This window comes from Cupressus sempervirens, chromosome 3 (assembly GCF_028749045.1).
Source record: "Cupressus sempervirens isolate cs-2001-9-10 chromosome 3, ASM2874904v1, whole genome shotgun sequence".
Lineage (NCBI taxonomy): Eukaryota > Viridiplantae > Streptophyta > Pinopsida > Cupressales > Cupressaceae > Cupressus > Cupressus sempervirens.
This window is the reverse complement of record NC_143120.1, coordinates 518,415,984-518,560,162: the sequence shown is the minus strand read 5'-3', so window position 1 is coordinate 518,560,162 and position 144,179 is coordinate 518,415,984. Positions and strand designations below refer to the sequence as shown.

The 144,179-nt window shown below is 35.1% G+C and overlaps 3 protein-coding genes across 3 annotated transcripts; 1 reads left to right on the top strand and 2 right to left on the bottom strand.

Moving 5' to 3' along the window:
- The first annotated feature begins 59,635 nt into the window (after positions 1-59,635).
- LOC149567456 (glucose-1-phosphate adenylyltransferase small subunit 1, chloroplastic/amyloplastic-like) lies at positions 59,636-120,375 on the top strand. The gene is made up of 9 exons (XM_089820640.1): positions 59,636-60,528; positions 62,859-63,155; positions 91,356-91,625; positions 91,841-92,020; positions 118,758-118,861; positions 119,047-119,158; positions 119,446-119,544; positions 119,717-119,836; positions 119,930-120,375. Exons 1-9 carry the CDS (start codon positions 60,256-60,258, stop codon positions 120,044-120,046), a joined length of 1,572 nt encoding a protein of 523 aa, XP_089676766.1. The 5' UTR covers positions 59,636-60,255; the 3' UTR covers positions 120,047-120,375.
- Positions 76,935-78,614, bottom strand: LOC149567458 (uncharacterized). Its single transcript, XM_089820642.1, has 3 exons — positions 78,384-78,614; positions 77,841-78,246; positions 76,935-77,706 (listed from the first exon to the last, which is right to left on the bottom strand). The coding sequence occupies exons 1-3, from the start codon at positions 78,612-78,614 to the stop codon at positions 77,126-77,128; spliced, it is 1,218 nt and encodes a 405-aa protein (XP_089676768.1). The 3' UTR covers positions 76,935-77,125.
- On the bottom strand, positions 78,657-80,578 carry LOC149567457 (uncharacterized). Its single transcript, XM_089820643.1, has 5 exons — positions 80,418-80,578; positions 79,573-80,227; positions 79,201-79,433; positions 78,933-79,085; positions 78,657-78,784 (listed from the first exon to the last, which is right to left on the bottom strand). Exons 2-5 carry the CDS (start codon positions 80,193-80,195, stop codon positions 78,687-78,689), a joined length of 1,107 nt encoding a protein of 368 aa, XP_089676769.1. The 5' UTR covers positions 80,196-80,227; positions 80,418-80,578; the 3' UTR covers positions 78,657-78,686.
- Positions 120,376-144,179: the final 23,804 nt, after the last annotated feature.

Here is a 144,179-nt window from a genome sequence, read left to right as displayed (position 1 = left end):
GGTATGTATCCTCAAATTTGAATAAGTCAAAGATTTTTTGAGATGGGTAAACCTTTTAATGTCAAGATAAATCACACACGCACAACTTGTTGTTGTAGGATACATATTGAATTTTCTAACCATTTTGATGTTTTTAGGCATATATGTGTGTTTTTGCATTCTAAGTTTGTTTTGAAAGATTGTGACATGAATGAGCCACCAAGATCTTCAAAGAAATTCATATCCAACATTTTATGTGAAATAGGGGACGACCAACAATTTTAGAAGACATCATGCTTCGATGGAACATGCTTATTTTGTGGTTCTTTGCAACTTTTATCAACTTGTCAACATATGGATAGTACACATGCAATTAGAAATGAAATAGTAGATTATGAAAAATTTAAGACAGTGACATATGCTCTAAAAGATGGGAAACAGGGAAAAAGATGTGATTTAGTCATTGAAAAGATTCTAGTGTATGAGTTCATGAAGATTTTTTGTGAAAAGATTATTTATGAGTATGCAAGGCATACACATAGAGCTCAATGGCTAGATTTGCAATTCAAGTTGTACAAGGATATGTTTCCACTAAATACCATTGTTTCGATTGTAGACTTCCCAGAGAACTACACATTAAAACCACAAAATGAGGTGTAAGCAAAGTATTATACTTCTCAATAGGTTTTCATATTTGTTTACATAACATTCATGCATTCACCTACAAGTACAGAGGATGACAGGAAGATTTTGAGGGAGTACCATTTTTACATCAATAATCACATTCTATGGAGTTTGTGCAAGGTTGTTTTCAACTATTTTATGGAGATTTGGCTAATAGGGGCATCACATATTGTTAGCACATTATTTGGTCAGACAATTGGGCATCTCAATTCAAGAATGCATGGATGTTTTTCCTACTGGTTAAGTAGGATGCACAAGTTGTGTAGAATTCAATATATGTGGAATTTCATAGAGGCTAGTCATGGAAAGGGAGAGCACGATGGTGCAGGTGCATGCATCAAAAGAGCCTTAGCTCGTGAAGAACTAAAGTACAAAGATGGAGCAATATTGATAGATGCAAAATCCATCGTCTAGTGGTGTAATGCTACAATGGGTCCAGGTAAGGAAGGTGAGTCTACGGTTCGTAGATTTTTTTGGTTGATAGATAATACTAATATTGCACCATATCAAGATTGTTGCACACTAATAGGATCCAGTGAGTTGCATTCTTTTAGAAGTTGTGATGCAGGTTCATGGAATATCCACACACGAAAAAATGTCATACTATTGTCCATCATGTGCAGAAAAAAATTGGGATGACTGTGAGTCAACTGAATGGGTGGACAAATGGGATGTATAGGTTTTGGACCCAATTGACATCTATCATCCCTCACAAGCACTGAAAATGGTATAGATGGATTTGTCTATTGACTTTGATTGCTTGTCTGATCTAGTGCAACCTAGTAATATATATATTTATATATCTTTTTAATTTCAATATATAACTTTATAACTTTTACCTAAGTATTTTCTGAATGAATGATTGCATTTTGTACATTTGTCCCTGTAGGCCATGCTTTTTTTGTTATTGCACCGGAAGACAATGAAGAAGGGACAGATTATTATTTGTGTCGTTGTGTCCAAGCCAAACAAAAATTGGATCACTCGGTTATAGATGGTGAAGGTTTAGAGTACCATGTTGGTGTGGTGGTTATAATCAGCACATGGCTTAGATGATATTCTATGAAGAACCCTAACTTGTGGTTATTCTCTTCATTATTCAAACCTTGTTGTTGCATCAAATGTCCACTTGATAAAATATGTGGAAAATCACATAATAAGATTCTTTGGAAAGTTTGCAAGTTAGACCACGAGGCAATACTTGAGACATTAAAATTTAGAGCAAATCCAATTGGCTCATTAGATTGAACAGAGAGAGAGGGAAAGAGAGAAAGGGTGATCAATTAGATCCAACTACAATGTTGCAACCTCTCCCCCAAGACTGTCCACATGACAAGGTGGACCATATTGTTATGATGTGTAAGTGATGAGATAAGTTTAAATCATAGATTTTTTGTTTTGATTTGTTTAGAATCTAGATACATTATTTGAATTTATATTAGATTCTTTAATAGGACCCATTTTCAAATTAGTCATTTGAATAAGTGAAAGTTTAGAATTTGTTGTTTAGATCAAAATGTAATGAAAGAACATGAAAACTATTAGAATGTGAATGCTTTGTGATGTAAAGTCACGATTGTGTGCATGTAACGAGAAACTTCAAACCGGCGAAAGCAAGGATACAATGGGAGAAGTTTCCAAGACTCATCAAGCCATGTTCAGTAAGCTACTTGTTCATTGCCAGAAGCTCAAACAAATAATTCTTTGCATTTGGAACATTGTTACCAATAATGATATCATGACTAACATGCTTTTATCTTTTAATAAAAATTAGGAGGAATCTAGTGGTTCAAATGCTGAAAGTGAGTCTGCTAATAGAGGAACATTTAGGGGCAGAAGATCCAATGGCCGAGGAAGGTCTAGTGGAAGAGGGCCTAGTGTGTTCACTGGTAAGTACTTTACTTGTAACCAAGTAGGACATCAGTCCTTTAGATGTCCTAAAAAGAACAAACAAGGATATTACATTTATTTGGTTTTGTTCCATCTTACAATTTTTATTGCCTTATGTGTTTTGGGTTCAAATTTGAAAACAAGACACTCTCATGTGTCCTTTCTTAAATTATTGATGCAGTGTAGCAAAAAATAATTCTTTTCAAATTAGTTTCTTTCTAGAGTTGGTTAATATGAAATATAGTTAGTATATTCTAAAACAAGAGAACCTAGAAATGACACCTCTTTTTCCCTAAGTTATCTTCATTCCTTTAGCAGCAATCTCAATCTCAGCACTAAAGATAATTCATAGTACAAATCTACTCATGCCAACTATTATTATTATTTCTAAGAAAGAGATGGAAAAATAAAAGTAATCCAACAAGAAGTAAAATAAAAATAGTTGAAACAATCAAGGGAAGTTAGTCACATGAGACCTTTATATACTTTTCCACAACCTTATAAATATATATATTGCCACCTCGTGAGTACCCTCTTTTAAGCACCTCTTCACCTTCCATGTGACTGCAGTCTATTCCTTTACTTCTATCATACTCCAAATGTGTGCTCTTTTAATGTCCTTGCATTAATTAAATAATTCATTATCATTATTATTATTATGTACTTAATGTTGCTTTTAATTGCCCATGATCGCTTGCAAAAAGATTAAACACACCTACAAATGGAAGTGGAAGAAAATCTAGGGGAGCTAAGGAAGTAAAAACTATAACAGATCAGGACCAAACAGGGATATCATCAGATACATGTGCAAGGAGTTCAAATGATGAACCTTTGGTATGTAAACTCCAAAATACTGTTTTTGGTTTTAAACTAAACTTGACTATGCATTTGACTTATTTATCCTGAAAATGTAGAATGCATGGAGATCACGTGCACACACTAATTAGAAGACTTTGGGAGTCGGGCTTCACTTCAAAAATATATGAACATGCATAGATATAGGAAACTTATTAGATTGCTTAACATACCCATCACCTTTAAAAATAGTTTCCACAAAGACAATACAAGGCATTTCACAAGACATCGCAGTGATCCTTCATAGCACTACCTTCCTAAGTGGCTCATGATGGAGGTTATAATGTTTTAGAATGTTAGGACTAGTTTCAAGTTGATATCAGCCTAGTTGTAAAGGCTTGAGACTCATTGTTGTTTCTATAAACCTTGAGTCCTTAAGAATGATGCAAAGGTTAAGTAATCCTAAGCACAATGCTGATATCAACCCAATAGGATAGGTCTTACACCTAAACCTCTACACCTTGACACAACAACAACACAAATGGATCAGCATTAATCCATAAACTTGACACCTAGCAACTTGATTCAACACCCAAGAAATGGTGGATCTTCACAAATTAAGACTCTTAGCATGTAAAGGGGTTTCCATATATCAGCAAAACCAAAAAAACAAGGCCATACAACAACTTGAACATGGGTTCAATAGTTATGTCCAAATAATGCAACACTTTGCATTAATCCATGCAACTTCAAACTTGACTCAATGCTCCAAAAATGGTGGATCCTTACAAAAAAATTTGAATAGTATAATAAGGGATTCAATATGTTAGCAAGACCCAAGAATCAAGACCAAACAACATGTTCAACATGGGTTTCATGGCACTGTTTCATAATGCAGTAATTAAGGCAACTAGCCCGTCCAAGACAAAATGTGCAATAAATATAAAAACTTCCAAAGGACCTCCCTAACTAGTTGGAATTCTAGATAACATTTAGGAATGGTTAGAATTGAATTAGAAAGAAGGTTTTTCAAACTAGCAAAAATTGCAAAAAAATAGTAAAAGTTGCATTAGCAACTTTTGCAATAATTTGACAACTTTTTCAAAAAAACCACTCCCAATGGCTAAAACTACCATGGGGTGGTTCTACCCATTTTTAATGGCCTATAAAGGCTCTAGACAACCGAGGGGAGAGATAACATGAACAAATATATGTACTTTCTCTTTAGAATCAATAAAATCTTTTGTTTCTGGACTATTTTGACTGGTTTTTCTGTACAATACGACCTGTAGTGATTGGGAAGTCAAAATTTTGTACTGATTTGATAGCCCTGCTTATTTATGAAGTTTTGGTTTTGATTTTAAGTGTTCATCAATCAAGATAATCAAGTTATTGGTTTTTCTTAGTCATTGCCCTGTGAAACCCTCAAAACAAGGGTTTGGCCAAAGAAATGGGCCTAACTTGAAACTCCACTATTGGAAATTGTCCCAAATTTGTATGGAGCAAGTTAGGGCAATGCATTATCATATTTTAAAGGTCTTGAGACAGGAGGCTACAACAAAGATTTATGGGAGCAAGCCCTAAGTCTAATATTACCCATGTATTAGACCTTGTTTGTGCAATTTGGTTGAGTAATGTGAAGAAAAGGAATTGAGGACTTGGTGAATTAGCAAAACACTTTTATCTAGGTTAGGAGAACACTATGGAGTTGAAATATTAATTACATGAACCCATTTCTTGGCCATTGCCTTGTAGACCACGCCTAAATAGTTGCTAATTAGGCCTGAGTGCATGGTTGGGGTTAAGGCATGCTCGAGTGGAGTGAATTTTTCAAAATTTGGAGTCCTTTAATCCTTGGAAAAGGGTATCTAAAACTATACTTTTTTGGATAGGTCCTTTGGAAGCGTTTTGAGTTATTGCTGAAAAACTGAAGTAGGAGGCCTAATTGCCTAGTAGGTCAAATGTTGCATTATGTTTTGTGGGTTGTTTGTAGTAGGTCTAATCAATGATTTGCCTTATTTTGGTCGTATTACGGTTGCCTCAAGCCATCATTGGTGTTAGAAAGCTTGGGAACACCATAAACCCACTTTTGCCAAGTTGGGGGGTTGTAGGCCATTGTTGATCGAAGTAGTAAGAAGTTGGATTCTTGTCTTCTTTGGAGAGTTGGGTTTGTAAACCTGTTGGAAAGTTGTAATATCATAGTAGTATCCTTTTGGAAGTGATTCATAGCATTTTCTTTACCCTTGTGGAGTTTGGAGGTTTGGGGGGTGGAAGGTTGATTGTTTGGTGCTTCCTTGTGCTTACTCTACATCAAACAACAACTAGACCTTCTTCCAAGGTTAATGACCGATCCACTAGACCTCTAACATAGGTAGACTCTATCTCTAAGTGGACTACACTTTAGAAACCCAACCCTCAAACCCAGGGTGCTCAAATAACATGGACCAACCACAACACTTAGGGACTCCCTATCACCAATAGGCTTAAAATGACAAATACTTCTTAAATGGTTCCAACACTCAAATTTTTTGATGGAAATGTTTTTTTATAGACACAAACCAATAATAAAACCCCAATTTTGAATTTTCTCACACTCAACAATCAAATTGCAAAAACTGTTACCAACACTTCTTATTAGGACAATTCCTAGTTTCAATGGTCAAACTCCCAAACCATACAAAGGACCATCCAATGTTTTTATATCACTAAACACCCTTAAACCACTACTAAGGGATTCCAAAAGATAAATCACAAACTTTGTTCTAGCATCAAGTTATGCACACTTTGTGTCATAGTCCTAAATTGCCAGTTTAGAATGGCCAGTTTAGGTTGGGTTACAAGGAAAACGTAAACAAATGGGTTCATAGACTTGGTTCAACCCATTGGATCTATTATAAACCTTGAATTTTTCCTTCTACACCCTTCACCTAGGTCAAATAAATCAACTTGGGAGTCTGATCCTTTTTTTTCCTTCAAAACTAGACTAGACATAAGACTATGTTCAGACTAGGGCTTGTTGGTAAAAATAGGTGCCCTACTCCTACAACCCTAAAACTATGCCATCTTAAAGACCCCTCTCCTAACTTGCATTCCACAAAGTTGCTTTGAAATCCCATTGTGGGTTTGCAAGTTAGGAGGCCATCTTGTTGAAACCCTCAAATTTAGGGTAAATCTGGGTAACCTTCACAAAATCTACTATAACTTTTGTTCTAGATAAGATAAACACTTCAAACCAAATGAAATGGAATCCTCAATAAATCCTCTATAAAACCATACCAAAATTTCACCAATACCAATCCATACAGGTTGTACAATATTGAAACAACAGAGAAAAGGCAAAAATTATGAGTTTTATTCAATGTTTGTTGTTCACTCATCCATACAATGGGTTTCTCCTCTTGTGAAAACCTTAAATATATGTCCTCAAATTTTTACAACCACTTATCAACACTAACACTAATCATTTCCAATACTAATCAACAAGAACGCTAAAATATTGAACTCAATCATAACAAAAGATAGATTATTATACTCGAACTCATGAAAAACACTAGGTCATTGGTCAAGTTGATCACATATGGGTATAGATATCTAGAATTTTTGGATACCTTTGTGAATCTTCTTTCTCTTACACTTGGAATTAGGTTCTAATTCAATATACAACTCAAGATATTCCCATTTTACTAACTGTTGTCCCCATTTTGTGCCATTACCTAGGGTTTCATCTATTTGCCCTCATATCTTGAGATTCCACCATGAGAAATTAATGAACCTTGGTGGAATCCAAGTTAGGACAAATTTTTTTATGTTCCTTTTGGTTTTAGGTCAAAAGAATGAGGCCGGAGAGACAAACTTGATGCCCTGGGCATGCAAGATCCATGTGCATGCTAGAAATTCGTAGCAACATCTTCCATAACTTGCTACAGAGAAGGTTTCAAGGCTTGAAAATTGGTATGTGATTATCTAACATGATCCCCCTCATGTTAAAATTTTTGGATTGAAGTTTTTCTCAAGGGGTAGGGTACTTCCTTTGTTAATGGATGCCTAATTGCCTACATTCCTAAGTGAGCCTTAAAAAACTCAGTTGTTGCATGCTTCTTTTGAGATCCCAAGACTTTAGTACATTGTATAAAACCAAAAAAGGTATCCAAATCAGTGATTCTTTTCTTTGGGTTGTGAGGAGATGTTTGTGATTCTTCATGTTCAAGGCTACAAGCCTAGTCTTGAGTTTGTGAAGCAACTAGCCAATGAAAGTTGCATAGTTTGAATCTAATGTTGGATTCATGTTAGTTTGGACCTAAATAGACCATTTCCATGCTTGGAAGTCACCTCTATTTGTTATTTTTATTTGTGGGGTTTTGTGTCAAATAAGCCTTGTGATGCCCTTAAGAGCAACTAGTGATTAGTTGTCTTTGTGATAGGTTTTCCTTGTGATTGGGGATTCCTAGGAGTGGATGGGTTTCTTAGAAGTTTATAAAGGTCCTTAGGGTCATTAGGTTAAATTTTAGGTGTCTAGGAGTTAAGATGTCAAAAATTACAAAAAAATGCAAAAGTTGTCAAAGCAAAATTGCAAAAATGCTGACAACTTTGCAAGAGTTTGAGAATTGGTGAAGGGCTGAGCATTTGGAAATAAGTTATTTTACTATTGCAAAACCTTTTTCCAAGTCATAGAATTGGAATCGAGTAAAAATTGTAAAAATTGCACTTTTTGTGCATAGTTGCATTGTTGAAAGTTGTAAAAGTTGTTCAAATTTGCAACTTATTGGAAAAAGGGTCATGGGATCAAATTGTCTTCTTTGTTAGCTCTGGGTGGCTAGGTAAACCCTATCCCCAACCTTGTCTCATCTCATTCAGTGCTCAAACATTCCCGGGCATGCCGAACCTGAATGTTCCTAAGGGTTACTAAATGCCAAAGAGTTGCGATCTTTGACGGGGCATATCTCAGAGTTCGTGCGAGTTATGGATGTGATTCTAGTTCCTATAGGATCATGTTGTAGAAACCTACACTAACCTCTATCACTTTTTGGAGATCATACTCTATTTTGATTTTGTGACGCCATCTCTGGTGATGCTGAAACTTATAGTGTTGGCCAGTACAAAATTGCCAACTGCCAAATCTCTCTCACCTTTCATCGTAGGATCAAACTGTCTACTCCATTAGCTCTAAGTGGCTGAGTAAAACCTATCCCCAACATTTTCCAATCCCATTTACCACTCAAACATTCTTGGGCACGGCAAACCAAAACATCTCTAAGGGTCACTAAATGTCATAGGGTTGCGATCTTTGACAAGGTATATCTCGAAGCTCATGTGAGGTATGGATGCAATTCTAGTTCCTATAGTACCATGTTGTGGAGACTCACAATAACATCTCTCTCTTTGTAGAGATCATACTCCATTTTGATTTTGCGACGCCATCTCGGGTGATGCTGAAACTTGTAGTATTGGCTAGTACAAAGTTGCCAATTGCCAAATCTCTCTCACCTTTCATCGTGGGATCAACCTATTTACTCTAGTAGCCCCAAGTGGCTGGGTAAACCCTCTCCCCAACTTTGTCTCATCCCGTTGAGTGCTTGAACATTCTTGGGCATGCCTCATTAGAACATCCCTAAGGGTCACTAAATGCCATAGTGCTGCAATCTTTGATAGGGCATATCTCAGAGCTCGTGCAAGGTATGGATATGATTCTAGTTCCTATAGGACCATCTTGTCAAGACCTAAAATAACCTCTCTTTCTTTTTAGAGATCATACTTTTTTTTGATTTTGTGATGCCATCTCATGTGATGCTGAAACTTGTAGTGTTGGCCAGTACAAAGTTGCCAACTACCAAATCTCTCTCACCTTTCGTCATGGGATCGAACTGTCTACTCCATTAGCTCTAGGTGGGTGGGTAAACCTTATCCCCAACCTTGTCTCATCTTGTTAAGCCCTCAAACATTCTTGAGCACGCCAAACTGGAACATCCCTAGGGGTCACTAAATGCCATAGAGCTGCGATCTTTGACGGGGCATATCTCAGAGCTTGTGCAAGGTATGGATGTGATTCTAGTTCCTATAAGACTATGTTACAAAGACCTACACTAACCTCTCTTTCTTTTTTTAGATCATACTCCATTTTGATTTTGTGACGCCATCTTGGGTGATGTTGAAACTTGTAGTGTTGGCCAGTACAAAGTTGCCAATTGCCAAATCTCTCACCTTTCGTCGTGGGATCAAACTGTTTGCTTCATTAGCTCCAGGTGGTTAGCTAAACCCTATCCCCAACCTCGTCTTGTCCCATTGAGCACTCAAACATTCTTGGGCATGCCAAACCAGAATGTCCCTAAGGGTCACTAAATGACATAGGGTTGCAATCTTTGACGGGGTATATGTAGGATCTCATGTGAGGTATGGATATGATTCTAGTTACTATAGGACCATGTTGTGGAGACCTACAATTACCTCTCTCACTTTTTCTAGATCATACTCCATTTTGATTTTGTAACGCCATCTTGGGTGATGTTGAAACTTGTAGTGTTGGCTAGTACAAAGTTGACAACTACCAAATCTCTCTCACCTTTCGTCGTGGGATCAAACTATATACTTTGTTAGCTCTGGGTGGCTAGGTGAACATTATCCCCAACCTCATCTCATCCCATTCAGTGCTCGAACATTCTCAAGCACATCAAACTGGAACGTCCCTGAGGGTCACTAAATGTCATAGACTTGTGATCTTTGATGAGGCATATCTCGGAGCTCGTACAAGGTATGGATACGATTCTAGTTCCTATAGGACCGTGTTGTAGAGACCTATACTAACCTCTCTCACTTTTTGGAGATCATACTCTATTTTGATTTTGCGACACCATCTTGGTGATGCTGAAACTTGTAGTGTTGGCCAGTACAAAGTTGCCAACTATCAAATCTCTCTCACCTTTTGTCGTGGGATCAAACTGTCTACTCCGTTACCTCCGGGTGGCCAGGTAAACCCTATCAAAATGAATAGTTTTAAGGTCAATGATTAGAACAATACAAATAGTGTACAATGTTCATGGATATGTGAACTTGGATATGTCTTGCAAGATGAGTATAGACCTTATGTCTACAATTGCAATACTTAATGTAATGATTTGAGTAAGTTACAAATGTTTTAGTAAAGACTAGTTGCAGGCTAGTGATAGAGAAATATGTCAGGTATTGTTACTATATTTTGGTTATAACTTGTTGGTGACCTAGAATTAAGGTTTGGGAGCATAAAGCATGGTAGAAGACTTGGAATAGTGCATGATTTGGGATTTGCAATTCATTTGGTTTGTGTTGTGACAATCGCTAGTGTGTGGCATACAAATTACTACTTCTAGGAGCTGAGGGGATGGTGTAGTGTATTGTTTGGATTGGTGAGTGTTAATTTATAAGTAGGAATTTAATGAGTTCTAAGTGTTCTATTCATTCTCATGAGAGATGGGTTCATGCAAACTACTACTCATGCAACATGGGTCAATGAATTTGACTCAGAAACAACATAGCTAAATCTTGATAGAAATATCACAATTTGACATGTTGTGGAATATATATGTTACTTATCAATTAACAAGCTTAAGGGGATTACTAATGAATGGTTCATAAGGCACAACACTTGATGAAGCTTTTACAAATGGAGTTGCAAGAAGAGTGGTTTTAACCATGGGGGAAACTTTTTAATTAAGCAGACTTGAGTTGGAGTAGTAATAGGATGGGTGACCTCCTAAGAAGTATTTGTACTTCACCTCTCTAAGAATCAATTAGATTCAATGAGTGCTAAGTGTTCTATTCATTATCATGAGAGATCAGTTCATGTAAATCACTACTCATGAAACATGGGTCAATGAATTTATCTCAAATACTACAAAGTTGAATTTTGATAGCAATATCACAATTTGACTTCTTGTAGAAATGTGTCCTACTTATCAAGCAATGAGCTTAAGGGGAATTCTAATGAATGGTTCATAAGACACAACACTTAGTGAAGGTTTTGCAAATTGTGTTGTAGGAAGAGTGGGTTTAACCATAGAGGAAACTTTATAGTTAAGTGTGCTCAAGTGAGATTAGTACTGGGGTGGGTGACATCTTAGGAAGTCCATGTACCTCAACTCTATGAGAATCGCCTAGATTCAATGAGTGCTAAGTATTCTATTTACTCTCACGAGAGACAAGTTCTTGTGTCCCACTACTCATGAACATGGGATAATGAGATTGACTAAAAAATTACATGCTTGAATTCCATTAGTACTATCACAATTTGACTTGTGAAAAAAGATCTAAGCCTGCTTATCAATAACACAATTTTCTAGACCATTTGACCTATCCTAGCATATACATAGATATCCAGTCTCCATGGTGATAGATTGATTGATTTATGAGGTGCACATATACATGTGAGTGCTCATTATAGTTGGTATTCTATGATGGAAGATCTAATATATGGAATTAATGAAACCTTGAGAATCCTATTAGGCTCTACATCATAACTAAACCTTGAGAATCATATTCTGGCTCTACATCACTATCTATCTCTGTCACATGACAATCCTTTACTATTTTGAGACTAGATTAATGGATTTACCCCTCCCACTATCTATGATGTAGATGTAACTTGTGGGAGAGGGTCTTACAATTGTAATGAATGCATATATGATGATTTTGTGTGCAAGGTAAGAGTTTTGATAGAGAGAAAGAACCAAAGACTGGTTGGGCAGTGAAGAGCATGGGCATGGGTGACTGCCCCAAGTAGAGAAGTAAGAGTTTTCTCCAAATAAGGATACGTTTTATGTTTTATATCATCTATTGGGATGATTTTAAGTATGTTTGATCCATTTACAAGATCTAGAAAGATTGGGAGATGAGTTTTTGGGAAAGCCCTAGGGTAAAGGGCCTAGAAGTGAGGGTTTGGTGAAAGGGGATGTATAAATGCTAGAGTGACCAAAAAAACTTTGAAATCCTTTCATTTGAGTCATATTACAAGACTTTTTGAGGTTTTTAAGGTTCCAAAAAATAAGGGGATATGAGTTGCTTTGTAAATGGCCACTAATTAGACCTAGTTGTGTAATAGAGATAGCAAGATTTGAGAGATACTTTCCAAAAAAACTATAGTTGAAATTTTGGTATGTTTTAGAAGGGGATAAAGGTTATCTATAACACTAAAGGGTCTAGGAATTTCAATGGAAAAGTTTGGAGAAAACTGAGAATAATTGCCTGGCAAGGGCTAGTTGAGTCAAGCCTAAAATTAGCATAATTGGCAAAGTGTAAGAGATGAGTTGCTGAGAGGTTACAAGGAGTTGGAACATGTTAGATGAAATGTGTTGAGATGACCCAAGGTTTTGGGGTCATGGTGTGAAGACTAGGATGGGGTTTGGTATGTTGGAGGCACCAGGGTACACTAGGTGCATAGGTAGCAATGTGGGTGTTTTGAAGACAAACTAAAGAACTGAGTTATAAACTCCTAGATATGGTTGTGGAAAGGTATTACCAAGTCAGAGACCTCCTCTTGAACCCTACTAGAGTTAGATTCCTTGGGTAGATTCCAAGAGTACAAAGGAATCCTGGAGTTGAGTTGTGATACCTACGAGAATAGTGGGAGGCTTTGCATCAAGTGCAGGGCTTAGGATCTCTTCTAGGGACTATTTAAACACCAAAACCACCTTTACAAAAAGGTGGTATGATGTAGAGTCCTTGAAAATGCTTCATGAATACCTTGAGTGCCTTGAGTACCCTGCAACATATATATATATATATATATACAAGTTATTTGAAAAGTAAAATAGACTAGTAGTAAATTTAACTTGCTTGTAAATTGTGTGGCCTATCTACACCTAAAGAATCAAAGGCATCACAAGTCTCAATTTCAATAACGACAATATTACAAGAAATCCATCCAGTAATCTAAGAAATCTAGAGAGTAATTCTTCCTTGTATCCCCCTGACAGGAAACCTAAGAGATCACATAACTAAATAAGGGTAAAAGTGGAATAAATTTTATTCTATTTTAACACAAAATTGAAGCACATACATTTCATTTTCAATTCTTCTAACATTAAATATTTTGATATATCTCATTGATTAAATATATGAATATTCTATATTAACTCAACAACCAAGTTCTTATAGGTTCCCAAACATCACAACTAGAAACGCATACATAAGTTCCCATAAGTAAAAACCATCATAAATATATGAACGAGATTTCATTATAAATAATTCAATCCATTATTACAATTAGATAGCGTAAAAATCACATAAGCATACCAAGGACAATCATCTTGATATACCCATTCTTCTTTATTGCAACTAAGCATGTGTACATATACATATTAGAAGGAGCAAGTAATCATTATATATCATGTTTTCATATACTTCTAACATTTTTCTCCTCCAACATGATCTCTATACAAAATAGATACATAAGTATTATATCATAGTCATGATACAAAAATATGATGTTGCAACATCTAGTCACACACAAAAAAAGATGCAAAATTGGAATGTGTGAAGAAAGATCATCTAAGGCTCTTGAAAAACTATGGAAAAATACTCAACGGATAAAAGACTTTCCACCCAACCATGGAACCTTACTGCCCCTCTCCCCTAAGCTAGGAGATAACACAAGGCCCCACACCAAGTTCAAACATAAGAAAGGGGATAAAATAGCTATTTTAACACTGATAAAGTTTATTACTGATCAATATTGTATCAAAAATTCAAACTAATTAGGTATTGAATTAAACTTGATAAACAAATGACAGAGAAGGAAAACTTTAAACATGAACAAGATCATAAATCATAGGATGATGACATATTGGAAATGATAAACTTATGCTTAAATAGTGATAAAGTTTATTGTTAATGAATATTCTATCGAAGTTTTGAACTGATTAGGTATTGAATTTAATGTCATACATGAACAAACATATAATATAAAATGATAACCAATAATTTCATGTACATTAACAAACACATAATATATTATGATAATCAATAATGTCGTACATGAACAAACATATCGTATATTAACCAATAATGTCATAAGTCTAATAATGTCATTCATCAAATAAATGTCATTCATCAAATATAAAATGTCATTTATACATCAAATGTATATTGAATATGTCCACTAACATAAAATCCAACATATATGTCTGTTGATGTCTATACATGTACATGTCTATCAACAATATCTTCTCCTTCCCATGAGGGCAAGGAAACAAATCTCTAGAGGCCTTCAATCATCATGTGGAGGGAGATGGTGGTGATGATGGGGTCCTCTTCACACGCTTGCTTGTCCTCTTGTTGAGGCTCTTCTCTAACTCAAGCTGATACAAACAAAGTATAAATGAATGAATAATTATTTTACATTGAAATAAAATATATGTACACACAAAATTAATTATTTTCTTACCGCCATCATATAGTTGTCTACAAGTCCACCTTGAATGCTCGTGGATGATCAGGTGTGACAAGACTCTACAACAATTGAATCAATATAATCACTTATAAATAACATTAGAAATTTTGATACTAACTATTATAAACAACAATAAAAACTAAGAAAAATTCTTTCATACCTCAGTCAATGCCTGTGAACTAGCCATAGCTACAGCCACTCCATGATCAACAGAATGTTAGAGATGAGGGGGAGTGTTCAATGTCATGAGTTGCATGTCATACAATACACATTACATGTAACATGAAACATGAAACAAATGTACCTCTATGAAGCTCATATGATGTCTACGCTCTGAGTCCATAGTAAATGTTGACGGTCCTGTAGAGAACTAATGCACATGCATTATTTTTTTGGTCAATCATGTTGGTCTAATTTTTCACAATGTAAAAATTTTGAAAAAATTTAGTGAAAAATCATGTGAGTCTTTGTGTCTTGCAAATTAGGGTTTTGTTCCTTGTATTTCTCAAACCCTTAGGTTGCCCTAGTTCATAGCCTAGTCTCTATGTCATTGAAAGCCTATTAAATTCTCAAGGTTTGTCTTCAGAGAATTTCTCAAAAACCCTAGTGCCCTATCTTATTTTACGCTAGTTTTGAAAAACCCTCAAAATATGTTCAGAAAAATGTTTTTAATGGTATATCATTTTACCTAAGGTTGGGCTTGTGCAAGCATAATTTCATTAAATATTGTTTAAACCTTTATTAGTCGTGTTTTGTTTGCATCAAGCTCAATTTTTTTATTGAGAAAAAGGTCCTATGTAACATAGATTTTGTGTGACCGTTGATCTTGATTAGATCAATGGGCATCACATTCCCGCAATAACAAGATGCAAGACTTGTGCAAGCATAATTTCATTAAATATTGTTTAAACCTTTATTAGCCGTGTTTTGTTTGCATCGAGCTTGATTTTTTTATTGAGAAAAGGTCCTATGTAACACAGATTTGGTGTGACCATTGATCTTGATCAGATCAATGGGCATCGCATTCTCGCAATAACAAGATGCAAGGCTTTTAAACAATGCGGGCATGTGCTATGATGACACATAGCCCTTCTTGACATTCCAGCCTTAGTGTGTCGCAAAATAATTTCTGATCATTGATCTTACAAGAATCAAGGGCTATCACATTCCTGCAATAGCAAAGTGCACGAATGTTATACATTGCGGGGAAGCGCCAATGCGATGCGTGGCATAGTGTGACATCACGGGCCCGCCTTTCTCAGAAGATAATAACAACTTGTCTTATGTGGTACTTGTTAGATGAGCTGGAGTATAGAGAAAGCGTCTCATTGGTCTGATTAAACTAACTAGATATTACAGTCATGCAAGATTTTTAATCATCAAATCAAGCATGGATCAACAGTACTCGCTAACTCGCTATGAAAAGATGTGTGAAGATTATGTATAGTGAATTAGCGAACAGGGGCCCCACCATTGTTCTCTTAAGACTTATTCCAAGTGTCTGCCACACGATCAAAGAAAATTAGTGGCTATCGCTAGCTCGCTATGAAAAGGTGCTCGAAAGTTACACATAGCGAGGTAGCGACTTGATGACATGTGTCCCCAGTCATTAGTGGGCCCAGGTTGAAATGCCAGAATTAAAGGAAAGGTATAGATAGAAGCAGTTTATTAGTTTGACTGCCAGCATGCTAGGAAGAAAATTGAGTCAGCCCAATTTTCATTCTGTAACCGTTGATCTTGTTTTCATCAACGGAGGGCGCTTGCCCGCATTGAGAACTTGAAAGAAATTTAAGGAATGTGGGTATGCGCCATGCAGACATGTGTCCATGGTGACATCACTATTCCTAACTTAGAAGGATTAAAGGTATAAGTAGTGTCACTATTGATTTGTCTAGATCAATAGCTGGCGCAATCTCGCAATATGGAGATGATCATTCAATAAGAAAAGCAGGAATGCGCCAACTTGACATGTGGAAAAAATGATGTCAAGTATTCATTTGCTCAGGAGGTTATCAAGAGGCATAGACTCACATGCAGATTTCCCATTGGTCAGTGCAGCTGACTGGGCATTATTCATTTCAAATTTGGTATGATCGTTAATTTTGTTTTGATCAACGAATATCGCTTACCCGCAATTTCAAAGTGCAAGAAATTTAAGCAATGCAGGTAAGCGGTAATGTGACATGTGGCCCCTCTCCTAAGGACATAAAGCTTATTTATTTTTTAAATTAGAACCGCCCGATGTGGTGAAAATTGACAAATAAAATTTAAAGCTGACTGCAATTTGGAGATAACAGTTACTAAGAGTTAAATATGGCACAGAGCTCATTCATGTAATTTCAATACTCGAATATAATTCACGATCTTGCCATTATTTGAACTATAGAATTGCAAGAAATTAACAGAGCATAAAGAAGTTTTAGAGCTAGGGCACAAATATTTTATCCAGGGATTAGGAGAGTTGTAGCAGGAATTATACAGAGAGGAGGTGCAAATTTAATGTTGTAGATGAAATTGCAATTAGATTTAGATATTCATCTAATTTGACTTCTCTAGGAATTTTAAGGGTGATTTGATTGTCTTTGATGTGGTTGGGAGCAATAAAATGTTTTTGGCAATAGCACATATCGATTTTCATGGCAAAGCAAAAGTGACATGTTGAGATCAGATTTTTGGAGCCTCAGTACAGTTTGATGATTTCTTGATATTTCTCCATGGGATATTTTGCTAATTGTTAAAGGGGATATATCAAATATTTTGGGCTTCATTTATGGTTTTCAATTGCAGGTAGATGAGGAAGTTTAGTTTCAAAAACTCTAGATTGAAGACTCTTTCAGTGGGACGGATGTCAAGTTTAGATTGCCATTCCAGAAAGATCTTCTCTCTTATATATCTTCCTTTTCTACTTATTGTAAGGGTTCCAATTTTTTGGAGATTTTAGGAGGATTGTGAGACCAATCGGGTTCCAATTTCCTGAGATATTCTCACAGTTGTGATAACAATTTTCTCAGTGTTATTCTGTTATGAACAACATATTGTATTTCTTTTGAAGCATTTGTTACATTACACAGTCATTCTTTGTGTATTTTCTAAGTTTTGATATGCAGATGATGTATTGGTTTCAAGGAAATTAATGCAAAGAGTTTAACCTTCTTTGTTTCATTCTGATTCTCATCTCCTTCTCATGTTACTTGCAATTTTTTGTGTCTAAGAACAAAGAGCTTGGACTTAGTTGCAACCCCTTAAGGTTGTATATCAAGATGAATTTGTTGTTGGAACAAAGAGCCAAGTAAATGCTTGTTTATACTGATGGGGTTATAGGTTACACCAGAAGGATTTTTCATAAGTATGAGAGTTGTTATGAAGATTGATGTCTGTTTGCAAGTCAAATAGATAGATCATATACTTGAATATATGAGTATATTTTAGGTATCCATCTGCATGTTAAGGTTTAGTTGATGCCCAATGGATAAGGGTTGGTTAGCTTGAAGGATACATGTTCTTTGTTGTTGCATACCTAGATGATGTTAAGATACAAATCTTAATCGAATATATTTCCTTTTGTGTTTAAGAGTTAAAAGAGTTTTTCCTCACTTGGTTTATCAGGTTCATGTGCTCTGTTATTGGCTATTTCATCCATGAATGCTTGCATAAACATAGAATATTAAGGGATTTTATCTGTTTTCCAGATTCAGTTGTATGCCTTTATACTAGTACCATATAAAGAATCTAAGGTCCACCTGGCTAGGTCTAATAGAGCCTGAAGAAGAAGAAGGATTTATCCTTATAGTTGGTCCAAGACTACAGTCAAGTGCATCCATCATAGGAATTTGCTAACCTTAGATGTATTGGTCTGGTTTCTTGGTTATTTTCAAAACTGTTAAATTAGGAGCCAACAAATCCTTAATATGATTACTTAATAAATATATGTATTAATTTAAATTATTAAATCGATACATACCTCTGGACTCATGGATGGGGCAAAAAATGGGGTCGAGGGATAGCTACTAGGCCCATCAACACTGACCCTAAATTTTGAACAATGTCAATAGATGCTAATTAATTAATCATTCACTATACATATAAAATGTGATCAAATTAATAAATTATAATTGTAATTTACTTGTGTGTCAATGCCAAATGTTTCATTTAGGAACTGATCAATGATGAACCCATCATCCACACCATCTCCAGCATGAGTGCCAAATGTGCATAAGGATCCGCATGATGTGCACATGTGACCACGGCGCACTGAAGGCTCCCTCTCAACTAATGGACTCATGCAATAGATGAGGGTTTGCGTCAAAGCATCAATGGTCCCTAGAGCACTGGCCTCTACATGTTCCTTCATAACTAAAGGAATAGTCACATGCTCACCCTGTGGCTTGACCACAAGTGCCCTAACTACATTAGGGTCACAATGTGCCCCCGACCTCTCAAATGATGACCCCCCACCTCTACCTTGGGAGTCTAATATATCAAAATAATTGGGGATCTCCCCAAGGACAAACTCACAATACATTTTCTATAAAAAATACATGGGGACCTCGTGATTGTTGCAAGGAGGGGCATCCAAAACCATTCACCATCTATCCCAATATTTATTTCTAATAGCATTGTGTATGCACCAATGGATGGGGAACCGTTTAGTACCCTCTCTAACAATATTTTGTTCACCGGGTTTTCTAAATAATGCACATATTCTACCTTTTGGTATTTCTTTTTTTTTTAAACATCTTGATATGACAATTTATTTGCATAAAATCTTTTTTGGTCATCCCTCTTAACCCGCCAAACATCTAACTAACCACTAATTGAAGCTATCTAGGTCTTAATGGATTCAAGGGTCGATGCCAATTGAGCCCTCATTGGATTGGTTTGTCCAAATTCTTTCAACTGACCAATGAGTCCTTCTAATTCTGTTTTGCCTCTTTCCATTTTAGTTATTATATTTTCTTGTGTGCCAAGCAAAGGTCTTGCAATTGGTTCAAGTTGCAGAATTTGTTGTTCTTCTTTGGAAGGGTTTTGGTTTTGATTTTCTTGAGGGTTTTGAGCTTCTTGGGGATTTGTTGGTTGATTATTAACATTTCCTAATAAAAATCAATTGAAATCTAAATAAATAAACAAATCTAAAGAAAATTGTAAAAACCCTACAAAACAATATAAAAAATACACAAAACAATATAATAAACATATCAAACAATGCAAAATGAAATTTAGATCACATACGGCATGCTTGTGATCTCGTATTTCACCGATGAGGAGGCATATTGGCAAGCTGAGTGGTGAAAACTTTGATTTTCTCCAATTCGTGTACACACTACTGTGAGGAGAGGGCAAAAAAAAGAGTTCAAATGAATGGGTTGCAGGTATGTAGCCCATTTATAAGATTTTTCTTTTTTAAAAGCATGTACGCGCTACCGAAAAAAGAAAAAAAAACAACTTGGTGCACATACCCGAACCACTGTTTGAGCCTTGAATATTATCGTTGTGAGTCATGAATTATGATTTCATTGTTGAATAAAAAGCTTATTGACATATGGAATGGTAGGATGTAACCATCATTATTCATTTTCTAATCACAATCTTTCAAATATGTGTAGCCCAATTATGAATTTATGATATTTATGTTCAAAAAAATAAAATACATTCATAACTTGATTCTAGAGTGTAGACCATTGTATTGCTAATGATTTTAATTCCTAATGAGAGGTTGGACAAGGGAAATTCTCTTCAGGGTTGTGAAGGGATTGGGATGTTAGAGGAGGGTGAGTTCAAGACTAATACTACTTAGTTTCAAGGCAGTGAAGGGATTGTGAGAGGAAGGCTACATGTTGACAAGGGTAAAACTTCCTAGGTCAGTGAAGGGATTTGGAGTCCATCAAAAGGTCCAAAACTTAGAGATACTACCATAATGGTTTTCTTTGGAATTGACAATGTTTTTGGTCCGTCAACTTGTGCAACTGCATGTACATAAGCTAATCACAGTAGCTCATCACCACCACAATCTCAAGTTGTCATTGAGTTAGATCAAAATGCATCAAATGAGGATAAAAATGCTAGAACAATAGAATATGTTGTAGGGGAAAAAAAATAAAAATTAGTTGGATGACTAAGATGGAAGACAATAATGAGGTTGGTACAAAGAAAATAAAAAGGAATATTAAAACAAAGCAAAAGTGGGAAATGAAAAGGAATTTGAAGTTTTACAGGGTAACAAAGTATTGGTTCATTGAACTGGTCCCAATCAATAATTCACAAAAAATAGTCTATGTAGGTGTACAATTTGTACCTGAAAAACTAAAAGAAAGAAGAAGTAGCAGCTTAAGCTTGACACTATAGAAAAGCATATTGGTAAGGTTTATGAAGAAAACCATAGACAGAAAGGAAATATCAATAGTGAGATGGAAATCAAAGGAAGAATGTCTTCATATAAGTATGTTATAGAATCTGAAGAGTATAACAAGAGAATGGAAATAATTGGTACTAGTAGTGGTGGAAATCTGTTGCCCCACATTTCATCCTATACCCATTATGCAAAGTGGAAAATGGTCTTCTGTCTCAATTAGGTTTAGGTATGTTTGAGTCTGTTTCTTTTCCCCAAGTGAAAAGTCTCTCCATCAAATTTTCATCTTCCTCCTTCTCCTGCATTACATAACTGGGTGGGTTTCCCCTTGTTGTTATGAGTTTTATGGGTAATCTAAGATCCTTTTCGATGGAGATTCTTAGTTTGTATGATGATCTTCACAAAGTTATTTCCAAGAAAGAACTTGCTCATGACTCATTATAGTTTACACATAAAGAAAATGAAGTCTACGGAAAACCTAGCATCAGCTTCTCCTTGGTAGATTTTCGCACAGTGTAGGTGATTTTCTGGAATGCCCAACTAATGAGGTTTATAGGCTAAAACAAAGAAGAAATGAGTTGTTTTATGGATATATTATTCCTACATTATAGTATTCTACATCAGGAGTTACTCATAAATCACTATAATGATAAGAATAGCATTTGGCGAAAAATGCTAAAGTAGCTTCTCTATGGCGAGTTTTCAACCAAGGAAGTCAATTTTTTGACAAAAACATTTGTAAGGGAGAAAAGAAAGTAAGTGGGTTTATTTTTCATTTTCATAACCCTTTTAAAATATTCTAAAGGTTAGAGACACATTAACTTAAAGGGGCTAAGTGAAAATGAGACAAAGGCAGAAAAATAGAAGTTGCCTTCTCCTCAGCGGGTTTTCAAACCTTTGAAGCGAATTTCCACATCCATTGAAAAATTAGTTCTATGAATATGTTGGGCTTATAGATCAATCACAAGATTCTTAAAAAGGATAATCGAAGCCAATTGATCACATTTGGAAAGGTTTCTTGAGCAAAATATGGCTGGATAGATTTATCCCCACGAAGTACCCCATTTTTAATTCTCCGCAACTTGGTGAAAAATGGGAAAGTAAGTCTGTAATAAAGAAAAGTAACTGCTGGGCCAATAGGATCAATCAAATGACATGCAAAAATTTGTTAGAAACCCCTGCATTTAGTAATCTAACAAATTTATCCTTTAATTCAGTCGTGTGGCGTGGATCTTCAAGATTAACAGGTGGATTGAGACTTCTATATAGAGATGAACATAATGGATTTTCAAACCACTGCTTTCTTATTTGAATTGTTCTGTTGTTGGATTGAATAGTGATTTCAGAACACTCATAGCTACAAAGCTCTACTCTCTGTACTATTTTCAATTTTAAGATTTATAGCTCATCTCTATCTCAGTTAAGATGGCAACAAGATTTGTTGGTTTCAATGGACTAAATAAGATTAAGTCGACATTGCAGAATGTGATAGATACTTCGCTTCGCTTCTTTGACATGCAAGATTTTTAAAGAAGATTGAAAATAGAGCCAATCCACCCTTTAAAACAGAAGCTCTGAGGAAGCAAACTAGTGGAAGCAACCAGGTTTCTAGTAGCAATTCAAGCCCCTGAGTTGATCGTTGAATGCATTAACCATTAGAATCTGGATACTAAACAAATTATGTTGTCAGATCATATAGTTTTGATCTCGATTGACTAGCAAATTGTAGTCAATTGCCTCTGAATTCTAGAGTAGGAAGAATTTTTCGATTTGACTATGGGAGGAGCCATGTTTGAGTTCTCCTTGAGGAAGATGGTGTAGCAGAAGGAAATTATGAAGCCTTGGTTCCAAAAGCCACAATGACCTAAGAGTAAGGTTCCTAAGACCTTTTTTGGCACTAATCTCAAGCTCGAAATCGTGGACATCCTGGTTCTTTTGCACCGATTGAAAGGTGAGGTAGAAGCACTCAATTTTGTAGAATAATATTTCTTTTTAATGCAAATCATCTATTCAGACACACATTATGTTGATTGGGTGTATGAGGTGAGTGAACATCTATCCAGAGCTCTCAGTGTTGGAAAGTTCTACAATACCTTCTACATGTCTTCTTTCTTGATTTACATGTTGGCTTCTTTAAAATTGTGGCTAAGCCTTCCAAGAATAGAGGATTTTCGTGACGATGTAAAAAGTTATGAATTCTATCCATTCTTGCAGTTATAGAATAGTTATGTAGAGTATGTCAGGGTCAATGACTCTTTTACAATGAGGATTTGCAGGGAGCTACAAGGATTCCCGGAGAGGAGGATTAGTCCATAACTGATGATGGCCATCAGTTATTTTGGTAGCTACTTCACTCAATTCTCATCCTTCTCATATTTCTGTCTTGTAGCTTTTGACGGATTTCCTCTGAAGCTGCCTAGATATCCAAGCGACATGATCGTGCTCACAGAGATCATAAGACAAGCTATCCAAGTGAATGTACTGAGTACCAGTCTAAGGAAGAAGGGATATGTTCCCCATGAAGGTTGGGGCTTACAGTTGTGATTCTTGGTCTGATGCTAAAAACATGCTCAAGGCATTCGAGAGTAAGTACAAATTGGAGGAATATGAAGTTATGAGACCCCTATTCAACCCAAATGGATATGCAAGGGAGGTGCTTCAAATTGGGAGTCTGATCAAGCATGTCACAACTTTGGAGGATTATTGGACAAATTGCAGAGATGAGTTGGAGAGTCATGATCGTGCATTTGCTAGACTCATGGTGGAACAAATAAAGACATATGGTGTTGATCTCAACGTAGAGGGATTAGAGGATGATGGTCAAAATATGTATAGCAATACATATATTACTAAATTAAGAGGAATTCCTATTAGTTTTGAACCATATGTGGATGTGGAGGAGAGTCTCAATATTATGATGGCAAGGATAATCAAAAGAACTAGGAAGTGGGTTGAGTGGACAGCTAGAAAGAGCCAGAGTAAGGGCGCAGCCACTCAAGCCTCTCAAGCAGCTGCAACACCTACTTCATCTCAGAGTGTTACAGCGGGTGTGACCATAGCTTCCACCCAAGGACCAACTCAACTTGTGGGCGGAGGTGATCAACCCCCAGACAAGAATGTTCCAATAGCCCCAACATGTCATGATGGATCCTTGCCAATTATAGGAACCCAGACTAGCACTGAAGAGAAGAAAGAAGAAGATCCAAAGGACAGTGCTCCTTCTCTAGTACCTTCCCCACACCCTACTCTTGTTCCATATCCTCACACTACCAATGTTCCTTCTCCACATACCACTTAAATCCCATCCCCTCATCATAGCCCCGCGCCATCAGCAAGTGCTTCCTTGTTGAGACTAGGTGGCTCTCCCATATAGATAGTATACTTAGGGGATGGAAAAAGTAGCACCAGTGAGTCAACTGAATCAAATGAAGGGATGAAGAAGACTTCAAAAATAGAAAAGGGCTAGGCTTCTTCCAGAATCATCTCCAAGGATTCAAGGAATCTTTTCTCTTCAACTGTTGTGGCCATGACTCTAGTGAAGAAGAAGATGTTCAACATTGAATCACTCGGAATAGCTTCCAAGGTGATAGGAATTAATTCTTGTCTAGAAGATACTTTGGAAAGGAAAAGAAAGAGAAACTATGAGGGTGTTTCTACAAAAGACATTGTATCCCTCGCAATTCATTCCAGGACTACATTGACAAAAGTCAAGAAACAAAAGACTCTGTCCATACTTGGACAAGATCCGAAAATAGGGCACTTGACAATGGAGATAGAAAAGCCGAACAAAGGAGGGAGAATTGAGGATATGGCTCCTGATGATTTTACTCTGCATTCAATTGACCTTGGGGAAGCCAGAAATGATACAAAGGTTGGCTTGTGGAGATTGAGTAACAAAGTGATAGAAGGAAAATTAGAGAGTCTCAAGTTGTCAAAGATCAAGATGAAGGCATAAATATAAGAATTGAATAAGTTTATTAGGTAGCTAGTCACTCCACTAGCAACTATTTTTGGTATGTCTATAACTCAAACCCCTAGTGCAGCTGAAGTGTAAGATCTCATTTCCCAGCTCTAGGAAGATAAGAACTATGGCCAGATCGGTAGAGAGTGGATTGAGAGACTCAAATCAGAAGGAATTTCTCTCATAGATCAAATTGGAAATGTTATCCTCAGATTGGAAATAGAAAAGGATAACATATTATCTAATAGTAATACTCTGGCAAGAGAAAGAGTCAGATGTGATGAATGCATTTCCCTTTTGAAGATGATCATCCAGATGAAAGCCAAGGAAGCAGTCAAAGCCAAGATTCTAAAGAAATGGAATGAACCTTTGTTTAAATGGTTTCGAAGTATGGAGTTCAAACTAGAAATAATCCAAGAAGTTGAGAAAGGGCTCAAGGAGATAGAGGGAAAAATAAAGAAGACTCAAGATAGAGGATTTGAGCTAATGAGAGGGTTACACACTAACTCTCAAACTAGTGGCCAAGGAAAGGACTTCATTAGAATAGAAGTGATGAAAAGTAATTTCTCTACTTTTTTAGATAATTTGTCCGCAGTAGCTTCTAGTAGCTAGAACAGAGCTATAGAACTCTAAGCGCTCAGTGGATGGGTACATGTGGCTGCAAAAGAGTTGCGAGATCAATTGAATGTCGTAAAAGAGTTGACAAGGGAACATGCAAAATGGCTTTTGAGATTCACCAATATACACGTGCCGAATCATGAAAAGCTAATCCCAATAATGGTTGCTACCAAGTCACATAGAGTGAAAATAGAAAAGGGGAAGAAATCTAAATGATTCATATTATACCCTGCTTTTGTTTTCTTTTGTAATTTTGTAATATGATAAACTAGTACCTTGCCATTTGTCACCCTCAGAAGATGAAGCAATTAAACTTCCTTTGTAACGATCATCTCAAAACTCTATATGTATGAATTGAAAAGATTAATGAAAGGTCAGAAAATAAAAGGAATGTTGAACATTACAGGAACGCTAGCTAGGTATTGGAGGAAGAAGATAGGAGAGCTAAAGCATTGGAGAGAGTTGTTCAAAGGAGAAATATCTGGAGAGCAAAAATACAATTGAGACAAGAAGCTCATAGATAAACTAGACCCAACATCCTAGAACATTTTAGGTTCCTCAGAAGTACCAAGGAACAGGGTGGGTAAGACCCTATCTTTGATAAGCTTGCAGAGCTCAGCTTTCCTATTTTAGTGTCCCAAAGTAGAAAAGCAAAGGTAAAAGCTAGAGCAAACCCCCTTCCCCTATTAGAAATCAAGATGCCAACACTTCACATTCGCTTCTTAGGTATTAGCACTACACGGATTTACTACTCCTCCAGTTGTTAATTTCTTGCCATATACTGCCAGGACAATCATGGTTGCTCCATGGGCTATAACAACAGAACCCTTAGCATTAAACACTTATCATCCACTTCCAACAAGTTCAAGGAAGAATTTCCCTAAATTCTCAGGTGATGGGAAAGCCACTACAGATAAACACATTAAAGCTTTCTTCGCAACCACTCATATCTTAGGGGTGGGACACGAAGATGTGGTTGTAAGGTTGTTCGTAGAGACCCTCATAGATAATGCAACAGACTAGTTTTACCATCTAGTTGATGGCTCAATAACTGATAAGGATACATTGAGGACAACCTTTGAGACAAGATTTAAGACCATAGAAGATGAACATGCCCTAGTAACACAGTTGACTTCAATTAAGAAGCAACCAACTATGAGCATGAGGGATTTCGTTGCCAAATTCAATAAGATTATCAACAGAATTCTAGTTGCTGATAGACCCACACTAGGTAATTCTAAAACCTTCTTTATTAGTGCAATGCCTCTAGATGTCAATTATGATTTAAGGAGGGCACATCCCATGGATCTAGTTGATGCACAAAAGAAGGCGTTTGAATTTGAGGATGATTTGATTTCAACGAGAAAATGAAAATGAGAACTTTAAACTAAAGGAAGTTCCAGTAATACCACGTCATCGGAGGAGATGATTCAAAAATTGTCTAATGAGCTGGTAGCAATGAAGAAATAGTTACCTGAATTCAATAGGGACTATCAATAGAATCATCAAAATTCACTGGGAAGAAGCAAAAAAAGTAAGTTTCTATAGCTTACAAGTTCACAACCCAGGTTGCAAATTAAGGCAGCACTGAAAAAAGGAAATATGTGTGTCTTTCATTTGACCACAAATCATGATAGTGAAAGTTATCCTGAGACTGCCTACATGATGCAGTTGTTGTCTACTAATGAATTAAACACTGTGACTCCTTGTTCAAAGCCTGATTCCTATCCAAATGGCGACTCTGAAAATTTATTTTTGGAATATGAATCAGATTCTAAATCAAAGGGTGAGTGCTACGCAATAATCGATAGAACTTCATACATAGTGCTTACCCATGGGCAATGGTCAAAGAATCAATCCTCTAGTCACACTCACAGAAATGACTTCAGTTCTTCAACAAATAATACACATACCAATCAAGGAACAATTACTTCATAGACAGGTAAGGATAAGACATCCTTTGATTTCATCCAATTTTGTGAAGAGTCAAAGATTCAAATTTCCACTGTTGATTATTTAAAGTCACATCCTTCCAAGTTAAAGAGACTAGTAGATTGGTGTAAAGGAAGTACATTAGATACGAATTGTAATGTGACAATTGAGAAGGAAGATGAAACTTTGACATTTGGTTTGTTTAACCAGGAAGACTCTACAGTCTTGGCAACATCACCAAGACAAAAAAACCTTAGCCTTTTTATATTTCATTGTATATTAATGGATGTAAACTCAGTAATTATATAATAGACTTAGGTGCATTAGATAATGTTATGCCTTATTCTGTAGCCAAAGCCTTGGGTCTTAGTCTCACAAAAGTACATGGAAGGTGGTACTCAATGGATGCTAAACAAGTTCCCTTACTTGTGCAGATTAAACACACTCAGGTAGCCTTAGCTTCTCACCCAGAAAAGAAGCTCCTATTGACTATTTTGGTAGTTGATATTCTAGCTAGTTATGGACTTCTTTTAAGTAGAAGTTTTTTGTCAAGACTTAGGAGGAGAAATAAAGTTGGACTGGTCACAAGTGGTGATGGGAATAAGAAGGTCAAATTAGAACCTCAGGAGAAGGCAAAGTTCACAGTTATGAAATCAGATGACCCTAAAGCTCAGATTCTCTATCAAGAGCTAGAATTTGGGAATTGTATGTTGTTTACTGAGGAAGGCTTGGATGAACAAATAGATGAGAGTCAAAGCAAGGAAGTTTTTAAAAGAAATGAAAATGCATCGGGTATATGGACACTTGAATTTGATGGAAGTTGTGCCACGTTAGGATCTGGAGTAAGTGTAGTATTGATATCCTCGGGAGGAGAACCTGAACCTATGGCTTTCAAATTAGAATTTGGGAATACAAATAATACTGTGGAATATGAGGCCTTATTACTGGGGATAATAACAGCGAAAGAAAGAGGGATAAAGATTTTAAAAGCTCAAGGTGATGCAGAGCTTATTATTAAGCAGGTAAAAGGACAATATTCTGTTAAAAATCATAAGTTGAAGAATTACAGAAACAGAGTCTGGGATGAAATTGAAGGCCTAGATGTCTTCTCTATTGAAGCAGTTTTGAGAGAGATGAATACCAAAGCTAATTCCTTAGCAGTCTCTGCATCCTTTTTATTTCCTCACCCAGATTTCAAAAACAAAAAGTATCATATCAAAATTGTGTATCGATCTGTTGTTCCAGATAACATAGAATCATGGCAAAATTTTCAATGATGATAAAAGTTTGCAAATGTTCCTTGAAAATGACAAGTCTAGTTTTGAGCATGAATCTAGTGGAAGTAATCATGAAATTTCTCATGTGAGTGGGGAATAGAATCAAAATGGAGAAATTCAGCTGAAAGGTAATATTATTCCTCCATATTTTGTGGCATTAGAAAAATTATTTAATAGACATGATGCTTACATAAAGAAGAAGAGAGTGAAAAAGGGGCCAACAATGGTTGAATATGAAGGAGTTAATATTAGAGATATTCATAACCCTAGAATGATTAACATTGGGAAGTGTCATTTGCCTAAAGAGAAAGAAACTGTGAGAAATCTATTTATGGAATTTGGAGATGTTTTTGCATGGAGCTATGAAGACTAGAAAAGTTATAGAGATGGGAAGGTAAAACACCAAATCCCACCGAAGCTTGATGCAGTTCCTTTTCAGCAGAAACAAAGGAACTACAATCTTAAAGTTGTTGATGCCATCTTCTGAGAAGTAGATAAGATGTTAAAAGTGAGAATCATTTATCCCATTCATCATTCCACCTAGATATCCAATATAGTACCCGTTCAAAAGAAGAACAGAGAAATAAGAATTTGTGTTGATTTATGCAATCTAAATCAAGCATCCCTGAAAGATAACTTTGCTCTTCCTAATATGGATTATTTATTGCAAATAGTGGCAAGATTTAAAATGATTTATATGATCAATGACTTCTTAGGTTATAATTAGGTCAAAGTGGAGGAAAAAGACCAACATAAGACGATGTTCACTACTCCTTGGGGTATATTTGCATATCGCAAAATGCCTTTTGGACTTATCAACACTGGTGCTACATTCCAAAGGTTCATGAGTAAGAGATTCGCCAATTTGAAAGATGAATCATAGTCATATACCTGGATGACCTCGTCGTGTTCTCAAGAAAAAGGAAAGATCATATGGAAGATTTGAGAAAAGTTTTGCAAAGATATAGAGAGCATGGAATTTCTCTCAATCCCAAAAAGTTAGTTTTCTTTATAACAAAGGGGAAACTCCTAGGTCATATAGTGTCCTAGGAAGCATTAGGATCAACCCTAAATGGGTAGAGGCTATTCAAAGATTGAGCTTGCCTTTGAATAAGACAGGAGTTAAATCTTTCTTTGGGCAGGTGAATTTCCTCAAAAGGTTTGTGCCTGATTTTGTGGAAACAACTAAACACATAGCAGATATGATGAAAGGAAATTCAAGTTTCAAATGGAATGAGGCAGGAAAGCGAGCCTTTCAGGATATAAAGACTGATATTTCTAATGCCCTAGTGTTATTTCATCTGAATTATAACAAGATTTCATCATCTATTGTTATGCTTTCGAAAACACCCTATCGGCCATACTTATGCAAGAAAATGATGAGGGTGTACAAGCCCCAATAGCTTTCATGAGCACACCTTTGAAAAATCATGAATTGAAATGTTTTTAGATTAAAAAGCATGCCTTTGTAGTATTCAAAGCCCTTAAAGATTTTTTATTTTATATCTTGCATTCACATTCTATGGTCTTTGTCCCGAATCTAGTAGTGAAGAGTGTATTGACACAACAGGATGTGGGCTGTAATGTCAGAGGAGCATGGGTGGAAAAGATACATGAGTATGATATAGAGATAAAACCTACTAGGCTTATAAGGGGAAATGCTTTGTGCAAAGTGATTACATAAAACAAGATAACTGAAGAATCATAAGAATCAAGAGGGAAGCAGTTGGTGTTGGCTGTAGGCCTCTATGATTCATGGTTTGAGAATATTTCTTATCTGTTGACATATGGTGAATGCCCAGAAGGCTTAAATGCAAAAAAAAGGAGAGATCTCAAATTGAAAGTAACCAAGTATGTTATTTGGGATGGTAAGCTATTCAAAAAAGCAATCGATGGCACTTTCCTTAGGTGCGTAGACAAACAAAAGCAAGAAAAGTTGTTGAAAACATTTCATGATGAGGCTTGTGGAGGTCATTTCTCATCTTCAGTCACAACTTTTAAGATACTAAGGAAATGTTATTACTAGCCTGGGATGTTTAAAGATGCATATTCCTGGGTATAAAAATGTGAGAAGTGCAAGATATTCTCTAGACATCCTCAATTAGTCGCCCTACCATTGAGACCTGTTATCATCGAATGCCCTTTTCAACAATGGGGTCTCGACTTTATTGGTCTGATTAGTCCTATATCTGGTGCTGGTCACCAATATGTGATAACTACAACTGACTACTTCACCAAGTGGGTAGAAGCTAAAGCTACTAAGAAAACTACTTTCGAGGTGGTGTGTGAATTCATAAAGGAAAGCATATTGGTTAGGTTTGGTGTTCCTATTAAACTAGTGATGGATAATGCATCTTATTTTTCTTCGGTTGAAATTACTAATTTTTGCTTTGAGTATGGGATCACCATGGGTCATTCATCTGACTATTTTCCCCAAGGAAATGGCCAAGCTGAGTTAAGTAATAAGAATATGATGAATATTGTTAAGAAATTGGTTTTAGATAATCAAAAGAATTGGCACAAAAAGATTCATGAGGCATTGTGGATAGATAGAGTGACAACTAAAAGGGAAATCGACATATCTCCCTTCAAATTGGTTTACGGAACTAAAGCTAATCTTCCCTTACCTCTGGAATTAGCCAAAAATAAACTAAGAACGATGATTGAAGATGATGTTTTCAAGGATGGTTTAGAAAAGAGGATCCTGTACTTTAGTAAACTTGAAGAAGAAAGGGTGGAAATTGTAGACCACATCACACAACACCAGATGCAAGTGAAGGATCTCTTTGATAGGAGAACAAGACCACAGAAATTCATGGGGGGAGATAGTGTGCTACTCTAGGATAAGTGAAGTGCTCTAAAAGGAATGCATAAGAAGTTTGATACTTTATGGAAAGGCCCATTCAAGATTCATCAAGAATTTGAAAACAATTCTTTCAAATTGGCATATGAAGATGGTGAAGTACTACCCCTAACCTATAATGGTCAGGATCTGAAGCTTTATCAAATTGTTAACTAAAAACAAGTAACCCCTAGATTTGTATTATAGTTAGGCTTAGTATCTCCTTATGTTTCCTAGATAGTCCTTTCCCTTTGCTTTTGTTTTCTTGTTCTTTGTTTCATTGAGTTTTGTTTTGTTGCCACCTTTTTCTTTACCTTCTTTGCAAAACTAGAGATTTTGAGTTCCTTGCTTGGGTATGCTCAACCCAAGTCCCCAGTCAGAGCCAGTTGTTGCCCCACTTTTCATCCTATACCCATTATGCAAAGTGGAAAATGGTCTTCTGTCTCAATTAGGTTTAGGTATGTTTGAGTCTATTTCTTTTCCCCAAGTGAAAAGTCTCTCCATCAAATTTTCATCTTCCTCCTTCTCCCACATTACATAATCGGGCGGGTTTCCCCTTGTTGTCATGAGTTTTATGGGTAATCTAATATCCTTTTCGATGGAGATTCTTAGTTTGTATGATGATCTTCACAAATTCATTTCCAAGAAAGAACTTGCTCATGACTCATTATAGTTTACACATAAAGAAAATAAAGTATGTGGAAAACCTAGCATCAACTTCTCCTTGGCGGATTTTTGCACTATATAGGTGATTTTCCGCAAATGCCAACTAATGAGGTTTATAGGCTAAAAAAAAGAAGAAACGAGTTGTTTTATGGATAGATTGTTCCTAAACTGTAGTATTCTACCTCGAGAGTTACTTAGAAATCATTATAATGATCAGAATAGCATTTGGTAGAAAATTCTAAAGTAACTTCTCCATGACAGGTTTTCGACCATGGAAGTCAGTTTTCCAACAAAAACATTTGTAAGGGAGAAAAGCAAGTAAGTGGGTTTATTTTTCATTTTCATAACCCTTTTAAAAAAATTCAAAGCTTAGAGACACATTGAATTAAAGGGGCTAAGTGAAAATGAGACAAAGGTAGGTGAAAAAATAGAAGTTGCCTTTTCCTTAGCGGGTTTTCAACCCTTTGAAGCAAATTTTCGCATCCATTAAAAAATTACTTCTGCAAACATGTTGGGCTTATAGATCAATTAAAGGATGCTTAAAAAGGATAATGGAAGCCAATTGATCACATTTGGCAAGTTATCTTGAGAAAAATCTGGTTGGGCGGATTTATCCCCATGGAGTACTCTGTTTCTCTGCAACTTGGTGAAAAATAGGAAAGTAAGTCTGTAATAAAGGAAAGTAACTATTGGGCCAACATGAATAGTGAAATGACATGAAAAAATCTATTAGAAACCCCCGCATTTACTAATCTAATGGATTTATCCTTTAATTCACTCATGTGGTGTGGATCTTGAAGATTAACAAACAGATTGAGACTTCTATATAGAGATGAACATAAGGGATTTTCAAACCACCACTTTCTTATTTGAATTGTTATGCTATTGAATTGAATAATGATTTCAAAATCCTCATAGCTACAAAGCTCTACTCTCTATATTATTTTCAATTTTAAGATTTATAGCTCATCTCTATCTCAGTTAACATGGCAACAAGATTTTTTGGTTTCAATGGAGTGAATGGGATTAAGTCAACATTGCAGAATGTCACAGATACTTCACTCCACTTCTTCGACATGCAGGATTTTCAAAGAAGATTGAAGATGGAGCCAATCCACCCTATAATAAAGAAGCTCCAAGGAAGCATACTAGTGGAAGCAGTCAGGTTTCTAGTAGCAATTCAAGCCCCTGAGTTGATCGTTGAATGCATTAACCATTACAATCTGGATACTAAACAAATTATGTTGCCAGATCATACAGTTTTGATCTCCATTAACTAGCAAACTGAAGTCAATTGCCTCCAAATTCCAAAGCGGGAAGAATTTTCCAATTTGACTATGGGAGGAGCCATGCCCGGGTTCTCCTTGAAGAAGATGGTGTGGCAGAAGGAAATTATGAAGTCTTGGTTCCAAAAGCCACAATGACCTAAGAGTAAGGTTCCTAAGACCCTTTTTGGCATTGATCTCAAGCCTAAAATCATGGACATCCTAGTTCTTTTGCACCAATTGAAAGGTGAGGTAGAAGCACTTAATTTCATAGAACAAAATTTCTTTTTAGTGCAAATCATCTGTTTAGACACACATTATGTTGATTGGGCATATGAGGTGAGTGAATATTTGTCTAGGGCTCTTAGTGTTGCAAAGTTCTACAATACCTTCTACATGTCTTCTTTCTTGATTTACATGTTGGCTTCTTTACAATTGTGGCCGGGCCTTCCTAGAATAAAGGATTTTCTTGACGATGTAAAAAGTTATGAATTTTATCCATGCTTGTAGTTACAAAATAGTTATGCAAAGTATGTCAGGGTTAATGACTCTTTTACAATGAGGATTTGTAGGGAGATACAAGGATGCCTAAAGAGGAGGTTTAGTCCAGAAGTGATGGTAGCCATCAGTCAATTTGGTAGCTACTTCATTCAATTCTCATCCTTCTCACATTTGTGTCTTGTAGCTTTCGATGAATCTCTTCTAGAGCTGCCTAGATACCCAAGCCACATGATCGTGCTCATAGAGATCATAAGACAAACTATCCAAGTGAACGTGCTGAGCACCAGTCTAAGGAAGAAGGGGTATGAGTTCCCCATGAAGGTTGGGGCTTACAGTTGTGATTCTCAGTCTAATGCTAAAAAAATGCTCAAGGCATTCGAGAGTAAGTACAAATTGGAGGAATATGAAGTTATGAGGCCCATGTTTGACCCAAATGGATATACAAGGGAAGTGCTTCAGATTGGGAGTGTGATCAAACATGTCACCACTCTGGAGGATTATTGAGCAGATTGTAGAGATAAGTTGGAGAGTCATGATCATGCATTTGCTAGACTCATGGTGGAACAAATAAAGACATATGGCATTGATCTCAAAGTAGAGGGATTAGAGGTTGATGGTCAAAATATGTATAGCAATACATATCTTACTAAATTAAGAGGAATTCCTATTAGTTTTGAGCCATATGTGGACATGGAGGAGAGTCTCACTATTATGATGGCAAGGATAATCAAAAGAACTGGGAAGTGGGTTGAGTGGACAGCTAGAAAGAGCTAGAGTAAGGGTGCAGCCACTCAAGCCTCTCCAGTAGCTGCAACACCTACTTCATCTTAGAGTGTTATAGCGGGTGTGACCATAGCTTCCACCCAAGGACTAGCTCAACTTGTGGGCGGAGGTGATCAACCCCCAGACAAGAATGTTCCAATAGCCCCAACATGTCATGATGGATCCTTACCAGTTATAGGAACCCAAACTGGCACTAAAGAGAAGAAAGTAGAAGAACCAAAGGACAGTGCTCCTTCTCGAGTACCTTCCCCACATACTACTCCTATTCCATCTCCTCACACTACCCCTATTCCTTCTCCACATACCACTCCAATCCCATCCCCTAATCGTAGCCTCATGCCATCAGCAAGTGCTTCACTGTTGAGACTAGGTGGCTCTCCCATACAAGTAGTAGACTTAGGGGATGGAAAAAATAGCACCAGTGAGTCAACTAAATCAGATGAAGGGATGAAGAAGACTTCAGAAATAGAAAAGGGCTAGGATTCTTCCAGACTCATATCCAAGGATTCAAGGAATCCTTTCTCTTCAACTGTTGTGGCCATGACTCTAGTGAAGAAGAAGATGTTCAATATGAATCACTTGGAACAACTTCCAAGGTGATAGGAACTTATTATTGGCTAGAAGATACTTTGGAAAGGAAAAGAAAGAGAAAGGATGAGGGTTTTTCCGCAAAAGACATTGTATCCCTCGTGGTTCATTCCAGGACTGCATTAGCAAAGGTCAAGAAATAGAAGACTCTGTCCATACTTGGACAAGATCCAAAAATAGCACACTTGACAATAGAGATAGAAAAGTCAAAAAAAGGATGGAGAATTGAGGCTATGACTCCTAATGATTTTACTTTGCATTCAATTGACCTTGGGGAAGCCCAACATGATACAAAGGTTGGCTTGTGGAGATCAAGTAATGAAGTGATAGAAGGAAAATTAAAGAGTTTCAAGTTGTCAAAGATCAAGATGAAGGCCAAAATAGAAGAATTGAATAAGTTTATTAGGAAGCTAGTCACTCCACTAGCAACTATTTCTGGTATGTCTATGACTCAGACCCCTAGTGCAGCTGAAGTGCAAGCTCTCATTTCCCAGCTCTAGGAAGATAGGCACTATGGCCAGATCGGTAGAGAGTGGATCCAGAGACTCAAATTAGAAGGAATTTCTCTCATAGATCAAATTGGAAATGTTATCCTCAAATTGGAAATAGAAAAGGATAACATATTATCTAACAGTAATACTCTGGCTAGAGAAAGAGCTAGATGTGATGAACGCATCTCCCTTTTGAAGATGATCATCCAGATGAAAGCCAAGGAAGTAGTTGAAGCCAAGATTCTAAAGAAAGGGAATGAACCTTTGTTTGAATGGTTTCAAAGTATGCAGTTCAAATTAGAAATGATCCAAGAAGCTGAGAAAAGGGCTCAAGGAGATAGAGGGAAAAATAAAGAAGACTCAAGATAGAGGATTTGAGTTGATGAGAGGATTACACACTGACTCTCAAACTAGTGGCAAAGGAAAGGACTTCATTAGAATAGAAGTGATGAAAAGTAATTTCTCTACTTTTTTAGATAATTTGTCTTGTATTAGCTTCCAGTAGCTAGAACAGAACTACAAAACTCCAAGCGCTCAGTGGATGGGTACATGTAGCCGTAGAAGAGTTGTGAGATCAGTTGAATGTCATAAAAGAGTTGGCAAGGGAACATGCAAAATGGCTTTTGAGATTCACCAATATACATGTGTCCAATCATTAAGATCTGATCCCAATAATGGTTGCTGCCAAGTCACATAGAGCGAAAATAGAAAAGGGGAAGAAATTGAAATGATTCATATTATACTCTCTTTTTGTTTTCTTTTGTAATTTTGTAATATGATAAACTGGCACCTTGTCATTTGTCACCCTCAGAAGATGAACCGATTAAACTTCCTTTGTAACGGTCATCTCAAAACTCTATATGTATGAATTGAAAAGATTAATGAAAGGTCAAAAAAAAATTTGGTGTGAAGTATTGTATGTTGCAGAGACAATTAAATGGTATTTTATGTCAATCATTTTCTATTCTAGTTATTATTATATTTATTTTACGCTTTCTCTTTCATTTTGAATTGGAATAAGGGAAGAACAGAGTTTCACCTCCCCTGTTTCAAGGCAACGGATGAATGTGATAAGCATTGTTATGATTCATTCGATGAAGGGATTCTGCTAGTATTTCTAATTTATTAATCATAGTTTAGATTCGAATTAGCTTAGTGAAGCATCGGTTAATTATGTCGATGGAATTTATGGATTCATAAAATGTGTGGATGCATAAATCTTTTTCAGAATTGAGAATTTTTACCTACCTGAGTTGGATTTTATTTGGGTCTAGCTCGGTTATTCCTCTAGTGTTCTCGGGTTAAGAACATACCCTAAAGTAATTTAGGAGGAAAATAGAACTCATTGTAAATCTATTTCAGGGAGTTGTACCTACCAATTCATTGTAAATCTAAAAGAACAAATTTGTTTACCAACAAAATCTAATCAAGGTTGGGCTTCAACATCCAATCAATGATGCAAACCTGGAAAAGACCATTCAAATGAGTGTTGTTTTCATATTCTGTCTAGAGGTTGTCCTATGAGAGACTTTCAAGAATATACTAATTTATTATCTTTTTTTGAGAGCTCCTCACTATCCTACGTCACATTAGTCAACAAGTGGTCAACGGGAAATGGCAAACTATCTTGTTAAGGTGGTAAAGAAAAATTTATAGGAGAGAGTAAAACAATCCAAATTCATTTCATTATCCATAAATGAAGTTAGTACTGCAATAGATAACATTTCTTGGGTCTGTATGCACGTCTATACTATAAAAGAACATGTCCATCAAGCTCATCTATTATGTGTTCATAAAATGAGGGCTAATTCAATTGCATAAATTTATATTTAGAAGTTAAGAAAGATTTGAATTAAATTTATGATATGGATGACTTCACAATTACCAAGAACTTAGTGTGTGTTCGAGTTGTAGTAATGTAAGGGAAAAGGATCGATCTTTGTGCAAGATTAAAGAATGCTATTTCACCTTACCTCTTTTGCATACACTGCATGGCCCACCGAATTAATTTAGCATATAAGATTGTAAGATTTCTTCCTATAGTGTCAAAAGTTGAAGATTTAACCCGTGAGCTCCACTCCTAGTTCTCTAGAAGTCCTAAACATTTTGCAAAATTTTATAATTTTTTCGGAGGGAGTAAAAATAGGAAACAAGCTTCTCAAGGATATTGAGACCAGATGGATCTCTTTCTATGGACTAGAAGAATGAGTTCTAATAGAATACCAATCCTTGATTGGAGTAATATATGAGCAATGTCTCATAGTACACAAAGATCTTGGTCTATTAAAAAAGTTAAGTGATATAGAGAGCTTGTTAACTTTAGCTAGTCTTCTCCCCATGTTGGATTTAATGTATAGAATTATTAAGGAAGACCAAGACAAAACTATGTATATTCATGAGTATAGTGATTTATGTAAAATGACATGCCTGACCCCGAATGCTCTATATTCAAATCTAACATTTCATAGCCCATTTTTTTCCAAGTGGGAAAACTAATTACAAATTTGAATCATGTTGAGAATTTTTTAGGATTTAATGCGCCAATGTAAGTCAAGAAAACAAGGTAGAGTATTGCTAATGAGAAAGGAAGATTTTGACAAGATTGTTAAATTTGTTAGTGAAAATGTGAAGTCTATTTCCTACCAACTTTCAAGTGAGATTCATGAAAGATTACCTCGGGAAGAAATTTTTGAAGCCATGGGTTATGTGTTTCCTCAATTTTGGAAACACTTCAGAGATACTCCAAATGATGCAAAGTTGTCTCATAAAAAGCTTGAGGAATACAAGGAATTTTAGATTCAAATAACCTTAGTAAAAAATTTAAACAAGTTGCATTGTGTATGAAATAGAAGATGGAAAACTTCAAGAATCCATTTGATCTTAATTCAATAATAAGGCTCTAGAAAAGGATGATTCAAAGTGAAGTATTGTGTAATTCAATACTAGAATATTTCAAACTTTTTGATCTATGTCAAATAATGATATTGGGGTTGGTAGACAATGAGAGAATTTTCAGTGCATTGGGGTTTTTGAAATCAAAGATCATAAACAAACTAGAAAAAAAATTGGAAACTTTCTTGAGGTTGTTTGTAACTCAGTACAATGTTAGAGATTTTCCTTATGATAGAACACTAGCAATTTGGAATTCCATGCCCAAAAGATGAGGGCTTTGCAACACTTAAAAAATTGGTTGTCCTATTGCTAATTTTGAGAAAAAATGATGGATCTTGGTCTCAGAGTCAGAACGAAGATGAGGATTTTTTTGTTTTTCAATACCTAAATCAGAATGAAGAGGAACTTGTTAGTAGCAGCTAGTTTCAAGATCTGGAGTCAATTTGGGATATGGAGCATCACATCTCAAACCAAGTCGATGAACTATAAAGTGATTTAGCATTCATTTTAAACCATTATTTATAGTTCTTCTCTACTTCTTACACATTCATTCATATTACAATTACAAATTAAAAAACTATAGTTCATGATTTTTATTATTGTATTACCAAATGCAACCTTCGTTTGAATTGATGTGAATAATTGTTGATAACTTGATAAATCTAGATTCTATATATAACTTTTTTTGGCTTAAGTTTTTGAAAAAATTAATTAGCCTCACATGTTCAAGAAAATGTTCTTTTAGTGTTTGTGGTAGTATGTTTCTGTCACATAAATCTTAAGCAACAAAACATATGCATATGCAGATTTAAGATAAAGAAACTCATATAAACTATCACATAAATATAAATCAACAATACACACACACACACACACACACACACACATTTATGATCAAGAAATCCCTATAGAATATTTTATCACAATAAACTTAGCCAAAATGAAAATAAGGTCATTAGGAATTGAAGAAACTGAAAGCATGATATTTGTATTGCTCCAAAAAATGTAATAAATTGATTTACACTTTTTGCGTATTTGTTGTTTATATAAAAGAGAGTCTTTTTTCTAGTTTCCTACATTCCTCTATTTATAAGAGCAGAATTAGTTACAAAATGAAAAGGATGCAACCCTTCAAAAAACATAAGTTATAACTAATGGAACTTAACATAAGCATATGAAATTATTTGGCAAGTTTGTTATAAAAAAATAGAGATATGGAGAAATTAAGCCTCTAGAAATATTGCACACTCAGCCACATGCTCGAGGTACTCAAGTGATGCACACATATCTGCATCTTCCATGATGTTTTGGATCAAAACCTTCAGCGCAACAAACTGCTCCATATGCTCCATTGCTCTCTTTTGTTCAAAATTGTTGGTTTGGGTAGCAGCAAAGACATTATTAAGAAACTTTTGGCCCTTAGTGATCCATAGGTATTTATCATGTATCTCTCTATTCTTACTCATCATTGTGGCAGGCCGTGCTTGATAAGCTTTCTAAATCCTTCAAATTCAGCCTTCAAATCTTTTATGAAATCCTCGTTAGCATCAATCATCCTTTTTATTGCTTCAATTCAGCCATCACCAACATTCACACTGTCATCACCAATATTCATAGAGATGAATGACTAAATCTTTGTAAAAGAGAATTTTTATTCTTTTTGTACTTTTTAAATTTATGTTATTTTCATAGTCTATTTTTCTTATTTTGATTTAGTAGTTATTTATATTTTTCTTCATTCTTTCTCTTTTTTAATAATTTAATTAAGATATGACAATATCTCATTTTCTAGTTGTTTCTATTATATCTCTCTTATTATTTCTTTTTCTCACTCTTTCTTAATATCTATTTATATTCATAGATTGTCTAATAACATCTTGGTTGGTTGGTTTTAATATCTTTTAAGTAGTGTTCTTAAATTGTGCATAATTATTAAAAGAGATACGAAGCAAAACATGTGATGATGAGATTGTAAAATTAACAAGCATAATGCCAAGTGTAGTATAAACCAAATTAAAATAATATGATATAAAGTTAATGATTATAATACATGGGACTATGTTCAACATGCAGGTTGACATTATCTATGATGGTCCTTGGTGTTTACTTATCATATATTTTCATGTGATGACTTTTCCACTCGATAGTTTGGTCAAATTCTTTATGTACTTTGATAATTCTTTCTTGTGATGAACTCTTTCATGTTTCAACAATGGGTTGACATTATATCTGACTTATAAGCTTGTGATGACATATTTTGTAAATACTTTTGTTAATTGATAATTAGTCAAATTGTATACTCTTATTGGATACAACACAATGGTTAATCGGGCGCCTCTTATGTGGGAGGTCTTGGGTTCGAGTCTAATTGAGTTGAACAAATAAAAATAATTAATCACAACACATAATAACAATAATAATAATTAATCTTGGCTTTAGCCTCTTATCGATCCAAAAAAAACTTTGACTTTTCAATTCGAACTTTTTGACATTATATGGAATTTTTCTAATGTGGTAGTTGTTAAGGAAATGTAGTCTCTATAAATTTATTTAAGATAAATCTAAGCTAATTAAGTTAATTGAAAGACAATAAGGGTACCAATAAGCTATATTCAAATATGAGCTAGGCAGAGTTAAGAAATTGAAATGTCATTTGTAGGTAATCAATAAAGATACACAACTTTTAGGAAAAAAGATGGAAAATAAATGTTAGTGTTGTGTAGGATTCAATAACCAAGGTACATGTATAAATACTTTGGTTCATATTTAATGTCTTAAGTCCTAAATACCCCCAAAAATATCAATCTACATTCATTTCATGATGAAACTTGAATATCGTAGGAATAATAAGTTATGTGAGGCCACCATATAACATATAGGTCTCCCTTGGTAGAAAGTACTTATTTGTAGAATTCAATTCATTAAAACATTTGGTAGTTTAATTCTCTCAAGGATTAAGATATGATTTTAAATATCTTAGAAGAATTTGGTCTACTAAGGTCAAGTTATCCTAAGTCAACCCCATTGTTTCCATTGGAAATGTTTGAGAAAAATGATTGCAAACAAGTGATAGACTTTGTTGGTGTTTTCTTAAAACGAATGACAAATTGTATAAACCATGTACCAAGATGTAGAAGATAACTAAAAGCCTAAGGACTAGCTAGATCCCATATTCAACAAAATTTTTCTCAAATCTAGACCAACATTAACAAAGCACATAAAAGGCTTTCTACTCTTTATGCTCTATAGGGCCAAGCCGGGTGCACTTAGGGATTAAGATGGCTTCTTCTTCAATATTTATTCAATAGTATTCTTCTCATTAGACCTATCCCTTATAGAAGATAAATGGTAAAAAGTCTTCTTGATATTGTAATGAACTCATGTGTTATAGTAGTTAACTATAAATGTGAATGAAACTATTACAACAAGGGAATGACCAACAATTTAGTTCTTCATTATAAAAGTGGAAAATTGATTTAGATTTAAAATTATATTATGAAATCATATGACTATGTCAGCTTGCATCTGAATTAATAACCAATGCTTTATCCATTGATATATAGAGTCAAACCATTAACCCTATACCTATTTAATTGACTTTCAATTCAACTTATCAGTTGTTAACCATGAATTTCATTCTTATGATATACCTCCCATATACCTAGAAACCCTATCAATTCATGAAAGCATTTACTTAACTCCTTGAATTAAAAGAAATCAATGAAAAGATATACAACTCATCCAATCTGTATTAAATTGAAAGAACCTTGTTCATTTCAATCTCAGAATAACATATACATGAAAATGGAGACAAAACTTAGAGACACAAATGTGCAGAACTTTCCTTTGTATTAATTTTCCTTGAAAACAATATATTACTGGTATAAAACTCAAAATATAACTGAAGACATGAAAAACCCTGTTATTCAAGATTCATTGTATTCTTAGATTTGCAAAATTGAATACATCATACATTTGACACAAAACTTACAAACTGTAATAGAAAAAACACTAAAATTCTATAGATTTTGGACCCTCACTCCACATCTTGGAAATCCTTTTATAGAAGGATTGCAACAAGCTTTGGATGGGAGGACAGATGTCAAAAATTGATTTGAAAAACAAATACAAAGATATTTTCATAGTATTACATTACAAATATTCTCTGTATTCAGACAAAACTAGGGAAGTAGTTGCAAAACTAGCAGGTGGCACTTTCTATAGGAGTCTTTAGTATAATTCTATTTGTATTCTAACTGCATGTCACTCTCCTTGCCTTTCTTGTCTATTTTGTCTTTTCTACCTTTAGTTGTGTCTTTAACCACTCAATCACTATCCCCTAATGTTAAAGCCTTTATTTCTACTATGACCTCGCATGGCTATGTCTATGTCCACATCAAGCCAAGTGGCATCCCTTATTCCATTTAATTATCAAAAAAATTGTTCCACTTTGCATCTATTATAGCCTTAACCTCTTTCATTACCTTTCCCATCTCAGACTCTAGTTCGTACAATACATTTATTAAATCATATACTACTACAATATCAACTTCTCCATTGTAGTATGCCAAAAATCTAGGGCGATTCAAGATTTTATCAAAGGAAGATGACCATTCTAGTCATTCCTTGATTCCTCCATCATGATCTAAAATGGTGGGTATAAAATTTTCTATTCCTATGGCAATTGCTTTCATCTTGTTCTAAATCAACTACATCTTGCCCACGAAGAGTCCATTCAATTCTCTTACCTTATTAATCATTTTTCTTGCAATGATAATCATTGCCTTTGGTAAGTCCTTCTTCTATGTCAACATTGGTACAAGATTGTCAAAGAATTGGGTATAAGGGCCCCATGTAGTGAACAAAGGAGATAACAAGGTGATTGCCTCAAAATACTTATATTTTGCCCCTTGTAGAATAATGTAGTTTCTATGCACATTTTGTGAAATAACCTTCAAAGAATTTATCTTGTGGATCAACAAATTCTTGATGGTTCTGATTTCAATCTCTTCGCTAGACTCCATCTTCTCTTCATCCACTGTCATAGCTTGACTTGATGTATCTTCCATCTTAGATGCATAGCCCTAAAGGTCTGTAGTAGATCTGATAGTATTTTTTAATGCTACTACCTCAGTTTCTAACTGGAGATTGTTTTGCTCCAAGACATAAGTCTTCTTCATTTCTTCTTCATAGCACCTCTTGGTTTGGATTTACCTCTCATAGGCTTTTTCTAGTTACTCCTCTAGGAAATTAGTCCTATTCTTTCCCAACAACACTACTGAAGTTTGCATTCCATAAATTTGGCTACTAGAAGTAGAATGCACATTCCAAAATATGACATTCCCCCTAGGGGATTCTTTGATCTCCATGAGAGTGGGCTTTTGATGCTTTGGAGCTAAACTCCATATTGTCATGGTCTGGGTAGCGATGTTATACCCAGACCCTCTCAACTCTCCCAGCCGATTCTCGTCTTCAAATGAGATTGTCTTGTCCTACCTCCTCATCTGATCTAGAAAAAATGAAGATCTAATATCCCATCTAGGGAATACAATCATTCTACTCCTTTTTGTTTTCTCCCTGGCTTCTTCTAGAGTGAGGGTTTCAGTAGTAGGATTATACTCTTGTAGCCTTTGTATCAATTCAAAAACTACCTCATCAGAGTCACCTAGTTTTATCTATAGAGACAATTAATTTTGTTTTAACTTAAACAATAAGCTATTGAATTCTTTAGTTTTGATAAAATTCTCAGCACTTATAAACTCATTGGCTTCAATGATCCTATCATCAATCATTTAAGCCTATAGCTGAAATTTCTCAACCCTTTTCTCATCTTTAGTGGCTTGAGCTATCAGATAGTTTCTCCATACATCATTAAAATATTGGTTACCCCTTGGTAAGATTAAGGCTTTCTATTGAGCCTTTTGTGGAATTTCCATGATTTTCTACTTCTTGCTCCATTGCTAAGCCCACTCTAAACTTTCAGGCTGATCCCCCTCTTCATCACTTACCTCTACAACAATGTCTTCATCAGACAACTTAGGATCAACCTTCCTTCTTATCTCTTTAGGAACTTCTACTAATATCTCATCAAAATTTTGCACACACTTGTCTGGCCTTGACCAACAATCTTCTTCGGGATAGAATCCCTTAAAGGATGGATCTACCTTTCTCATCTCATGCTCAAAACTTAGAACATCTTTTTACTTGATTATTCTTACTTTGCATATATTTTCATCTAACTTGTCAGCAATGGCATCCTCCTCCCACAGACATTTTGTTGGAGGAAAATTATATCCCCTCATGTTCTTTAAGGCATTCCTAACTACATTGTAGGGGTCATATGTTCTTACTGGCCCAGTTGGCATCTTAAAACTTCTTAAGAAAGCACCAGTTTCCTCTATAGCATTCTTTCCTATATCAAAATCTCCTACCTTGGTACATCTACACAAAAATGTTCCATTTTTGATAGGGCTAGCATTGTCTCATCAGTGGTTGTGCCTCCCACTAGCATGAGAGATCCAGCTAAGGCTTCAATACATTTTTTTAATTCTATTTATAAATCCCTAACACATATGTCTATAAATCTAACATTTTATCACTTACCATATAGGTTGTACCCCATAATAGCACCATTTCATCACTGATTATGCCTCCCATGATCATTGATTCATCAGTCGTTGTGTCTCGTATTATCACTCTACCTTGTCATTTTGTTAGGATTCTTACCCATCCATGGTAGAGCTCATTACCATTATCATTCAGTCTAATTATGGGACAAACTGATGGGGTAATCAAGAATTTAACTATCGATAATTTAGAACCCAATTTTTAGTTATTTTCATATGATTTATAGATAAAAATTTTGATATAGCATTTTAATTTTTCTTGTGCAGACACCTAGCAAGCCACAGACTACATAAAAGAGGCTAAGTTTTGACGATCCAACATAGTCATAGATATTGATAGAGATATACATATGTAGTTGTTGTCCTTACATGACATTGAAATATTATTTACTTTTGTATTGTATATATTCGAGATTTGTATTGTGCACATTTGACATTTCTATTGTACACATTTCATATTTGTATACATTCAACTTTTGTATTGTACTTATGAGACATGGCATCTTTTTGTAACTATATGATTGATATGGCACAATATTCTTCATTTTGATATACAGTAATCTTGAATTTCCATCCAACTTGTTTAGTGTGTGCATAAAAACTTGTATTTTATCTTACTTTCTTGCAATTAATCAAACACATGAATGTTCATTATTTTATACAAAAAATGTAACATATTTATCAAATTCATTGTAACATGTAATCAAACTCATATAAGACTTATTTTGATATAATAAGACATGGACAGTAAAAATATGTCATGAATTTTGTATTTGTGTGAAATTATTAAAATTACTCACTTATTTTGATATTCTTTTGGAAGCCCTTATCACTACCTAATAGTGCTTAGAGACCTTTAGGGATGCATCTATTCAATGTGATCAATAGTGTTTGAGGGACTTTGTGGCTGAAACAAGGTTGTAACTAGCCTAAACTTGGCCAACTAGAGCTAATGAAGCAAATGATTCGATCTCAGGATGAACGGTTTGAAATATACACAACCTTGCTCATTTGAACTAAGTAACATTGCAACTTTTGGCATTAGGCGAGAAAGGGATGCCAAATCCAAACAAAGTTGAATCTCTTAAAATTGAGATAGCTTATTATAGGCCTCAACAACACAATCCTATAGCACTTGAGAATGATTTAATACCTCGAATAAGCTTAGGGATATGCCTTCTCAAAGATCTCTACCCAATAGTGCTTAGAGAATCTTAGGGATGCATCTGTTTAGTGTGGTTGATAGCATCTGAGGGAATGCATGGATGAGAAAAACTTAGTCCTAGCCTAAACTTGGGTAACTAGAGCTAATAGATTAGATGATTCAATCTTAGGACAAATAGTTTGAAATATACACAACCTTTCTCATTTGAATTGAGCAACACTACAACTTTTGGCATTAGGCAAGAAAGGGATGCCAAATCCAAACAAAGTCGAATATCTTAAAATTGAGATAGGTTATTGTAGGCATAAAAAATAAGATCGTGTAGCACCCGATAGTTCATCAATACCTTGCATGAGCTCAGAGATATGTCTGCTCAAAGATTGTTGCTCGATAGTGCTTAGAGATCCTTAGGGACACTTTCGTTCAATGTGGTTGATAGTATCCAAGGGACTCAATGGGTAAGAAAAGGTTGGCCCTAGCCTAAACCCAACCAATAGAGCTAAAAAAGTAGATGGTTTGATCCTAGGATGAACAATTTGAAATATACACAACCTTGCTCATTTGAACTGAGCAACACTGCAACTTTTGGCATTAGGTGAGAAATGGATGTCAAATACAAAAAAAGTCAAATATCCTAAAACTGAGATAGGTTATTGTAGGCCTCGACAAAAAAATATTGTAGGACGTAACAGTAAGTCAATACCTCACATGAGCTCAAAGATATGTCCTCTCAAAGATCGCTTCCCAATAGTGTGCACATACCCTTATAGACACATCTATTCAGTGTGGTTGATAGCATCTAAGGGACTTCCACGTGGTGTAGTATGGATAATTAAAGGTCCAATATAACATGTATTATGCATAACTAATCAAATAAGGTACAAGAAAGAAGGATTGAGGGGTGTACACTATGAGGAAGCAATATTGGAGGGTATAAAGTTGATGCAAGGGTATACTAGCAAGTCATCTACCTTAACAAGGGGTAAGTTTTTTAGTTGATGTTGATTATATATGTTGAATTGAAGGTGTACATTGAAAGAATCAATTTTAAAAGTGATTAGAGAGTGGATTTCTAGAAGGCCCTAGTTTTTGAGAGCAAATGGTGAGGATTTGATGTTTGGCAATGTAAACAAGGCCAAGGAGACTTTTAACTTATTGAATCTATAGTTTTGACACCTAAGTAGGTATTTTAAAAAGTTGTAGAATCAAGGATTAAGAATAAAGAGTAATTGCTTTGTAAAAGTGGCATATTTTAAGCCTAAAAAGGGCTGTCATAGTGTGACAAAAAGGACATGGTACAAAACATCCTTATCCAAGAATTGCATATATTGTAAAGAAGCCAAATGGGTATCCAAATCTATAATTTATTTGCCTAGTATTTTGGGAAATTTGGGAGAAAAGCACAAGAGGATAACCATCTAGATGTCATTAGGCCTATTAGATGAACTTTGTATTTCCCTTGTAAATCCATATAAGTTGAAGATAATTGAATATTCTTTGAAGGAGGCATTATCATCAAACCCATGAAATAGAGTTCAAGAACCAAATTTATAACCATAAAAATAAATTCTATAACCAAATTTATAACTATAATAATATATAACAATATACAAAATTTATATCTCTTATCGGTTTTATATACAAAATTTGGCATCTAAATATGCACATGTTACATCTCTTATCAATTTTTTTAAAAATTATGGAATATAAATATGCACATGTTACATGTCTTCTCTTTTTATATATACAAAATTTGGCATCTACATATGGACATCACTGCAGAGATGCAACATTTTGCACAACATATATACAAAATTAACAAAATTAATCTACCATATGTGGAATGATTCAGCTATATAGCATAATATCAATCAAGGGAACCTTTTGGATTAGATCTAATCCTTATTGTATCAAGTATTGCCTCGTGATCAAATTCATGTACTTTCCATAATTTCTTGTTAAGAGGCCTACCACGATACGGTATCAATTGAATTTTTGTTACAACAATAAGGTTAGAGTAATGAAGAATATGTCTGTGGTTCTCAAAATCCTCAAACAACCATGTGCTAGAATTCTTGATGGGTACTTGCACTTAATTGTAAAGATAATTTAAAGTCAAAATTGATACATTATACATGACAATTTGACTTAAAGAGATCTTCATGCCACTGGACATAAATATACTAGGTCTTCTAAGCCATGTTCCTATCACAACGGCGAATCCTATTTGGTAGTCAATACCATTGCCATCAATGACTATAGCTATTAGTTTTTTTTTCTCCTCAATACACCGATATAGAAAGTAATTGGTTCCTTCATCATTATTTTTGTATGCAATAATTGCATATGCATGACCTGCATTATATAGAATGATAAGTTAATGCCAAAATTGAAAGTAGTCTATTTTAACCAAGTATTAAATTGATAACTTAGTGCTTGGTTCAACTAGGTTAGATACATGGTTAACATCTATTGATGCTTCAACCTAGTTGAGTTATAGTATTTTAGGTAGTTGATATGAATTAATTGGATGCAAAGGTCTACAACACCTTTCCTCAACCCACTCTTTTGATTCACATTTGTCCCATAAATGATGCACACAAAAAGAGCATAATCATGCAAGCTATCTAGTATGAATAGTTAGTGACGATGTATTTGAACTTTGAAATGAATGCATCTCACTTGATCGTGTAAGTGTACAACAATCTTGCAAATTTTCAATGTTAGATTCATGTATCAACCAAAATTATCTATAAACTATAGACTTGCTTGTATTACCTAGTCTCATCATAGAATTACACCATTGCAAAATTGTTCCAACATTTTCTAATATTGAGCCACCTTCATACTCTAATCCCTCTCTACTAAGGGCTATTTTCATATATGCTCCAACACCATCATGCTCTCCCTTTCCATGTCCCACCTTAGTGAAACTTCAAAAATGTTGCACTCGACTTGTCACATGCATCCTACTCAACCAATAAAACAATCTTGCACTCTTGAATTGTGTGGTGCAATTGTCTAACCATATAATGTGTTGACTATATCTTACATCTCTTTCCCTCAAATTGTCTTAGAAAATTCTAAAACATCCATGGGCATGAATAAATGATGTGTAAAAAAATTGACACTTGTATAGAGTTGTAATACATGTTGAATTTGATGAAGGGTCAACCCTACAACTTCCAAGAATCACCTGAGAGAAGCAAAAACTATGGAGGCAAGAATTATCAAATCTGTAGATGAGACATTCTTGATGAGCAAAAAGAGAGATTTCTATTATCAAAAGTGAATGAATAAATTACAAAGAGAGATTTCCCTTATAAAGGAGATCAAAACCCTAACAGGTAAAACCTAGGTCGTGTGATAATAATTAATAAAATAATTAATTATTATATGCTTAAAGTTTAGCTTAAGTAAACTAAAGATAATAAGTGACTTAATAATTAAATCAAAATGATTTAATTAATAAGGTAATATCTTATTATTCTAACACCTCCCCTAAGATAAACTTAGGGAGTAGTTAAAAACCTAGAAACTACTGTTGAAAGAAAATTGGGTCCTGACAACAAGGCCTGATGAGCTACCCAAGTACAACCAAATCTCTATAAAGAGGATAAATATAGAAAATCACATGGGAAAAGCCCTACTCCAAAAAGAGATGGAAATAATATTCTAGAAGATAGGAACAAAAGATGATCATGAAGAACACCACTAAAGCATGAAGCTTCAAACATTGCCAAACTACTGATATAAAGAATCCCCATTGTATAGAACATGACCAGGTAGAGAAGACTAAATCTAAAGAGCTGATCAATTAAAGATGGAAGGTATCTTCATGGCCTCCAAAAATAGGAATGAAAGAATGTCTATATGGTAAATGATCCATCTCACCGAAATGCATAGGTATCTAGACACTACAATTGCCTAGTACATGGGATCAAATACTGAATGCGTAGCTCACTCCATTGAACCAAGAAAGATATAGAACCAATATAACCCCCTATAATCTTGAGAGTTAAGACATGAACATTGAAACTGAATGCAATATCTCTTGCAAATAGAAGAAATAAGAAAATCGAGAGTGCAAAAGAAGTACAAACACCTATATGGCATGTGTCATCGACATATCATGAGGCTAATGTCGAGGAAGTAACACTTACTTGATAAAAGAAGATGGCACATATGACCAACATGAAACCCCCCAAGGCACTTTATAATGTAGTGTGAGTACAAAAAAACACAAAGATGTGCAAGATCCCAAAATGTAATAGAGCGGCACTTCATGTAGGTGCTTTTGCAAATATACTACAAAAGGATGTCAACAAAGATCAAAGGAGACATAAGGTTGATACAATAGATAGTATAACCCATGAAAAATCATTTGAAATAACAAAATCGATCCCCGGCCCTGAAACAACTAAGATATCCATCATAATGCAAAAAAAAAAAAACTAAATGGGATGTGCTTGGAGCAAAATCTGGAAAATAAAATGTCTCAAAATATCTCAAGTGAAAAATAGAAACTCTACATTTGATTGCATAAATTAGAAACCAAATAGCATAAAAAATCCAAATAAATTATAGCATCACGACAGGCTCAAAATCACCTTTCTTACGCTTCTTTTAGATCAAAAAATTGATTCCAAATGAGCAAGTTATGGCCAAAAAACCACATGTAGGTCACAAAAATGCTAGAAAAGCAAAAGAAATTACCACCTTTGGATCCATGCCAAATGTCTCGAACAGTGTGCCCACTAGTTCAAGAAATTGCCTCGAGAAGCATGTTAGTTTCATGCCAAAATAGTCTCAATTTGCATGCCCAAAAATCTCAATTTGCATGCAAAAAACATCTCATTTTTTGTGCAAAAAATACAAAATTGTCACCTTGGGAAATGTGCAAGAGGCTCAAATTTTGAACCAAAAAATCTTGATTTGCATGCAAAAATTAGAAAATCACCATCTTAGGAAATATGCCAAAAAATAACAATAAAAAAATCATCACCTTGGGAAATGTACCAAATCTGGGGGCAATATTTTTTAGCTTCAAATTCTAACTATGTCGACCAATTTTATATGAAAATAGAGGATTTTGGGCAATCTGAGCTCAATGGTGATGTCTATTTGGGCTCAAAGTACACCAAAAAATGGTGACCCTCAGATTCATACAAAAAACTTTGAAAAATGAAACTCTCTAGAAGAAAAAACATAGATTTGAAAGCCAAGCCAAACTTCTCAGAAACAAAATAGGGACATGAAGATCTAGAGCTCTAATACCATGTTGAAGTTGATGAAAGGTCAACCCCATAGCTCTCAAGAATCACCTGCATGCAAACACCTGTCACAAAAAGACAAAAGCAGAAGCTATGGAGGCAAGAATTGTTAGATCGATAGATGAGACATTCTTGATGACCAAAAAGAGATATTGTTATTATCAAAAGTGAATGAATAAATTACAAAGAGGGATCATTCTTATAAAGGAGATGAAAACCCTAACAGGTAAAACTTAGGTTGCATGATAATAATTAATAATATAATTAATTATTATATGCCTAAAGTTTAGCTTAAGTAAACTAGAGATAATAAATGACTTAATAATTAAATCAAAATGATTTAATTAATAAGGCAATATCTTATACTCTAACAATACATTGGTTGCACTTCATTTTGAGGTTTTAGTGTATAGTTTTTAGTGAAATCAACAACTGAAACAATCGTACCCAAGGGAAAAATGTCCTTAAACAACTCGAATTGCTCATCTAACCACCTAGCTCTATGTGTATGACATATGTACTCATAAACTACTTTCTCTTAAATCAATTTCATAAAATCAGCTATCCATACATCATTTTTTACTAATTCACACCTCTTTAATTCTTTTTCATATTTAACACCATATGTAACCAACTTGTACTTTCCAAGAGAAACTAGTATCTTACCAATTTCGTGTGTGTTATCTAGATGTAGGCATCTATGCAACTTTTGAAAACCACCACATTGAGGGCAAAAACCTTTCAAACACATGGTCTTATAATAAATGCACCCATCATCTCATTTACATAGTACACTTGCAATAAATTCTCTTGGTGACTTAGGAGGTACTTGTAGACCACATTCCTATAATATATCGTTAGTATGCAAAGTATAACATGCATAACAATAAACATCACAATGCATAGGAAACTCAACATGAACCCTACAATGACATGTAGTGCATGTATGATTTATCTTAATAGAGAATGGTTTGGTCATCTCAAAAAACCTTTGGTTGATTTTAATGGTTTGGTCATATTCAATACAAAAAACTTTGAAAAATGAAACTCTCTGAAAGAAAAAACATAGATCTAAAAGCCAAGCCAAACTTCTCAGAAACAAAATAGTGACATGAAGATTTGGAGCTTTGATACCATGTTGAAGTTGATGAAAGGTCAATCCTGCAGCTCCCAAGAATCACCTGCATGCAAACACCTATCACAAAAAGACAAAACCAGAAGATATGGAGGCAAGAATTGCTAGATCCATAGATGAGACATTCTCGATGAGCAAAAAGAGATATTGTTATTATCAAAAGTGAATGAATAAATTACAAAGAGAGATCGTACCCAAGGGAAAAATGTCCTTAAACAACTTGAATTGCTCATCTAACCACCTAGCTCTATGTGTATGACATATGTACTCATAAACTACTTTCTCTTGAATCAATTTCATAAAATCAGCTACACATACATAATTTTTTACTAATTCACACCTCTTTAATTATTTTTCATGTTTAACACCATATGTAACTGACTTTTACTTTCCAAAAGAAACTAGTATCTTACCAATTTCATGTGTTTTATCTAGATGTAGGCATCTATGCAACTTTTGAAAACCACCACATTGAGGGTGAAAACCTTTCAAACACATGGTCTTATAATAAATGCACCCATCATCTCATTTACATAGTACACTTACAATAAGTTCTCTCGCTGACTTAGGAGGTACTTGTATAACACATTCCTATAATATATCGTTAGTATGCAAAGTATAACATCTATAACAATAAACATCACAATGCATAGGAAGCTCAACATGAACCCTACAATGACATGTAGTGCATGTATGATTTATCTTAATAGAGAATGGTTTGGTCATCTCAAAAAACCTTTGGTTGATTTTAGTTTAAGGAAATCTTTGAAGAAACATTTCATAAAATTGTGTTTGAGTCATATCCAAAAAATGTTTTGCATGTAGCTAATAGTTTGTCTTTTGACAACATCATTTTTCTTTAGTGAAGCCCTTGTATTGTCATGCCAAAAATTTTCAATTAATGTCCTTAGTGCATCAACAATAACTTTATCCTTATGTGGGAGTCTACCTTGGAATGACAAAAAAAAAGTATCATTAGAATTCATAATTTTATTTTGCCTCACTAAGGCTTTAACTAACATTGTTCTACTTATCCATAATGATTTACTTGTTTTGCTTAACATATGAGATTTTTCCATTTCTTTTCTCATTATGGTTGATGTGAGGACACATTGACTTGTATTAGCATCTTTACTATGTGCTTTTAAATCGATGGATTGGTATGCATCAAAGAGTTTTCTAACAATGCTTCTTTCACTACTATTTCAGATGTTCTTAACCCCAAAATTCTCACTGTCTCTCTAAATTTCAGATTTTTAAGCATTTCAACAACAAGTTGGAATCTTCCACTTTGATTTAATTTTTCAAAACCGTTATTCCAAATATTTTTAACAATTCTTCTACAATATTTTTTTTGACATTTTATCATGCATTATCTTCAAAAAAAAATCATCAATGTCAATTAGAAACTTTGATTTCCTATGAATTATTCTAGGAGATGTTGATGTAGGTGCATGCTCTATATTTTTATTACTTGCATTATGTGCATTAATCATTTCAACTTGAGATGTTGCATTAGGAGCATTAGTACTTTGTCATAATCATTTGAATTAGGGTATGTTGAACGTTTTCATTTGTCAAATTAGGTGCATTTATGGCATCAATATCAATAGGAAGATTTTCTTCACTTACATTGGAGGCATTTGATGATGAACCTTCATGTAATCTCCTCATATGCTCCCTTGTTTGTGCCTTTGTTGCCTCTCATTTTTCAATTGTTCCTCTCTTGTTCTTTCCCATTATTATAGATGCAAATTGCCCTACAAACAATAACATGAACACAATACACAATAAAATATAAAAGTAAACAAATTTGCATCATTATTTTATGCTCAATTATAAGATACAAACATAAAATAACATGTGGAAACAAGAAAATAGAACAAATTCATCATTTCCAAGCAATTTGCCTTATAAACAATAACATAAACAAAATACATGATCAAATACAAAATTAAACAAATTTTCATCATTATTTTATGCTAAAAAACAAGATACAAACATAAAATAAGATGTTGGCACAATAAAATAAATCAAATTCAACATTCCCAAGCAAAAAAAGCTTAATACTTGCATACCCGGTGCAAAAATACATGTGAAACAATAATAAAATTTACACTTTTTAGTAACTTGATTGGGTTATTGAGTCTTGACTACAATATCCATAGGATCTAATAACTCGATTGGGTTATGTAGAACTATTAAACACACACACACACACACACACAGAGAGAGAGAGAGAGAGAGAGAGAGAGAGAGAGAGAGAGAGAGAGAGAGAGAGAGAGAGAGAGAGAGAGAGAGAGAGAGAGGTTAGGGGTTTGAAAGGAAGGGGGAGAGAGTTGTTAGGAATCAATGAGAGAAGGAAGTTTGGGGTTAGAAATGTGGGGTTAGGAGTTAGATAGAAAGAGATGTAGGTTAGGGGTTTGAGAGGGAGGGAGAGTGGTAGGTTAGGGGTTTACAGAGAGAAAGGGTTAGGGGTTAGCCTAGATAGAGAAGGGTTATAGGTTAGAGGGAGTGGGTGTTAGGGGTTATTGAGAGCATGAGAGAGAGAGGTTATGAATATATGTGATTGCATTTACAATAATATATTAGAAATATTTAATTATATATGAATTTAGTTTTATACTTATAAATATATAGTTATAAATCTATATATATAATATTTAATTATATAATTATAAATAAATATGTAATATTTAATTATAAAGATAATTTATTTATATATTTATAAATTTTTAGTTTATTTATGATAGACAAAACCCAATGGAGTTATTGCTATCATAGTAACCCAAAAGGGTTATGTGAATGGAATGTATCTTGCATTTACTCGTTAATAACCTAATTAGGTTATTCAAAAACATAAAACCTGATCAGGTTATGGCTTGGAATTTGCCTTGGGAGTCAACCCAAAGGCTTGGGAGCTCATTTTCTCTCCAATTTCAATCCTTTGGATGTTTTTTTCATCTTCTAAGATGAATTCTCGTCTTAACCTTCATCAGGTTTCCAAATGATAAAGTGGGTATCTTTGAAATCACCACCATAAGCTGACCCATCTTCTTACCTTTCTGAACATGTAGATTTTTTCTTTTTCCAACAATATTAACATTGTAAACATTAATTAGTTTTACCACTATTATCACAGTCCTCACAGACATATGCTTAGATTTTTTTAATAACTTATATACTTAAAAAAATGTAAAATAAATTACATACTATTGTTCTACACTCTATTCTATACACTTTAAAAGATATTTTATTATTATTTTGATGCAAGTTATGCTTTGCACATGAACAAGTACCAAAAATTCAGTATGCAATCACTTCAATAATTCATTAAAAAAATACTCATCATAATATTACATAAAAACACACAACTTCCAGATATCACTCTTAATCATCATCATACCAAAGGGATTTGCAAAATACTAAATATAAATATGTGGTTTGTGTTGCACATGAAAACAACTATATTATATTTTCTATAAAAACCAAGAACTATTTTTTGTGTGCGCAAGGATTGACCCACCTAATCTTATTTATTTTGTAGAAACTCTAGGGTTTAGAAAGTAGATTTAGAGTACTCCAATTTATATTTTAAACACATCTTGTCAGTTTGAGAGGATGACCCTCAAACATCTCATCCAAGTTCAGGGTTACCCGATTTTAGGAAAAAGGTGTCCGCTTATACCCCCTTTTTGTACTTCAACTTGGTGCACTTACCCTATTATGAAAATTCTAGAAGAAGGGTTTACTTGGCCAAAACGTGTGTGACTGTTCTTCATGAATTTGAGTGTGAAGTTAATTAGAGGATGGCATTGTATAGGAGATTTATTGTGTGCATCAAGATGTGTGTTTGTGCATGTGGTATTCAATTGGTGCATTTATAACTCAAAATGTATTAGGAAAAATTCAAGGGAGTGAAATATTTAGTGTTTTGAAGAACACTAAATATTTCTTGGAGGTAACATAATTGTGTGTTGATCATGTTGTGGTTGTAAGTATGAAGGTGCCATCAAGCCATAAGATAGTTGGGAATGAAGTGAAGTGTTTGTGTATGCTAAATGAGATTCAATCAAGTAAAGGAGGTTTTGTTCAACAAATCATTCTACCTATTGTTCCTTACTAGTGACAATAGTAAAATCCCTTAAATAGGTGCATCCTAATAGGTTATTTATTGTAAATCATTTAATAGGGTGGAACATTAATTAGTGTTCTAAGTCGTCTAACAAGGCTACTATTGACATGACAAAGCTCCTAACAGGACTATAGATAAATCATTTGACCAAGTGGTACTTAACAATGTCTTTCTAACTCCTAACATAGCATACTTCAAAAAAGTGTATAATTTGTGGGTACTAATTCCCACCATGGTTTTTACCCAAGTCAGATTTCTATGAGACCAAAATATGTGTGTCAAGAGTTGCATTATTTTTTGGATGTGCTTATATGTTTAATGCTTTCATTTGTTGTTTTTAAGTTTATATAGTACTATACCTATATATCTTTTAAATATATCTTTTAAGGGTTTGAGTGGTTGATAATTTGTTTAATTGGTCAATAATATGATCCCTTAGGACTGAAATATCTTACATGTTTCATGGTTCCATTTGGTTTGTAGAAAAATGTTATGATATTATGATTCATGGCATGACAAAGATAGTGTACCAATTTCAAGAACACCATGCATTCCTCTACATGCATGTGTTCTACTATTATGGCTCTTTGATATTGATGTGTTGGTGTCAAGTGATGTCATTTTCACAATACATAATCATTCCGGGGGTCCAAACTACATCTTGTAGTTTCTTGGTCAACACACAATATAATGCTATCTTTTAGAGCTGCCTCAAGATATTTTGGTTATGCAATAAGGTGCAATGATAAGGATTGAGAGGAAGGTGTGCTAACATGGTGTGATGTCTCACATGTCTTGTTTCCTTTCATGTGGTTTGTAGAATGAAATTAGGAAAATGGTCTAAACTTTACAAAATACATCTAATTAGGTTGCCTAATTGATGATATTTTGAGATGAAGTTGGTATATAAAGTTGGACATCCTTTGGAAATTTAAAGTATGAGGTTTGTATGATTGTGTATATTGTATTGTGAAGTGTGAATGTGCAATTTTTCAAACAAGCATAATGAAGTCAACTATAGATATATGAATAGTTAACTCCAATCAACATTTCCAAGATTACACTTCTCTTTAATTCAATCAAAATTATTCATTATAATCATTTATATTGTACATTACCCTAAAAAGTAATCTTTGCTGATTAACAAGTCCTTGTATATTTTCTTAAGGTTTTGCTTTAGTCTACGAGTTCATATTAGGACTAGTAAGCTCCTTTATCTTTGGCCTAAAATATTGTAATCAATTTTCATATAATGTGATTCTCACCATGGTTTTGCCTACATTGGGTTTTCCACACAAAAATTGCAATGTCCTTGTGTGCTATTTTAGTTGTGTACTTCTTTACACAAGTTGATTAGAATGAATGGTTGATAATTGGTTAACTTTTAAAACACGATAATTCACCTTGCCCGAGTGTTCAACAAACCCTTACAAATGCGTACACAAGTTTGAAAATAATAGGCAAGGGTCCTAAAATAATGTAAGAATTTTTTAATATTTTTTAGTACAATAAATCCAAAAGATTTTCTATTGACTACTCTTTTAATACTCTAGGACGAGAGAGAATCCTTAAGATATGATATATGTGAAATGAATGTAGTTAATGCCTTTAAATATTATCACATAACATCAAATGTGTGAAGTGTGTGTTTATTTGACTTAAGATGAGAAAATAAAGGGAATTGTATTCAATTTTGAATTTTAGACCTAAAATAAGTTACATGGACAAATAATTAGGATTTAGGTGTGCAAAACTATGTGTAATGAGGTGTATAGATAGGTGTCATAAATATGTGGTCCAAGTGAATGCATTAATGTACCGTGCCTATAAAAATAAAATGAGCTAAACATGTGAAAACAAAAATATGAGAATAAGAAAAACATATAGAATAAACTAATCTTCACACAAGAATATACCATTTATCACCATATCATATATCAAAACTTTCCTTATGAAAATAATACTTATATTATAATTTTTATTGTGGTCTTTAAGACACATAACATCAAAATATGTATCTATTTAATCTAAAAAAAAAAGAAAAGAAAGAACGATCTACTAAAATTTCAATTTTAAATAACAATAGATTAAATTCATAATTATAAGATCAATCTTACAAGTACAATAAATAATTTAAGTGATTAAATAGTTAAAATAGATATATAATAATTATATGAATGAGGTGTATAAATAAATACTCAGATAGATATAGATACTATATATAGATAGTGGTGCGAGTGCCTTAAAGTACTATGCTATAAACATATTGTGGTGCGAGTGCCTTAAAGTACCATGCTATAAACATTAAAGCGAAAGTTAAACATGTGAGAATAGAAAGATAAGCATAAAATACGTTATTTATTGCACATCCTTCTATACGTTTCTTACGTATGGGAAAAAATATACTCTTGTAATTGTTTCGCTCTGTCGGACGTTATTGGAATCTTCTATCCTGTTATATGCGTAAAGCCAGCGTTGAAGAATTAGTTTTTTCGCATGTTTTTGTCGCGGAGAGGTTGCCTGGGTTGGAGCTGGGCAAGCAAAAGCCTGCGAATTTTAAAAATGGTAAAGGAAGAGAAACAGAATGGAAAAGAGGAAGAGGCAAAACTGTACCGAATGACAAGAATATGATGATCTCGATATTTTTCAGCCAAAGGGAGAAGAATGTTTTTTTTTGGTATTCCAAAAAGTTATAACAAGAAAACAAGAAGGAAAGAAAATGATATGGCATTTATACCCTCGTAAGGGAAGTTGATACTGTCAGGAGGTTGCAGATGACTTGCGAAGTTGGCAAACAAGGGGTTTCGCTGATGCTCCACAGCTGCAAAGGGCAGGAGAAGCACGTTGAGCTTTCTTCCAGAATAATGTGGGATCATCTTATAAAGACCGATGGAGCTCTGTGGAGCCTTACCTTCAGAGCTCACCCGCTTTTCAATACACCATTCTTTTTTTTCATTTTTTATTTGGGAAGTAATCCCCTTGAATTGGGCTTACCATGTTTGCTATCCAAGCAGTAGCAGGACAAGCCAAAACAGCTCCTAGGATCGCTGTTCATAGACCCAGTGGATATTCGTGCAAACCCAATTCCAAAGCTGATACATTTAGATTTCTCTGTTTCAGCGAATCATATAAGAATTTGGGTTATGGTGCTCCTCCCACGAGCATTGGAATTAGAGGGAAAGCATTGCATAATGGCAGAGTTGTTTCTCCTAGGGCAGTGTCTGATTCCAGAAACTCTAAGCCTTGTCTTGACCCGGATGTCAGCCAGGTGCATTCTATCTTTCCTTTGATTAAATCAGCAATAAGACTTAATCCCCACATGCCTTTCAAGAATCAATTACATATTAGCGTTGAGGTCATTGCAATTCTTTTTATTATTGGTGAGATTTAGTCTGTATGATGACAAAGAAACTATTCGATTGTATGTGTTTCTTGATCAGCATCATATAGGCTAGAGAGCAACAGCTCATCCTGGCAACAAAATGACCGAGGAAATGAAAGAATTAAGAAAACAAAAATGGAAGATATTTTAGAAGCAGGATCATAATAAAAAATTATCAAGCTGAAACTACTAGTAAGCCCCAGAAGATCACCTAGCGTTTAGTGGAGTTAAGAAAAGAGTCCAGGGTTGATAAAATTGAACTAGTATTGCTTAGCTCATGCTTTGAACTCTATTTCTTTTCTATTCAACAAAATAGGAAGAGTTTGTATGGTAAGAAAAAACATTTTTTTTGTAAGTTTGGTCTTTCTTCGTTCAATCACAATGGAGTAATAACTGCAGTATTTACATGATATATCATAATAAAGTTGAATATTTAGAGTTAACTCACAGTATGATAACAAACAATCTCTAGGTGTGGAATGCCACGTTCTAATGATGCAATGTACCTTTCCATATGATTTTTTAGTCATGCATATGCAAATGCAGTGTCGTTCAATAATCATAAAGGGTTGGTTGTCTCTTTGATATGAATTGATTGGAAAAGCTTGGTTTATTTTAAGTATGTCATAAGGTAGAAACCCAAGGGGTGCAAAACTTAAAGAAAATTAATCTATAAATAACCTGAAAATTTCCTTATCTGCCCACAAGGAAGGCACCATATGACTACAATTCACAAACTTCTTATAAAAAAAAAAGTGTTGACTATCATTCAATTCTGAAAACCAGTAAAATAGATCATTTTTCTTTGAATCAGTGATATTTGGACAGTATGTGCCCCGGTTTATCAGTTTTAGTTGTTTTGTAAAACAATAATCCACAGTTGCAGCAAACTTTATGACTATGATTGATAAATATCTCCAGGACTGCATGGAAAGAATTCTGAATTTTGTTTGTGAAATATTAGGATCCCAATGTATTGAAATTTTGAAGCATGATTTCATATCCTAATCTTTAGCTTTTCTGTTCCTTACATAAAAAATACGAATTATGGGACAAGTTCTTTTGTTTTTGAACTTAGAATTTGAGGTATTCTGCGTGTAACTGTTCTTTTCGTTAAATAATATGATTAATATGCTCTGACAAGGGAACTTGTTTTGCTCTATTGGGTATTGGCACATGGCACAATATATATAGAAGTAGAACCTTCTGAGAACCATTAAATATAGTTGTTTCTAGTATCTTTTCCTTTAGGGTAAAATCTTTTTGTGTACCGAGTCCTGGATATAGTGCTACTTTTACCAGGCAGTGTTTTCCTAGTTTTTTTCAAATAAGGGGAGCTTATCAAAGTAGTTTATAATTTTGATTTCATTTTTAGATCATTTAGAGAAGTCAAGATTCTACAGAAATACATAGCTTTCCAAAGAATGCTGCAGAAACCATTTCTTTTGCAATGAGCATTATGAATTTTCAGCATTCAGAATTGCAATTGTTAAAACTGGGCATGCTGCCAAGAATTCACTGGTTCATATAATTCTCTTCACTAGGGAGTCCTTTGCTAGAGGAATAATAGTTGGAAGAGCACCATCAATGACATGCCATATTAAACATAGTGCATAATTGGCGAACAATTAGAGAATTTTGAGCTTTTGCTTCTTGTTCATGAGAAATTATCCATATTTCAAATGTAGAAAGCTTATTAATGCTCCTATAAAAGAATCGAACCTTGAGCTTTGTCTTCTTGTTCACGAGATATCCATATTTCAGATGTAGAAAGTTTGATGATGTTCCTATAAAAGAAATGAATGCTAAATCCTAATTATTAATTTTCAAACAGAAAGCTAGAGAGCGTTGTTAACTTTTAAGTGCAATATGAATACATAAATGCCACATGGTAAAATGATCTCACTTTAACCCTTTTATCAAGTATCTTGAATTTATTTTCAATTTCCTCAAAGATAAAAACATGGATGCTTTAAAATGATTATAAAGGTAAGGGGAGTGTTTCCTTTGCTTCCATATATTTGTTTCCAAACAAACTGTGTTGTAGTTATGTAATTCTCACCTGGATTTGGCAATGTTCTGAAATTAAAGATGCACTATGAGAGGTTTGAAAGAGGCGCATTTTGCTACTGATATTTTCTTCTTCATGTAAACAAGATACTATAGTAAAAGCTTGGAGATATAAAATTTGTACTCACATCGTGGTTGATTACTAGAGTGTGTTGGGCATCATTCTTGGAGGAGGTGCAGGAACTCGCCTGTATCCCTTAACAAAGAATAGGGCAAAGCCGGCTGTACCTTTGGGGGCCAATTACAGACTGATTGATATTCCTATCAGTAATTGTATCAACAGTAACATCACAAAGGTCTATGTCCTTACTCAATTTAATTCTGCCTCTCTCAACCGGCATATTTCACAGGCGTATGATGGAAACACTGGTAACTACAGGAATGGGGGATTTGTGGAGGTACTTGCAGCTCAGCAGAGTCCTGAAAACCCCAACTGGTTCCAGGTAATATTCCATTTTGCATCCTCATGTAAATGTTATTTTGTTTTTAATGGTCATGTAGAGACAAAAAGTTATGAGAGGCACTTGTCATGGATTTACTGACATGTATGTTGATAATTGTGAACTACTTTCTATAGAAATGTTGCATTGTATAAAATCATTTACTCAAGAAGCATACAAGGCTATATATGTAAGGAAAAATTATGTAACATTTGTGAATAGATAGAGTAATCAATAGAACACTTCTGTAGATCTTTTTCTATATGCACATCTGAGAAGTAAATATTCTAAGCACAACTTTTGTGTTTTATTGAGATTGCATTAAGTTGATCATTCATTTTTTATTCCCAGCGAGATGACAGAAAATGGAACTGTCAGGTGAAATCTCCCTTCTAATTGGCCTTCCAATTGGTCGGGCAAGCTCCTTAATAAAGGAATTAATGTTATATTGATGGTCATTTAGGTATTTTGTAATATCCTACCTGGATATCCTTTTCAATTCTTTCCTCAATTAAATTTCAGAATCATAAACAAGGGTTTATACAAATATAACCAGCAAATAACCAGTAAACGACCAACAACATTAACCAACTATTACTCTAGAATTGTTATTGCATAATAATTCAACAATACAATAACAATCCAATCGTACAAACAGTGATAACAGTCAGATTGGATAATTAGAAATGAACCTGAAAAACAATTGTGAACTCTGTCACGAATTCAGCACAAATGATGAATCGGGGCTACGTCCAATCCAACAAGAAGAACCAGAGAGTTTGCATCCTCGGATCCTAAAAATAAGCTGAAGCTTCCCTAATTTCTCCAAGAGAAATCTCCAATCAAATCTATATTCAAGCATAGCTGGAAATGAACAAGACTCTCTCTTGTAATGCTCAACAGTGACTCTTCAACTACCTTCTATCTTTTCGTCTTATTCCTCCTTTGTCACTTTTATTTGCCCATTTTATAATATTAAACTGACCCATTTTTATAAATTTGTGTTATGCTCTCATAAGCCAATTTTAATATTAGATGGATATGCCCCCAAAAATGGACATTACAAGTCCTCCCTCCTCGAGATTGCTTTTTCTCAAGCAATCAGTACCAGGATCGCATATAAATCTGCAAGTAGCCCTGTAGACCAATCTGAAAATTACCTCTACACTCATTTGTTGTGCTACTTTGATTTAAACTGCTCCAAGCCCAACTTCGTATAGCAACTCATCATAATCCTCAAGAGGTAAGGCACTCATCCTATCAACTCTCGGATCCCAAACCAGCCTCGGAAAAAATGGTCCAACATCCCACTGTGCCAATCTGATAGAAATAATGGGTCTAGAATTGTGAAGCCACTCATCCATACCCTGCTAAAGTAAAGCATCAATCATACAAATACCAAGATCCCACACTATTATACCATTCCGACCATCAGATATGAGAAGATATAAATGTCTTGAGGAGCTATTAATACTAGATACTCTCCACCTATGAGTGATCTATCATGGAAATGCATACTAATCTCCATCATAACTGTCCATCCTGAACTACTGATGAAGGACTCAAACTGCTCAATAGCTGAAATCAGTACCAAGGGTGCTGAGAGACCATACATTCTGTCATCTGTCTGAAATATACCTAGGTACATTGCTGTCATGGATTAAAAAAGGACTAGAAATCCATCCCCAACAATCAAAGTATAACTCCCATCGACTCTCAACCATGATCTAATCAGCTGGTGAAGCAAGGAGTTTATCCAACTCATGCGTAAGTCAGAAACTGAAACTATGTGTAAGCTGATCAGAGAATGAGAAACAGTGTCTGATTTGAAAATTGGGTCACCACACCAATCTTGTGAACAAAACTCATTGCTAGGAGCTGCATTTAGGTCCCACATCCTCCAGTCAAGATCATCGTCATCACGAAAATCAGAAAGATCTTATGTACTCAGCTGAAAAAGTGGATTATCACCCATCAGCATCCACCTCAAACAAGGAATTGTCTACTAGCTGAAAATGAGCCAAAGCTTTGCTTCTTGATCTCTTGGGGCAGCTATCCAAGTCGTAAGTCTGCTGAACACTATCAAGTTCCTTGATCACTTCTTGGAAAAACTCTTGCCTTATTTTAATCCTTCTGCTCCCTAGGTTGTTTAGTGACAACAATCTGATTTTCTGCTTTATGAAGAGCAAGTCGTGTATTATTCAATGCCTCCTGAGCATTCTCAAGCTCCCTATTGAGTTTATTAACCTCATCCTTTTTTTTCCTTAGTTGACCAGCATATAATTCAACAACATTTAAACTATAATCCATGTCTGAAATCAAACACAAATAATCTGATTTCAAAGATTCTAAGGCTACTTTAACCCTTTGTAAATCAGCAACAATAGAATCGCTTTTCATTTTCTTGTGCCTCTCTTCCATTCATGGCTTACTGTAGATATCTTCAACAATTCTATGAGTATCATTATAACACAACAAGGCTGCAACAATCATCTCCTCGTCAAATTTCAGCTGTTTTTTTTCAAAGAATCATTGTCACTTTGGCATGTATTTTGTAGTTGGTCACCCATAACATCATCATCCTGCAATTCTGTTTTTTTATTGTTCCACTAAATCACTATCATGTATGAGTGAGTTGTGTACCTGTGAAATGTGGGCCTCTGAACCTCACAGACACTTCGACATAGTCTTTACCTGTGGAATCATCCTGGAATAAACTTAAAATAGTTCATCCAAGAAGAACCAACAGAGCGACTTGTCGCCTTCTATCTAGAAGGATTTTGCCTAATTAATGTCCTCAGATTTGTGGTGTAGGCAACCAGACCCTCTAAGAACGAAAGATTTAAATGCAATTAAGCCTATATAATATGTAAGTAATCTAGATGAAGTGCAAGCAATTAATCTAAGAAATAAAAGACATTAAGCATTCTTATTTTAAATGAGAATTTAAAAGTAATAGCAATGTGAAAGCTAGAAAGCGAAATGAGTATTTAGTTCAACAACAATTCAATACTATTCCAATTCCAACCTCTGTAATGAGAAATTAGGAGTCTCTTAAATAGAACCCAGGAATCCATCAACGGTTGAGATCAGTTCAGATGGACGGACAAGATTGAAGATAAAGTTCAGTTATGATGGAAGATTCCCAAATTAGAGGGAGTTAACTGGCTCAGATCTGAGTGTAAGAGTCAGTCAGCTCAGATAGACTTCAGTGTGAGAGCAAGTGATTTGGGTCACTTCTAATTCGATCAGTAGTTATCTAGGAATTTCCATTTTGAACTAAAGAGGAGAATTAGGAAGAATATTTAATTTAATAAAATGAGATATGCTCTCATAAATACCTTTTTTTTATTTAATTAAATAATATCATTTAATTAATTAGAGACATTTTTTCTATTTAATTAAATAACTTCATTTAATTAATTAGGAATGACTTCCTATTTAATTAAATAACTTCGTTTAATTAATTAGAAATAACTTTTCCATTTAATTAAATAATTTCGTTTAATTAATTAAAATAGGCATATTTATTAAATTAAATAAATTTGACCCCGTAGTACATTAGCCTTAGGAGAATTTAATTTAATAAAGTATGAATACTTTAGATTAAATTAAATTTAAATCAAATAGGTTTAATGTGGCTAATATGAGTGAGTACTATAGGAATTAAATAGGAAAAATGGTGAATGCAGATTAGGGTTTTCTGCGTTTGACAATTAAGTCAAGTAGCGAGTAGCAGAATGAGAATTGCCTAGTGACGTAGGATTTTAGAATCGATCAGAAATAGACCATAATTGGTTGAGATGGTAATGAGCCAATTTTGGGGTATTACATTTTGCCCCTCTTTGAATGAATGTGCGAGTAGCACGTTCAATTCAAAGAAAATCAGAAAGCATGATGCGAAGATGAGATTGGTTCCGAAGTTGATGACACGGAGACCAATTGATAACCTTTTAAGGACTATCTCTAGAACAGAGCTTAATCCCAAGGAATCCAAGCAGAATACCTAGATACTTAAAATTGATAAGCATTTAAAAGATTATCTCCAGAACGGAGCTTAACCTTTAAGGATCCAGCTAGAACACCTAGATACCTGAAATTGATAAGCATTTAAAAGATTATCTCTAGAACGGAGTTTAACCTTTAAGGATCCAAACAAAACGTCTAGATACTTGAGATTGATAGCATTTAAAAGATTGTCTCCGGAACGGAGCTTAACCTTTAAGAATCTAGATAGAACACCTAGATACCTGAGATTGATAGCATTTAAAAGATTGTCTCCAGAACGAAGCTTAGCCTTTAAGGATCTAGATAGAACACCTAGATACCTGAAATTGATAAGCATTTAAAAGATTATCTCCAGAACGGAGCTTAACCTTTAAGGATCCAGATAGAACACCTAGATACTTGAAATTGATAGCATTTAAAAGATTGTTTCCAGAACAGAGCTTAACCTTTAAGGATCCAGATAGAACACCTAGATACTTGAGATTAATAAAAGATAGCAAGATCGAATTATAAGTCATAGAATCATCTTCAGAACGAGGCTTGATCCTCAGGAGTCGGGGTTTAGATTGTCCCAATACTTGTCCATCAAACTCTGAGAAGAGTTGTTATAAGATTGATCAGTTGATGAAAAGATAAGATAGATAGCAAAGATGCCAGATAGGAGGGAGCAAGATGCCCCGAGTGATGAGATGCCTCGAGTGATGTCCCAAGCGATGAAGATTCAGATTGATTTGAAATTCAAGTTCAATGATGTAATCATCCTGCCCCCTCAGGAGCGAAATTGAAAGATGACACACCAAAAATATGATGTAAAGTAGTATACAAAGAGATACAGAAGAAATCTGAGATGTAGTAGATTGTAGAAAGGATCAGAATGATCAAAAGAAAATATGAAGAGATCAAAATGATCTGAAGAAAATTGGAAGTCAATCCAAAGTGATTTCAAGGTCCAAAAGACCAAGTTTGACCAAGGAGTTGACCATAATTGAGCATAGTTGACTATTTCCAAAATCAGTTTTGAAAACATGAAGAATGTAGTGTTGAAAGAATTCCAAGAATCGCAAAGTATCAGAAAGATTTGAGCTGCACAAGCGTTCGATTGCGTCGGTCCCCAAAATTTTAAAACGCGTTTTTGAGGCACTTAGGTGTGTCAAATTTCAAATTCGATCCCGAAAAAGGATTCAGAACGGTCAAAGTAGCCAAGAGAGTGATTAATCGATTATTTGTGCAGTCGTGAAGAACATGATACTTTGAAGAAGCCAACAATTCCTCATCACAAAGGATGGGAACAGAGTTGTAATTGAATCGTGTGCCTATGCAAGTGAAGTATGTAATGCAAGACTGTTAAATGCAACCCTAGGTCTGGTTATTGAGCCTCAACAATTTATCATCACTGGGCATAGAACAAAGCTCATATGTTATACAATTCCCACTGACATTGCAATCATAGGAATATGAATAGAACATACGTTATAGGTTTGTCAGGATTAAATGTAAGCATTTGAGGCACAAGAAGCTAGAATGACCAGAACATTTATCCTTTTTAATATAACAAGTTAACATAAGCATCAAAGCATCAACGCTAGGATGACCTGAATGTTGCTTGCATGGCAGACACACCAAACACACAAGAGATCTATCTTATGCTAAGTGTTCAGTATTTATTCTGTCCGCAACGACCCTTGCGTTCGTAACCTGAGACATAAGTGTGCTAGATATACTCGCAGTGACCCGTACGTTCACTTACCAAGACGAGTATTAGTATTTACTGTAGCATGAAGAGTTCACTTCAACAAACAAGGAAAAGAACCAACATTACTGACATATTCCAATAAAAGGAGTCGAGGTACACACGACCATCCAATACGAGATGGAGGCTCTTATAGTGGACACTCCTTTTATAGGAATAGATCAGCTTATTGGAACTAAACCATAGACAGAAAGCAAAGAAAAAATTATGCCCCCAGTCATTATTTCTCTAGTCGAAGATGAAATCATCGAGTTGCTCGAGGAGATATGATAAAGCAAAACAAAGCAAACAAAGAAAATGCTCAGCAAATTCAAACAAGTATATCATTTTTGAGTTCAATGTTTTTGGGATTGATGTTAAGTATTAGTGTCCAGAGGATGTTTGAAAGAAATCTCTTCAGTAGGGTGACAACAGTAGGTAGACACAGTCAGAACGATTGGTGACTGAGGTCAAAGAGGAATCTTCAAGATGAAGAACCTAAAGGGGATTGAGCGATAGTAGACAGACACAGCCAGAACGACTGGTGACTGACGCAAGAGAGATCTTTCATAAAGGAATCTGGAGACGTGACCCAAGCAACAATAGGCAGACACAGCGGAAACAACTGGTGACTGTTACGAAAGAGATTCTATGAGGAGAATCTTGAAAAGAGTGACACTAGCGACAGTAGGTAGACACATCCAAAATGATTGGTAACTATCACAAAAGAGATTCTATGAGGAGAATCTCGAAAGGAGTGACACTAAAGGGGAATGCCCTCGAGTTGTAACAAGACTCAATCCATGGATACATGAGCGAAAAGTAGGAAAAGTAGAAAAGCGAAAGCATGAAAGAGATTGTACAGAATAGCCAGAAGATGTGCTGCAAAATGGAGCATTGGGAACAAGAGGTGCCTGTTTACCAGATTTTCACCTTCTTGGTAGAAATTTCTCTTTTTTGCTACCATGATGCCTGTTTCTAGGTTTTCACCAATGTCACTTTTCTTGTTTTCAATTTTTTTTGTATTTTTCTTTTTTTTTGATTTTTTTTGCATTTTTTGGAATTTTCAATTTTTTTTTTGTTATTACCAAGGTGCCTATTGCTAGGTTTCCTCCAAAATAATAGATTTTTTCAGGACTTTTTGCAATTTTTAGATTTTTTCAAATTATTAGAACTTTTTCAGAGATTACTAGCTCGCAAGAAGGATTACCTTGATTTTGTTCCAGTGTCTTAGCAAGGTGCAGGACAATATGTAGTAGCAAGTTGGTGGATAAGTGGAGATGGATAGGCAAGGAGTATGAAGCGGTGAATGTTCCCCTCAATGAAAGCCTTCACAAGATTACCCAAGCTAGGGAAAAGGATATAACAATATAAGCTCATGGTGTAATGAAGGGTATCGTGTAAGTAATCCATGAAAATGACCATGTCAAGAGATTGCTAAGAACTGAGTTTTCTTCTTTCTTTCATTGATCAAGACCAAAGGGTTAACTGAATAGGATAGAAAAGTTTGTTATGGAGGTTATGAGTGAATGACTTCAGGAATGAGGACATCTGAAGGATAAGCAAGATCATGATAGGATGTCATGGATGGAAGAATTATGCATGACGCCTATTTACCAGGTTTTCATCATGAGTGGTTTTCACCATAGGACAGATTTATTTTTCTTTACTTTTGCTACCAAGGTGCCTGTTTCCAGGTTTTCACCAAGGCACATTTTTTTCTTTTTTCTGTTTTTCTCGTGAAATATGGGCCTTTGAACCTCACAGACACTTCGACATAGTCTTTACCTTTGGAATCATCCTGGAATAAACATGGAATAGTTCATCTAAGAAGAACCAACAGAGTGACTTGTCGCCTTCTATCTAGAAGGATTTTGCTTAATTAATGTCCTCAGATTTGAGGTGTAGGCAACCAAACCCTCTAAGAACGAAGGATTTAAATGCAATTAAGCTTATATGATATGTAAGTAATCTAGATGAAGTGCAAGCAATTAATCTAAGAAATAAAAGACATTAAGCTAAATGTATGCATTCTTATTTTAAATGAGAATTTAAAAGTAATAGCAATGTGAAAGCTAGAAAGCGAAATGAGTATTTAGTTCGACAACAATTCAATACTATTCCAATTCCAACCTCTGTAATGAGGAATTAGGAGTCTCTTAAATAGAACCTAGGAATCCATCAACGGTTGAGATCAATTCAGATGGACGGACAAGATTGAAGATAAAGTTTAGTTATGATGGAAGATTCCCAAATTAGAGGGAGTTAACTGGCTTAGATCTGAGTGTAAGAGTCAATTAGCTCAGATAGACTTCAGTGTGAGAGCAAGTGATCTAGGTCACTTCTAATTCGATCAGTAGCTATCTAGGAATTTCCATTTTGAACTAAAGAGGAGAATTAGGAAGAATATTTAATTTAATAAAATGAGATATGCTCTCATAAATACCTTTTTTTATTTAATTAAATAATATCATTTAATTAATTAGAGACACTTTTTCTATTAAATTAAATAACTTCATTTAATTAATTAGGAATGACTTCCTATTTAATTAAATAACTTCGTTTAATTAATTAGAAATAACTTTTCCATTTAATTAAATAATTTTGTTTAATTAATTAAAATAGGCATATTTATTAAATTAAATAAATTTAACCCCGTAGTACATTAGCCTTAGGAGAATTTAATTTAATAAAGTATGAATACTTTAGATTAAATTAAATTTAAATCAAATAGGTTTAATGTGGCTAATATGAGTGAGTACTATAGGAATTAAATAGGAAAAATGATGAATGCAGATTAGGGTTTTCTGCATTTGACAATTAAGTCAAGTAGCGAGTAGCAGAATGAGAATTGCCTAGTGACGTAGGATTTTAGAATCGATCAGAAATAGACCAGAATTGGTTGAGATGGCAATGAGCCAATTTTGGGGTATTACATGTTATTGTCATAAAAAATACATGATTCATCACTCCTCAGAAGGATGTCATCAATGCCATCGTATGCTTCAAGCTCCTTGTTTGATTGAGTTGTGTGCAATGAGAAGGTGGTTGTCATGTTATCATTTTCAAACAAATTATCATCATCTGAAGTCTCCAACACGCTCTTTCCTCCAATTAGATCATCCTCTTCAAGATGTTTTTCTATAACCAACTCCAAGTCACCAATGTAGAGAGTTGTATAACCAATACTTGTGATATTTTGCAGGGGCAAGGTTGTGAGATTTTTATCTTCTTCTTTACCGGCCTGAATTTCCTTCTTTGCCTCAACATCATTATACCCCTTACAAATGTGATTAGCTGTCCATGTTTGCTGGCACGTGAAACAAATCTGATCTCTTCTCATTTGGTTTTTGCTCATTTTTGGAGATCCTACAACTTGTTTACTTGATGATGTTAACTCCTATTCAGTCATAAACTCCTTGAACATATCAAACTTATGTTCAATTAATTCCTCCACAAGCTCGTAAGCTATATGTGATATTATATTCCCCTCTCTCCATATCACCAACACATCAGATTTTAATTGCTTACATATGTCATCATTCTCATCAAGGATTAATGACATGATAGTTTTAATGCAAGCCTTCACTTTATTTGGATAATGCTTCCTATATCCACTTAAGAAACCATGAAACATCTGAAGTATCATTCGATCACAACGAAGGTCCAACATGATGATAAAAAATCTAGCTTTTGCCATAATATCCAATATCTTAGTCCTCTTACCAAAGGTAGGGCCTTTGTCTTCCTGCAATCCACATAAGCTGTCCATTATCAATTGAAGGACCTTCTCCATGATGTCATCAGCATAAGCTGCAACCGGAGCTGTTATCCTAACACTCACTCAAACAAGAGGCAACTGTAAGTTTTCACACCATTATTCAGATGCTCCAACATTTTGGACTGTACTAAGGCAACCATTGAAGGTTGCAAGGCCCAATTCAAAACCGTCCAATCAGACTGATCTATTTTGGATAGATATGAATCTAACTCTTCTAATTTTGAAGGAAGATCATCCATACATTTAAGAGACTCTAGTTGCCACCCAATGATATACAGTCCATTCCCTCTCTTAGTTTCTTTCTTCAAATCTCTTAGTTGTTCACTGTTAAATGTGTCATTAAAATCTTTTGTGTAAAGTTTCTACAAATTGTTGTGAATCAAACTTAGATAATACCTTCTATAGTGCTTGTTGAAGATGATCTTACTTGTTACAGACTTGTATAGAGAGATGTCAATAATATTATATTATTTTGAAATGTTCTATTTCTGCCAGTAGGTTGTTTGGATGTTGAATCAACAAATTGTTTTACATCATTTTCTTCAAAAATCATCATGATTTTGAATTTTCAAGCATCGAAGTGTTCTTTCCCATCAAACTTGTCCTTGGGTCTAATTGTGTATGCCATTGAAGATGGAAGAATGATGCTAGATATATATCAAGTTTGATTATTTAATTTGCAGAGCCTAGGTTCGACTACCAGAGCTCTGATACCATGTAAAGTTTTTACAAATTGTTGTGAATCAGACTTAGACAATACCTTCTATGGTGCTTGCTGAAGATGATCTTACTTGTTACAGACTTGTATAGAGAGATGTCAATAGTATTATATTATTCTGAAATGTTCTATTTCTGCAAGTATTGTATAGGGTAGACTTGCTTAAAGGAGCAGACTGTATGTTCTTCTTGTGTGTCCTTTAACTACAACCAAATCCTATTAAATATAGAACCAAGGGGCATGTCCTTACAAAGGACATGTCCCTTCCAAAGTCCGCTTTGACTGATCTCTCAAAATTGACGACTTTCCAAGCAAGATTTAGTTTTGTACTTAACCTAACCAAGGAGATTAGTTAGTTCATAAACTAGTTGTCCAAGATAGGCGCCGATACCTATTAAGAAGATAAGACAATTATATAATGACTTAAGAAGGGATTTAATGCAAGAACAGATTAGTACGATCTGTAATTAGATCAGTATGGTTTAAAGTTATGTAATTAAAACTGCCTCTTAACTTGATAATCATACTGAGAGATATCATATCTAGCAACATCAATTAAGATGAACAAGCAAGGATTGATACTCTATATCTATCTAAATCTTCTTAGCATGTGGTATCATTGAACACATGATACCATATTACTAAACCTGTGATATGACATATCATTGATACTAGTGATAACAATATTGCAAAGAATACAATATACAGGATAAATCCGGAGAATAATTAAATTCTTCATTTATCTAAGTTGTGACTCATAAGTACTAATATTTCTATATCACAACATGATTATGAGTTAAGATCTACCAGAACATAGGATAAACTCCAAAGAATAATAAAATTCTTCCCTTATCCAAATTGTGACTTATAGGCATAACAATGTCTACATCACAATGTGATCTTGAACTTATCTAGATATTACAGTAAATCTCTACTGTTTAGCACATTGTCTAAGAGGTCGTCATCTCTCATAATGTCTTTTATACTAGTGTTCATTATCTCAGAGACTGTTACCTCTTAGATAATGAATACAAATGGTGGAACCCCTAACAGTCAATACCCTGACAATAAAATTATTTTTAAAATAAAAATATAAAGAATATAAATGTATTACAATTCAACTATACTAAGCCTTTTCCTAAAGTGATCTATCTTCACTCAAGAGAGAGGCTTGGTAAGAATATCGTTGTTTGATTTGCAGTGCAAATGTATTCTTGTCTACCATATCTCTTACATAATGGTAAGGAATTTCGATATGCTTGGACCTGTCATGAAAAATTGGATTGACAGAAAGCTTGATTGAACTCTGATTATCACAATGAATAATCGTAGGATTCATGGCTTGACCAAATAATCCCACAAGTAACTTTCTAAGCCAAATTGCTTCTCGAGAGGCCATCGTTGCTACAATGTATTTGGCTTCCATGGAACTTTGTGCTATTGAAGACTGCTTTCTACATATCTATGATATCATTGTTGAGCCTAAACTGAAACAACATCTTGAAGTGCTTTTCTTGTCAGTAACACTTCCAGCCCAATTTGAGTTTGTTTATCCATGTAGGTCCAATTCAACTTTCTCATACTTGAGCCCAAGGTTAAGAGTGCCTTGTAAGTATCTCATGATGTGTTTGACTGCAACTAGGTGAATCTCCTTTGGCTCACACATAAACTGACTTAATGCATTAAAAATATAGCAAATATCAGGTCTTGTAATTACCAAGTACATAAGGGACTCAATCATCTGTCTATAAAGAGTAGAATCTATGGAAGGTGATTCTGCAGTTGCTTCCTTAAGTTTATGTAAATTAGTCTCCATGGGAGAAGACATAGGCTTGCAGTTCCACATTCCAAATCTCTTCAAGATATCTAATGTATATTTTCCTTGATTGAGTATGATGCTGTCAAAATTTTGCCATACTTCTAATCCTAGGAAGTAATGAAGGAGTCTTAAATATTTCATCTCAAATTCTCTGATTAGATCTTTCTTGCATTGATCTATGAGATGATCATCACCTATTATTAGTAAATCATCAACATACAGTATCAAAATTATCAATATCATCTTTATCCCTTTTATAATATAGATTTGGATCAGCTTCATTCTTGGAGAATCCTAAGCTGGTGAGATCTTATCAATTCTTTCATACAATGCCCTTGGAGCCTATTTAAGCCCATAGAGAGCTTTCTTGAGCCTGCAAACAAAATTTTTAGGGTTATGAGTTTCAAATCCTTCAGGTTGCTCAAAATATACCTCTTCAGTGATCTTTCCATTCAGAAATGTTGTTTTTACATCCATCTTATGTACTTTCCATCCCTTTGATGCTGCAATAGCTAGGACTGCTCTTATAGAGGTGTATCTGGCAATAGGAGCAAAGGTTTCTTCATAATCAATCCCCTCTTTCCAAGAAAATCCCCTAGCTATGAATCTGGCTTTATATTTTTCAATACTATCGTCAGCAGTATGCTTGATTTTAAATATCCACTTGGAAGAAACAATAGATTTTCCTTCAGGTCGTGGAACAATTTCCCAAACATCGTTCTTCATAATGGATTGATATTCTTCTGTCATGGCATCCTTCCAAGCTGTATGTTTAATAACATCTGAAACATATGGTTGGTTCTGATTTAGACAAATTACCCATGTTTACTGCATAACTAGAAAATCTTTTGGGTCTTTTGCTTTCTTTGGAAGTTTTAGATGGTGCTTCAAAGTCTTGTGCTTCCTCTACAGTCTTAATAGCCCAAAGTAGTCTTTTCTTAGAATTTTGAGTTTCTTCAAGATTGAGATTTTGAATTTCATCTTCAATTTCTTCAATGTTCTCTCTCTGAGGCTCAAATTTAGTATTTTCTTCAGAACTAGGTAAGGGAGAGGGATCTTTAGAACTTAGGGATCTTTTGAATGCTAAATCTTCTTCAAAAATTACATCCCTACTAAGTTCAATATTTTTCTGACCAGGTATATAAATTCTATATGCTTTAGATGTTCCACTATACCCTACAAAAATACCTTTCCTCCCTGAGGGTTCTAACTTAGTTCTCTTTTCTTTTGGAACATGTATATATATTGGGCACCCAAAAATCCTAAGATGACTTATATTAGGTTTAACCTTAGTAAAGACTTCTTCAAGAGTTTTATCTTTAAGGTAGGAGTGAGGACTCCTGTTTTGAATATAGACAGTAGTACAGGAGGCTTCTGCCCAAAGATAATATTTTAGATTTTGATCAAATATCATAGCTCTTGCAGCTTCTATAATAATCAAAGAAACGTGAATCGGAATCGGATCGGAATCGGCAAGGCCGAATCGAATCGTGAATCGGCAATGAATCGGCGATGAATCGGCAAATTTGAAAAAACCCTTTAAATTTAAAGATTTTAACAATTTAAAACTTATTTCATGCACCCTTTATTGAATATAACTTAAGCACACTATAACATCATCAAATAGAAGTTAAAACTTAACATACATAAACATGAAACATAAAATCCATCACATACGTAACTATGTTATCTAGGATTCTAAAATGTAAATTGTAGGCTAGCTGAAGTAAATAGAAATCAAATGATCATAATGATTTAAATCATAGAATGTATGTAAGATGATCCATAAGACATCAAATCATAAATTTATGTAAGAATCTAAGATGAAGATCCATGAAAGTTTGAAACTTTGAAACATATGTCTATCAATGATTCAGTATCAATATCTGTAAACAAAATATAAAAACAAGGCTCCAGCTCAAGCCTCAGGCTCATAGTCATCATCATCCTCAACATCATCCTCAAGCTCGGCTACAGCCTCAGCCTCAGCCTCTGAGTATCCAGTCTGCCTAGTAGCAAGGCGTCTAATGTAGGTCCTAGAGGACTGTCGAGCCATATCTCCCGCATATAAGATGGGCTCACGAATGTCGCTAGGGCCTGTGTCTGTGCGTGCACGTGTGCGTCTACCAATGCCTGAAGAACGTGCTCTAGCTGCCTCAGCCTCTATATCCACCTGGTCAATCCACGCACGGTCTTCCTCAGTGAAGACTGGATCTACAACCTCTGTGAGCCACTCTGATTCTGGATCAATCTCCTCCAGAATGATCGGAGAGGAGTCAGTGCCCAAAATCTGTCTGATCCTAAGACGGAGGTTGTAATGAACGAAGACAAGATCATTCAACCTCTGCACTGTCAACCTGTTTCTCCTCTTCGAGTGGATGTGCTCGAACATGGACCAACTGCGCTCACATCCAGAAGCGCTGCTTGGCTGACTCAGAATACGAATGGCAATTTTTTGAAGTTTTGGGGTTGTGGCCCCAAACATTTGCCACCATCTATCTGAAATAAGGGAAAATAAAAATAATTAGTCTCATTTACAAATTACAAATTACAAGTTAACTCTAAAATTACATAATCAACTTTAAGTTTAGAATCTAGATTCATGAACATTGAATATATTATTTAATTTTTACCTGGCTGTATTGTTTCCCGAGCATCTATGGCTACCCTGCTAGAGAAAAGTGGCCCTTCTTTATTATTGAACTTATCAAGCTCAATAATTGCAGCACTGCTATCCTCATCAGTACTCAACCTCTGGATCACTGTATATAATCCGGTGAGAACCTCCTCATCCGCCTTGAAGTCAGGACGGAAACGAAATGCCGAATTCAAAAAGTAAGCTGCTGCATGGATGGGTCTGTGGAGCTGATTCTGCCATCTCCTATCAATGATGTCCCAAATAGGGGCATACTTCTCCTGCACTCCTGCATACTGAGCTCTAATGGCCTCCTTGGCCCTATCCATGCCCTCATATATGTAGCCCATAGAGGGCTTCTCCCCATCAGCAGTTCGTAGGAGAGATACAAGAGGCTCAGTGGCCTACATATAAAGTAAAACAAAAATTTGAGTCAAAACTTAAACATAGAATAATTCAATAATATAAGGTAAAACTAAATCATTAAACAATTAGCATAGTAAACTGTAAAATATTAAATGTTAAATTGCAATAAAATTACCTTAAGTATTTCTCTAGCAGGTTTCCAAAAACCATCATCATCAAATATGCAATCCACCACATCTATCCCTGCAGTGGTCGTAGCATAGGAAGATGAAATCCACTCCTGCCCAACAAACATGCTCCTCAAATCATCCCTTGATGTCAACAAGGACTGCAAGGTGATGAAATTCGAGGCAAACCTCGTGATCCCTGGACGAGCTAACTCTTTGTCTCCTGTGTACTTCCTCATTGTGCTAAGGACAAATGAATGATTATAAATAAACTTACATATGTTTTTTGCCCTTTCCACACATGACTTGACTCACTCAAGTTTGCCAATTTCCTCCAACATGAGGTCAAGGCAGTGTGCTGCACAAGGGGACCAAAATATGGTGGGGTGCCTCTCCATCAAAAGTTTGCCTACAACAATTTTAAGATAATTAGAAATTCAAATTTCAAACATGTTAGAACTTAGAACTTAGGAAACTTAGAAATTCTAAGTTAGAATTAGAAAAAGTTCAAAATTCAAATAAATTTATTTTCAAAACTTAAAAAGTTAAAAGTTTACCTGCAACAACATAACTTGCTGCATTATCCGTCACCACTTGCACCACATGTTGTTCCCCCACCTCTGCTATAACTTCCTCAATAACCTCACATAAGTATGTGGCGTTTTTTACATGAGCAGAAGCATCAATGGATTTGAGGAACATGGTATATCCTACAAGTAACAAAACAACGAATTATAATTACTATTAGCAATCAACAAATCAAAATTTGAAATAGTCAATCACGATTCAAAATTATGTATGTAGGAAAGTAGAATGATCAATCACCTCCACAGGATACAAGAAAATTGAGGAGTGTTCTTCCCCTCCTATCTGTCCAACCATCAGTCATGATGGTGCAACCCTTTTCGATCCACTCCTTTCGGTTGTCCTCAAGCTCATGCCTCATATCCTCAACCATTTCCTCCAGGAGGTATCCACTCAACTCAGCCTCAGTTGGGGCTTTAAACCCCGGACCACAAATGGCAACTGCATCTATCATGTTCTGCCAATAAGGAGTCCTGTCACAAATAGATAATGATATTGATTAGAAATTTAGATGTCAAAAACTAAAATCATAAAACAAGTAGATATAATTAAAGTTTTACTTTTACTTTTAACTTTAACTTTGAAGATAACAAAGAAAAAAGAATCAATTACCTGGCTGCAATAAATGGAATGTTGCAAAAGTACCAGAATTTGCAAATCTCTTTTCTGGCAGCATCATGAATCTCCTTGTTCAAACTCATGCCCTCAAGCGTGGGTTGGGAGCCAGGAGTAGTGCGGGGCACAAAGTAACTATCCATTCTGCTTTTCCGCACTCTAGGCCGCAATAGGTTGGTGTTGGACTTTGTCTCAGTATGAGACCGACTACCACTAACACTCACATGAGCACTAGCACTAGGATGAAAAGGAGGCCTAGAAGAACCCTCCCCAACACAACCTACGGATGCGGAAGCTGATGCAGATGCACTTGCAGATGTAGATGCGGTTGCGGATGTGGGAGCACGGGAGCCAATACCTCTTAACCCTTCAAGTTGCATTTTCTTAGTCAACTTGTCTTGTTCAATTTTTTCTAATGCCACTAAACAAGAGCGTTTTGCCTCAGCGGTTTGTTGAGTGCAAACTGTGACATCATGGCCAGGTATGCCAGCAATGTGGTATTTCAATCTATAGATACCTCCCGAATTTATTTTTTCTTTGCAAAATATACATTTTGTTTGATATTTGGTTCTCCCAGGAAACTCTTCATTATATTTCCAGCATTCATCTTTTTTACCCATTGTGGAAATTGGAAAATGAAAGCAAAGGGCTGCTGCAATAAAAAAATTTATGTAAAAAATCAAAGTTTGCAACTAATAAACAAAAACTACAAAACAACAAACCCTAGTTTGCAATTTAGTAAAACTAAAAATAAAAAAATTCAAGATTTGCAAATGAACACTAAAAAAATTTAACAAAAAATGCATACTACACTAACATGCAAAAAAAAAACCAACACTTACCTCTTGCAAATGAGTTGAGGAGTGTTGATATTGACTCCTTAATGCTCCCAATGCAATTTATGGCCTCCCCAAATGGACTTCTGATCTCTTTGGTGCTCTTCCTTCTTGCCGGTTGGAAACCTATGGATTCTCTTTTCTCTTCTTCTCTCTCACTCTTCCTCTCTTCTATTCATACTAAGCAAATAGAAGGCTCTTTAGGGTTATAACAAAGAGGAAAGTCAACTTAGAAAGCAAATAAAACATGTGTTTTTTTTTTAAAATTGAACTTTCTATCCTTGCTGCCGCGGCCGATTTCTGGAGATTCACGATGGCGATTTTGGCGATTTTTGCCATGAATCGCCGATTTTCGCGATTCAGGCGATTCACGCGAAAAAATCGCCACCAGCGATTTCCGATTCCAAAAAAATCGGGAGCCATGAATCTTATCGCGATTTCGGCGATTTCGGTGATTTCATGGCGATTTTTGGAACTATGATAATAATCCTATTCTTCCTTTCTGCTACCCCATTTTGTTGTGGTTTATAAAGAATGGTATACTCTTTGTTAATTCTTGTTTGTTTACAAAACTCTTTAAACAAAACTGAGGTATATTCCCCTCCATTATTAGTCCTAAGAGTTTTAATTTTATGTCCTAATAAGTTTTTAATTAAGTTTTTAAATTCTTTAAATCTCTTAAGGATTTCTTTTGATTCTTTACATTTTAAGAAGTAAATCCAAGTTTTCCTAGAGAAGTCATCTATAAAAAGTATATAGTACCAAAATCCTCCAAGAGAAGGAATAGATATAGGTCTACATAAATCTGAGTGGATTAATTCCAAAACATTGTTAGTTTTTCTAGTGCTATCATGAAATGGACTTTTGGTGTTTTTACCCAGAGTGCATCCTTTGCATATGCTTGAATGATCTTTATTTAACTTAGGTAAACCAGTAACCATCTTCTCCATAGTTGATAAGGTTTTGAAATTTAGATGTCCTAACCTTCTGTGCCATATTTTGTTTATATCAACAGCTTCATGAATTAAGGCTTGAATGGGTCAACTAGGTTCTGAATTTAATTCATACAAGTATCCCTTTCTTTGACCAATCAATTTTGCCTTCTTAAATGAGGAGTTCTTAGCCCAAGTCATTAATTTACCATCCATGAAGGCAACATTATGTCCATCATCTTCAAGTGTTGTAACCGAGATTAGATTCCTTTTTATTCTTGGTACATTGAGTACTCCTTTGAGATGTAGAGAACTACTTGACTTTAGTTTCAAGGTGCAATTTTCAATTCCTTTGACAGAATGTGCTGAATTGTCACCGATGGTGACTTCGCTATTAACTTTTTCCGATATAAAGTCTAGTGCTTCTTTGTATCCTGTAATATGTCGAGATGATCTACTATCAATCACCCATGCTTTAGTTGAGACCTCATTTTATAGAGCCAATACAATACATGATTCTCAAGATCATAGTTATTTTCTTTCCTAGTAATGTTTGTATAGTGTACTTGCTGCTTAGAATTCTTAGGGCAATTAGATCTGTAGTGTCCAAACTTTTCGCATTTGAAGCATTTTATTTTGGATACATCTTTCTTAGGTTTGTCATTCTTTTGATTATCCTTGTTCTTCTTGAAGTGCTTCTTCTTACCTTTATAGGAATTTGTGTTAAGAACATGAAGTTCTTCGTCTTCAGTTTTCAACTTCTCCCCTTTCTTAAGTTTTCTGGATTCTTCTTGAAGACAATCTCCCTTAAGTCTATTGAAGTCAGGAAGATTGTCTCCAACACTTACTCGTGCGAACGTTTCCCATGAATCTGGTAACCCATCTATGGCCATCAGTGTTAGTTCCTTATCATCAATTATGGTTCCTATACTTGCAAGTTCATCTCTTAGACTGGCAACCCTTAGGAAGTAAGAATTCATCAGTTCTCCCTTCTTTATCTGTATATGATTTAGTTGCCTTTTTAGTGCGAGGACTCTAGTTGCATTGTTGACCTCATATGCATTTAATAATGCATTCATCATATGAAATGCTGTTTGATGTTTCGTTAGCATGGGTACTATTTCATTTTTCACTCCATCTAATATGATCTGCATGGCTTTCTTGTTTCTTTTATTCCAAATAGTTTTATTAGGTTCAACAATAGGTTGTTTGGATGCTGAATCAACAAATTGTTTTACATCATTTTCTTTAAGAATCATCATGATTCTGAATTTTCAATCATCAAAGTGATCTTTCCCATCAAAACTGTCCTTGGGTCTGATTGTATATGCCATTAAAGATGGAAGAATGATGCTAGATATATATCAAGTCTGATTATTTAATTTGCAGAGCCTAGGTTCGACTACCAGAGCTTTGATACCATGTAAAGTTTTTACAAATTGTTGTGAATCAGACTTAGACAATACCTTCTATAGTGCTTGCTGAAGATGATCTTACTTGTTATAGACTTGTATAGAGAGATATCAATAGTATTATATTATTCTGAAATGTTCTATTTCTGCAAGTATTTGTATAGGGCAGATTTTCTTTAAGGAGCAGACTGTATGTTCTTCTTGTGTGTCCTTTAACTACAACCAAACCCTATTAAATATAGAACCAAGGGGCATGTCCTTACAAAGGACATGTCCCTTCCAAAGTCCACTTTGACTGATCTCTCAAAATCGACGACTTTCCAAGCAAGATTTAGTTTTGTACCTAAACTAATGAAGGAGATTAGTTAGTTCATAAACTAGTTGTCCAAGATAGGCGCCGATACCTATTAAGAAGATGAGACAATTGTATAATGACTTAAGAAGGGATTTAATGCAAGAATAGATCAGTACGATCTGTAATCAGATTAGTATGATTTAAAGTTACGGAATTAACATTTTGAAAACACCTTGTGTTTCAGATTTTCCATTGTCTTATTGTGCTTCAACCCAAATCTGTTATCTGTTTACAGAAGATCAATATTTTGTATTTTTGATCCCTTAAGATTGACTACTGTACTGCCCTATTATTGTGTCCCAATGACCAATACTGATTGTAATTAACAGTTAAAGTGTCCTCTTCAGATTGAATAATCTGCTGCGATCTGCTTCTTACAAGGTACCCAAACTTCCAGCCAATATTTTAAACAGAATCTACCACCAAATGTCTGTAACTGAAGAAGAAAGAAATGATTTACTTCTCCTTGCGTGATATTTTCTGGTGCTACGCTATCAATATACTTTCACAGAATCTAGTCATGACCACCTTGGATTATTAAATATTTACCGTAGTAAGAAATGGCTTGAAGAGAGTTCCACATAAATTTCTGCCTTAAACATTAGGAAGAACAAGCTATATGGACCCATTGAAGGCGAGGGAGTCAACCAATAGATTCCACTTCGCAAGTAGAGAAATATTGATATCTCAATGATTTCCTATCAATATTATACTAGCCCCAAACTTACACGACAATCTGTTCCTTTCACTTAGCTTCTGACACATTCGATTTAAACTCTTGCCATAGTCATACATGACAATCTGGCATCTTGCCCATTGGTTTTATTGACAGAACTCCAAGGAATTATGTAACGGCAATTGATCTCTGCTCACACCAACTCGGACAACTCAAGAATCACAAAGAATATCCACGTTCACGTCTTAAGTCCCATTGCATGTTGCTCTGGAACTCTTTTACTGTTATGCAATTTGGCAGACAACTAAATTCTCGCCTTTCTCTTGGTTATAACTAATCTTGCAACTAACATCTTTTCTAGTAACATCTTTGCCACTTGAAATCTATAGATACGACAACTTCTAGATCGTGTTACTGGCAACTACCAATATGTTCCTCCGTAGGGTAGGCAATGGAAATTTTCCTTCAACGCACAACGGAAACAATATTATTGTTGGAATATTAAGCATGCCATTTTCACATAGCCACAATCAATTGAGGTTACCAACAAACTTTGAGCGAGCTTCCTCCCAGTATGTGATAGTAAAATTACTTGGTCGCCACCTGATTCACGACAATGGAGAATAACGTAATTTTAAAAAATTGTTTCAAATATGAAATTGCACCAAAGGAGCAAGGCTCGAAAGAGAAGATAAAGTGCCAGTATTGCAAAAACATGGACTAGAACGTTCACTATGATGCCAATAATGTGATTTGCGTCAACCAATGGCTCCAAAAAAAACTAACCTAGGGTCTTGTAAATGAACCTCAAATGACACGTCAATTATCCGTATAAGGGATGCCTCCTAAATTTTTGATCCCTGCATTAAGGCTTAATCATTGGCCAAGAATATAGACTTGTCTATTACCACTTCAACGGAACTTGTAATACCATCTCCTTCCTCTACGTTGATTACTTTGATTAGCAACATGACACCAACATAGGTCCAGCAAATAAGGAACTATGATTCCCTGGAAAGATTTTATTCACCGCAATCCATCACAACATGTAATTTTCGAAGTTTGGCTCAATTGATGAACTTGAATCTCTGTCAAAGGAATTGAATATTCATCGGTGTAAGCACAACGGTCTTAGGCACCACTTAGAAACTTCACTGCTTTTAGAGGCAAATAGAATTTCTTCCTCCGCAACATTTTTTGATTTAGAACAGTTCTCACTTTCATCACCATCATCTTAGGCTGAAGCCTATTTCAAGTTGGTCTCTTTTTTTGGTTTTACAAAGTTTGGAGGACCTATGGGGGGTTTTAGTCTCCTCGGTAATTTCAGCATCAAAATCAATTTGAAATTGGCATTTTAGAGGTTTTAGCTTTAGATTTAGGAGGTGGGACAGCCCTTATCTTTCCCTTTTCATGCTTACCCTTGTTAGAATCAGGGAAAGTCTCGCTGAGTTTTCTAGCTAGTTTTTTTGAGATATTTTCGAGTAGAGCTAGGAGTGTCCATTATGTTGGGTGAGGAGGGAGTAGAGGAAGCAGGGAGGACAAAGGGCCAAGCGCAAGTGGTAGAGACGAAACATGATGTCCTAGTGTAAAATGATAAAACATTTGCTGTGATTCTTGGTTTCCACCACATCCTTGATAGAGCTTTCAAGCAAATGCAACAAGTAAAAGGAACAAAAAGTGCATTATAGTTTCTAAAATGATTGAAAGAGAAGAGGTGATGGTAGTAGTACACACCGAAATGCCCCTCCAACGTAAAAAACTTCATCACCACCAAGCATACATGGTCACATGATTCCAATAGTTGTTCACGGTCATAGTCACCCCGTTGACAAGTTGTTCTCCATTGTGAAAGAATTGGTTAAGGCCAATAGCATCCAAAATTTTGCTGGTTTTTATCCACTTGCACCCTTCAGTTGAAGACCGGTAGCCTACACAATCACCTCCTTATTGACCTCAAACAAGATTCTGCCCATAGTAACCCTTTTAGCCTCCCAAGAATTAACAAATTGTTTCGACGGACTCTCATTGTGTCCATTCATCTATATTTTGTAAATGGTGATGTTCCGCCCTCCTTGTAATATGCTAGACTGTCCCATTATTCTTCCACTCCTCACTCTTGTCTGTGTCAACCCTTTTGTGGTCTCCTTCCATGGTAACACAGGGCAAGCTAAAGTAGTTATAGAGAGTAGGGCTCAAGAAATGGGCATTATCACTATGAGAGAAAAACCACAAATTTGATCTTGTTGGAAATGATTGTATAGAGGCAAGAAAAATAATCATAATGAGTGCATTTATTATACTTCATGCCTTTGACATCACCCAACTCATTTTTGGTAGTTTCCTCATGCGAGAAGTTGTTCAAAAGGTAAGGACTAGGATAAATGATATTCTCGGACATGGAAAGGGATTTAATAAAATCCATGCCTTGCAAATATCCCACTTTTATCTAGGTGGTATGAATTATAATGTCTGTGTCCCATAATATCTTCATGATAAATAGAGTGGACACATAAGCTTAGAAGAATATGTCCATGTGGCCAATTCAAAACATAAGAAAACATGTTTTCTGACGGGTAGGACTTTAAAAGACCATTAATAATGTCTAAGAGCACCACAAAGCCCCCCATAAGGGTCCAGTTCATGGCTTTGTTAACATTCATGAGCTTGTGTAGGAGTGTCATTTATCAGAAAGGTGAGTCATAGGGGGTAGAGAACTCTTTCTGACATTTAATATCAACATGGTCCAGCCCTAGAGAGGCCATATGGTCAGCATCAACATTTCCTTCCCTGTAAGTGTGCTAAATAGTAAACTCGTCAAATCTGTTGAGCAGGGAGAAAATGCCCTCAATTATACCTTGGACAGACCATCTAGGGGTCCTAGTCCCTTTGGTGGCTTCCATTTCTAATGAAGAATCCTCTTCAATCTCTAAAGTTTGAATGCCAATTGAGAGGGAAAATCTAACTCCCCATAAAAGAGCCATGCTCTCAGCTTGATTGCTAGTAGAGTCCTGTAAATGTCTAAAATAAGCAGCAATGAGGCCTTACCATTGTGTATGTAATGTCAGATGAAATTATCTTAAAGGATGCTTTCGTTATCTATAGATGCAAATGTGAGGAATTTTATGAACTTTATAAGAGGTTTATGCAACTAGTTTGTCACGACTTAGTGACAAATATAGTTCTCAAGTCTGTAGTGAGTGTAGCTGCTGATTGTTGCAATCAATCACTATTAAATTAATATCTTTGGTAATACCCTCTTGGGTCCTCTCAGTCTATTGGTGAATCTCTATTTTACCACCTTGATGAAAAATCTCCGGCCCTTAAAGTGAGAAGAGTTGTAGGATTCTGGAGTAGTGGTTTAGGGACCCAAGATGAGGGAATAAACTAGAGGGTGAAACACCCAAAGTAGTGGATTACATTAACCATTCTTTATCCATTAAAAAATTCTTAGAGGTGCTTTTGTTAGAAGTGAGTTCTCTTTCCTTGCAATCATTACGAAATGTAGAAATTTTTTTTATCTGTGTAATGAAAACTTTTAGAGGTTATCATAAGAGGTCTAGAAAATAAAAAATACACATTATTCAAGTAAAAAAAAATTAAAGTTTTAAACCCATTGTGTATTCGTGTGAATGGCTAAAACTTAAAAGTAAGTGTTGAACATATTGATTTCTTAGTTTGTTAATAAAGAAGGATGTGCTGAAAGCATCAATGAATACAAGAAGAATGTTAAAAATAGGTATAGGGTTTAAGTGTTTAGTGGCAAATAAACTAAAGAGAGCATTATACCTAAAACTGATTTTTTTGTTTATAAGATGATGTAATAAAATTTACAGATATTTTATGATTTTGTGATAAGTAATGTCACTAGATTATCCTTTGTTGATCTTGAAGACTTTGTATTCCTTTTCATCTCCAAGTTTTCTAATGTATCTATAAATATGCAGGTGATGGTTATATTGTATAGTGTGGGCTTATCCTGGTCCTAACTCAAACACGACTATACTGGATAGTCACATTTCATAGTCGTTTGAGGGGACTAGCGGCCTTGCAGCCTAGCACTTTTATTCCTTGCGTTGTTTCAATTCCTCAAATCAAAGTAGTATCCTTGCCCACCTGTGATAGGATATGTGTTCTTTGTTTGTGCCACTTGTTGCCCAAGTTTCAGTCTATATCCTTGCTTTAAGGTTTTGAATCAAGTCAAGTGTCGAAGTCTAGATTGCCTATAGGATGATCTTTCTTCTCATCATCCCTTTGAGTCAACCTAATGCGGGAATCATATGAGCAATGCATCAGTCCAAAGCTAGGTGATTAGGGTTTTGGGAGGGTTTGTTCATGCTTTTCTTGATGAGAAGAAGGTCTAAAGGTTCTAAAGATTCATATGTTCCTTGTTCCCAATCATGTGAAAGACAGATTTATGTTGATAGGCAGTCTTTCATCTCTAAAAGTTTCTAAATCTAATGGTCAAAGATCTATATCTAGAGAAGGATATACTTTCACATATATATATTGAGCAAATGTAGAAGAGAACACTAAAAGACTGAGGTTGAACATTGATATATAGATCATGAAAATAGTTCAGTATCAAGATCCATTGAACTCAACACAGAATGGATGTTCCAAAATGCAGAAATGGTGAAGGAACTAAGGCTGAGGTAGTATTGACTTTTCTGAAAACTAAATTTATGGTTGATTTTTAATCCGCATGCATACGTGAAAAGTTGCAAAGTCAAACAAACGAAATAATGCATTTCATTGGTCAGTTGAAAAGTCTAAAGCTTAGGTGTCCGGTGGGCCATCACTTTTCACAATGCATAGTCAGAGTCTAGTCACGAGGTGCCAACAAAGCAAACTAGTCTAATATCAGATCTTCCAAGCAGTGAAGTAATGCCACATGTATGCCATGATGTACCTAGTTGGAATTTGAACTCACATCGCAAACTAAACAATGAAGTCTTTTTCGTAAGCCGTAAGATCTTAAAAGATCTACGGACGCCGCTTTTGCGCTTTTCAGAGATGCTCTAAGTTTAGACAATGTGGGCAAGCGACTTGCTGGCACGTAGCTGTGGGGCCAAATTCAATTTGCGAGTTGCAAAAGAAGATTGTCAAAATGGATGCCAAATTGGCATGCTATGATTGGTCAGGTTCTTTGACATGACGGAAGTGGGTCAGCCTTACATGATCGTCTAATCTTGGGAGATCAACGATGAACACTTGCTTGCTTTTTGAAGATGCTCGGACTTTAAACAATGCAGGCAAGCGACTTGTTGACACGTGGATCTGTGGGCCCTCGTTCATCGAAAGTCTTTGTTGCACAGTCATAACAAAGGTAATAAAGGTTTCATCATGATCGTCAGATCGTGTAAGACCAACGATGGAAATTTAAACTGGCAGTAACCATTGGAATATGAAATATGTAGTTGTGCGAAATAGCAAAATATGAAAGATTAAAAGGTTTCTGTAGGATTTGTGAAATCACAGGAAGCTGAAAGGTCATGGGGTGTTTTCAGGAATATTATGGATCGTCAGTAGAAGATATACCAAGTGCTCATATCATGATAATTTTATATTTTATTCTTGTCTATTATATGACTGTTGCTCTGTCAGAATTAGAAGAGGATAACAACTAGCTATAAATGTAACCTCATTTGATAATGAAAGGGTCGGAAAACTTGATGGTGAATTGGTCTATAATTCCATTTACAGTATTTTCTTCACATGTTTTGTTGCCCATGCATAGATTAGCTCTATATTAAGAGTTGAAGAACAATTATATGTGATCCTGTGATAATTAGGTGGATTCCATTTCATTTTGATATTTGCAGTAGAAGTGATTCTATTTACTTTCCTCATATATGATTTTGCTTCCTCTCTTGTTCATTTCATATCATGTTAGATAGTTTCATTGGGAAATGAAAGATAAATGTATATGAATCTATTAGTTATTGGTTGGTTTCCATTTCATTCAAGGCTGATAGTGAAAGCAATTCCATTTGCCCTCATGTGCATTTCTTCTTTCTTTCCTCTTCATATTTAGATGATTAAGACTGTATTCAAAATAGAAGTTGAGGGTCAGGAATCTTAAGATAGTCTATTATAATCATTCCATTGGGTGTGAGAGGTTGTCCAAATCTATTTTCCCTGAATTGTTTGTGCCTCCAAACAATTTGGTTATCCTTTACTGCTCTTAGGTTAAGAGCTTATAATATCAATACTTCTGATCTCATAAAAACATATTCATTGCATATCATTGCAAATCATAGGGAGCCGTACCTAATTAATTCAGAGGGCAGTGATAGAATACTTACACTGACCCATTTCTTGTTAAACATCCTTTTGTTTCCTCACATTTTGGGCATTTAGAGTCAAGGTAAAGCCAAGTTAGAAAGAGGGACAAATTGTTAACTAACACCACTCAAACTGAGTTCTTAGTAGGGTAAACTTTAAGAAACCCCCCTCCAAAAAAAGATATAAATTATTGACAATTCTTTCATTATTTTGAAAAACCAAATTATTTTTATTGGTGAATCTCTCAATTTTTTTTATTTTAAATATTATTTACATTGACAATTATTTTGGAATCATAAATTTTGAGTAGAAAATACTGGCGAATCTCAATAATAATAGGAAGTTCGCTAATCGTTATGGAATATTACAAATCAAAATTGAACATGTTTTATCTCATAGAAATTATGAGGAGAATTACATTATATTTTAAATCAATAGTGAAAACTAAATATTGGTAATATATCCCTAAAGTAACTAATAATTATGATAATTATTCGTGAATTAATTTTAATTTCTTCAATAATATATAATATTTAGGTGAATAAAATCTAATCATGTATTGAATATTGTGGCAAATCTTTGAGTTTAAATTTTTTAATAAAATAAATTATTGAGCGATTTTAAATATTTTATAGCCAAATTTAATAAAAATGTGGCGATTTAGGTTGCATTAAATCTTAAATTATTAGCCAAATTACTAGCAAATTTTTTCTAAAATTCACAAAATTACGAATATTCACCACTAAAAAACACCCTAGTTTTTGGCAAAAAGGAAGTACATGCAAAGCAATGCATATGGACTCAAACTCACATAAATCAAAGAGGCCAATGCCACTCATGGTTTCAAATTTTATCTCATCAATGTGATTCTGTAAATACTCATTTAATCAATAGCTACTAGCACCAAAAGAAATAGAGAATGCATAAGGTATCATGTGTCATCTAATTTCTAATAGATGGTGTTTGGTATGTGTCATCTAATTTCTACTAGTGAAAATTTTCTTGCCCTGTGGGATTTAAAGTTTAAAATTGTTTTCATATGCAACAGCCTGCCTATTTGGAAATGCTAAAACATGTTTGGAACTTGTAAATCGCAAAGTGTAAGGTGTTAGGTCCTATTCGTAACATTAAAGTTCTTATGAATAAATTTGATCTCAGGTTTATAAGGAATTCTCATCCTCCATTATCAGATCAATAACTCAAATAAGTAGAACATGCTAGCTACTTTATGTATAATATTTTGCATATGCTTGAAATGATTGCCTGTATTACATGGTTGATTAGGGAACAGCGGATGCGGTGAGACAATACTTATGGCTACTTGATGAACATCCTGTGATGGAATTTCTAATATTAGCTGGAGACCATCTTTATCGGATGGATTATCAAAACTTTATTCGAACTCATCGCGAAAGCCATGCAGACATCACTGTTGCAGCTTTGCCTGTGGATGAGAAGAGAGCAGGATCCTTAGGTTTGATGAAGATTGATAATAAAGGCCGCATTATTGAATTTGTGGAGAAACCCAAGGGAGAAAAACTGAAGGCTATGGAAGTATGTATTTGTTCTAATGCTGCGGTAGAAACACAAGTGTTATGTCTTCTTAATTTGGTTGCTTGTACATAGGGTGCAACTATTTTACTTAAATATCAGATTTATAAGTGTATTAATTTTTTCTTTCATTTTTGACCATAAGGCTTTGGTCCTAATAGATGTCACTAATCTTTGAACCTTATTCTTTCCTTTCGGCTGTTTTTATTTGAACCCAGGTGAAAACCTTAGTTGGAGGTCCCAATGACGATCAGCAAAAGGAAATTCATTACATTGCAAGTATGGGCATTTATGTAATTAGTAAAGAAGTGATGAAGAGGTTACTGAATGAAGATTTTCTCCAAGCCAATGACTTTGGAAGTGAAATAATACCCAATGCTACGTCAATTGGGATGAAGGTGTGTTAGAAAACTTATTTGTTGTTTTCTTGGGAGATTTTTTCATTTATAGATAATAGAACAATATTCTAGATGATGCTACCATTTTGTTTGCATTTTGCTTTCGTCGTATCTTGTATTTGCACTAAACTCATCAGGTTAATCCATAAAACGTTGTTTTCTGACATATCGCATTACCAAATTTATAAAGTCCCTTGCTAAAATACCACTAATATTTACCAATGCTGAAGTATGGAATTTTGTCAAACACTTGGCATGCAATCTGGACTGTACTGCAGTGAATATGTTCTAGGAGCATTCTGTCAAACACTTGGCATGCAATTGAATTAAATTATTATGAAAATGATAAGAGGGATAATTGTTTAGCAATAAATCCACAAATTGATGCAAAAAACAGTGCAAATATATTTATGTGTTCAATACAATTGCCAATTACAACTTCCAGATTTTGACAATGTTCAGATTTGTAATTGTTTGGCACTAGAAAACTGCTACAAGTATGCAATGCAAGTAGACTGTATGGTTTGAGCTGATCATGAATGTTTGTCACATACAATAGACACAAAATGAAATATGCAATGCAAGTAATGACTGATTTTTAATGATTGTTACAGCAATAACTGAAAGTTCACACCCTTGTTACAATTTTGGCATCTATCTAGCAAATGCAATCGAATTAGAGGAACCTGGGAAATTTGTTGTTGATTGCATTGGGAATGCAGATGCTGTAGATGAAAACTGAACTGTTTGTTGTACCCAAAATGAAGTCCGTACACTGCTGCTGTGTCAGGCTGTACTGCACTGTCTGGTGCGATTTTTATATTAATTTTTTGTCTTCAATAACATGTGCCGAAAATGCTATAAACATGGATGCCTGGGCTAGGATAAGTGCCTCCCACAATATAAAAATCAATCTCTCAGCCGAATAGGAGATACAAGCAAAAATTTGAGTTCTGGTTGGAAATCGATCCTTGCTGGGAAACCACCAAAAACTCCTGAAATGTTCTCCAAACAATGCCAATGCACTTCTTCTAATAAGTAGATGGAAAATCAGTCCTTGGATCACTGAAAAATGCAAACCCTCAGTCCAAATCTGAGTACACCATTGAAGCTCAACATGAAATGGTTGATTTACCACTTCTAATGTGCAACCCTTCAGAAGATCTTTCACCTCCTCAGTTATGCAATCTCTTGAGAGGTATCGTTCTCAAGGATTATGCTGAATATTTGCAGACTATCAAGCCTCACAAATGCTCAAGAGAAAATGGAGTAGAATTATCAAATCCGGTGTGTCCAAATGAGAGGCCAAGCCCTCTATATATTTACTTTTCTAAGAAGTTACTAAGAACTTTTAGAAACATCCATTATAAAATCCCATTATAATGCACTTTAATAATAAATAACTTTATATATAAAAAAATGCAACTCAACTTAGAATCATAACATGTAGGCCCCGTATAAAAAAATGATGATAAAATATAAATAAAATAATATCTCCAAGAGCATAATGAGCCATCCAATCACCCAATAAATGCCAAAATGACTCTCTCATCAATCCCTTCTGCCTACGAGAGTCTGTAATAGGCAAATCCACGAACAATGCCATGTCGTACTAAAGAGGGGACATTACAGTCCGCCCTCCTAAAATTGCTTGGCCTCAAGCAATCTCAATGCCGGGTGCTGCAGAATAGCTTCCCCCTCCCAAGTAGCATCCTCAACAAGTAGATCTTTCCACTTAACCAGGTATTCTTTGATCACCCTCCTGCGAAGTTGCTTTTCTCTGCTCTCCAGGATGGATTTTGGCACTAGGATCAATTTTCCCTCATCATCTAAGGGAGGTAATATTGTAGACGGCACAACATTCTGACCCAATGCCTTTTTGAGGCGTGATACATGAAACAAATTGTGCAATCTGCTGTCTGCTGGAAGCTTCAATTCATAAACCACCTCACCAACTCGGCTAATAATCCTAAATGGTCCATAATAGCGTAGCTTGAGTTTCTCCGCACCACTCTTCTTGAGAGTGGACTGCCTGTATGGTTGCAACATGAGGTAAACCATATCATCTACCTCAAAACTATGCTCAATCCTCTTCTGGTCTGCATACTGCTTCTGCTGGTTCTGGGCTCTAGCAATATTGTCCCTGAGAGTAGCAACTATATCCTTACTCTTCTATAATAATTCACCTACACTGGGTACCCGACTGTCACCCAACAACAAATCCAAGAAACTGGGTGCGTCATAACCGTAAAGTGCCATGAAGGGTGTCATCTGTGTAGTCATGTGGTATGTAGTATTGTAGCAATACTCGCAGAGATATATCCACTTGACCCAAGCTCGCTGCTGAGCTACCACATAATTCTTCAAATACCCCTCCACCCATTTGTTCACAATTTCTGTTTGACCATTGGTCTGTGGGTGATAGTGAGTGCTAGGTGTAAGCTTGGTGCCACACAATCGGAATACCTCGTGCCAGAAGTGACTCATGAAGCGGCTGTCCCTATTACTCACAATGCTTCGAGGCAAACCATGCAACCTGAAAACCTCCCAAAAGAAGACCTCTGCCACTTGAACTGTTGAGTATGTAGTAGTGATGGGAAAGAAATGAGCATATTTTGTTAACCTATCCACCACCACATAAATACAATCACATCCTTGGGCCTTAGGTAAGCCCGTGATAAAATCCATGAAAATGCACTCCCACTTCTTGTCAGGAATAGGAAGTGGCTGGAGGAGCCCTATCGGGTAAGTGTGTTCTTGTTTGTTCTGCTGGCAAACAAGACACTCTCGAACGTATTGCAAAACATCAGCCTTAAGCCCCTTCCAAGTGAACCGCTCCTGGACTAACCTGTATGTCTTAAAGTACTCGGGATGCCTTGCTGTAGGTGAATCATGGAGTGCTCTCGAAATCAGTTGCTTTACTTTCGATCCTGGGATTAAGTAAATCCTGTTCTTGTGAATGATCAAATCGTCTACAAGTGTGTATCTGGTATCAATCGCTGTCCCCTCCACTATATCAGAGGCCCATGTGTCCCTGGCATACTCTGCTATAATCAAGTGTTGCCAATCCTCTGATATTTGAATCATAGAAGTGAGATGTGGCCTGCGAGATAGAGCATCTGAAACAACATTCTGCGTTCCCTTGACATATTTGATGTCAAAGTCATAGGCTTGCAACTTACTCACCCACTTCTGCTGGCGATCATTCAGGTTCCGTTGTCCCAAAAAATGCCTCAAACTGTTATGATCAGTTTTAATACAAAACTTGCTGCCCACAAGATACTGTCTGAATTTGGCCAAAGCATGCATGATGGCCAACATCTCCTTATCATATATATTGAATGAGCGCTCGAGTCCTCTGAGCTTCCTGCTCTCATAAGCTATAGGGTGCTTATCTTGCATGAGTACAGCAACAACTCCCTCTCCAGATGCATCACATTGAAGCTCAAATGGCTTACTGAAATCAGACAATGCTAGTACTGGGCACGTAGTCATTATCTCCTTGAATCTCATAAAACAGTCCTGTGCCTCCTGAGTCCACATAAATGCCCCCTTCTTCAACAAATCTGTCATGGGGGCCGCATGCCGTGAGTAGCCACTGACAAACCTGCGATAGAAACCACATAAACCAAGGAACCCCCTCAATTGTGTAAGGTTCTCTGGTGGAGGCCAATCAACAATAGCGCGGATCTCTTCAGGATCCATCCGCACTCCATCTGCACTAATGATATGTCCCAGATATAACAGCTCTATCATCCCTAAATCACATTTGGACTCCTTGGCGTACAAGGACTCCCTCTGTAGAATGCTCAACACTGTCTCCAAGTGCTCTAGATGCTCCTACCATGATCGGCTATAGATCAAAATATCATCAAAAAACACCAGCACAAATTTCCTCAATTGATGGTGGAAAACCTTGTTCATAGTGGATTGGAAAGTGGCAGGTGCATTGGTCAAACCAAAAGGCATGACTGCAAACTCGAAGTGCCCACAATGACATCTGAAAGCAGTTTTCTCAATGTCCTGCTCACGGACTCTGATCTGGTGATATCTTGATCTCAAATCAATTTTCGTGAAATAACAAGCCCCATGCAATTCATCTATCAACTCATCAATGCGAGGAATGGGATTCCTATTCTTAATGGTTCTCTTATTCAACACCCTGTAATCAATACACATTTGAAGAGTACCATCCTTCTTTTTTACCAAGAGAACAGAAGATGCAAAAGGTGACTTACTTGGTCGGATGTGCCCCATAGCTAGCAACTCCTTAATGGTCCTCTCGATCTCATCCTTGAATCGCTTTGGGTGTCGGTATGGTGTGATCATGATAGGCTTAGCACCTTCCTCCAGGTCAATGCCTTTGTTTGGTGGCCTGCCTGGTGGAATCTCACTGAATATCTTCTCGTACTTAATCCTCAATTTTTGAATATCAGGATGATATTCAGCCTTATGCTGCTCCTGTGTAGGCATCAAAGTACAAACTGCTGCCCACTCTATATCATTATGCCTGGTTAATCTCTCCATCCGCCTAAATGAGATAGTCCTGACATCACCATTATGGATAGCCTTCAGCACATGAATCCTGCCATCCACCTCGAATCGTATCTCCATATCCTCCAGTCTCAGGGTAACCTCCTTCAAAGAATGTAGCCACTGCATCCCAAGTACTATGTCCATGTCACCCATGTTGACCACATGATAGTCCGCCTTAAACTCATAGTTGTTCAGGTGCAAAGGTAGATCTCGTACCATCCTGTCACAATGAAGAGTATATCCATCAGCTACCTTGACTCTCAGTCCCTCAAACTCCTCAGTAATGAGTCCACGCCTCTGCACAAATCGTGCATCAATGAAATTATGCGTGGCACCTGTGTCCAACAATGTAATAACCTTCTGCCCAGCCAAGACTCCTCGAATTCTGAAAGATCCCTCTCTCTGGATACTAGATAGACGTGCCTCTTGTAAATGTAGCTCTGGTTCCTTCTTTTGCTCTGTATTGAATATCTCCTGCTCACCCTCTGCTTCATCAGGATCCTCAACATGGTGCTCTGAACTATCTGAATCTGAGCCCTTGTAATAAGCCCACATCACTCGGTTGGCTTTCCCCTTAGGCCTCATAGGGCAGTCATGGCTGTACTCATAGGGACCTTTGCAAAAGAAGCATAGCTTCTTCCTACGCAGGTCATTAAGTGTCTCCTTATCCAAAAGTGCAGCTGACTTGCCCTTTATATCATTGACCTTCTCTTTATCCTTGCTAAATCCTCCCTTGTTATCTCTGAATGATGATGAGCCTTTAGAACCAAACCTATTAGCCGGGGCTGCTAGTTCCATGCTTCGAGCTTTCTTCATAGCTTCCTGTAATGTAGGAGGGTCAAAAGCCTTTACCCACCCCTTGAGTGGTTCTGTCAACCCCTCGGTAAATAATATAACCAACCTCCTCTTAGAAACATCATGAACTCTCACTGATAGTCTCTTGAACTCACTGATGAATTGTTCCAAATTACCTGTTTGCTTTAGTTGTGCCATATCACAAAAGAAGACTTCTGGATCCTTTTTATCAAAACGCTCAACAAGTTTATCCACAAAGTCCTGGAATGATGTTACCTGATTGTGCTATAATGTGACCATCCCATGTGACTACCAGTCATGAGCAATTCCCTCAAGGTGTAAGGTAGCAAACTTAATTGCATCTGTTTCTGACATAGGTCTCAAAGCAAGGAAGGTATCCAACTTGTGGATCCAAGATTGTGCAATCATCTTACTGCTGCCATCAAAAGTAGGTAAGGTGAGCTTACCCACAACACACTGTAACTCACTGTTCTATCCTCCTCTCTGTCTCCTTTCCTGCCTGAGAAGCCTCATATGTTCCCTCCTTTGAATCAGGTATCAGTCAAAATCAATTGTCTCTCGGGCATGCTGAGGTAATGCCTGCCATTCTTCGACTGCAGTCGTAAAATCATCTGAGAAATCTTGCTGGAGCCTAGCATCCACTGACTCTGGTGCCTCTTCCCTAAGGAAGGCAGGGCATGTAGGCCTGTCTGTCGTCCATGACCGGTTCCTCTGTGCACCCTGTGAACCTGCCACACTCCTATTCTCCTAATTCCCCTGGTATCTTCTATCCTGTGGAGTCAAATGATCTATCATTATCTGTAACATCTGTCGACTCAATGCATTTTCCTCCCTTATTGCCTCCCTCATTGCCTGTACTTGTTCCCTCTGTAGTCGTCTATAGAACTCCCTGGCTTCTTCTTCACCATCTCTAATGGTTCTATGTGGGCTCTGTGAACGTCTATCAGCCATGGGCTCAGCTATGCTGACTCCCAAAGCTTTTTTGCTCCTGTAGACTATAGCAAATGGTGATAGCATACAACCTGTCAGGCTGGCAAGAAACTGCTTTGATACCACTATAAAGTCCCTTGCTAAAATACCATGAATATTTATCAATGCTGAAGTATGGAATTTTGTCAAACACTTGGCATGCAATCTGGACTGTACTACAGTGAATATGTTCTAGGAGAATTCCGTCAAACACTTGGCATGCAATTGAATTAAATTATTATGAAAATGATAAGAGGGATAATTGTTTAGCAATAAATCCACAAAATGATGCAAAAAACAGTGTGAATATATTTATGTGTTTAATATGATTGCCAATTACAACTTCCGGATTTTGCTATGTTACCCGGGGACGTGTTTCCACCCCTAAACCCGAAGTTTCGGAAACAGGGACGGTTTCGGGGATGGGGGGATGGCAGGGGACGTTTCCCAGGCGTCCCCACTTGGAGAAGAAAATAGGAAACGCGTCCCCGAAACTTCGAAAACGGTCAACGAGTTTCTGAACCACGTTGACCATTTCGGGGACTATTTTTCCGTTTCCTAACGTCCCGGGGATTGCATAAAAGGTTTCCTATTAAAATTTATTAAACTCAAAAAAACTATTAAAAAAATGATTTTCCAGTGATCTGCAGGCCCGGACATGTAGAAGTCAATTTTTTTATAAAATATATTATAAAATGAATGATTAGGGGCAACTATCATACCATCTTTGTTTTCATTTTGAAGCTCAGGCTGATAGTGATAGTGACTTTGATATGGATGATCAGGGGCAGCTGCCTTAGCATCTTTTGTTTTCATTTTGACTTCGATGTTTCAGACTTGGAGTGTTCTGTCTTGACATTATAATATTATATGATCATTGATACACTATAGTTGATACTTCAAGAGTTTAAAACTTAAAAGTTTGAGTCTTTATCTATTCAATGTTTCCATTTTATTGAGAGTTGATGTTTTTCATTCTCTTATTTGACTCATTTTATTATGTGCTAATGGTATCTTAAGTACTTAAATGATGATTGAAAATGATGCTATTTAGAATTTTCTATGATGATTCGATTAGATGCTGATTGCTATGCTTTATGATCATTGATGGATCATTATTTGATGAATGAAATTGATAATTTTAAACTATGTTGCTATGATGAATGTAGAATTGATGAATATATTTGAAAATTCAGATATATATATATCCGTCCCCTGCCGTCCCCTGTTTCGGCCAAAAAAAAACCGTCCCGGAAACCCGTTTCCCCGTCCCCCCATTCCCTCGTCCCGGAAACTTGGGGTAACATAGGGATTTTGACAACGTTCAGATTTGCAATTGTTTGGCACTAGAAAACTGCTACAAGTATGCAATGCAAGTAGACTGTATGGTTTGAGCTGATCATGAATGTTTGTCACATACAATAGACACAAAATGAAATATGCAATGCAAGTAATGACTGATTTTTAATGATTGTTACAGCAATAACTGGAAGTTCACACCCTTGTTACAATTTTGACATCTATCTAGCAAATGCAATCGAATTAGAGGAACCTGGGAAATTTTTTGTTGATTGCATTGGGAATACAGATGCTGTAGATGAAAACTGAACTGTTTGTTGTACCCAAACTGAAGTCCGTACACCGCTGCTGTGTAAGGCCGTACTGCACTGTCTGGTACGATTTTTATATTAATTTTTTGTCTTCAATAACATGTGCCGAAAATGCTATAAACATGGACGCTTGGGCTAGGATAAGTGCCTCCCACAATATAAAAATCAATCTCTCAGCCGAATAGGAGATACAAGCAAAAATGTGAGTTCTGGTTGGAAATCGATCCTTGCTGGGAAGCCACCAAAAACCCCTGAAATGTTCTCCAAACAATGCCAATGCACTTCTTCTAATAAGTAGATGGAAAATCAGTCCTTGGATCACTGAAAAATGCAAACCCTCAGTCCAAATCTGAGTACACCATTGAAGCTCAACATGAAATGGTTGATTTACCACTTCTAATGTGCAACCCTTTAGAAGATCTTTCACCTCCTCAGTTATGCAATCTCTTGAGAGGTATTGTTCTCAAGGATTATGCTGAATATTTGCAGACTATCAAGCCCCACAAATGCTCAAGAGAAAATGGAGTAGAATTATCAAATCCGGTGTGTCCAAATGAGAGGCCAAGCCCTCTATTTATTTACTTTTCTAAGAAGTTACTAAGAACTTCTAGAAACATCCATTATAATGCACTTTAATAATAAATAACTTTATATATAAAAAAATGCAACTCAACTTAGAATCATAACATGTAGGCCCCGTATAAAAAAATGATGATAAAATATAAATAAAATAATATCTCCAAGAGCATAATGAGCCATCCAATCACCCAATAAACGCCAAAATGACTCTCTCATCAATCCCTTCTGCCTACGAGAGTCTGTAATAAGCAAATCCACGAACAATGCCATGTCATATTAAAGAGAGGACATTATAAAATTATTGCTGATTTAAAAGTGTGCATTCATGTTACTGGCATTTAGTTCATTTATTTTAACTTCTATGAAGAACCTCTGCAATTTATGTTACAACAAAATAAGCATTTTAGTACACTAAAGTGGTTATTTGTCTATAATGACAAATGGATCTGTTCTACCCCTCCCAAGATTTGATTGTATTAGATGAATTTGTCTTTTAGTAAAAAATAATAATTTTTGGATCAAGTCAAATTGTCGTGTCAAAGTTTAAAATGGTTGAATTGCCAAATGTTTGTAATTTGCTCATCAATTGTAATTTTAAATTATTAAGTAATAATTTCAACATTAATATTATTATTGTTAAAAAATAAAAATGGAAAAATAATTATTTTAGTAATATTAAGTATTAATAACTTATAATTAATTAATCAATATTATCAAAATTAAGAGTTAAGTTTTAAAATAGACAAATAGAAAATTGAATAAATAAGTAAATAAAAAGAATAAAAAGTTAAAACTAAAAAGACAGCCATACCATAGGCTAACCTCTTTATATAAAAGAAAAGATATCATAATATAAATAAACTATTCAAATTCAAAAGTTACACGATCGTTTTATATTCTTGAGAAGTTTTTTGAAAAGCTGCAATGTAAGAAGCAAAAGCACACCTGTGTAATGCATACTTCAGTTTTAGCTGAGGGAATAAATATCATTATTATTGTTGAAATGCATGAGCACGATGGTTTTAGATCTATGTTACTGGTCCAGCCCCTATAGAGCCTTGGTCCCAGTCCGATGTGGCCCGGGTTCAGGGTCTGGATCACAAAGACCCCCTTCACGCCAAAGATCATTGTTGATAGTACATATTGACAAAAACTCTTGCTGATTTTCTCTACCAAACAAAAGAATGAATGAAATGGAGGTATAAAAGTTAACTTATGCTTTAAAATAAGTTATTTCAGCCTAATTGCTCTACCAAATGAAAATATGAATGAAGTTGGAAGAATAAAGGCTAACTTATGCTTTTAAAACAAGTTATTTCAGACTCGGATACCACACTGTGAAGAGCAAGCTATTTCTACATTTGTTTTCAAATTAAAAACTGAACTGCCTTCACCTTGATCACTCCTATAAATAGCAGATTTTATTGTTTTGTTTTGTAATGTTTTGTGGTAGACAAATGTGCTTACCTATAGATAGTCCACATACTTATTTCCAAAACCTGGTTGACTTTTCATCTAGTGTGTAACTAAAAATGTACTTGTGAATTTTGTCTTGAATATTCATAATCAGTCTTTATATAGGTGTGCTCTAGCATATGTCAGTGTAAGTTTTGATTTCAAAACTATGTTACTTGTAATAGCTATATGCTGTATAATACACACAACTTATTGTTCTTGAAACTTGAAACATGTCTTCCTGTTTTTGGGATTACCTATACATATGATTGCTGTTGAAAATCTGCTGTGTAATTTTCATTGTGAATTTCAAATTTCAAAACCTACTTCTATATCTATACATGTGCGCTCATGCAATCAATTACAAGTATTGACAAGAAGAAAATCTCTTCTATCCTTTTGTTTGGTGTAGAATTTCTTTCATGACCTTTTAACTTATTTCATAAGAATTACTTCTATGCTCTGAGATGCACACTTTTGTTTTTTGCAGGGTCAATTGGGAACCGTAGTTTGCATCTGTTTTGGGTGAATGCTTGTAAACTACCCTACTAATTGCTATAACTTGCTTCATAGACCAACCGTGCATGCTTTTTTGTGCCTTTGCAAACTTTTGTTTGAGAATTTGACTTCTCCATTATACAGCATGCACTTGGTGGTTGTTTAGCATGGTTTCATTTTAGGAGGATTTGCCTACCCATTCAAGAGTGTGTACCTTTTCATTGTGAACATTTTTCCTTGAAATCTACTTTATTGTTGTGGCGATCTGTAGTATATGTTCCCTTCTTTTCCACTTCTCATAGGCGCTTCACTTAATTTGAGATGAAAATTCTCTATTCAGATGTAGCAAACTTGTATTACACGGACTGAACACCACCCTCTACCACGATGAATGCATTTAAGAATCCCCTTTTGACCTTGAAAAGACATGAACAAGAGAGACAACGAAAAGAACCATGGATGATCATCAAGAAACTTTGAAACATAACTCTTGGCTTGATGAAAAGAAAAGAATGTAGCTTATAGTTTGACACAGGACAAAAAATTTGCACAGGACCACAACCTATAATTGGGGAATCACTAGTACTGGAATAAATGCGATGGTTAAATTGTGGTATTGTGGTTCTTGTTTCCAAGGTTAAAATCCAGCTACGGTGATATTGTTGAGTTATTATGTTGTGGATGTGGTTCCATGTTTGTGACCTCACCAGTTCATAGCTTTTGGATAAAATTGGTCACCCTTTAAAAAACATATGCTTGGGGATTATAGAACCTCAATATCTCTAGTTTTATTTTATATTGGTGCTTGATTAGTTGGGTATTGAGTCGCATTGTTTTTGAACCACCTGAAAGAAGATCATCCCAGAAACAAAACCCTGTTATGAATGGTGAAAAACATAATTTTAATGTTACAAAAGGGAAAACATCAAAGACATGCTTTGATGAGTGTGACTGCATCTGAATAAAATAGGTTACAGAAAACCATTTACATGTTGAGAAAAATAGAAATCTCCCTTGTAATTTGAGAATCTAATTGTGGTAGCACATAGCCTTGCAAATCTTGCAAAATATCTATTGTGAAAAATGGCTTTGGAAGATTTTTGAATTTTTTGCGGAGAAAACACAAATGAGAATTCATCGATGCTTCACGATTTAAGATAATCCCCCATCTCATTAAGATTTTTCCACATTTGTTAGAGACACTCTATTTCCTTTTGAATATATATTGCATAATCTTCTTGTTGTAGCACACCTTCAAGAAATGTTTGCCTCATGCTCTCACGTTTGTAATTTTTCATACACTTGAGTAATACCTTTTTGGTATAGGCTCATTGATAATTGCTGAATGTTTGACACTTAATTCTTCATTGATGTCTCCATCCTTTTTTTGAATGATGGATTGCAGCCATGCCTTGCTGTCTCATCCATTCCTTCACATTTCCAAGCCATTCTCATTTATTTTCCAGCTCTGGGAATGTTTTCTAGCCATCACCCCATCCCTGAAATGTCACAAGACAAGAACAACTAGATTTCCCTAGAAAAATAGATGATATCTCAGAGGTCTGGTCTTCTTGGCTTGTCCTTGCAACCTCTCTTCATTTAGAGACAACCATAACTGATCTTTCACTTTCATTTTATCCACCCTTTGGTGCTGCATTCATGCCTGCTCTTATATTCGTGACATCTGAATTTTTTTATTATTTGAAAAAACAGATTTTGAAGGGACCCGAAACCCTTTACATAGTGATCACATAAGATTTATCAATAAGGACGACAAGAAGAAACAACTAGACAATTGAACAGATAAGCAAAAACAGACCTAGCCCATCCCCAGTAGAAAGCCGCCCAAAGCCAGCAAAACACAACTAAACAACAAACAGAGTTAAATCATATTTTTCAAGGTCACTATGGCCTCTTCTTCTATTTGGCTTATTCTCTGAACCACATTCTTAAGCTCCAGAATATTCTGAGGTAGAGGAGCTGCCTTCTTCTTCATACTTGCTCTAGTTCTTTTCTTGGGCCTTCAGTTTCTCCAACACTAGTTCTTTTTTCCGAGCCTTCAGCTTCTCTAGCAACCACCTCTTTATCCTGCTCGAAGCTAACAAAAGCCTTTTGGTGAGAGGACTCAAGCCAAGTCATCAGGGCACTAATTTTCTTTTCAAAATACTTCATGATCGTATGACTCTGCTCCAAAATCTTCCTGAGGGTAACATCAGTTTTGTTGACCTTCTGGTTCAGCTCCTCAAGTTTGACTTTGAACATTTCCGTGGCCTTTCCTTCTGCATCTATGCAATCAATTATCTTCTTCTTCTCATGATATGACCAATGAGTGTAGGAAGAGAGGCCAAGAGCAAGAGCAAAATGGGAATATCTTTCATCCCAACATTCTGCTGCAGTTACTCAAATCTAGCTAACAATGCATGATATTTCAAAATGCGGCTTTTTATCTCATGAAAGGCCAATCTCATCAGCCGGAAGGTATACAGAGAGCTGGCTTTAGCAGTTTGCAAAACCCAAATGGTGACCTCCCTTTTATCTTTGAAATCATCATACCACAACTCCACAGAAGAAGCCCTAACAATATCCTTTCCTTAGGTTAGAGACTTAGACTCCTTAGATAACAGACAGCGAGATAGGCACATCATGATCAATGAAGCTCTCATAATCCACTAAGACTGGGACTTCGCCCTCACCCACATCATCTTTGCCATCTCTACCAGCACCAACAATAGGTGACCCTCTCATAATCATAGCATTTTTTCAGTCTTACTTTTCACAAGAGATGGTAACCATACCGGTGTCAGTGTACTTACCTTTTCTGGCTTCCATAGCGATCTTTCGTTCCAGCTTCTAACTGCTTGCCTTTACTGGCTTCCACAAAAACCTTTTCCTTATCCAAGGATTTAGGGGCAACATAATCTTCCTCATCCTCCCCAGTTTCCATCAGCTCTTCCTCCACAGCTTTCCTGGCTTTAGAAGTGCCAATTACCTTCACAGGGGAAAATCTTGGTGTTTTAACTGGTGAGGGAATGTTATTATCCTCCTCATCTATCTCCCAACCCTTCTCAAACCCTTCAAACTTATCCTTCCCATCATTCTCATCATTTGCAATAAACTTAGGGGGGCTTCAGGAACCCTAGCCTGGAAACGCTAAAAAATTAACAAGATATGTCCTTGGTGGAGAACTTGGTTTTAGGATTCTTCCTGTGATCTTTAATTCTAGAGTTAACGATTGAGAGTAAGTAAAAAGGAAGGAAAATAAAAGCCCTATGCCTAAAATGATTCAACATTAGGAAGTGATAACAATGAACCCTAGTACATCTACCATCTAAGTTAAAGTACTCCATTATTTGCTTCAAAACTTCATGCCAAGAGGCTTAATTTAATTTGGTTGATAGTAAGTTTTGGTACCTTTCACCAACAATTACTTTTCTTCCTCCGTCTTAGGGAACCTTTTCACCGCATTATCAGAAACCTTGTTGTCCTTAAAGAATTTCATTCCTTTGGTGGAATGGCTAGTAACCTCCTAAACAAGTTTCAAATCCATCATAGCCTCTCTGTCAAACAATTCATGAATTCATTGCTCCACTATTGAACAAAGATCCTAGCGACTTTTCTATCATAGCCATAATGTTTCTCAAGAGAGAACTACCCCACCTTTCCTCACAGGTAGTAGGTTCAACTCTTTTGAGATCTCCACGCCCATTCAAATTTGTAGAGCCGAGCACGATCAAGTTCAAATTTTGACTTGTGTTGATCAAAATGGAAACAAGGGAAATAACTCCACAAATCGCCCACAAAACATGTGATGCACAATTAGCAATAATGGTACACTACCCCATAGCACAATCTCCACACTCCGCATTGATTCCAATATCACCATGTGTCATCTCCATCATTATTTGGGGTTTTTCTAACTTTATTTTTTATCCGATCGCATCTAAGGAGAGATAATGTCTTTATTCAAATTAATTTCTCCTTCCCATGTATTAATTGCCTTAAGTTGGACACCTAGTTTGTCGAGACCATCAACCACCTTATTGTTCTCATGGTAGGAATGGGCAATATGACACCATTCAAAGGTTTGGATTATAGCTATTGAATCATGAATGATATGATCAGTAGACCATGAAGCTTTATGTTCCCCTTTAAAACACTTTATAATATTGTTGGAATCTCCTTCAATCCACACATTTCTACAACTCAAATGCCTAGCAATTTTTAAGGTTTGGAAGGTGCCCATGGCCTCTACAAGGTGGTTAGATTGAAATCCCAAGGGAAGTGCTGCTCCAGCAATACAAATGCCATTCTCATCTCTTTTGTGACATCTCAAGTTGCTTTTTCACTTCAAGCTGAATTTGCTAAATTCACTCAATGGATTTGGTTGCCTTACTCACCATTGAATCTTTCCCATCTTTTTCTATTCATAGTATAATGCACTGCCAAGTGGATTTGAAGGTAGCTAACCTAAACAAGCCAAGAATAGTGACTGATTTATCGAAGGACCAGTTACTCTATTATAGGAGTGCTGGATATAGGGTAAAAGTTCATCCCAGTATTCAGACACTTGCTAACATTACCTAGAATGAGCAACATCTTGTTAACCACTTCAATTTTCCCATCTATTTGTGGATGGAAAGCCATACTCTTCTAGAGTTTGCTATACATCTTTTCCACAAAGCAGATGAAAAGTTTCCAATGAACCTATTGTCTCTGTTTGAAACAATGGACTTAGAAGGCTGAAGTACATCTACACAAGAAAAGAAAATATTTCAGCTTCTTTTTCCTGTAATTGTCCTTTTGCATAGAAATAGTACACGCCTAGGTAAGTCTCCTACAAAATCCATAGAAATACTTTCCCATGGTCTTATTGGTGCATAGAAGAAAATATTATCCTTTTTTTTCTTCAGATTTATTAGTGGTTGCAACAGTTTAAGCTTTGCACAAAAGCTGTATCTTGGGAATATTATTTCTCATAATAAGGTGAAAGGCTCATGTTGAGTCGCCATGGCCAATTCTGAAATTGGCCTTGAAATTGGTTGATTAGATTGCTTTTTCCAGCACATTTTGAGCTTCCCTTTTTGGTATTTGGTTACTAAACAAAGCTGTTTTAAAAACACCATCCATTTGTAGTAACATACTTGTAGGTTGAAAGTATTGTAGAGGTTAGTGATCAGTGTGCACAATAGTTTCTTTTCTTGACAGTTAATGTTTCCTTTTTTAAGTACTTAGACCAATGCATATAACTCCTTATCCTCAACTGGATGACCCATAATTGCTGAAGCAAAAACCTATGAATGATAACTACTAAGGTGAAAGGCTCAAGTTGAGTCGCCATGGCCAATTCTGAAATTGGCCTTGAAATTGGTTGATTATATTGCTTTTTCCAGCACATTTTGAGCTTCCCTTTTTGGTATTTGGTTACTAAACAAAGCTGTTTTAAAAACACCATCCATTTGTAGTAACATACTTGTAGGTTGAAAGTATTGTAGAGGTTGGTGATCAGTGTGCCCAATAGTTTCTTTTCCTGACAGTTAATGTTTCCTATATTAAGTGCTTAAACCAATGCATATAACTCCTTATCCTCAACTGGATGACCCATAATTGCTGAAGCAAAAACCTATGAATGATAACTAACATGTTACCTCTTTGTAACAGGATGGAATCCATTACACATCGACTTACATTGGTCTCTACTTAAAAGGCTGCTGCAAATTAGAAAGAATAAGTGTAGTAGAATAGCTAATTTTGTATTTCAATAACCCAAAAACTTTTTCCAGTTGCTGCAATTGAACTTAGAGGTATAGCCATGAGAAGATTGTAATAAACTTCCACATGTCCCTAAACCGTGCCTACAAAAAAGTTATAATTTTGGTGGCATTTATTGGGGTAGGCCAATTAGTGATGGCTTACAATTTGGTGAGATCTACTCTTAACTTACCTCCATCCATCCATGTCCCTAATACAATAGTGATTGATATACATAAATTTCTTCATGATACATAGAAGTTGTTTATTCCGTTGCTTCAAATGAATCATGCATTCTTCTCTATTGTAGTACAAATTAGAATATCATCTAGATACACGATCGTATTTGTATATATGAAATCTATGAATATAACATTTATTAAGCTTTCGTATTTGTATCTATGAAATCTATGAATATAACATTCATTAATCTTTCCATGTTTAAGCTAATCCAACAAATCATCTATTTAATGGAGGGGGTAGTGAGTCTGCATGCTTCGTTCTTCTTGTTCAGTGTCATGTAATTAATTCTCTATTCTTCGAGAGCCATCTTTCTTCAATACCATGACCCTAGTTCACACACTTGGGCTTGACAAACCAAAAAGTTTCTGACTTGGAATAAATTAACAAATTGACCAGGAATTTTTTTTAAAATTTTGTAAAGTGCAAAATATAGTTACAAATTATATCAAATGAGTCTAGTGGGTTCATGCCCCTAGCAGGATTGAGGGACTGCACCCGTCATGGGATTATGTAGAAATGCCATTTTCATAATTTTTAAAAAAAGACAATCATATTTTAAAAAATTGAAGTGTGAAAATTTCATTTTTAGTGTTTACCCACAATTTCTATGCATGGAAAAGTTACTGGCATGGACTCACCCATTTTTGACAATTACTCTCTAGCTTTCAACCTCGTGACTCTTAGATTGTGAGTTCTCAATTGAGATTTATTTAGTCAACAAAAGGTTTTAGAAGTATGTGTCGGGTTTGTATGTATAAAAATAATGTAGTTTTCTTTAATGGTCATTTTTCGGACTGCAAGAATCGGATATAGCACTCTGTAAATTGCAGTGTGTTGAGAAAACCTTTTAATGTGACTGTTGATGTTGGCATGACATGTCCTTCGGTACCATGTGGACTGAGGGGAGACTAGACCTCATGACCTTGTGCTTTACCACAAGAAGCTCTTGTCAATTGATCTAAGCCCCCAATCCTCTTTAAGGATCATCTTAGTTGATTTAGGTAGTTTCTACTTTCGACTTTTGTTTATGTTTGTCTTAGAAACATCGTAACGTAATTTCCTATATAATGCAACTCCATCTTCATCATTAAATATACATTCAATCTATTTAGCTTCTTCTTTGAGAAACATCATAATGTAACCTTTGTCTTCATTATTTAATATATGATTACCATAACATTGTATTAGAGCGAGTCAATGGATTTTTCAGAATCATGGCATTTTTCTCTAGGTTTTCTGGCTTTTCTAATTTTTTTCCATAAATAAAATAGTGTATGTTTTTCTATTTTTTCTCCATATGAAATTAGCATTGGGTTTCTAAAAAAAATTTCCTCAAAAAAGTCCTGGATGTTTTTATAATTTTTTCCCTTAAAAAATCTAGTTCATAATTTCTTTCTCAGAAAAGGATTTTATCATATTTTTTTCTCAAAATGGAGTTTTGTATGATGATGTGTGTCTTGAATTTTGTGACAGATGCTCACTGATCTTTTAGTGTCTGGTTTTGATCGATTTTTATCCTCAAAATCATGTCTAGCATTATTTATTTTCTCCTCGTTTTTGGGTTTTCTGGTTTTTCTTTCCCAAATAAAACCATGAGTGCTGTTGCTGGTCTCAAGGCTTTTTTATTTTTCTGAAAAAAATCATTGGAGGGTTTTCAAATTTCTCCACAAAATTCTTGGTTTCTTGCAGTTTGTTTTTGGGTTGTAGTGTTCACCTACAAAAGGGTTTGACGATTTTTCCTCCGAATCGTGGATTCAGTTTGAGAAGTTGTTTTCAGTATCTTTGGCTTCATTAAGGTACAGTTTGTTTCACAATATCAAATTGGAAGGATTTCAGTTATCTAGTTCATTTCCAGAAGTTCTGCCAGATCAAGGAGGGTCTCAGCATTAGGCTCATTTTGTAGAGCATTCAGAAGAGAAGGGGCAGCCTTCTCTATGCTTCATGACCAGACAGGGGACAGCCTTCTATGCATTTATGACCAAAATCCTGCAGTTTGCCTTTCGTAGGGTTGTTAGAATGACGATTATTAAGGGAGGGTATTTGAAAAATGTAATGTTTCTTTAATGGTCATCTTAGTTTAGTTATTTTCAATTTTTTGACTTCTATTTATGTTTGTTTCTGTGAGAAACATTGTAATGTAATTGCCGATATAATGTAACCTTCATCTTCATTATTTAATAGACACTTACCATTACAATCACGACAATAGGCAAACCAAATGGTGTAGTGCTTTGCTGAATGATCCATTAATCAATTAAATCTTGAAGATGTTTTTTAGACCTTATTGCTCTCCATAATTGATTTCTTATACAAGTCAATGTTAGGTAAAGGAGATTTAGGAAGCAATGTGATCTCATGTTCTTCCTCCCTTTTTGGTGGCAGCCCCTTTGTTGATGCGAGTTTTGTATCACTTACATAACATATTAGGATTTGAATACTCAATATGGGATATCAAACATGCAACTCCTCTCTTGAAAAGTTATTACTCATGAAGACATAAGCAATAGCTCCAATGTTCCTTACACCGTTGGATGCTCGCTCAGTTTTATCGATGTGATTCGTTGATAATCACGTAGGCGGCCTTACGTAAATTGTTGAGGATGACTTGAACTTTGGTGGGATGAAGGTGGTGGTGGCTCGGTTTGTGAAATGTGCGGAAGCAGATAATGTTGGTGGTCGCGATGATGGAGGGTGTGTTTGCCGATGATGATGTTGATGGGAAAGCGATGGTTGTGGAAGGTGAATGGATGAGTTCTATCACTTGATCTACTCTAACTTTCTTCTCTCTAAACTTCAACTACCCAACTATTCACTATTCTACTCCTACTCCTATGAATGGAAGGTTAGCAAATGGACGGGGATCGAACCTAATGAGAGCTGACCAGCGGCCTCACTTCCATTGGTGCAATGATTCAAAGGAAAAATAAACTAGTTTACCACGCAAAGCTTCCCAACTAGCCGCTAGGATGCTAGTGGCCTAGTATTGATCCCTATCAAACATTTACCAATGCTACCATACAACTATTCATCTACTTTAACTTCACTTAAACAACTTCAAATGCAACCAACTTTAACAACTTGAAAGAAAATCTAACTAAGTGGAAGTAGAAAACATGCAATAATACCCAATGTTCTTAATCAACATGCAAATTGCAACAATGAAAAAGAGAGCAATTTTGGTATTATTTTCGCAACAATTTCTCCGACCCTTTACAAATGAGAGCAAATGGCCTTTTATAGGGGCCAGAAATACAACGGACAGTGGAGATCAAAACAAGATCAACGATCCAGATTGGATCCTCAAAACCCTAATTAGGGTTGCCACTCCATCGGCCAATGAGAAGATGCCACCTTATCAATGGACCAATGAAAAAAGTGCAAAAAGTGGCAACCAATGAGAAGGCACCAAAATGGTGGCCAATCAGAAATAGACACGTGTCCTATTCTAGAAGAAAGGGAAATTTGCCTCTTGGGCTTACATCAAATGATCTTCTAATGTAACTCTTCCCTTTTCTTTCATCTTCTTAGCTAAGGCAATGAACTTAGCTAGCCTTTCGTTAACTTCTTCCATAGGAGGACAAGGTGTGTGCTTCGCCTTGAGTTCCGCTGACTTCGCCACGCTACTCGCTGCTTGTAGTATCCTTTCGTGGTCTTTCTCATATTCTTTTGCAAATCCATGTAATAACCCTCCTCAAATCTGTCCTAAAAAAAAAACTGATGAAAGCTCAAGGAATTTCATCAAACAATTCACATGCAAGGGACGTATAACTGATATAGTATTTCAGCTAGCTTCAAATGACTTTTTCTTCAATTTGCATCAATGAGAATCTTGTGCTAGAAGACTACAATGGACTACACAATGACCTAACATGAGTGTGCTACTAATTTTAACAATATTCAGTGCATATATATGATCTAAGCATGAGAAATGAACACCTACAACCAACTGACATTTTTACAAACAATTGGTATGCAAACTAACTAGCTGATAAATAATGATATTAAATTGCTTAAATGACACCAGCAACTATTATCTTCTTAATTGCAATGAAAATTACAATGCTTATGAAATATGGCCAAGACTTTGGCATTTACATGGATTACAAAATGATAATGCTGGTATAATGCACACTTACAGCTGAAAGCTTATAACACCCTAAAAAGCAATACTAACAAAAGAACCTGGTTGTAGATGGCTGTAATAATTTCCTTCAATGCTGCCCCTTCTGCTTTGCTTTTTTTGAACTGCTTTTTCGGTTCTGCTTTTTCGGACTGCTTTTTTTGTACCCGCTTTTTCAGCATGCTTTTTCAGTTCCGCTTTTTCGGACTGCTTTTTCATATTTGCTTTTTCGGATTGCTACTATGTTGAATCTCAAGACCATATCTTTCAATGGCGTCAAGATTTCCAACTTGAAGGGATTTCGTCCTTCAAACTATAGACATAATCTCCAGAAAATTCCCCAATTTCTTTGATATTTCCAAGCATGAATAAATGAGAGCTATCCTCTTTTTTTTAATCCCTTCTTCACTTGCTCCATGCTTCCGTCTTGCCAATGTGGGATAATACATGACTTTTAATATTACTTCTTTTTTTCTTTTTACAAAGTCCATGTATGTACTCAAAAGGGGGACTCTTGATTTTTATAAAGTGACTTTATGAAACATTATAATATTTAATTTAAATAGTCACTTTACCATTGTAACTTCAAACATTAAAATAATATACCAAATAAACTCGAAATCCCACATATAATAGCTCATCAGAAAGAGCCCAACAAAACGCATCTCATCCTGTCACTGAAAATTGAAGGCACTGCATCCCCCTATTAGCTTACTAAAAATAGTAAGTCTTTCTGAAAACCCAACAAACGAACTCTGTTTGGCCTGTAATTAAATTTGACTAGGCCAAATAACCTTAGGATCCCTTTTGAAGTCCTGGTTAGCCCTCGGGACCATACAAGAATGGGCTAACGACAACATACCTCCAAACTAGCTAAGTGGGGGACATTACAATCCAATAGAAGCGCTGAGAGAGGATAGGGTGCCCAAATGCTTTTTCTTGATGGCAACCTTTCCCAACTCATCCAGTCTTGATCCAAAATCTATCTCATTGATATCTCCTTCTCTAATATCCTCAAAATCAAGTGTCACTCCAACGTCGCTCATCATGGTGTAATACCCTTATTGTCTTCATGGTGAAGGCATCGCAAAATATCTTGTAATCTTTGTTATTGTGCAAATGGAGCTGTGGATACATGTACCAAATATTGCCCCGATCCGCTACCAACTTCTCCTAAGGCCTTAAGTCCCGGACTTTTGTACAATCTAGCAATTAGGTAGAACAGATAGGAGCTCATGTAGAATTGCCTTTGGTTTTGCACGGTTCTGAGTTGCAATTCTAAGTTCTCGCTTATGATCTTGGCCCAATCAAACCTTCTTTTTCCTTTCGCAATCTCATCAATGAAGAAGTACATCCAGTTTTCAAATCTTGTCCCTTGAGCTAGGCCCATGATCCGACTGAGTAGAACAACGAGATCACCATATTCTGGTTTGAAATCTGCCATTGTAAGCCTCGATGATCTGTTAACTCTTTTTCTTCCCTCGCGTATCCAATTCTTCTTTAGATGTGTGTAATAGGCTCCTTGGTTATCTTGAAATGACTTAGTTGCTTGATCCATCATTACAATTGTCATGCCCTTGTACTGGGGAATGTTAAATGTTTCTTCAATTTCTTGTTTGCCGATGCTAGCCAACACTCTGTTCCCTTCATCAAAAATGATGGAATTACTGTTTAGATCAAATATGGATGCACATTCCATAATCAATCCTGGACAAGGCAATGTGGGAGGAAAGGCTGCTGCATGTACAATTCCACTCTTGTAAATCCTTTTTGCCAAGGGGGATTGTCCTTCCTTCAGTCTGTCCCTCATCGGTATCATGTCCACTGTACAGATATTGGTGTCAGTTATTCTCTTCATTTTCGATAAGAAGGAGGTTTTGGGTGTCATATCCTCTTTGTCTTTCTTAGTGTTCGCCCGCTTGGAATTCTTACTTGCACTATCATCCTCCATGCTCGTCGCCCTATTACAGGATGGTAGAGTGGTGGACCAAAAGGCAAGAAGAACCAAGCGGAGCAATCCTTAGACTAGAACGAAAGATGGATGTCAGCTTAAGCACTCCTTGCAACTCTAGATGATGAAAATTCACCTTAACCGATAAACTTACAGCGACTTTTCGGAACCTAGGATATGACTTTCAAGTAGTTCAAATCCCTTTGCAAATAGAAATGTACACTCCTACAACTATCCAACACTTGCCTTCTATGCAAAAATCAAACTTTCATATGTATCTCTTCTTCCAACAAAATTGCCAAAATCTAGTATAAAAATGCAGTCCTAAGTAGGAAAAAATCAGACCTTCACCATGAATTGCTCAAAAATCAGAATCAGATCTGCCTCAATAAAATGCCAAGAATGGAAAATTTTGCCTTTGCCTCAAATTTGCCCAAGCATGAAGTCTGAAATCTGCCCAAAAATCTACCTAGGGCACAAATTGTAGCCCACAAATGGAGGAGAAAACCACCAAAATATGCAAGAATCTGCCCACAAGAAAAATCGCCAAGGTCTGAAAATGGAGAAATGCAAGCAAAAATTGCCCAAGCATGCAAAAAACTGCCTTCCACTAAATTCGCCTCCACAAAATTCGCCCAAGTCTGGAAAAAATCTGCTCCTCCACAAAATTCGCCCACATGGAGAGGAAGAAAAGTGATTTGTGAAAATGAAATGGGGAGGAGACTCCCTTTATAGCCAATTTTCTTTCTCCATAAAGCTGGCCTACATGGTCTAGGAGAAAACAAAAAACAAAAATTAAATTCAAGTTAAGGCCCACAATTAAATACTTAGCTCAAAAAAATAATTTTGCCAAAAGAAAATTGCACTTTTAAATTTACCAATTAGCTCCAATTGCAAAACGAAATTAAATGGCCTTGAGGGTGTTAAATATTTCCATTTAATGAGGGTTTAGTAATTAATACATCATTAAATTTGGATTTTGGTTAACCAAAAGCCATTTTTTCAATATTAAATTACTAAATTCATTAAAAAAACTTAAAAGTTTTCAAGGCAATTAATCCAATTAAAGACAATTTTTTGCAATTTTCTACCAAATCGATTTTGCCAAGCTAAAAATTAAAAAATTAAAATTGCATTTAGAACCAAAAATCGATTTTTTGTGCAATTTTCCTCAACAAAATTTAAAAAAATTTCACCAAAGAAAAATTTGAGATTTCCCAAAAACTTAAGTCTAATTAAAATTTCTCTTTTGAAAATTATCCACATTTATAGAGTTAAAACCAAATTTTCAAAAGAAAACGTCTAAGTACAAAATTCACAATTTTATCTTGCCAAGTTGAAATTAACTTAGAAAATTATTCGGCCTAGGGATAAAATTGATAGCTTTGGAAAATCAAGTTAAGCAAACCGGGTGAAAATAAGCTAAGCCTCCCCATATCTGTCTCGAAGGTGCCAAGGCATGACATTCTCAAAACTCAAAAATAATTGGGCAACCCAAAAATTTGCCGAGGTGATTAAAAAAGAAGGGGGCTCCCCAAGATTTGGGGCGATGTGTGAAAACCTCACAACACCCTTCAGCTCAGAGCACTTCTTGAAAATATGCCAAAATCCTTCCAAATCCTTCATTCACTTGTTAGTGTTAGACAATATAGAAATCCCTAGGCCATTTTCTTCCTATCGTTAAATAAAAGTAAAACAGATTTTCTTGGTCTTTGGAATGATTTTAACAGTGGCTCAGTTGGAATTGACCATTGCAATATCGGCTTTGCTTTTATGTCTCCTTATGATCCTTCTAAATTCATCCTTGAACCTTATGTATTTCATTTCCCTCATAAAAATAGCTTTTCTATCATATAAGGGCTACCAAGCAATATATCAAAAGAATCAGAGGGGGAAGCACATCAGCATCGACTTTATGAATGTGCAATGAGTTATGTCAAACTAAAATTTATACTTATTTGTATCTTGAACTTCCACACCATTTTCACCTCACCTAATAGATATGGATGAGGATGATCTTATGTTTCTAAACAATGTTGTCTGAATTTGAAGTACATTGTGACTAGGATCTGTAAGGGTATTCACTCTTAGAATTTGTTGTTTTTTGAGAAGGAAAAGTTTTTTCTTATCTTCATACTCCGTTTTTTGTATTCATTGCCTCAGTGGCTATGTAGTATGCACTCTAATCTTTTTTTTTACATCCAAACTGTCCTGGGCTTCCACCTCTTCTTAAGATTACCCATGGACTTCTTTGAGTCCTCTTTGGCCCTATTCTTTGATGTACTTCTGGATGCAATTACATTTGGTGTTTTTATACCCTTAAATATTGTAATGATTAGTACTACAATGACCCTCTGGATCTTTACCGCAGTGCACAATAGAAACACTCTTGATACCCTTCCAATCACACTCTTGAGGAACTTGTTCTTGGACTGATTATTGCTTTGTCCTTGTTTGGAAAATATTCCCTCTCCTTTCCTCTTCTCCTCTTCTACATGGTATGCTTAGACACTTGCCACTAAGTTGTTTGGATTTGCATCATTCACCACTGTATGAATATTAGTGTGGAGACTTCCAATATTTGGTGAGTATATCCTCCTATATATCCATTCTGAACAACATATCTTCTTGTTTGAATTCTGTGATATAATCTTTTAAACTTTGGTGATTACCTTGTCTGAAATGAAATACTTGATCTTTCAGTCGTTTTTGCGCCAATTTGGATAAATCTCCTACTCAACAACTCTTTGTACTCTTCCCAACTAAGCACAATTGTTTTCTTCTACTTTTTAGATGATATTAAAAACACTCTGATCATACAATGGCATGACCAAACAGTTTGAGACATGCAAAATAAATCTTTTTTATCCCACTTGAATATGCACACTAAAATAAACCTCCATTTGTTTTGTCCATGCATCTTGAAATTCCAAATGTACCTGTCCTTAAAATGACTTCAATCAATTTGGATTTCTTGGACCATGTACATAGTACATTACTACATAGTATGGTGCTCATAGAGTTTCTTTATCCACTCTTATTGGTAATTCATATGCTCTTGTTGCTAGGTAACCCAATTATGATTTTGCATGACATTCTTCATGTTGCTTTCCAAGGCATCCACTTGGGCATTCAAATTATCCATTTTCATCTTCCCATTCCCCCAGTAAAGTAGAGATTGCTAGGTTGCAAGGAAGTAACTTACTGTTCTCTAAAGGCTAGAAACCTGGCTCTGATATCGAAATATTTTTTAATATCCTTGAAGTGCTTGTAAAAATTAACAAATCACATATTTATACTCTTTCTTTACTTGAATTACCCAAATGATGGCTCAAGAGGATCGAATGTCACAACAAAATTACTAAAATGCTAAAACAAGTAGAAATTCAACAAACAAGTTCTAAATATCTGGGAAAACTTGAAATTGGGGAAAACCAGTTGATAGCAACAATTAGTAATCACACATCTACCAGATCTTTTATAAAAAACAGTTGAGTACATACAATAGAACCAAGTTATGACAATTAGTTGTTTCTATGGTTGCTGTCAAGTTGCTAATCTCTCTTATAGCCAGATTATCCTCAAGTTTATTACATTTTACAACTCTCTCCAAGCCTCCAATAATGTTATTTGCCCTATATTGTAAAATCATAAAAGTGCACTGGAGGGTATTGTTGACCAGAATTTGAAGAGAAATTGTTATTTTGATTGTTCCACATTCTTGTTTCTGCTATTAGATGAAAGTTGAAACCATCCATTTCAGCAAATTGGCAGCTGTGAAACTGCTCTTGTAGGGGGACCGGCAGTTTCTGAACTACCCCTTGATGGCACCAATGATTTTGTTCCACTGATTCTTGGGGTGTGTCTCAAAATTGGCAACTTGAGAAGAACTTTGCTTTGTTGAGGAATATTCTTATTCAGATCCTTATGGATCAGAGTTGGTCTGAAACACTATGCACATGGATAAGAGTCATCTTTGCTTTTGTATGTGTTATGGTATTTTTTAGTTTGGTTATATGTTTGCATGCTATCAAAATGTAACATTGCTACATTGCATAATGCTGGAAAAGGAGAGAGATTGCCTCGGCAAGTTCATTAAAATTTGAAATTAACGTTTTTAAATATTTTACAAGCTCTTTAATGCAATTTTCTTCATGTTTGTGTCTTTTTGCTATTTTTCCATAAATATTATAATATTATATTTGCATCTAGGTGCAAGCTCATCTATTTAACGGATATTGGGAAGACATAGGTACCATTGACGCTTTCTACAATGCAAACTTAAGGCTCACCATGAGGCCAGTCCCTGATTTCAGGTATTTATCATTAATTGAACCATCACATTACAAAAATTATCATTTTTATAGTTTTTTCATGATAGTCATTCTTCTTGAGTAGAGATGCTTTTAATTTATTCTTTTTGTTAGATGTGGGAGTAAGATGATTGAGATATGACCCTGGCTGAGTCTCATCTGAAATTTCAAGTCTGTAAATCTTGCAGTTTTTATGACACACTTTCTCCAATCTATACAAAAAAGCGATTCTTGCCACCTTCAAAGATGCTTGATGCAAAGTTGACTGATTGTCTCATTGGTGAAGGATGCATCATGAAGGTAATGCTTCTTGTTGTAATTGAGCTCAGAATTTTGCATTCGTAGATGACAGTAAAAACATCTTGTCATGTGAAGTGCATCATTTGAAGGCTACTAGTTTACATTATAGTTACAGATTGTATTTGTAATAAATCCACTTTACAGTTTCAGCCTAGATATCCTTCTCTGGTTGACAATATATTATAGTCTTTGGCATTGCTTGTGATCAACAAGATCTGAGCTCTCTGATCTTTTATTCACTCTGTCAAAAATTTCTGCCCCTTACTACTGGATGCTCAATAATGCAGAATTGTAATATTATCCACTCAGTTGTTGGGTTACGTTCTTGGATTGAAGATGGTGCAATCATAGAAGATTCTCTACTTATGGGTGCTGATTACTATGAAGTATGTCATTTTATACCTTTCATTGCATGGCTATAATATTATCTATTTCTTTACAAGAAATCTGGGCAGCAAACAAATTAATTGGCTCAAGAATATGAGAGGACACATTTTAATATCCATTTTGGACCCAAATTACATGACTCAACTTTATAATTTACTCTCTTCTGTCAAGACTGATGAAGAGAGAAGTGCAATTGTGGCAAGAAATGGTGTCCAAATCGGCATTGGAAGAAACACACATGTAAGAAGAGCAATAATTGACAAAAATGTTCGTATTGGAGACAATGTTAAGGTAATGTCACACAGTCCAAAGTTACAGGGCTTTTCTGATAAATATTATTTTGTTTTCCTTCAAATACTAATTATAATTGATGTACTGGTTCAGATAATAAATGCTGACAACGTTCAAGAAGCAGATAGAGAGATTGATGGATACTTTATAAAGAGTGGCATTGTCACTGTAATTAAAAATGCTGTGATTCCTACCGGTACAATTATATAGGATGAGTATAGGTACTTGCAGGAACTATTTTGAAGCCTAAAATTATTTTTTCTTATTTCATTCTTTGAATTTGCGTATATTTTACATAGTAAGTCCAACCATAAAATCATATGCCCAGTACGGATTTCTCAATACTATAATTACCACCAAGGAGAGTTCAGAGTAGAGAAATCTTCAGTTGAAACTTTTTAAAAGTGAGGTCATTCTTTGGGAAATAATTACCATTCTCATGGTTTGATGCATCTGATATATCTAGTTAAAAATAAAAACTAGTAAAAATGTCTTCCCAGATTACTCAATATGCAAATATTGTGTTTGTCACGCTTAAACTGTTTTTCTGTCGTTGAATGTAAATTTAATTGTCTTGGTTAAACAGTACAGAATCAAGTTCAAGAATCTAAATTTGTATATGGCTCATGATATGTATGAAGAATCTACTATGTTTAAACTAGTAGACAATGCTATAAAAGAGGTATTTTGAATGGCTTATGAAAAACCAATTACATATGAAAATTTGCATATTGGAATAGTGAAAATCATTCTATTTTAATGCGGAAGGCATTTTCTACATGAAATAAACAAATTACATTTTGAAATTAATGGTTTATATTCGAGGTGGATGCAACGCTATTGAGTCAATCTAAACTCTGTATTAATTTGGATTTTTGAATGTTTTTTTAATGATGTGTGTTTGTTTATGTGAGATTATTTTTAATTCAAAAATCAATGTGCAAAAATGGAAAAAACTATTTGTTATTATGATTATTTTTAGAAGAATGTATTTTTTTCCACGAGTAATCGCTTTTGACTAAAGCTTTGAACTAGTGGGGTCAAATTTTGGAGACCCCATCCTTGTGGTGATTACCTCATCAGCACTTTAGACACGAACACCTTGCTATATTTGTTTTGTGTTATGGCTCCAATTTTTTCAAGATATATAATTTTCTTAAGAGTCCTTCAAATCAATTTCTATCACCTTCAATCCTTATCCTCCGATCTTTTGAACTCCTTAGATCTCCCATAAACATTATCTTTTATTACATATTTTATCTTATTTTTTCTAAGTGAATAAAAATAGTTTTAATTAGGAAAAGTGGGATAAGGCACAAACCTATACAATAAAGTAACATCAAGTCGAAACAACAGGTGGTAAGGAATTCACGACAGGTGAATTCACAAGGCTTTTGAAAGGAGCCACAACCAAAGGGATCCAAAAACAAAGGAGCTAAGAAACCAAAAACCACCAAACAACAAGAAGCGGGTGCATTGGAAGAAGAACTAATGTAAACCACAAAACAAATGCTTGGGAAAAGAAGGTACACAAACAACCATAGAATCAACCACCACAAAACAAGAGAGGTTAGAAGTATTAAACAGACGAAGAAACAATACCAACAACATTGTCTCATCAAGCAGAGGAAGGAACCAGAGCATTAAGGAGCCACCAAAAAGAACCAATGCAGATTCCCTAAAACTCCAAGCACAGAAAGACAAAGCGCAATAGAAGAAGGAATTGTGAATGCCTCACACAAAGCCAAGGAGAAGAAAGAACTAAGTCGAAAACAAGTTAGCAAAGGAGAACCTGTTGCAACCACCAAACATGAAAGGCCGAAGTATTAGGGAGAAAATGGAGAAACCAATATAAAATAATTATTCTAATTCTTTTTTTAAGAGTTAATTTTTATTAAATATAAAATATTTAATCATTTATATTTATTTTTTCCAAAATTAAAAACATTAATTGAAATTGATTCAATTTATAATCAATTATCTTTTTATTAAATTTATAGAATAAATAACTTAAATAAAAATCTGTCTTGTTTTGATAAGAGCATCTTTTACTATCTTCTTTTATTAGGATACTTCCTATTTTTATTTATTTATTCTAATTTTACTACTAATGATAAGTTTCTTTAACTTAAAATCTTGTTTTAATTATTTAGGCTTTATATCAAATTACAAATAATTTTAGCATATAATAGAATTAGTTTGATTTTATAATGCCTTATTAAAATTATTTTTGTTTCAACTATATTTAATTTTGATTTATGATTTATTCAATAAAATAGATTTAAACTTAAAATCTAAATTGTGTGTGTGAGACACAGAGAGAGAGACTTCTGAGTACTAATTTCATGCCAATAATTTAATAATAACATGTATCCTTAGGGATTTATACTTGGCTAAAATGTTATTTGATTATTATGGAGAGAGAGAGAGAGAGATTGATTATTATTAGACCAATGTGTTATTTGATTACTATCTTTGCCTCTATCCTCCCTATCTTTATTTCATGACCACTTCCCCCCGCCAATATATATGTGTGTGTTGTGTTTGTATCTTTATCTTTTTCTCTCACACTCATCCCTATCTCTCTCTTATACATTCCTTTCCATCGTTCGCTCCCTTTCCTTCCATCTCTCCCTATCTCATAGCCTTCTATTGTTTGTAATTATATATATTCCACCTCTCCATTTTTATCCCTATATCTACTTTCATTGTTTATGTATCCCTCTCCCCTTTTCTTTTTATAACTCTACTTATCCTCTCTCTAATTTGTATATAGACACTCTTTTTGTCTCTTATCTAAATACAATGATGAATTCATTAATAATACAACATATGTAAAAACCTACCAAGTATTATTATGAAATATGGACAATAGCAAAACTTGAAACAAGAGTTGTATGCATCAAAAGTTACCATTAGCCTATTTATAATGAATTTTTATTTGGACAATTGAAATCTCAGTAATGTCCAAATCCCAACCAATTTGAACTAAAGGGTTTAGGAGAATATAATAATAAACAAAATTGCAAAAATTAAAAAAACTACAAAATTTGATACCCTAACTTCTTGGCTCGCTGGGCATTATTAACTTGCGGATGGCGACGACATCGACTCTCATTACTTCACGATTTAGGGTTTCTGTTGGCATGGATGTGCAGTCCGGTGTGGGTGGTTTGGTTGTGTCCTGTGGGTATTCATGGTGTGAATGTTGTTGGGTCTATGACCTCCTTTTCCATGGTCTTTGCCAAGGACCCTATTTCTAATGGTGGTTTTGGGGAGGATCTTGTTCCCACAGTTGTTGCTGGGTCTACGACTGGTCTTTTGGCGCGAAATGTTAATGGTTTGCTTAGGCAGGTGTCTAGGAAGCCCTCTTCTCACGAGGGTTTTTTTTTGGTACTCTTTCTGTCGTGGGTGTGGCTATCCTGCAGGAGTCCACAGCTAGGAAGGCGGTTTTAGGGGGGTTTGTATGGGCCCTCTTACACCCAATCTCTGCATAATGGCAGTGGTTTAGGGGTCATCACTAAGTCTAAGGTCCCTATACCTTTTCGTACATGCGGCCTTATTTCTGTCAATTTGGATAAAGACACGGTTTCAACAAATTGAGCAATGCACTGAGGTTCTTAATGTGGATCATTTGTTGATTTAGGGGATTTTGGCCCTCTCTCAAGGAGCTCCACACCTGGGTTTCAAAGTCAATACCTTACTAACTCGATTCAAATCTTTCCTCTAGTAATGGGTTTTTTATTTCTAGATTTGATAATGAGAATGATAGGAGAGCAATTTTATGTGATCATTTTATCACTTGGGATAACTGCTTCCCTTCGATGGTTAAGCCTTGACTAAAGGGCTTTTATCGTGCCATTGAATCTTTTTGCAAAATGCTCGTCTGGGTTCGTCTTTCTAATCTCTCTCTTCATCTTTGGCATGATTTAGTGCTTGAGGAAGTTGGTGAGGCTTTAGGTGACTTCTTAATGGTGGATTATAAATCCTTTGATATATTGCACTCGACCTATGCATAGATACTTGTTGATATAGATGCTTCTAAAGGCCTTTTGTCAGAGGTTAACCTATGTAGCACTATTGGCTTGTGGATTCAATCGTTCGATTATGAGGGTCTCCCATTTAGATGTAGAAAATGTTCCAATACAGGGCATGTTGTAGCACATGGTGTGGTTGGAAGGATCAAATCCAAGAATCCCACTTGGTGGCAAGGGTCTTTGCCACAACATTATACGGTGGTCAAATCTAATGTGGTTGATCCCAAAGATTTTGTTGCCCCTTAATGTCAGGAAGTTGATGTTGTCCCTACTATTGTACAGGACGCTGAGGTCGGCCATAAGGATTATATTGTGAGTAGTTTTGTTACTATAGATTCTAATGATTCTACTCCTAATGATTAGATTTGGCTAATTATTTTGGATTAGCTCAATAGGTTGTTGTACTTGGTAGTGGTTGTTTGGTTGCTAATGTGGGTAAGAGTTTTGTTGATGGCCCTGTTAGTTGTGGGGATAGGTCTTGTGCTGTTGGAATTTCTTATGTTGTTCCTGTGAGACTTGTTGCTTGTGTTGATAGCTCTACTGAGTCATTGACCTGGCATTCTGTGGTAGCCAAGATCGAGGAGAAATGGATCACAATTTAAAGGAAAAAAATTAAAAAAATTGTGCTATGCTTTTGAGGTTCACTCCACTGACTTTGCTAGCATTCGCTTGTCTTATTTGCGCTTACTTTGGAAGAAGAAGCGTAATTTCACTACCTCTAAGTGTAAGTTCTTTGCTCCACTTTGATTCGCAATCCCAACTCTTTTGGTGTACTCTTTTCCCCCATCATCCCCCTCCGCCTTCCACCCTTGACTTTCACTCCCTTGCATCACATACCATGGCTCTTTATGATATTCCTGGGCAGCCCTCCATTCACCCCCCCTCACCTCCTTTCATCCGCCTTTTCACTGTTTCCCATGTGTTTGAGGCTATCAGATCTATGAAGTGTAGTAGAGCTGCTGAGGAGGAAGGTTTTCAGGCTGAACTTTTCAAGTTTGGTTCCTCTGTTTTGGGTCCCTCTCTCTATTCTTTTTAATAGAGTGATCCATACTGGGTTTCCGATTTCCTCGTCTAGGCACTTGATTCATCCCATTCATAAGACCAGGCCTGTTTCTGATCCGGGGAACTACAGAACCATCATGATCGGGCATACTTTTGCCAAACTTTATGCCACTGCTCTGAATAATTTGTTATCTGTGGAACTTGATAGGATTGGTTGTAGGGCCAGAGGACAGGCAGGCTTTCAGACAGATTATCAAACTATGGATCATATCTTCACTTTACGGGCTATTATTGAGGAGGCTAGACACAGATCGAATTTTTTTTATTGCTGCTTTGTTGATTTTCGTAAAGCCTTTGATTTTGTTCCTAGGGTGGCTCTATTTGAGAGACTTAGGGAGATCGGTATTTTTGAGATGCTATGTATTGCTATTATGAGACTGTATGAGATTGTGGTTGGCAGATTCCGGACTCCTAATGGCTTCTCAGATCCTATCCACAGTACTATTGGGGTTAAGCAGGGTTGTCCTCTCTCCCCGACTTTGTTTGGGTTATATATTGATGAGCTTGAGGACTTCCTCTTGAAGTCTTCGCTCCCGGTTGATGGTTGTTATCTTTATCAGGTTCTGATCTCGATCCTCCTCTTTGCAGATGATATTGTTCTCCTTGCATCCTCTCCTGACGGGTTATCGAGACTTCTTGATAGATTGGCTTTATTTTGTGATTAGAGACAACTGGTCGTTAATTTGAGTAAGACTCGGGTCATGGTCTTTAACTGTTTAAAGACTTCTCATCTCCGCTTCATATTTCAGAGCCAAGAGATTGAGATTACTTCATCCTATTTATATTTGGGTGTTTTGTTTGTTGGACTGCGGTTCAGTATGAGACCTGCTATTTAGCCCAGAGTTAATAAGGGTATGGGTTCTCTTGCTTTGCTTGAGAAACAATGCTTCAAACATCACTTTCAGGATACCCTGTCTAAGCTATCTCTCCTTGATGCCCTTGTTCGATCGACTGTTCTTTATGGCTCTGTGGTTTGGGGCCCTTCTCTCCTTAGCTCAGATTGGGCATCGATTGAGTGGGTTCAGACTTTATTTTTACGGCGCATCATCAGATGTCATAGATCTACTCCCCACAGTATCATTCTTGCTGAGTTTGGAGCTCATCCTTTCAGACTCGCAGCCATCTTTGACTTAGTATGGTTTCTTCATCGCCTTCGTGGGTTCGCTGATATGGCGAGTGATTGTGATCGTTACTCCTATTTAGCTTATTGCTCCTCGGTTTCCACAATGGCTGTTGAGTTTGGTGCTCGGGCGCGATGTTGGTATGCGCAGGTTTCTTCTTTGCTGAGTTCAATTGGGATTGATATTGATTGTCTCCCTCCTTTTCAGTTCTCTTTGGATGCCCTGGCTCATCTTCTCCCTTCTCGGTAGGAGTTGAATGAGCATGTTCGTCTTGATATTTATCGATGTTACATTACTGCTACTTGGGTTAACCCTCCTGGTGGGTTACGCCCACGGATGTCGTTTTATGCGACACACTTTTTGGAGATCTCAGATGGGATTATTACCCGGCCCAGCTATCTCTCATGGCGTTGGTCTCATGCCTTGCGGATTTCTTTAGGTTCTTTCAGAGTTGGTTCTCACCATCTTCGAGCTCAGTCGGATCATCAGATTGCCAGAGAAAAGCGGACTTGTGTGTTCTATACTTCGGGGGAGGTGGAAAATGAAGCTCACTTTCTTTTCTGATGCCCTATTTACTATGAGATCAGAGGGAGATTCTTTTGTTTGTTCAGAGAGTGTTTCTCTCTCTATGATTTCTTCAGCTACTATGATCAGAGATGCCTTGCACTGTATCTTCGTGAGGCTACTATGCTCTGGGATAGTATGATTCAGACTCCGCTTCTACACCCACACTCATCTACTTAGCTCATTACTGCCTTTTTTACACCTTTATCCCCCTTGCGTGGTGTGAAAAGGCCCTCTAGCTCTATTCGGCTTGATGAGCCTTCTAGACATGTCAGATCCCGTTTTGCTTATATGCACCAGCGACACTTTTCTGGGAATGGTCGGAGACAGTATAATATTTCTATGCATCGGCACATGTTTCATGCTGTGACTGATTTCTTTTTACCCATGAAAGCATCATAGTGCTTTTTGTTGCGTTTTGTTGCTTCTCTTCAGACACCTTTGCGTGCTCCTGCTAGTTTCTGTCCTACTTTGCTGTAATCTTTCAGTCCCATAGACCTCTTTCTGGTCTTTTGTTGGACATTAATATATATTTTTTAATCTTATCTTATCTTTTTCTCTCAGTCTTCTTCTAACCCGCACAAATTGGGGATTAAGGGGAAATCTTAAATTCTATTGTACTATTGGGTGGTATGTTTACCAAGTGCTTATCCTTTCTTGGACCACTAGATTATTTTGTGGGGCTTGCAAATTGTTTTTCACCCCCTTTCCTCTCTAAGTTTTGTAGTGCCTCTGCCCAGTTTCCCTTATTAGTGCACAATGCTTATCTTTCAGGTTTGGTCAGCTGGTGTTTTGTTTTACACCTAATTGTATTAAGGTTCCAAAACACTTACATTTTTCAATTGGTCTCCAAGATATTTAATTTCAAACCCTTAAAATCATGCCTTTAGTTATCAATCTAAGGAATAAATGACATTAAAAACCCCAAATTCCACTCAAAAGACCTTCAACAATGCAATTTACTAAAACAAAAATAATAATGAAAAATTACATTTTTTTTCTTCTAGCCTTTTAGTTTTATTACCTTCCATTGCTTTGGACTTTTTCCAAAATGGTCGTGACCATCCTCAACTATTTTGGGACCTTTGCCAAAAATGGTTTTGATGATCCTCAAACTATTTTGGAACTTTCTAGTGATGCTTTGGATCATCATCAAATTGTTGTACAACTCTCCCTCCATGTCATGAAGTCATTCCTTCTTTTATTAGAGGCAATGTGCTCCATTGTACTAGTCTACTCCAACATATGAAGAGCACATTGGGCAATCTATTCACTAGTAAATCACTTGCTCAAGTGTAGATGCTAGCCTACTTTGACAACAAAAGGAAATATGGATTTTGAAGGGTTTGCACATAAGCCTACACCATCAGATCAATTACTAATTGAGAGGTGGTTCTAAGATTTGAATATTTTTGTACTTCAAACCAAGACCAATAGTGCCGCATAGATATCTCAGGATATGTTTGGTAGCCATCAAGTGAATCTTCTTTGGTTCACACATGAAATGACTTAATTTTTTTGTAGCATGGCAGATATTTGGTCTACTATTTACAAGATACATAAGAGATCCAATGATCTTTCTATAAAGAGTGGGATCAATAGCCTCATAATTTGTAGCTTCTTCTTTTAGTTTGTGTAGATTTGTTTCCATTGGAGTTGTTAGAGGTTTATTGTCCATCATTCAAATCTAGTTAGAATGTCCTAAGTGTACTTCCCTTGATTTAGGAAAATATGATCTTTCCTTTGACAAACTTCTAGGCCCAAGAAATAGTGTAGTAGGCCTAGACCCTTCATTTCAAATTTAGCTATAAGGTCTTGTTTGCTTTTTTCATTCAAGTGATCATTTCATGCTATCAAAATATTCATCAACATATAAAATAAGTATTAACATGTCATCGTTAGAAATTTTAAAGTAGCTATTAGGATCCGCTTCATTCTTTGAATATCCTAGTTTGGTAAGATAGATATCTATCCTTTCATACCAAGCTTGGGGTGGTTATTTGAGTCTATAAAGAGCTTTCTTGAGTTACACACATATTTATTATTATCTTTTATAGAAAAACCTTCAAGTTGTTTGATATATACTTCTTCATTTATGACAACATTCAAAAATGCAGCCTTGACATCCATTTGATGTATCTTCCATCCTTTGGATGCTGCAATTGCAATAATAGATCTTACAGAAGTGTAGCGAGCAACATGAGCAAAATTTTCTTCATAATCAATGCTTGCGTTTTGAGAAAAACCTTGAGCAACTAACCTTGCTTTATGTTTTTCAACACTGCCATCAAAAGCATACTTTATTTTATATAACCATTTTGATGAAGCAATTGATTTGTCTTTTGGTCTAGGTATATCATAGCATCTTTCTAGGCTTGACATGTTAGGGCTTCTTCAACAATTGATGGTTTAGATTTTGTAAGCTCAATTACTAAAGTAGTATAACAATATTTGTACCTGGTTTTCTTGCTTTCCTTGGAAATTTCATTTGGCTCAACATTATTTTCTTCAATCATTTTCCTTGCCCATAAAGACCTTTTCTTGCCACTAGTGTTGTCTCTATTATCTGTATCGAGTAATGATTCATTCTCTTCTAATATGCCCTCCCTTTGAATTTCGGTTTGTAGATTTTCATCTAAGCCTGTAATGGGCTCATCTTCTATACTTGTAGATAGTTTTAAAGTAGTATTTTCTTCAAATATGACATCTTTGATCACTTCAACTGATCTTTGTTCAAGCATATAGACTATGTACCCTATGGAGTTCTCATTATACCCAACAATATTCCTTCTTCCTAGATGGTTCTAATTTGGTTATTTTTTCTTTAGGTATGTGAATGTAAAAAGGACATCCAAATATTCTAGAATGACTTAAGTCAAGTTTAGTTCTTGAGAACACTTCCTCAAGAGTTATGTTTTCTAGTATAGAGCGTGAACATCTGTTTTGAATGTATACGACTGTATTGGTGGCCTCTATCCAAAATGAGTAAAATAGATTTTGATCATGAAGCATGGCTTTAGCTACTTCAACAATGGTTCTATTTTTTCTTTTTGCTATCCCATTCTATTGGGAATTATAAGGTACTGTATACTCCCTCTTAATCCCAATAGACGTACACAAAGATTTGAAAATTTTAGAGGTATATTCTCATTCATTGTCTAATCTTAGCGTTTTAATTCTTTTTGATGTTTGATTTTCCACTATTTCTTTGAATTCTTTAAATTTTGATAAAACCTCATTTGATTCTTTGACTTTTAAGAAGTAGATCCAAGTTTTCCTAGAGAAGCCATCAATGAATATTATGTAGTAAGAGAAACCTCCTAGAGAAAGTGTTAGCATAGGTCCACATAAGTTAGAGTGCACTAGTTCTAGAATTGATTTAGATTTGTGTTCACTCGGAGGAATAGTTTACACACACACACACATAGAGTTTCCTAGACCATATCCTTTACAAGTGCTTGCATGTTTTGAGTTTAGGCTAGGTGTTCTAGTGGTGGTTTTTTTCTATATTAGGAAGTGAACTGAATCCAAAATGTTCGAGCCTTCTATGCCATACTTCATTAGAATTTGTCACTTCATGACTTAGGGCTTTCTTTTGAATGTTGCAAAGTTTATATAGGGTCATGTCTCTTGATCGTATAGGGATAACATTTTTGAGATTAGTGTTTTTAGGCCAGTACAATACTTTGTCTTCATTGAAAGTGACTTGAAAACCTTTAGCAACAAGTCCAAAGATAGATACTAGATTTCTTTTTATGCTTGGTACAAAAAGAACATCTTTTAATTTTAGTGTGACCCCAGTTCTTAGTTGTATAGAACAAGTTCCTATTCCTCTTACTAGATATGTGAGTTGTCTCCAACGGTAACTCCTTAAGTGAGATAATTACCAAAAGTTTCAAATTTATCTTTGAATCCTATTACATAATGGGAAGCACCATTATCTATTATCTATATATTTTTGTTTGATTTCATCTCACTTGATAGAGTAGAATAAAATAACAATTTTTCATCCCTTTTAGTTACAACTAAGGAAGTTAGGATTTTTTCCCTTTTTGGACAATTTTCGAAGGTATGTCTCAGTTTTTCACACTTATAACATTTAACTTTGGAGAAATTATTTCTTTTGCAATTATTATTTCCTTTCCTCTTATCATTTCTCTTCCCTTTGAATTTCCTCTTCTTTCCTTGGTTGTGGGAGACCAAGAAAATGACTTGATTTTCTCCCTCTTGATTTGAAATGATCCCTCTCAAAATTAGTCTTGATTCTTCTGATGTGCAATCATTCTTTAGTTGATCAAAGGCTGGTATTGAGGGTTTGCTAACAACTTGAATGAATGCTTCCCAAGATATAGGTAATCTTCTGAGTGCTGTTATAGATAGTTCTTGATCTTATACTTTGCTTCCAATGGATGAAATATGATTCTTTATCTCAGAAATGTTTCCAAATTAGGATGAAATTGACTCACCTTTATTCATTTTTGTATTCATTAGTTGATTTTTCAATGTAATTAGTTTGCTAGAGTTGTTGATTTCAAATGTATCCTTGATTGTTTTGAATACTTTGAATGCCTTTTTGAGATTTGAAATGGATGAAAGAATATGAAATTTTACTAAATCAATAATAATTTTCCTGGCTTCATTATTTTGTCTTTTCCGATTGGCCTTTTCTACCTCATCTTCAGGTATTGAAATGTCTGATTCAATAAATGATTCTAGTTCTAATTCTTTTAGAATTGTTATAATTCAGATTTTCCATGAGAAGAAGTTTGCCACTCCTTCTAGCCTATCCTATACTCTAATATTATTTGACATGTTTTTCAAAGTTGTTTTGTAAGAATTTAATTTAGAAGTCTCTCTACCAATTAGGCTCTGATACCATGTAAAGTTTTAGATTGTTTATTGGTGGGCTTACAATCCTTATAATCTAAGTATCTTGGACAATCTTCAGTTTAGGTTCTTATGATTGTAATTCAGATGTAATTAGTTTGTCTTTATATATATGAGTATGATATCCTTTAATATTAATGATTTTTTATATATATTTGTAGGTCTGAATAAGCTGGTACATACAATTTCCTTTGTTATTGATTGATATCCAATTTAGAATAAAAATCAATATATATGTATTGAGGTATGTGTAAGTAGGGTTGTGACCCTATATATCCATGCCCCACCACATACCATTTGGAGGCACCAATCAATAATGATAATTACAGTCTCTAATAATACTCGAGACGATTCATTAATCGACTGATATCTATTCCACGCTCATACTCTTCATCGAGATAAAGTCTCATTTGATTTATATTAAGTTGAAAAGTTAATAAAGAAAGGTTATTATATTATATATATATAACTCAAATATATTGATACAATTTCCATGAAGCTAATATACACTACAACATTTGGGGTCAAATTTTGATGACAATTTGTGATAGAGGTGTAATTTGTGGTGATTTTCAATTTTTTTGTAACTATCTCCAATGTCGTCGCAATACCGACGTTTGTGCCATAATTGTGACACCCATGTGAGCATAAACAATAAAAAGAAAACATGACATAAATCATTCCCCATTTGTTTTGATTGTGGAGAGTTACACGCAAGAGGGTGGAGAGCTCCAAATGAGGTTGGAGAGCTCTAAATGTTGTTGTTCCCTTGTCACTGGTACATTTCATTGTTGTGATCTCCGCATTTCATTGATACGCCCTTTCTCTATGATTTCATTACTGTGTATCTCTAAATTTTGTTTCCGTGTCCTTTCTCTATGATTTGGTTGCTATGCCCTTGTGTTCTCTGCATTTCGTTGTCATGCTCTTGCTCTACGATTTCATTGTTGTGCCCTTGCTTTGCAAATTTTTTTCCATGTCGCACCCTTGTGATCTTTGTGCCCTTTTTCTATGATTTCATTGCCATATCGTGCCCTTTATTCATGATTTTTTTGCCATGTCATACCCTTACTCTACGATTTCATTGTCATTGCCATGTCATGCCCTTGCTCTATGATTTTGTTGTCGTGCTCTAGCTCTACGATTTTCTTCAAGGGAGTTATGTAATTGTTGGTTTCTTTTCCTTCTAAACAAGTATCTCTTTGTATTTCCTTCTAAACATGTATATTTAGAGATCATTTTGAATGTGCTTATTACATCTTAGCACAATAGAAAAATTCATCCAACTGCATACATATTCCAGAATCCAAATAATAAAAAAATAAAACTCACTCAACCCATGCTAAGTGACTTACCTCAAGATCCTCCATAAAAATAATGTATACCATGAAAAATGGGCAGAGTTCACAAGAAATTTTACAAAAATATATCATAGTAGATATTTTTAAAAAGAAACTAGCCTTAACCTAGTTAAAGGGGTCTTGTTGTTGATTAGCTGGGTTGATTACAAATTCTTGTAGAACTGTCATTAGATTAGGTCAATACTCTCACTTAAAAACCTCTCATGATAAGCACTTTCTATACTATTTCAACACCATGTTCTTGCTTCTAAGCTAATAGTTCTTCAGGTGCATTTTCTTGTAAAACATTAATTCTGCTGAACAATTATAAACTCTTAGAAAGTGCATTGTTGTTTTCATGTATGTATGTATATATAATAATGAATAATAATAATATTTTCATGTATGCCAAATTAATAACTAACATTACAATTGGATCATATAGTAATGAAGTAATCAACCGAGGTAATCACCAACAAGGCCAATTTAACTGGTGTTTCTAATATCATAGTACCTACACAAAAACTTTCCTAGATTATATCCATTGGCTCCCATAATTTTCTCTATGTTGTCTAGATGTTATTTCTGTCATGTAGCATCTTTCTAAAGCCACTCCTTCTCCTTTTCTTTCTAAAGCCGCTCCTTCTCCTTCGCTCTCTTGCCTTAAATTTTGATTATCAAACATATGAATATCTACCTCTCATTAAGTCAAGAACTTTCTCTACTATTTCAATACCATGTTCTTGCTTCTGAGCTAATAGTTCTTTAGGTGCATTATCTTGTAAAATATTAATTTTGTTGAACAATTATAAACTCTTAGAAAGTGCATTATTGTTCTCTCTCTCTCTCTCTCTCTCACACACACACACACACACACACACACACACACATAGAGAGAGAGAGAGAGAGAGAGAGAGAGAGAGAGAGAGAGATCTTATGGATTATAAACAAAAAAGAAAAGAAAAAATGAAATTAATCATTTCCCATTTGTTTTGATTGATTGTGGAGAGCTACACACAAAAGAGGGAGGAGAGCTGTGCATGAACGAGGGTGGAGAGCTCTGGATGTTGGTTGAGATCAATAGAGATATAGGATTTTTTTGTCATTCCCTTCTGATCATTGCATTTCATTGCCATTTTGTCGTATTGTGATCTTTGTGCCTTTGCTCTGTGATTTTCTTCAAGGGGAGAAGAGATACCTATGTAAATGTTCTTTTTTTCCCCTTCTAAAAATGTATCTCTTGTTCATATATAATAGCTTTGGTTAGATTCAAGGATAACTGGTTATGATGATTGTATGCATATGTGCATGTATGTATGTATATCAGTTCACTATGTGAACTACTTTACATGCATACATACACACTTTCATAGTACTTGTGCTAAATTAAATTAATCATTCATGTCTTGAATTCACACAAGCAATTATCTTTGCATTCTATCAAAATTATTCATACCAAACTAAGTATGCAGAAATATGTACTTACAAATTATATTATCTCTTGGTAATTGAATAAAGATCTTTTGCATAATATCATCCAGGTAATGATCAAATGCATTCACATTAACTCATAATAGGATCGAGCAGATGATCCATTTATGTTACTTCATACTTGTTTTATTAACACTTTGTTTAACATAATCAATAATACTAGAATTATACAACTACAACTAGTACTCTTGTTTTTTTTTTTTTAATCATCTACATTTAAGACTATTGTTTTCCTTAAAATTAGACTTTATATTTGTTATCACTAAAACACAAATTTAGATCTCTGATAGTTATCTTTATTAATTTCAAGATCTTCATATTTAACATGAAGAGTTTCTTCTATTGGACAATGAAATAGCCACAATGTGGAGCCACATAGTTCATGATTTTTTCCACCAAATTACATTTTTATTATATTTTTTCTTTCAAAAATATTATAGGTGAATGTTCTTATAATTTTCCATACATTTAATAATTTTTCCCTTATCGTTTGATGTAATTTTCTATTCTAAGATAGAGACATCTATCATAAGGATTGACATGCCAATTTTGATCATCCCACTTTCAAAACTGATTCCCTTATCAAATTAATGAAACTACTTGCAATTGACACCCTGATTTTTTGCAACTTGCCATATCAACCATTCACACAACCATCTTCCTCCTACCCCACCATAGCACACAACCCTTGTTTGAGATTTATATCTTAGTCCCTCCTGGGTTTTGAACCTTATTGAACCTATTTAAAAATGGTTCTATTGGTTCAAGGAGGTTCATATGTTCAATAAGTTTAGTATCCTAGACAATTTAGTGGTTTCAATGTTCAGAAGGCTCTTGGCTTGGATTAGAGTATTGAGATTCAAAGACTTTGTAATTTAGAGAATGGTTCATATCAATTTGTGCAGATGCTTTCAGATGTCTCCAAGAACATTTAGGTGTATTTTGGTTCATAATAGTCCATGGACCACAAATCAAAATCAAGGTTCACATTTCAAAGGCCAAAGGTTTTGAACATGAAACTACTGATTCAAAGTGTTGGCTCATCAATTTGAATGTATAGTTCAATAGTTCAAGTTTGACAATTCTAAGTAGCCCATACCATTTTAGAAGACCAAGTTTACTGATTTGTATCTAGCACTTTGATGATATAGAAATTCAATATGGAGGAGGATATATTGGCATCACAAATGAATCATCCCATATCCATAAATAACATCTAATCTTTAGTAAGTCTCTCTCCTCTAAAGACCCAATACGTGGAGCCGTTATCATCATGAGTAGACTCACTCTCCTTAGATCAATTCAATTGAAACTATTCATACCAAACTAAGTATGCATAATTCTGTACTTATAGATTATATTATCTCTTGGTGATTGAGTAAAAGATCAAATACAATTTTCTAAGGTGATAAAATTGCATATGTAGGTGTATGTATGTATGTATGTGTATATGTATGTATATATGTATCTCTACATCTCGTTGTGTGCCCTTGTGATCTTTGTATGTGTATATATGTATATATATGCATACATACACACACATATGTATGTCTATGTATGTATGTATATAAATAAAGAGATCTCTATATATATACATACATACATACATAGACACATACACACATGTGTGTGTGTATGTATGTATATATACACATACATATCCATAAAGAGAAGCTTTTCTAATCACCTATTGGGAGTAATATAAAGAGATACATGTTTAGAAGGAAAAGAAAAGAAAATTTACATAGGTACCTCTTCTCACGTTGAAGAAAATAATAGAGAAGAACTACATTTGGGCCTAGATACACCACAAATTACATCGCTATCACAAATTGTCATTGTAATTTGACCCCAAATGTTGTAGCGCAAAGGGCATAGAGATCACAAGGGCACAACATGGAAATGAAATTGTAGAGAAAGGGCATGAATATCACAAGGGCACAACAACGAAATGTAGAGATCACAAGGGCACGACAATGAAATGCAACAATCACAAGGGCATGAAATTGAAATCATAGATCTCCACTAATCTCCACCAAGGAAATAGAAATGAAATGCAAAGATCACAACAATGAAATGCATCAATGACAAGGGCATGGAAACATTCAGAGCTCTCCACAATCAAAACAAATGGGTAATGATTTATGTCTTCATATATATATATATATATATATATATATATATATATATATAATCAACTTCACACTGTGTTGTAAATCTAGCATAGGTGTTTGACCTTGATAGCTTTCATTTCAGCATTTCAACATTCAAAATTTCAAGTTTCCTCTTCATTATATAGTTATTTCCACCCTAAAAACCACTTTGTTACTTCATTAAAATTAGGACTTGAACAAAGCCGATGATACAAAACCTATTGCCACTTTGAAAAAAATGTTGCCTCCAACATTACAACCATATGATAAATGGAAATAGCACATGCCCAAGCCATAACCTAGTTAAATTAGTCTAGTTGCTGATTAGCTAGGTTGATTAGAATTCTTGAAGAACTATCATCAGATTAGGTATGATAAAATGAACAATTAGCTATTCCCAGCTAGTAGGATCAAATACAATTTTCTAAGGTGATAAAATTACATATCCAGATGCATCACTTGAATGCCACACATGAAGCACATTCCCAACCTTGAAACACTCTTATAAGAAATGACATAGAAAATGCATCTATACAATACATGACAAATTGCACAACTTGTAGTCTTTATATATACAAAGAGATCTTTTAAGGTTCTTATTACATATTAGCCACAATAGAAAAATTGATCCAGCTACATACATATTCCAAAATCCGAATAATTAAACAATAAAACTCACTCAACCCATGCTAAGTTATTTAACTCAAGATCCTACACAAAAATAATGTAGACCAGGAAAACTAGGTAGAGTTAGCAAGAAATTTTAGAAAAACATATCATAATAGATATTTTTAGAAAGAAACAAGCCATAACCTAGTTAAATTGGTCTAGTTGCTGATTAGCTGGGTTGATTACAAATTCCTATAGAACTATAATTAGATTAGGTAGAATAAAATGAAAAATTAGTTGTTCCCAACTAGTAGGATCAAATACAATTTTCCAAGGTGATAAAATTGCATATGCAAATTTATGTATGTATATGTATATATATGTATGCATTTATGTATATATATGTATGTATGTATGTATATACATGTGTGTGTGTGTGTGTGTAAATGGAGAGATCTTGGCACAATAGAAAAATAGTAAAACTCCATCAACAAGTAGCATGGCCATAGATGCAATGGCAATGCCTATTGGTAAGTAGATTCCTCTTTTTCTCTCTCATTTTTCATGTGTTTATTTCACTTGAACTATTATTTCTTAGGGGGCATTTTGTAATATTGGATTCATTTTATGCAAGAGGCAACAAGGACATTCCTAGATGTACCCATGTGATGAGTTGCTCATGAGGAATGAAGATGGACTTCCCTTGAGAGTAGCAAGAGGCGATGAGGACATTCCAGGTAACTTACCATGCTTATACACATATGGTTGTTCAGGTAATCAACCTTACATTTAATAAAAGGAATATGTGCTTTAAAACTAGCTTTTAAACATAACTATATAAGGAGTGAGTTAGGATGTATATAGGTTAACCTTACATTAACTGTAAACTACAACACAAAGGTTGCACTAGGATATTGCAGTATTATAAACATAGAAAACCCGCCGATTCACCCAAGTTGGTGTATGATGGTGAAGAGTTGTATTAGGTGAGTAAAGCTCACCAATGGTTATAGGAATACAACTACATCAAAATAATTAGAAACAAGAACTACATATTCGTTAGAGTGAGTAGTTCAAGGATTTTGATTATGTAGATATAGGTATGTAGGTAGCCTAATAGGCAGAGTATGCCTCTAGTGTGCAAACTCCTTGAAAATAGTTAGGTAGCACTTAATGATTTTAAGACATTATATGTTAACTGATGAGGCTTATTCCCTTGTAGAAAGCTCTGTCAAAATGACATTACCTCTAAACCATGCAAAGGATGTTGAAGTGGTTCCCAACCTTGAAACACTATTATAATTAATGGAAAAGCAAATGTAGATACAATACATATATTACTATTATTTATTTATATGTATGTATGTATATACATATATGTGTGTGTGTATGTGCGTACATAGGGATATCTTGGCACAACAAAAAAATTGATCCAACTGCATAGATATTCTAGAATCAAAATAATAAAACATTCTTAAGTAAACATTTGTGAGCACTAGGTGTGTGAAGGCTCCATGCAAAATCATGTAGAAGCAAAAAAGGTCATGAACATTTTTGATGACATGTTTTCCAAGAGCATACACAAGTTCCTCAAGGTGACTTTCATTATTAAATTTTCATATACATTTTGCTTGTTATTATTCATTTCTTTATCAATTTGATTATAATAATCCATCACATTTTGTATTAGGTGATGAAACCTATGGGTATAGTTATATGTTTAGAAAATGGGAGTATGCTTACACTAAAACATGTCCTACATTTAACTCAATTAGGGTTTTCTGTAAATTTCTTTTGGACTCAAAAGGATTATCATTTGGTGTTGTGGGTTGTAAATAGAAATCTCTTTAAAGTCTAATTGTGGAGCTGATTTTGAATTGGTGGGTATGTTGTATTTCATTTGTAGATTCAATAGAGCTTTTGGTAGTGTGGGTTGTAAAGGGATTTCATGTTTATGATCTACTAATGGAGACAATTTACTTAATTTTAACTTTAATTCGTACATATGTGTGTAGGTTATGAAAATTTTAGAAGTTCTTAATGATTTAACAACAAAGATGAGTTTCATACAAGTTGAAATGGTTCTATGTAAATTATAAATCTTTTGGTATGACGAAGTAGATGGAGATTTCATTTTATGATTTGATGTGTATGTTGTAAATTATCTTGTAGATTTTGTTTTTGTGGTGTCATTATGGGTCTGACTTTCATAAATGTTGGATTGCTATTGGAAATCATCTATAGACTAAAATATAGATCTTTTGGTATTATTTTTGTGGATTGCCTCTAGTAATAACCTTAGTTATTACTAGTCATTGCCCATAGTTTGCATCCTACAAGGGAATATTGCTTGTGTTCTTCCATGAGACTCTCCCTTCTTCAATTGACCAACAAGTGGACATAAATGCACTAAAACTTATGAGAGGATTTTTTTTCATGCACTCTATAAACAAAGAGTATTTAGTGAGAGGATTATATCTATCCACTAATGGCAAATGATTAAACTTCATTATTTCAAGCTTTCATTTCAGCATTTAAACATTTATGTTTTCAAGTTTTTTCTTCATTATATGTTTGGTTTATCATTAATTTTCTCTAGTTTGATTACAATGCATCTTAATTGACTGTTCCAATGATGCAATCACCCATCTATCTCCAAATTGTGCAAGCACTTATCGTTTTACAGAATCTGCTGCCACTTTGGAAATTTTTTTGCCTCCGACATTGAAACTTCATGATAAATGGGAATAAAATATGCCCAAGCCATAACCTAGTTAAATTGGTCTTCTTGTTGATTAGCTAAGTTGATTACAAATTCTTGTAGACCTATCATCAGATTAGGTACAATAAAATGAACAATCATTTGTTCCCAGCTAGCAGGATCAAATACAATTTTCTAAGGTGATAAAATTGCATATGCAGATGCATTACTTGAATACCATGAATGAAACAAATTCTCCAACTTATAATGAATGGTTGGATATAAAGGCTCCATACACTGGCCCAATAATGGAAGCCAAGGATGTAACTATGCATGTATTGGCACACTCTCCCTACAAGGATCCCAAGTATCTACTGTTGCTATTAATCTCGGCATCACTATATGATCCAAAATGTTATGAAGTACTGAAGCCGGTAGTAACTTCTCCAATGTCTCCAAAAAATATAGCATAGGTTCAGGGTTCCTTGGCTCCCAAGAATTTGTAGCAGTTATTTTCATAGCTAGACGAATAACTTTAGTGAAGAGTTAAGTGTAAAGAGTTGAAGAAGCAAGTTTTTCTTATGTGTAAATGCCATAATCATGAGGCTTATTCCCTTGAAGAAGTCATAACCTAGTTAAATATACATATATATCAATCCAACTAATCAACACCGAGACCCATTTAACTAGGTTGTGGCTTGTTTCTTTCTAAAAATATCTATTATGATATGTTTTTGTAAAATTTCTTGTGAATTCCACCCATTTTTCTGGTTTGCATTATTTTTGTGGAGGATCTTAAGGTATGTCACTTAGCACCTTAAAAATGATCTCTTTGTATATAAATGCATACATACATACATATATGAATGTATATATATGCATGTATGTATGTATGTATGCATGTATATATATATGTATGTATGTATGTATGCATGCATGTATGTATGTATATATGTATGTATGTATGTATGCATATATGTATGTGCCCTTGTGATTGCTGCATTTTGTTGCCATGCCCTTGTGATCTATGCATCTTGTTGTCATGCCCTTGTGATCTCTTCATATGTATGTATGTATATACACACACATATGTGTGTGTCTATGTATGTATGTATGTATATAAATGAAGATATCTTGGCACAATAGAAAAATAATAAAGCTCACTCAACACATAGCATGGCCACATATGGGATGGCAATGCCTATTAGTAACTATATTCCTCTTTTTCTCTCATTTTTCATGTGTTTATTTCACTTGAACTATTATTTCTTAGGGGGTATTTTGTAATATTGGATTCATTTTATGTAGGAGACGACGAGGACATTCTTGGATGTACTCACGTTAGATGTACATGAATCAATAAATAATTGTGATGAATTGCTTGTGAGAAATGAAGATGGACTTCCCTTGAGAGTAGCAGGAAGTGATGAGGATATTCTAAGTACTTTAAAGATTGATCATTTCTTAAAGATTTTAGATGTCAATGGGGAATTTAGATGTTGTGGGGGGGGGAGAAAATGAGCTTCCACCTTGATGTGGTTGGCCCTAATTAGTAGAGAATAATAAACTATTCTTGAAACCAAGTGAAGCTCAATATTAACCTATGATTGCATGGCAATTAATCCATGTAGAGCTTTGCAAATAATTATATAAATTTTTAATATGCAGCAATCCATCACAATTGCGACGAATTTTATAACGAGAAGCTATCACCTTGACAAAATTAATATTTCCACTACAATAGCAACCATCAATGGTTGGGTGTCACTCCAACAACATTTTCATTGCACACCCATCGCCATTCTGATGTCACTTTGGTCAGATGCCCATTGGGCTTGTAACAATGTTTTTAGACCTATGATAGCCAGCTGAAACTGTAGGCCATTGTAGTTGTAATGGTATAAAATCAAAGCTTTGATGGCATTAAGAGGAACTCTTCACCTTTCTTTTTAAAATTTTTTGGCTACTTTGTCACAATTGCGATTGAAGCCCATGCCACCACAATTTGCGATAGAAAAAGTTTGACGCCCATCCGACTGGGCCCAATTCTAGTTACCATCGCTCATCTAATGGGTGACCATCACAATTAGAGCCAAAATGTACTAGTGATACCTTATAGTCTATATCCAATTCTCTCTATTTTTTTAATCTCTCCCCTTTCTCTATCTACAAGTCATTATATCTATATCTCTCTTGCGCTATACCTCACCATCTACATAGATATATAGATTTTTTTGTATCTTCCTATCTATCCACCTCTTTCTAACTCTCTATTTGTATACCATTATCTCTCCCTATACCTCCTTCTATCTATTTATTTTTATATTTTACTCTTTCACTCTATCTTCATCTCTACCTTTATCTTCTTCCCTCTCTATCTCTATACATCTCTCTTTCTATCCACCCATATCTCTACCTCTCTTGATATGTTTTTCTCTCTATATCTATCTCTCCATATTTTTTCTTCCATCTAGTCCTCTATCTCTATTTAGTTCTCTCCACTCTCTTTGTCACTATATACCCATCTCCAAATGGAGGTCCACAATAGCAAGTTACATTTTTTTGCCTAAACAGACACTAAACTATGAGTTTTTGAAAACTCATTTTCAAATGAAAATTTTCATTTAACCATTAGGAATTTTAAGATGAAGTAAATTAGAGTCTTTTAGGATTTTCTGCATAGATTCTATTTTTTTTGAATTGATTTGATTCAATTATTTTTTCTCCCATGAAAATTGGTATGTTTTCAAAAACCTATTTTCTAAAGAGTGACATTGTTTTTGACTCGTGTAACATTTTTTATACAATAGATATCAATGTGATTCTTTCAAATTTAGTTTTTTAACATCCATACAGAACCCATTGAGGTGGTTTGATGTTTTTATCCTTGGTATTTCATATTTTATTGATGTTTAAAGTTGACCTAACTCTAATTTTGAAATACATTGTTTTTGACGCATGTAACTTATTTTATATTGTTTGATTTCAAAATTTATTTTTCTAATTGAAAGAGAACTCAAATACAGAGTTTTTGGTTGATTTTTCAGAATTTTATTCTCTTATTTACTATTTTTCCATTAGCGTCCAATATAGAGGTTTATTTTGGATTATGAACCTCTATTCACTTCATGTCAAAAATTGTATACCTAAAAATTTCAAAATATATCAAATCCATAGTCATTAGAAAGTTCATTCTGATTACCAGTGTCATGCAAAATGGCATGTCTTCAATGTTCCATCTAGACATGGTGATTGAGCCTGAAAGCCATGAAAACAATATAAATAATATAGCCTTTGAAAAACATCTATAATTTGGCACTTTCAATAGAAAATTACTTTTTATTAAAGCTAACTTTCTATTTTTGATCAAAAATACTTTAAGATGGTTTTGATTGAGAGTAAAAGGTTCAATTAATAGTAGATAAAACGTTACCCAAGTACTTTCAATTGAAAATTCCTAGGCACTTTCTATCGAAACCTCTGTCGACCTTTTTGATTTATTTTTTTCCAATTTCTTAGTTCCCATATATATAAATAATCAATTATTTTGTTTTAAAATTCTAATTAAATAGATAATTCACACTTCAATTGGGAGGAAATATATTCAGCTTATCTTTTTTCAAATTTTGCAAAAGAATTTGTGATGAAACATAAAAATAAAATGTCAAGTATGTTCACACGAAATAGAATGAAGGATCAAGAAGAAGAAAATTGTTGAAAAATATTAATAGGATACTATAGAAGGAAGTAAGGTATGTATATAGTCTTTTTCCTAATATGTGTCCTTTTCATAGATTTTAATTCAATGACTTAATACACATTTGAAATTTTATGTAATTTTACTTTTTTTCTTAATTTATATATTTAAAGGGAGGACTATATAATATGGTTAGAATAATGTTTAGGCTTATGATTTTCATCATGGAATTAAGAATAAGATTCAATAATTAGGATGAGGAATGAACAATTTTAATTCTATAATTTGGGCTTATCATTTAGGATTAGGGTTTGACATGAGGTTTACCTTAGGATTTAGGATTTAACATTTAAGATTAGAGTAGATATAATTTAGAGTTAAGGTTTAGAGTTTTATATTTAGGATTAGGGTTTATCATTTATGACCACATTAAAATAATTAAGGTTAGGATTAGGATTTATAACCTATCTTGTATACCATTTAAGATTTGGGTTTAAAATTAGGATTATCATTTAACTTAGGATCTAGGACCTAGGGTTTATAATTTATACTATTGGGGTTCATTATTAGGAATATGATTTAGAAATCATGGTTACTATTAGGTATCACCATTTGGAGTTAAGGTTTCATATTAGGATTAGGATGACGGTTCGCACTTAGGATGAGACTTAGAAATTAAGG

Excerpts from the sequence above, each read along its gene's own strand:
- LOC149567456 (XM_089820640.1), top strand. The coding sequence starts at position 60,256 with ATGTTTGCTATCCAAGCAGTAGCAGGACAAGCCAAAACAGCTCCTAGG. Across the intron at positions 119,545-119,716 it reads TGGGTGCTGATTACTATGAA|ACTGATGAAGAGAGAAGTGC; the intron begins GTATGTCATTTT and ends TCTTCTGTCAAG. Across the intron at positions 119,837-119,929 it reads GTATTGGAGACAATGTTAAG|ATAATAAATGCTGACAACGT; the intron begins GTAATGTCACAC and ends GTACTGGTTCAG.
- LOC149567458 (XM_089820642.1), bottom strand. The coding sequence starts at position 78,614 with ATGAGGAAGTACACAGGAGACAAAGAGTTAGCTCGTCCAGGGATCACG. Across the intron at positions 78,247-78,383 it reads CTGCTAGAGAAATACTTAAG|GCCACTGAGCCTCTTGTATC; the intron begins GTAATTTTATTG and ends CTTTATATGTAG. Across the intron at positions 77,707-77,840 it reads TCGGGAAACAATACAGCCAG|ATAGATGGTGGCAAATGTTT; the intron begins GTAAAAATTAAA and ends CCCTTATTTCAG.
- LOC149567457 (XM_089820643.1), bottom strand. The coding sequence starts at position 80,195 with ATGGGTAAAAAAGATGAATGCTGGAAATATAATGAAGAGTTTCCTGGG. Across the intron at positions 79,434-79,572 it reads ATTCCATTTATTGCAGCCAG|GACTCCTTATTGGCAGAACA; the intron begins GTAATTGATTCT and ends TATTTGTGACAG. Across the intron at positions 78,785-78,932 it reads AGCAAGTTATGTTGTTGCAG|GCAAACTTTTGATGGAGAGG; the intron begins GTAAACTTTTAA and ends AAATTGTTGTAG.